General features: G+C 37.3%; 2 protein-coding genes across 3 annotated transcripts in view; both read left to right on the top strand.

Moving 5' to 3' along the window:
* UTP25 (UTP25 small subunit processome component) overlaps positions 1 to 7,769 on the top strand; it is a 15,383-nt gene extending 7,614 nt beyond the window's left edge. Inside the window, exons 6-12 of one of the 2 annotated variants that reach the window (XM_053974481.1) lie at positions 1 to 132; positions 1,194 to 1,413; positions 3,486 to 3,634; positions 4,842 to 5,024; positions 5,663 to 5,775; positions 6,184 to 6,429; positions 7,223 to 7,769. The exon at positions 1 to 132 is cut by the window's left edge and continues 279 nt beyond it. In XM_053974481.1, coding sequence (XP_053830456.1) covers positions 1 to 132; positions 1,194 to 1,413; positions 3,486 to 3,634; positions 4,842 to 5,024; positions 5,663 to 5,775; positions 6,184 to 6,429; positions 7,223 to 7,469 — 1,290 coding nt within the window. In that variant the 3' untranslated portion in view covers positions 7,470 to 7,769. Of the gene's footprint in view, positions 133 to 1,193; positions 1,414 to 3,431; positions 3,635 to 4,841; positions 5,025 to 5,662; positions 5,776 to 6,183; positions 6,430 to 7,222 lie in introns of both variants that reach the window. The other variant, XM_053974480.1, reaches the window with a different exon arrangement.
* Positions 7,770 to 41,403: 33,634 nt separating this feature from the next.
* On the top strand, positions 41,404 to 120,856 carry SYT14 (synaptotagmin 14). The gene is made up of 9 exons (XM_053973557.1): positions 41,404 to 41,487; positions 53,421 to 53,468; positions 67,492 to 67,656; positions 74,028 to 74,246; positions 99,117 to 99,385; positions 101,217 to 101,666; positions 115,736 to 115,925; positions 118,998 to 119,054; positions 120,206 to 120,856. The coding sequence occupies exons 1-9, from the start codon at positions 41,475 to 41,477 to the stop codon at positions 120,517 to 120,519; spliced, it is 1,725 nt and encodes a 574-aa protein (XP_053829532.1). The 5' UTR covers positions 41,404 to 41,474; the 3' UTR covers positions 120,520 to 120,856.
* Positions 120,857 to 121,146: the final 290 nt, after the last annotated feature.

Below are 121,146 nucleotides of genomic sequence, written 5' to 3'. Positions count from 1 at the left end.
TACTGCCTGCATGCCTTGAACCATGTCCTCAAGGCCAACGCCCAGGTGCTCAGCAACAATGCCAAACGGAGGGATCGAAAGCCAGGCACTGACAGTGATGACTACAGGGATCAGGGGCTCACCAGGCCTAAGGTAAGAGAGCTCTGATTCCCTCATCCCCACCCTGGCTGCCTGCTCAGGCTGTACAAACATCCTGGTAGTTTATCCACAAGTATTTTTGTCACTGCTCTCTCAGGTGATGTGTTCCTGGGCATCTACTTTTCTACATCCCTTTATCATGCCTGGAAGTTGCCCTCCATGGCCAGGGAAAATGCCGTGTGAGAAGCAGTGAGCTCAGGGTTATTAGCCAGCCTGGTTCTGTGCCAAGCCATGAGTTTGACTTAATCTCTTTTTTTGTCCCCCTGTCACCACAGACTGACAAATTTTTCTGCTTTCATATTTAAATCTACCAGTGCAGACAGGTGCCTCCGTATCAATCTTCAGTATCAGTGCAGGTAGTGTAGACTGTCACTCAATGTGGGATGTGCCAGAAGTTCTTTGGTCCTTAGGCACTTGTAAGGACTTGCCTGCATGAAAGGATCTTTCTTTACCTCAGGGAATTGCAGCCCCACTGTCAAGGCCACCTGTCATAGCTGGGGGAGTGGGCCCCAAACCAATCCTCCTTGGATTCACAGCATCCTGTAGTTGATAACCAGGTGGATTCAGCTATGGCAGCCTGTCACCAGTGTACCAGCTGCTTGTTGAACAATTCCAGAGTTGGGTTTCAGTGTTTGCTGCATGCCTGGCAAATCTCTGGTTTCTGTGTTGACTCTCCCATTAGCCATTTATATTTTGGAGTTCTGTGCAGAGACTGTTGCCACCCATCCAAGAGCCAGCCCTTGACCCTGTCTCTGTGTCACAGGATCTCTTGCTTGCCAGGGGGTTAGGGAGGACAGGAGAACATGCTTAGTTTTCAGTTCCCCTGTACTGGTACCCTGAGTGAGCTGGGGAACCAGGCTGAGCTGCTGGCCACAACCACTTAAAGAGCACTGCATCCCAGTGCATTCCCTCCCTGCTGCTTGTCAGAATGGTTTTGTTTTGATTGCTGGGATGCCCCACGGGGGCAGATCCAAGCCAAAAGTTTAATTAGCGTACGCGTAATGGCGAGTGTTTGTATTTTATGGGTTATTCTCTGTAACTGTTGATTTGCACAGGTACTGATGATAGTGCCCTTCAGGGAATGTGCTCTGAGGATTGTGCATATTTTCATCAGTCTCCTCGAAGTGAATGACAAGAAAAAAATAGATGTAAGTAATAAAAAGCGCTTTAAAGGGGAGTTTGGCTCTGACCCAGAAGAGAAGCCCCCCAACCTGAAAAGACCTGAAGATTATGAAGCCGTCTTTGCTGGCAACATTGATGACCACTTCAGAATTGGTAATAACCTACTGAGCAGATGATTTTTAGCTTGTACAGAACTGCTAAGTAACAAATTTTTCCCAAATGCCTTAGATCTATCAGGGCTGGAAGTTCTGGTGAGACTCTAGGCTGTGTGGTATTCCTGCTGGTTTTGCTCTGGCAACCTGGATTTTTCTGAAAATCTTTCTTGCCTTGCCAGAGCTTAAAAAGGAAGAGAAAATAGAGAAGTAATTATTTTCACATCAAGTTCAGAATCATAAAAAATGCAATGACAGCTTTATTCTAGCAGGACTGCCCACACCTCATTTTGCAGCAAAATCTTTTCACGTTATAAAAATGCAGCAAAATCTTTTCATGTTATAAAAAAAATCTTTTGGGTTTAATTAGCCTGTTCACAATGTCTCGTGTAATGGTTGGAACGAAATTAAAGCTCAACACTGAGTAAAGCAGTTTTCTGCTGTGCTTCTCATGGAAGCAAATGGGTAGCCAGCAAGTAGGAGTGTTGGACAAGCAGAAAATGTGAGACTGTTTCATATAATATTGCAAATCTATGCTGTTTAGTAACTCAGTATACATAGAACTAGCTAGTGGCTTGGTTCCTGGAGTTGCTAAGATGAGAAGGCAGTTTTTCTAACTTAATTTGACAGATCAGAGGCTTTTGAAACACTGCACCTTGAAAGATAAATTGGCACCCCAAGAAATGTAATGATACAGTGGAGGATGTGAGCAGGTCGCAGTCAGTCTTTCTTCATTCCCCAGTGAATATCTCTCAGGCTGAGAGTATCTTACTTTCAGTAGCATAATAATTTTCCTCTTAGTCCTCTCCCATACCACACTCTGCTTGTTCCACTAACTAAGTGTTAAGACATGATTGAAGAAACTTCCAGTGCTGTTAAGTTGCAGAAGGAAATTACAGAAGCAGAATAATTTCTCTTTCTTACTGTGCTGCACATCCTGTTACTTCTGCACAAAGATCTAATTTAAAGCACATTTGTTATGCCTTACTGAAACCACCATTCTTTCATATTTTTAAACAGAAAAAAGACTTGATGTTTCTAAACTGTGTGTATGCTGTGACAAATGATATCTTCTTCCTGGAAATTCAACCAATTGAACCTTTCTTTTTTTCTTTTTCTATTTTTATTTGTATTTTATATTGCCTTGGGTTGAAATAGACAGCAGGAGGGGTCCCTCCTGCTTTCTCTGAAATTCTTGGAAGGGCCTTCAGCTGAAGTCATGCTATCTGCCTTCACATGGACAGGGAGAGAAGTTGGAGAGACTTTGTTGGGCAGATTGAAGGGGGTGGTTAGAATATGGTCTGCACTAGCTGCATTTTTAAGACCAAGAAACTGTGCATTCTGGAAATACTGTCACGTAGTTATGACAGAAACTCCTTTGATTCTTTCCCTTTCATGTCTATAACAGGAGACGTGATGCATAAGCTGGTTCAGAATGCACCCTGCAACACGTGGTGTGAGAAGCAGTGTAGGTGCAAGACTTCAGTCACTGTAGCATGAAGAACCTTGTCCTCTGTGGTTTAGTAGCAAATCTTTCAGCCCTGTGAATAAAGGCAGCTGATAGTCAAGAGATCCCCCCCCAAATTTTTCATGACAGATTAAAGTAACAGTTACTGTAATACCCAAAGTTCAGGATTCAGGGAGAAAAGAGTAGTTAATCATTTCTGCATTTTTTTTTTTCTTAAGTTGTTCAGTCTCCTCATTCCCCTGTTCAGCAGAAAATTAGAAACAATATGCTTCAGTTAAAAAATTTCATTCAGATTATGAAAAATCTTTAAAAAAATAATACAGAAATGCTTTGTCAAACTACCTGAAAATTTTCCTAGTGCTTGTCAAATGGTGTTAGGGTTGGTAAGCACTTCTTGGGGAAAGGAGAGTTTCAGATAGATTAGTTGTGTCCAGCTATATTCATCAGTGTGGGGAGAGGAAATTGGGGAAATTACCATTCCAGAGCTTCCTGGAAGAATGTGGTTGATAATTGATGTTAACTGAGAAGTTGCACTTCGTGTTGTTGAACAGGGGTTGCAATCCTGCAGAAGAGCATGAGATTGTATGCACCCTTCTACTCCTCAGACATCATCATTGCCTCTCCCCTGGGCATCAGGACTGTCATTGGTGCAGAGGGGGAGAAGAAGAGAGACTTTGATTTTCTGTCATCAGTAGAAATCCTTATAATTGATCAAGCAGACATTTACCTGATGCAGAACTGGGAACACGTTCTGGTGAGTTTTCCATATATGCATTCATTTTTGTGCTGTGCTGTGTCTTGGTGGTCTGATGTTACTCAGTTTTGGCAGTGAGCAGTATTGCTGGTTTTTACTGACTTGATTCTAGACATGGATGTTCATTTATTTTCCTCTCTCCACTCTGGTAATTTCCTTATACTAAGAATGTTTTTTCTACAGATCTTGGGTAGTATTCAGAACTCTAAAAATCTCTAAAACTTAGTTCGGTGCTCTAGTAGTGTATTTCATCAAAGGTGTATTTTGGACAGTTTTAATTATCTTGCAGCATTGAGAATGATGATTCCTTTAATCACATCTGGGAGAAATTATGCCAACTGTCTGCCCAGTGTCTCAGTCAGATTGCAGCCATGTGAGGAATCTGTGCAGGCTAATTCAGGTTCCTCCAGAAAGCAAGAGGAGCTGGTGCATGTCTCCACTGCAGATACACTAAGCATTAGTCATGTCCAGAATTAAACAGTATGAAGGGTTTCCTGTACATGCAAGTAGCAATTGTGTCTAGTCTGCAGCAGTACCCCTGCTTTTTGGCTTTTGGTTAATAGAAGTTTTCAGTATTTATATGGTAGGGTTTTCTTTTCCACGTAAAAACACCTCTGAGGTACCTGGACCAGAAATTTTGACTACATGATGTCACTATGCATTTTGGATGAGGCCAGAAGGTCTTCTTTCCTCAGGAGTCGCAGAAAGGGCACATGAGCCTACACAATATCCAAATAATGAGTCTTGGAGCCTGTTTTCTGGTTTTCCCTTTAGGTGTAACTGCCTGCCAAATGGTGGCAGGGATGCCAGTCCTAGGCATTGTTCCCTGAGGGCAAAACGCAGTGAATTTCTTCAAACTCTACATGAATGTGATGAGAGCTGAGCTGTGCTTGGTCTTCTTTAAGCTCAGAAACCTTGGGCCCATTGGCTTTAATACAAACAAATCCATTACACTTGACCCAGGAGAAGATTAGAAAATTACTGTTCCTGGTGGCTAAAGAGATGGTAGCTTTCAGTTCTATGGCAGGAAATCAAGTAAATTGCTCTTGCTGTGGTCAGTAAATTCCAGACAGTGGTGTCTTGGGAGATGCTGCTTGTTTGTATTCTGTGCTGCCTTGCTGGTCCCTGCCCTCTTCCCCTCTGCAGTTTAGGCTTTTGCAGGCAATCAGGGATGTCAGCAGTGATGTGTCTTCATCTATCTGTGCAGCACCTGATGAAGCACATTAACCTGCTGCCTCTGGATTCCCACGGGGTGGACTTTTCCCGAGTGCGGATGCTGAATCTCAACAACTGGTCCAAGTACTACCGGCAGACGCTGCTGTTCAGTGCCCTCCAGGACCCCCAGATTAACTCTGTCTTCAACAAACACTGCTTCAATTACGTTGGACAGGTGAGTTCACAGAGGAGCTGGAATGCTGGTGGAGAAGGGAGGGGGAGAGGAAGAGAAAACCCAATCTGCAGAAAAATTCTGTAACTCAGTTGCTGAAAGACTGTGTGCCTATCATTTCCCCCACCCAAATGTTTCAGTCTGAATCTCCATGATATTGTGCCAAAGGCATAAAGAACTGCTCCTCATACAGTGATGCTTATTTGGTACTTTCTTTGATAATAGCTGCTGTTTCATGTCAGAAATCAGATTTTGGTATTTTTTTAATTTGACAGACTCGAGTTATTTTGTTTTACTTCTTTTGTTGTTAAATGGAGAATTCATCTGCTTCCTTTTTTTTATCTCTTACTGTGTAAGATGCATGAACTGTTAGTATTTTCAAAGAAACAGGAAAAGTAAAAATTTCAGGAGGCCATCTCAAATATAGGGGATTCAGGGCATAAACAGTCATTGTGCATTTAACAGACCTGGTTTGTCTATCATGACTGTAGCTTTATATTGGAGCTTTCTTAAAAACAGCCTTGTGCACTGTTTTTCTTAAAAATAGCCTTGTGCTGTCAGATGTGAGCTGCAGAAAGCTGGCTGCAGTGTGCCTGCCTTTGGAATGCTGCTTCCCTAAACATCCAACTTCCTTCCCACAGGTGGCCATCCGCAACGTGCCACTCACTGGCTCCATCAGCCACGTTGTGGTCCAGCTTCCTCATGTTTTTCGGAGATTAGAAGCTGACAGTGTAACTTCTGTGATAGATGGAAGGTACTGTGTGTGTCAGACTGTTTTGCTGTGCTCTAATGACTGCAATTTCAGATTTAGTGGAGCGTACTGCAGATCACACTGTGGGTTCACCACAGAAGTACATCTTCATTAGTCCTCAGGTGTTGACTGAGCTCCGCACAGGTGGAGGGGAATACTGACCTTCTCCTTGCCAAAGGCACTGGAGAATACAGTCTGGGGAAGAAATACCAATCTCTACCACAATTGTGTAAAAGGTAAAGCCTTTTATCTTCTACACATGCAGAAATCCTGTGAAGTTAAAAGAAGGAAAAATGTAGTGAAAATCTTTGGCAGTCTGTTGTTTGATGATACTCCTGTCTCAGCTCATAGCGGTATTAGAAAGCTGAAGTTTCACTCTGGTTAAAACGCATTTGTTTTTTTTTAATTGAGGTTTCAGTTTTTCATCGACAAAGTTCTGCCCGAGTACCGCGACGCCATCATGTCCCACACGCTCATTTACGTCCCGTCCTACTTCGACTACGTGCGCCTTCGAAACTACTTCAAGAAAGAGGACCTGAATTTCACTCACATCTGTGAATACACAAAAAAGGCTGCTGTCTGCAGAGCAAGGCGCTTCTTTCTCAAGGGAGAGAAGCAGTTCTTATTGTTCACTGAGCGTTTCCACTTCTACAAAAGGTAGGCTGTGGACCAAGTTTTCCCTCTGAGTTGTCTGTGTGCTGTTCTGAAGGTAGAGTCTGACCTTTATTATAGATGGGCTGTGCTGCTTTTTGAATCTGTTGGATCCCTCTGAGGATTTCTTTGACTGAAGTAAGAGTTGTTAAGTTTACTTTCAAGTTCTTGCCTGTTGTCAGCAGTCCCTTTGCAGAGAATTTAATATTGTGTTATGAACAAAGCTTTATTCAGGAGGGTAAGTGCTGCCAAGTTCCAGTGATGTCAGGACAGGATGATACAGCCTGCAAATGAGATTCATTGGACCTTTTATTTGTGCCACAGTAATTGTATAAAATTTTGGAAGGAGTATATAATTGGTTCAATAATGCAATACAGCAAGCTGAGGCCACTTGGAAAATTTGTTACATCCTGACTGGAGCTGTTTTCAAGTTCCTAATGGAACATGATTTTTTTCTATTAGCAGATGTTTTGGCAAATGCAGAAAGTTTCATGAGGCTTGGTCTGATCAGGCTTCACTGTATTAAAATCCAAGCTGCAGAAGCTGACCACTTCATAAATTGGTGGTGGTTTGTACTTCAGAGGAAGTCATTGTGCCTGCCAGTGTGAGATTTTTCCCCTAAATTCCACTTCTCTGTTTAGTCTTCAGTCCATGACACAGGGTTTGCAAAGTTGAGCTACAGCTGATGTGCATTGAGGTTGATGGAAATTGGAAGACTTGATAGAGGACTGATGTTTTAACATGCATATTCTGTAAAATTTCCCTCAAATTTTTTGGTTTTTATTTTTTCTGCTATAGGTATACGATAAAAGGCATTAGGAACCTTATTTTCTATGAGTTGCCAACATACTCCCACTTCTACAGTGAGATTTGTAACATGCTGAAGGCCACAGACAGTGGGGCGGATGCTACTTGGACTTGTACTGTGCTCTACTCCAAATATGATGCTCAGAAATTGGCAGCAGTGGTTGGCATAGACCGCACAGCTCAAATGCTACAGTCCAAGAAGAATGTGCACCTCTTTGTTACAGGAGAAAATGATTAAGTGATTCTACAGACTGGACAATTGGATGGACCTGCATTTTACTCCTAATGCAGATTTTTATACTGCTTTTTAAAAAAGTATTAAACTTTTTACTCCCTTTTGTTAAATATTCTGTTGAAATTGTTTGTATAGTATTAAATTTTGTATTTCAGTACTCTGCCCAACAAGGAACGAAGGATGCCATTCAAAAAAGCAGGGCTTGGGAGGTGTTTCCTGTGTAGAAACAAAATCAATCCGGAACTATTTTTCATGTATATTAAAAAACTCATGGGTCAGTAAAGATTCATGCAGTGATAAATAGCTTTTGGTTGGACTGTTTAATTTCATTTTCAGGTGTAGCAAACTCACCTTCTTTTCTCAAAGGGAAGTTTTTCTTCTTGTCTTAAGAAAAATGCCCAAGTATTTAATGAGTCACTATTCTGTAAGCTTATACAAGGGAGGTGCAGGCAAGGCCTCTGTAGCACAAACATGTTGCTGAATGAGAGTTGAACTTGCTTCAAGTTGACACTTCTGAGAATCCTTAAATGTGCTTGGGTAGGAGCTATGGGTTTGTGTTTTTCCTGGAGTGACCTAAATATCTCTGCCTCCTATTTCCGACAGGCCCTCTGGCTGGTCAGTTTTACCAGGGATAAGTACAAAACTAGGGGATTGCAAATGCCCCTGGGATGGTATCTGGCACCACTGGTGGAGGAGGTGAGGTGGTTGGTTTGTCTGGTTTTTCTCTTGGTGGTTGCAGATGGACATGGAAGCATCATGGTGCTGCCTTTTTCTCCTTCCAGGAAGCTAAGTCTAATTTAAAGGGAGTTAAAATTAGAAGGATTAGTTTTGGGGAGCACGTGCTAGGACTGCAGGAAGATTGTTCTCCGGAGGGGCAGGTGAGCCCTGTGTCAGCCCAAATGCAAGGAAATATCCTGTAATAAGCTTTGAGGGAGTTCTTGTCTAGAAGGCTTAAGTAAATACACCAAAGTGAAATATACTCCTTGAGTAAATTAGGCACATTCTTTCTGCCAATTTTTGTCATATTCCTGATTCCTGTATTCCTCAAAAGCTGTGAACTCCAGTAGTTATCATTTAGTAGACATGAAAATCCAGGCAGTTTCTTGCTTTGCATTTTAAGTAATGTCTGTTAATTTTACATACCTCTGCTGTAGCACACAAGAATTAAGAGCCAGCCCCAGCAAACTTCTGGTGGACATCTGTCTCCTGAACAGCACAGAGCAGTAGTAGCAATCAAGGATTCTTATTTTATGGCCCTGGCTGGATGTGGGAGAGTTATGGCTGTGCATCTGAAAACAAGCACACAAAATAGGATTAAGGAATTTCCTTTCTACACCGGATGTACTTAGCAGAGATAATAGCTGACCTCTGAGGAAGCTAAAGTGGGATAGCTGCTTAGGGAGATAACATGATGCAGTGCAGCTCCTGTTTAAAGAAGCAGCAAGAGTTTTGTGCCAGAGCCTTAACTCTGCAAATATTTTTCTTCCCACACTGAAATTAAAAGCAAAGTGCCTTGATGGAAGTAAGGCCAGACTGTAGACTGAGGCCCTCATGATTTTTTTATCAGCTACCTGGGTTTGTTCCTAAGACAAGCATACTTGGAAATTTGAAATGTATATACCAGTGTCACATTTCTGATGTTGATTACTAATTATATCTCACTGATTGCCAAAGCAGTGTGTTAATGCCTCTTCACTGCCTTCAATAGGTGCTCAGAGCTGCCAGCACAGAGCCTTGGAGAGCTCGTGCATGAGGGTTTTGTGCCCTGACAAATCCTTACTTGCCTTAGCAGGGAGCCCCATCAGCTAGTACTGATCCTAGGCAGGAATTCTACATAGCAGCCTGTGGTAGTGGGTCAGACAGGTTTGCTGATATGAGGGGCTCTTCTCTGTGCTGGTGTGAAGGTCCCTTTTTTATCATCTTAAATAATTCCCTGGTGCAGGGGTTTGTCCAAGACTGGTTCCAGAGACAATGAGTTTACTGGGGGATGGTGAGCACCAAGGTCAGAGTTTGGCCCATCCTGGATGTGTGTTCATGGATACAAATGCTTTGTTTGCTAGGACAGCTGCTGGCTCCAAATGAGTTACTTTGGAGCCCATCCTCCTGGTGATAATGTGGCTTTCAGAGGGGTCGCTGAACCTAATGCATTTGTGTGGGGACACTAAGTTTTAGAAATGGAATTTAAAGGGTTGGGGTTTTTTAAACAGTTCAACCCTTGTTCAAATTCTGACAAAAATGGAATAAGAAAGGCATTAGCAAATACGATTTTGTACTTGACAGCATGCAGTCTCTGCAGGGTGAGTATTTTGCTGGTTTTTCACAAGAATGCACCAGTGATGAGTAATTACTCATCTCGACAAAACAAATGTAAAACAATTTCCTGTTCATTTTGATCTCAGTACCATACCTTTATGAGGGTGATGGTATTCTTAAGAATCCATTTTTTGGTCATTGTTTTAGAAGGATCTCAGAATACTGCCAACTAATACTGTATTCTTTGGGAAATGTGCTGTACCATAGCATGAGAACCTGTTCCAGGCTCTGGCTGCTAACACAGTGGTGCCAAAGCATTAGCACCTAGCTTTGGGAAATTCAAACCCAAGGGTAAAAATAACTGGTGTTAAGATGTTAGACAAGAATTTCTCCTTCATATCTCCTGCCTCAAAAATGTCTAAGGAAATCCTACTAATGGATGACCAAGAGAAAGACATACCTGTCTCTGTAGGACAATTGTTCTTGCAGCTAAAGAGTTCATGTTCTAATGGATAATTTTTCACTAGCAAAACCTAATCAGGATAAGAGGTCTGTTACATTTAATTGCTGCTTTCAAAGACTATAAAAAGGCTTTTTTTTTTTCTCTGAAAATGTGCTTGCAGGATAGGAGCCAGCCTTCTGCTGCTGCCTGTATTAATGTGAAGGAGGGAGGGAAAGGTGACTTCAGGACAGTCTGTTTCCACACTGGAGAGCTGCCTCCCGTGAAGAGGCAGGTTGTTGGTTTTGCAGCAGTTATTGGGAAACATGGGACGAATCACATGAGAGAGAAATTGGAGCATTCCTGTTAACAACAGCAGAATTAACAATTACTTTACAGCTGTGCTGTCACAGGCTGCCAGGGTTTCTCAGTTCTGCATTAGTCATGCTCCATGGCCTCAGCCCCAGGAGTTACTCTCCAGGGTTTGGGGATTTTTTGGGCTTGGTAATCAAGCGTGTCTGATGAAACAGTTTGTGGAGGGGGCAGTTGAGAAACCATCATGGGGGGATATAGGAGCAGCCTGTGCAGAGAGGGAGAGGGGTGTGAGCAAGGACAGGATGCAGTCAGCCCCTGCTCTCCCCCAGCTGGCTGGGCTGCTCCAGCACTGGTCAGCCTGGAGACAGCAGAGAGGGCTCCTCCCTTCACCACAGGAGTCTGCTCAGAGAGCTGCCACAGTTCTGCACTGGGAAGGGAGCAGGTGCCCTGGGGGAGTCACTGGGGTGAGCCTTCATCTTCCCCCCTGCAGATGCCAGGTGACCCTTAATCCTAGAGGGAAGGTGAAGGTGCTGCTGGTGTGCTGGCTGAGCTGGGCTAGGCTGCAGCCCAGGAGGGAGGCACAAAGCCAGAAGCCTGACTGGAAAACACCACACAGAATTTAAATACACGTGTATTGGTGGAGCCAGAGCTCCTCCTGGCTAGCAAGGTGCTTTTGCCCACACTAGATCCAAGACGTAGTTCAGTCCCTGTGGTTTAAAATCTCATCTTCTCTGCTGAGCTTGACAGTAAAGGGTAATTAAATAGCCCAGGGTTGGTTGTATTTTAATTAACCATTAGCTTCAGTGGTGCTTGAGGGTTGCTTGTTTTATCAGGTGGACTGGGAGTTGGGCTGAGACCACCAGCTCTGGGATGATAAACAACTTACAGGTGTGAGCTAGTAATGGGAATTGGTTACCTGAATGGAGATGAGGGACTGGCCATAACACTGAGTGGTACTTAAGGAATAAATATTTGATTATGTGAGAGAGGTGCAGGAATTTCAGTAAAAGACATGAGAGAGATGAAGGTAAGGTACAGAAAAATAACACACAGGACAAAACCAGGATTGTAAAAATGGAACAGCTGACAATATAATTATGTAGCTGCAACTAAAAACAGGAATTTGGCTTTGTTCTTTCAGACAAAACAGGAAAATCACACTGAAGTCCTGCATGCTGTACATGACATTACATTTCCAGGGTCAAACCCTTACCACTGACAGTGGCATAAATCTAAAGAGATGTTGCCAGAATTGCTAAAAAAGAGGTTTATCAGGATGCTGTAAGGTCTCTTATTAGCCCCTCCTTTGTGCTCTTACAAAAGGGGGACTTGGTAGCTGGGACAATAACTGAAAAACCATTACCAGTACCTTGTTATTACTAATAAAGATGCAGAAATTTCCTTTTTATTTACTTGCCCTGGGTGTCATGTGTCAAAAGCCCTCACTGACATTTAATTAATATGTTAGTAAACAATATTTAGTTATAAAATGTATGTTTTTAAAATTAAAGTAGCAAAAGCAGAATCAGTTTTGTATGAAGTCACAAGCCTAGATATGACATGGATAAATGGGAACCAGTTAATATAATTTATTTGTACTTTTACAAGGTTTTTGAGAAGTTCCTTGATAATGGGGGGGCTTCTAAATTATTTGGTGAGGCTAGAAGGATCACAGCAGCTCATTGCAACAAAAACCTCTAAGTTACTCCATGCCATGTTCTCTGCTGACTATCTCTGTAGCATGAATGATCACATTTCCCTCTCCAGCATTATTCTTTGTCTTGGTCCGGCCCCACTCATTAGCTTAATCACAGAATTAATGCTCCTTTAGCCTGGGGAAGAATTTGAAGGGAGGGAAGCATACCTGGCCTTGCAGCAGTTTGGAGCTGGGCTCAACAGGGAAGACCTGTTCAGAAAAGCCCATTGGAGCATCAAGAAGTGCATCAGTCAGGAGGTGTCTCTGTGAAAAGAAGCCTTGGGGGTTCCTCTGGTGCAGCCAGTGCTGAGAAACTGGAGAATAAGCCAGGTTTTCTGACTGCTCATGTTTCTTAGACATCACTGAACACAGCACTATGACTTAAATATTGAAATTAACTGCCCCTAAGCATGGTCTCACCCCTTCCCTGTTAAGTTAAAGGACATGTTTAAATTAACTGAAAAAATTACATTTGAGGTTGCAGGTGTGAAGCTTGGGTTATTTCTGCTCTGTTGCCCTCTCCCAGAGCAGGGGAAGAGCCAGTGGTAATTTGCATCACCTCTTCTGCCATTCTAGATCCTTCAGGCTGCTTTGTGCTTCATTTCTCCCTCCCATTCTCTCACATGGGTATTGTCAGCCATTGTCAGAGTTGGGTGGAATGCAGTTAAATGCAGCTAACCCAGGAAAAGAGCCCCAAAGGAATAAATTAGTGTCTGAATTAATTCCTGCTACAAGCTGGAAGCTCTCCAGTAACTTCAGAAGCTGCTTGCTTGTGTCCAAAGGAAGGAGGGATCATTCAGAGATGGAGGAGCAGAAGCTCCTGATGTGCTTAGAAGCTTTGTGAAACAGCTCACCTGAACTGCAGGCATGGGAATGTTTGGTGGAATTAGCCCATGGGCACAAAGAAGGCCACCTTGTCCACAGGGATGAGAAGAACTGAAGCAGAAGTCAGAATCCTGGTAAGGTCCTATTTCCAAACAAGGAAGACCAAATGATAGTGCTCCAAATTTGAGCACCTAAATGTGCCACATGAGGTGCTTCTGGAAGGGAAAACAGCAGGACGAGTCTCTGTTACTGGGAGGAGTCACAGTGTGGAGAGGCCCCAGGGCAAGCACAAGGGTCAGGGTGTTCCTGCTGGTGCACAAGGAGCTGTCAGCGCCACCAAGAGAGCATGACTGAAGCAGCTGGTAGAGAGCACCAAGTACAAAGCTTCCTCCTGGGAGAAAACTGGACTCTAGGAATTTTAGAGCTACAGAACAACGTGAAAGAAACTCAGATCCAGGGGGTTTTCCCCCAAAGCTTTGCAAGAGGGAAGAAAACTAGTGGTACAAAATATATCTTTTTTTTTTTCCATTAGTCAGATGCAATCAGGTATCCTTTCCCTTCTGCTGACTTCTGAGGAAAAACAATGAAAAGCCTCTCTCCTGTAGAAACCTGTGAGGTCTCAGGCCGGCTCAAAACAAGCAGTGAAAACAAGCAGTGAAAGAAGGTGTGGAGTCTCCACCAAGCAGGAGAGGTAGAGCAAGAGTCACCCTTCAGGTGTCACCCATTTACAATAAACAGACCTGCTGCCAATTTAGGGAAGGTTACACCACAACAGGTCACTGTAGGTCTTGGTTTGCATATGTGTTGCTTTTTATTTTTAGTTTCCCCCTTGTCTTTTCATGGTTATTTTCATGGAGGAGGGGCTCAAGCAGCAATGCAATGCATATAGGTATGGTACAGATGTTTAGCCTGTGGTGGTGAAATGACAGTGGTTTTGCCCTTCTAAGGCAGAGAAAAGGAAAGAGCAGCAGGACTTGCCTGGATGTTTTGTAGCAGGAAGCTCAACAACCTCTTGGGAGAGTAAGGTTAGTCTTTTCCTGGTATTGTATTTTACTAAAGTTGTGGAAAGAAAGAAGATATATTCAGTGGGCAACAGAGAAGCATCAGTGATTGTATTCTGGAAACCTGTATCCTTAGACTTCTGGTCTCATGTAGCAATTTTTCAATATTTTTCCCTTGGTCAAAAAAAAGGTGCCTTCGGCAGCCAAAATGCTAACACATTTCACTTGCAAGTGGTGAGCAAGGGGCCAGGACTTTTCAGCAGGTTATAGAGCATCTAATAAACCACTTATTGGCAAGGTTTAGAGCAATCAAACTTAAAGGAGAGCTTTTTGCCTGGACTCACTTTCAGTATGAACTTTTCAGGTGCTTGTGCACATGTGTAATAGTAAATGAAACAGATACAAGACTCCCAGCTTATAAAAACAAACAAAAGATATATTTGGGATAACTTGTTTCAAGCTGTCTTGTTACATGTGTTTTTTCAGTTCTCGGATGCAGGGGCCATTCTCATGTTGCGAAGTGACACTTGAGCAAGTTGCACTGTGCTGAGGAATCCGTTCCAAAGCCATGTCAAAGGCTTTGTCAGCCTTTGGGCATCTCCTGTTACCTGCAGAGTAACTCAGGCATTTTCTTGTGCTGTGCTCCCTCTAGTCCCACCTTTCCCAGTATGCAGATAAGTTCCTGGCTGACCTGTCAAATGGGAATGGTGATGAGGAGTCCCAGTCATTCACAGCGAGGACATGCGGAGCGCTCCATTCCCTGCTCGTACTGTGAGGCAATTAATGCCATTTGTGCTGTTTGGCTGAATGAACAGTTTGAAATGAACCATTGAGCCATCTGTTCCTCCAGCTGACATCAGGCGTGGCAGGAGTAGCAGTCAGCTTTTGCTGGGAAAGAAACATCTCGCTGTCATTAAGGAAAGTTCAAGAAAGGGGGGGCGTGGGTTTGCTTTTTTCTTCCCCTTTCTACTATCTTTAAAGCAAACTCTTTCTTTCATGTTTTCTTGTGGCTCAGACTACATACCCCAGAGATTTTCCTGACCTCTGGTCAGTGTGTTGGCAGTAGGGGAATGGCTACACTGAGCTCCTTCTTTCCTGACTTCTGGCATGCATTTGATGAGAGGGAGGTGCTCAGCAGCATCTGAGTTTTACAGGATTGTTGTGCTCTTCCCATGTTTTGTTCATCTCCATATGTTGCTTTCTTGAGCTGAGGTGTTCTAGAAACAGCATCCCTTCAAACCAGCTCTCATTAAGTTTTTTAAAAGGTCTTCTGAAGGTCATATTTCATCCCCTGAAATTATTAAAGGCTACCTGATACAAGAAAAAAAATCAGTTGTAGGAAGGCCAGGAAAAAATGGACCTGTTCCTCATGGAAAAGAAGTGCTGTGTACAGATGTCCCTCAGGAACTGGGTGTTTGATGCTGGTTCAGTGTTCGTGCTCACTGAAAGAGAGCCACAGGGAACAGATGCTTGTGGAGTTAATGCTGGTGGCAAAGGGATAAGATGAGCTTAGGGCAGGGAAAGTGTAAGCAGAGACTTAAGCAGAATATTTTAAGATTAAGTAAGCCTGGTGGACTGCATATCTGACTGATACACAGAGATGTGATGTAGGATTTCTCTTAACAGTTGTGGACAGGCAAGATACCAGCAGATTGGGAAAAAGCCAGGACAGTGTCTGTTTTAAGAAGAGCATTTGTGGGGAGTAGAGCAAAGTTAGGGAATTTTAAAGCCTTTGCACCAGCTTAAAACTTTTGGGATACATTCCCAAAACAGCCTGAAAACACTCACCAGAGAACTGACTGATCTAAAAATAACAACAAAGAAGAAAAAACAAAACAAAACAAAACAAAACAAAACAAAAACCAAAAAAAACCCCGTACATCACACCAAGCTCATTTAATTCTAGAAAAGAGTGGCCAGAGAAAAAGCCATAGGTGTGCTTTATCTTGATTTTCAAGACTCTGGCAGTGTGGTACAGCATTCTGGTTAAGAAAGCTAGGAAAACTGGGGCCTGGGGATGGGCCTGAGCTGATGCTCAGCTGGATGAGAAGCATCTCTGGAAGGCAGCAGTGGCAGCAGACATTACATCACAAGCTTTCCATCATTGTCTGCTCTGGAGCAGGTCTTTAATGGGTTTGTTAATAGCCACTGCTGGGCAAAGGCCTGTGCTTATTACATCTGCAAATGGTAAGAAGCTTCAGGATCTGTAAAGGGCAGGGTTTGAATGCCAGATGTTATCAACAAATAGGAAAAATTGTCCTGGGAAAGAAAAGCAAAACCAATGAAATTCAACTAGGACAAGATCAAGATCATGGTCTTGGGCTGGAATAAATGAATGCACAACACAAGGTAATAAAATATGATGCTTAACAAAAAGATCTGCAAAAACATGAGGAGGTATTGTCACATGCTAAACAGGAGTCTGCACTATAAGGATACCAATAAAAAATATTTTGGAGTTCTTTAACTTTATAGGAGTATATTCAAAAACATATATTCACAAACACCAGCTAGTGGAGTATCCATCTAATCTGGGACGCTGCATTCAGAGCAGGTATGGGCCAATTAGTCCAGGGAAGACTGAAAAAAAAAAGAGACTGAGAAGTGAAACACTTCTGTCCTCAAATGCACAAAAGCTTGTTCAGAGAGCAGGAACATCTGCTCTTTATGGTGAACAGGGTAAAACCCAGGGAAAATTAGGATTCAAAATTAGGAGAAACATTTTAATGGAGATGGTACGAAGGCATAGGAACTCATTGCTCAAGGTGAGTTTTGTGTGACCTTTGCTGCCTTCTTGGCATAAATAGAAGCAAAAGTGCTGCTACCATTGCTGCAGGAAAAAAAACCTGCACATCAGTGCCAGGGAGTGGGACAAATAGCATGGGGCGAGGGGGTTGTGTCTTGAAATGGGAGTGTAGTCAGGGCCCTGGGGGTACCAGCAGGCTCTGCCTCCTCTGCCCCAGCCCGGCTCAGCTCCCCATCCTGCTGCTCTCCCCCGTGGGGAGGGAGGGACCCAGGACAGCCTGGCAGAGCTGGGTTTGCTCTGTGCATGGGTAAAGGGCACCTGCAAGGCTTGGGCTCTGGACTGAGTCAGGCAGGGGAAGGCATGCCATGCTTTAAGGTAACCCTGCCACAATTCCCTCAGCTGTGCTTTCTCAGTGGATGCCATTTCATGTTGCTGGACTTCTCTGTTTCTAGGAAAGAAAAGACATTTTTAGCACAAAAGTGTTTTCTTGGAAAAATGAACCAGGATTCTTCCTTTACTGCAGAAAGTGTTTGTGCTAAATGGACAATAATTTTATGGTCCATTATCCCTTATAGCAGAAGAAAACAAAGAACTATCTTAAGCAAATAGATAACAAAATAATTTATTTTTAAATGCAGACTGAATGTTCACCAAGCCCTGTGTAGTGATTTTTTTCATATGGCAGGAATTGCAGCCAAACCAAGTTATGTGGCTCATCTCTGTTTTGTGATCATTTCATTTGTACATAATTAATGTCCTACATCCTGCAAAGCCAAGCAACAGCATCTGAGAGCTTCTTTTCTCTCTCAGTAGTCAGTAAACAGGCATCTGGCTGAGACATGCTTGGCATTGTTTAACCAATAGACAGTTGTGTTTTATGGGAGTGTGGCACACTGGGCCAAATTCCAGTCCCACTGGAAATCCTTGGGCCTGCTCCAAGGAATTCAGAGTAAGGACAACAGAGATGTCGAGGCCCAATTTTTTTATTCTGTGGCCCATTTTTTTATTCTGGTAGGTGGATCCATCCATGCTTTATCAATGGCTCTTCACTGGTATAGGGAACATTGCTCTAAAGCTGTCTGCTGCTCTGGCAGGTGAGGTGTGGACTTAGGTGCTCCATGCTAGGCTGTGAGACAGAAGGGTGTGAGGGAGTGACTCAACATCACCCTGTTAAGTCATCTATTAACTAAAGATGGTGGGACTGTTTCCAAAAACTGCATCTAAACAGCACCCAAAGACATTTTGGCTGCCTATGTGCTTGGTACATGAAATGTACCTATGTGCTATAGCCCATGAAATCCTTGTATCTATTTGGGATTCCTTAATAGGCAGCGCTTGATTGGAAAAGAATGAAGAGGCCAATTGTGTTGCACTTCCAACTGGAACAATCTAGGATAACATGTCACTAATGTGTATCTATTTTGGTAGTTAGAAATTAAAATGTAAGTAATACTGTCCTCCTTTGGCATAGATTTTATGATATTCAATAAACTTTGCAATATTTCACGCTTAATTTTATCTGTTCAAGGTAAACATCCCCTTAGAATCCCCACTTACTAAAAATGACCTTTCCAAAATCCTTTTCCTCTAGTATTTTATCAGGCTCTCATGGACAAAGCCCATTGTTTCCCTGTTTGAGACCTTATAAAATGCATACCCTGATAGGATTTGCTATCCAGTAAAGGGTGAGAATTAATGAAGTGAGAGGGTCCTTTTCCCAGAGTTAAGAAGCAGGTCCCCAGAGGGTTTCTGACAGGATCTGGGGAGGAGAGCACTGGGTTCCAGCCTGAGTCCATCCATGGCCAGCCCCCTGACCAGGCAGGAGACCCCAGAGGGAAATGCTGCTGGAGTGGAGAGGATGAGAGGAGCTGGAGCCACATCCCCTCCTCCTCCTTCTCTCTCCCTTTCCTTGCTGTTGCTTCCCACGCTTCTCCAAGTGACAGAAATTTTTCATTAAAAGGAATGCTGGATTCCAACGTTTGGATTCCTATCCATTAAGGAAACTCTTTTATTATTTGAAATTAAAATGGAAATCATCAATTTCTCCAGAAGAAGGCTAAGAGAGATCAGGAGATTTTTTGAATACCCAAAGTTCCACAAGCTTTCTCAGGTTCAAGACTTTCTAGTGTGAACATGGTGATAGTTTCTTGCCAGCTAAATATTCTTTATGTTGCAGGAACATTTTTCTGTGAGGGCAGATGGTGTTCGATTGGTAGTCAGAATAATACATGAACAGCAGAGAAGATGTGGGTTGATTAAATAATTAGCATACTGTGACATTCTATTGCTTCACTGTAACTTAAAGCTAGGTCAAAATGTTGGTCTGTATTGCACCTCCCTCCCTTCTTTCTTTCTTTTAGTTGTTTTATACTTGCTCCAAAGCAAAGTTTAACAGAAATCAAATTGTTTCCTGGTAGCACAGTGTTTGAATTTGTTACTCAGCCCTGTATGTTACAGAGTAGCAGTAATATAAAGGAAATTAAATTCTACTAAATGAATTTCAGTTGCCCAGCAACGTATCATAGGCAGTGTGGGATCCAGTCAAGCATCATTGTGGCTTAATATGGAGCACAGATCAGTGTCCAGGCCAGCACATGTGGTCTTGGAAGCAGGACTAGTGGGAGGGCTGAAGCCTGGTTTTCAGTCACCACGCCTGCCTGAACAGCTCTTTGCCTTCAGAGTTTGTTTGCATGTCCACTAGAAGTCTAATTAGTTAATCTTATCAACCCTACTGCTTCCTGTCCCCCTGCTCTCCAATGGTACAATAACAGTAATTACAGGCAGTTTGCCATCAGATGAGGAACAAACATAGGAAACATGCTTCTCTAAGCAAGGATATCATTATTCACTTACTAAACACAACCCACTGAATTACTCATCCTCCTCTATAAGTCCTGCTAGCTATTCTGGGGTTTTGGAGACTTTCTGTGAATAAAAATGCAAGAAGTTGTCCCACTAAGAAATCACTGTTCTCCAAAATGTTAGTGCTGACTAGAAAGACAGCTTTGGCCCTCTTTGTATATCTTTGGCTGCTGTGTAGCCACTAGCCAGGGTGTAGGGGGGAAGCTGCTGTAGTACCTCACAGATCTGGGGGTCTGAGGCTTTGGATGGTGGGGTACCTCCACTAGGAATAACAAGACAAGAAGTGAAAGAAGTTATCTGCTACCTTCTAGGTGTTATTGCTATCTCTAGAGTTCTTCTGGATGTCCCTAGTGCTGCAAGCTCTAGTGTCTTAAAACATCCAGGAAGAATCCCACAAAATGGGTAAATCTCCTTTTCTTGTTTTGCCATGAAATCAATTAGGTAAGGATTAAAATTTAATGTTTGAGAGCTAGCATGGTAAAATTGACCAGTTCATAATCTCTGCTTGAGTGGGCTGACACAGTGAAGAAAGAGTAGTAATGCTCCTGGGGCAGCTGGAGAGGATGTACACTCTCACTCCATGTGAAGAAAAGAGTTTAGTATGTCTGTGTCAAAGTGCTGCAAACCCTAACTATACAAGAAATGCTACTCTTAATAGGTCCCCTCAGAGATTACACTTGGAAATCAAATTTCTTGATGTTCTTTTGCTTCTTTAGAGAACAAATGTTCAGAAGTGATAGCAAAACAATCCAGTCTATATGGATTAAGTTCTCTGGAAGATATTTTAATACAAATGCTACAGTTAACTACTGTTATTTCTAAACACAAAATATTTGTGTAGTGTGGAAGTAGAATGTCAACCAACAGTAGAAAAAAAAGAGAAATCGTGTGCTTACGAAGATGCACTGGGAAGGAGGAAACTTCTGCCCTTAATACAAAGGGATTGATGGCACCTTCTACTCTGCAACTCAGCTTGAGGCTCATTTGCCTCCTCCTAAAGTCTGCAGATCCCTTTGCTGCTCAGGACCATGGTGTAAAGACTGGGTGCTATTCCTGAAGACAACTTCTGCCTCACAGATTTCTGGGTGAACATTTATTTGGAAATTATGTTCCATGATTCCTGTCCTACATGACTAAATTCTACTGCTGTAAGAAATTACTACAGTATACTTCTGTTTATCTTACAAAATAGTACATAGCTTAATAAATGCATGATTTTAGGGTTTTTGAGTAATTAATGCTATTTTTATTTTTTAAGTAGCTTTTTAATACAACCAGGCCAGGAGGTTGGAATCATTGATAATTTATGCCCTCCTTGTGCTTGAACTTGAAGGAATGATGTGATGAAGACACTGCCTTACTCAAGTATTGAGACCCACAGCTACATTTCAAGATGCAAGATAAATTGGTTTTGATCACATACCTCACATTCATTTTCTTTTTTAATTTATAAAATGCACCCTGAAAACAATATTTGCTTAATGTAGAAGCTCGAAGTCAAATAAAGAAGTCAAGACTGGACAAGAACAAATGTTTCAAAGCTGGCATCCCTTTAGCTCAGTTACAAGCAGCAAACTCAGAGTGTTCCTAAAGTTCTTAATCTGCAGATGAATCATGGGGTTAATTTTCTCACTAGCCTAATGGAAGGGAGAAATCCAATTACATTCAGAACCCTCAACAAGAACAGGTATAGCTCGTCACCTAGTTAGTAATATTTGCAACTGTCATCAGAGGGATTGTTTAGAAACACAGAAAATTCTCTTTCCTTCTTGACCTGTAGAATGCTTGAAAATTTGCTGTCCATAAAATATGAACAGAAATGGTCAGGTTTAAACCAGGGTGCTTAGATGCAGACAGTGAAAAGGACAGGCTGTGAATATGAAGCAGATGATTTTTGAGTAAGAATACCTTTAGAAAAATATGTTTATGGTATTAAAGCTGTGATTCTGAAGGTCTGGGAGGGCAATGGATATGCAAATCTAGTTGAAAGTCAGAGGGAGTGGTGGCAGGATTAACACACTCAAAGTTGGCTGGTGGTGCTCACCTCAATTTTGTAACAAAACCCCAACCAAGCAGAGAGAATTACATAGCAAAACATTCTTATCAAGCTCTAAATGTAAATATCTCTGTGCTCTTTTAATTTTGCTCTATTAACCATGCTCTTATAATAAGAAAGAGAGATCATCATACTATGATGGGATGGGATGCAAGGGGGATTAAGGACTGAATGCCATCACTTGGTTTGGAGGGTCGCAAAGACAAACAGCAGCTGTTATTAAACATTATTGATATGTGTGGCTCATAGTCCACACAGGTAAAATGGCTGCAGCAGGCCTAAAACCCATACAAATTTGCTATTTGAGTGTACAGAAGTAAAGAAGCATGATAATGCACCATATGACATTTAGCAAGTTGTATCAGTTATGCTCCCTTAATCTGAAGAATTTATCTAAAGAAAAGTTCAAAGGATGAGGTCGCTAAAAAAGCTCACAAAGACCCCAGTTACTGTGTACATTCATAATGATTCCTGTCTGTTTTCCTTTAGCTAAGTAAATCTGTTTTATTGGAAGCTTGATGCTGAGATTATTTCTCAGTGGCAAAAATCCCCAACCAAACAAAAAATCTACCCAACCCCACACATTTTCCTTAAAACAAAGGCATAATTTTGAGGTTCTTGTGAGATTGGGACCCATGTGATGCTTTTATATCTTTCCCATACTTCTTCAAATTATAATGAAAAGGAGTTTTTTCTTCTTTATTGTATCTACATCTATTTTTTAAAAATTAGTTTGGAATATTACTGTTAACTGCTGCAAAAGTTCCTTGTGTGATAACCTCTTTCTTATTTCTAGTTGCTTGTTTTTCTGAATTATAAGGGAGAAGTTGCCATCTGCCATTACAAAATATGATCAGCCATCAGTATCAATAAAACCTGCTAAAAAAACAGGGGAATTTTTAAGGTTGCTTTGTGGATTTTAGCATCCATCTTCTGATTTACTGAGAAGGTAAATGATGTGCATGAAGCATATGGATGATTTACTGTTCTGAAAGATGCTGTGACTAGAAGTGCTGAAACACGAGATGCTGACTCAAAGGTGAATTTATATATACCATTATATTTCTTTGGGTTTGTTCCAAATAACATTGGAATGGATTTTAAAAGCTGCTCTTTCTATCTGGAGGAAAGAACAAAAACATTCAAAACCATCTTCAACTTGTTGCCTTTCTTTGGCATTGGCAAGTACTACTTTTTTTACAGTTAGAAATAGAAATCTTCATTGTAGTTTAATTTGCACTGTACAAAACTAGTTTGAAAACTATCTCTATGCAGGAAAGAAGCATCCGGCTTCCTCTCTGAATTTACCCATGGACTGCACAAGAAGAGAAGCAGGTCCTGGTGATCCAGCCCTGCCAGACACTCTACTGGAGAGCTATGGAAAGCCTCCAAAGGTAAACTTAATGCTCCCTAATTGTTTGTCAGCTGCATGAAGGCCTAGTATCTCTGAATAATTTAGAGATGTTTTAAGTTACTCTCAATACAAATGGCCTTGAAAAGGAAAAAAAGTAGTGATCTGGTGGGGCCCAAAAATATCCTGCCAGTGTCCTTTACATGTCTCCATTCATGCCCTCTCTGTTAGCAGGGTAACAGAAGGTTCCCTTTGCATATTCATGCTCAGCTTGTGTTCAGTAGCAAGCAGAGGTCTATTTTAGGACATCAGAGTGGACACACCGATGTCCAGAGAAGGAAAGACTCTTTTGAGGCCATGCTATATTCATTGTATTGACCCTGTTTCCTTCTGGAGAAATTGTTTGATGAAAGGTGGTAGGTCAGATCCCACATCATAGTTGTGCTTTGTGTTTGTTTTGCTCAGTACTGCCTTTAGCCCTCCCATTTTCCGTTGTGCTTTAATTATTCCTGTGGTGCTCATCCTTTTTTGGACACATACATTGAATCCAAATAATTAAAGACTAGATGTTAAGGTTTCTTGTGGCTGTGGGAAATGAAGTGAGGAGTGTTCCATAATGATAAATAATACCAAAATTAATAATATATAGTTACTTTTTCAAGGCGTAATTATGAATTTATTGTGACTATCCTCAGTGCAGTCTCAATCAATTGTATAAGTTGTGCCACAAATATAAAACCATTTTCTTATGTGAATTCAGAGGATTTTTTTAGGTCTGTATATGAGACCTGATATAAATCCTGTGCTGGTGCCAAATGGATGGCTGAATGTGTAGAGCGTGATTGAAGGAGACAGGCTGAGGTTTTGGGGATTGGCAGTATCTAAAATGAAATTTTAATTCAGTCATACATAGTACTTATTCCATGTCAGTAGCTTCAAAATTAAACATATAACAATAAAAGCTTTCCATTAATAAAACTCCATCAATCAAAAAAGTTGGTTTTGCTGTATTTCTCATCACCATAATCAGTTTTAAAAATGATTAAAGACCTAACCTGCTGATTTTTAAAAAGCCACCAGGATAGCAAACGTATTTATTGTGTGAATGAATTGCCTGCAGCTTTTTGTGTTCTGCATGTTTGAAACAAATCAAGGCAGACTTTCTGTGTCAGGGTAAATTGATTTCCAGAGCATGTCTTTCAGCCATTAGTACCTAAATATGACTTAAACATACTCCATGTATGTAGAGATTAGTGCAATACAAGTCTCTAAATAAAGGTATCTTGGGATATTGAAAACTAATACAGATTTTTAAGACATCCCCCAAAATCAATACTGGAATATTATTTTAAGACATGTTTATTTCCTTCTCTCTGTAAAGCATTTACTATAGATCTGGTAAGCCTGGGACAGTTCTTTCATTAATATTACCAGCCATGATATGCTGTCACAACGTACTGATGCCAACAGACCAAAAGACAAAACAGCAAAGAGCCTATGGTCTATGCTGGAAAACAGCCATCCATTAATGAATACACACACACAGACACAGATATATATTTACATATATATGCCTTCAATAACACTGGGAGAAGCAGCTGCGATGGGAGCTCAGGCACAAATGCATATGTAATACAGATAATGTAGATGTAAAGAAATAGAAAACTAAAAAATCTCTCTCAGAAATACTTTCATAGGGTAATCCATCAGTTTGCTGGAGCCAGCATCTCTGTAGGATCTCACATCCACTGATTCTTTAGTGGATTCATTGTTCCTGTGGTTTTAGCACATAATTTGGATTAGAAAATATAGGATAAGATCAAAAGGGAAAAAGTTGCAAGGAAAGAGAGGAATTCACCTGAAAATCTTTAATCTTGTGCATAAATGGTATGATGCAGCTCTGGAGGAACACATTCTCTATTTTTCTGGTTTGTGTTTTAGACTTCATGAACTGCATTGTGCTTGTAAGCAATGCGTAATGGATAGGGTATAATACCAACCTGATAAATTCCTGGCACTGCTTGTATACAGTTGGTAGGTGAGATAAATTGCTTAACCAAGAGCTGGGAGATGACAAGAGAATTGGTGCCTGTCCCAGTCACCCTGAGTGCCACAAATGCAGGGAATTATATTTCCAAGTATTATTTCTGCATGTATAGGAATGATTCAGTGACTCTGGCCAGCACACTAATGGAAGAGGTTTCTGAAGAGACCTGTGCATGAATACATAGAACAATACTATCAGGTCAAGTGGAAGATCAATTTCTAATTCAATACAAAGCTTTTATCTTAAATAAATACTTTAATTGTAACGTTAGGTGGCCAGTGGGGATCACATTGACAAGTATGTTCCCTGTGTTAAAAAGTGGCTTAAATCTGGGGCAGTGTTTGCAACAAGTTATGTATGTACAAAAAAGCTTTTTGTAGTAAAGTACATGAAAGGAGGGTCAGATTGAGTTATGAATAACTATATGATACCAGGGGAACTGAGATGATTCTTTTGGTTACTTGGTGTCCCTTAATTACAAAAAAGACTGAATGGGGTAACGTAGCTGGGTATAACTTCTGTTTTAATTAAAAAATATGGAGTTCAGATGTTTTCTGTGGACACTGTAATGCAAATCCTTTACAAGAGACTTCAGCTTAAGTTAGGAGGGCCATATGTCTCCTGGAGGACAGAAGATAATGCTGTTTCCTCAGAGATTGTCCTTTAATTGCAAGAAGAGTTGCCTCGTGATTTGGTGGTGGCATTCTTTCCCACCCAAGCTGCATCTCTTGCCTGTGTTTTCCAGGGTTTAGGAGCTCTTTTCTGAGTTATGAAAATGCTGTGCATAAAAATGTTACAGAAAATGTGAAGAGAGGAAAAAAGAGAAATTAGCAGGAGCAGGGCTGGAAGTGGATACCCAGGGGTTACAAGCAGAAAAAAGATCACATATTAAGGACAAGAATTTGAGAGAAGGATATTTCTCCTGTCCCCAAAACAGTTTTCTGTGGCCATAGGAATAGGGACAGGGCACCACTTCTGTCTGGGAGCTAGAGAAAGACATTATTGAAGATTATTTCTGCTATATCTGGTGAACTGATTCTTAAAAGCATCATTTTAAGTGTTGCATAGCTTACTCATGATGTATGGGTATGTTTCTAACATCATATAACAAACACTATTACCTTGTGTAGCAGAGTTAACAATCAGAATCTCATTATGGATGGCATTTTACAAACGCTTCATGTTTCTTGGGCTTGTAGCCTTTGAGCACATTAGTGTTTTACTGGAAGTTTTCCATTAGGAAAATATTTACCCTCCTAATTCTAATATAATTAAGTGTTTTGCTTGGGAATTTTTATGGTCACTAATTAGGTTAATACTGATCATTATAACAAAAACATAATTAATTTCCCATAGTAGTAAAATTAATTACACATTTAAAGCTACATTGAATCAGTCAACAGTGAGAATGAACAATGGCTGTGCTTCTGATTTCACTGTCTCAAGGTTTCTGAAATAAAACCTTTGTTTACATAATAAAGATAGGCTATGTATGTGTCCCCATAGCCATCCAATAGCAATAAATTAATTAGAGGGTAAAGAAGAACAAAGGCTGACATTCCAGAAAATGTGAGGTAAACACTTAATATTTTGGGGGGATGAAAGGAGAATCTGGGGTTACTTACATGCTTTTGTTTCCTCTTTGCTGAACAAAAATAAGCAAGGGAGTCTGAAGAGCAAATCCCCCCTGACCTGCACGCAGCAGGAGAGATTCTCTGGGTTTGTTGGTTTCCTCATGCCATTTAGAAGATAATGTTCCTTGAGGTGTCTTCTGCACATGTGGATGTGGTGTTGCCCTCTGCTTTTTTCCCAGAGAAAAGAGATAGTGGTGTGCCCTCTCCTGCAGCCTTGCCAATTGCCTGCATCCAGTTTCTATGGCAGAGTTTGGACCCTGGGTTGTTTTTATTGGATGTGTCTGGTGGATACATCCAGTGGGTTCTCATGCCAAAGAGGGTCATCAAAGCAGAATATTATTCCTTCAGGACAGTTCCTATTCTGATGCTTTCTAATCATTCAGCTTTCTTTCTTTCAAGGGAAATAGTCAAGAATTCAAGAGCCAGAGCTTCCTTCCCCAGGTCTTCCCCACCAGGAACTGGCATGAGAAAACTTGAAAGACCCTTCTTTGCATGTAAGCCTCAACATGTAGTTCTTTCCACTGGAGGTGGAGAAATCACTGCCTGGATTTAATAGGAAATGTAATTAGGGTTAACCTTCATTTAAATAATTGTTAAGCTATTAAAATAGCTATTAGCATGCCCTATTATTTGCTATCAGAGAAATGCAAATATGTGTCATCGCATCAATTCACGAGAACACAGACTGGAAGGTGGTAATTGTTACTGTAGTTCCCACCCCAGAGATCCAGGAGGTTTTTGTTATTTTATTAAAAACCTCAGCATTTGCAATAGCCTCTCTATCAGCAGCAGTAAGCTGAGGTGGGTGTAGGTAGAAATATAAAGGCATTTTCATCCTCCTGCATTTGCAAAACAGATTTACCTTCAGTGATGCAAAATGGAATATGTCCAGAATCAAACCTCTGTACATTTTGACATAGTTTTATAGCAATGATCCCATCCTGTTTCTATTAAAGATTCAACATTTTAATGAGTAATGGATGAACAAGATCTTTTGGCCTGGGCCCTAGAAGTCCACTACAGTCTATAAAATACCTGTTGTTAAGAGCCACTGCAGTCAAATGGAGCATTATGTAATTCTTTGGCAAATGGGCTCTCTGTGAAAGGGCTTGGAAGTTATAAGTTTGTTAACTTTCTCTTCCCAAGCTATAAAATGGTCCCATAATAGCAATTTCTCTTGGCTTGCCTGGCACAGAAATTAACTCTAGAAAACTATGTAACAGAAGATTAAAAAGAAAGCAGTATCTAAAGAGGCACTATCCTGTTATGTGCATTATTTACCTCCAAAAGAACTGAGTATCAGGTAAATAAAAAACCAGAATTTTTTTTTCCTTTTTAGATGAAAATAATGTAAGTTGTAATAGTTCTAAAGAATACTGATCTTTAGATAAAATTCAGGAGGTAGGTAGGTCTAATCCATGACTATTTTTATACAAAGCAGTCCTTGCTTTTGAGAACACTGTCACCATGTATTGAGAATATGGTTTGATCTGTCTTTTTAAAAATAATTTCTTTGAATGTAGATTAAATTTCTTTTCTTGGCATTTATTCTTGTGCCACCAGTGAGAAAACAGAAATGGCAAGCATTGTGATAAAAGAAAAATTATTTCATTTCCCTGCAGCTTCTGTAATTGCCTTTGTGTCCTTTTTTGAACCACTGTTCTGCAACTCCTCAGTCCCTTCCTTGAGCAGCAGCTCATTGTTCACAACTTCTATGCCTACTATGGCAACAGGACCTTAAAACACAGTGGAAAAACTCAGATACCTCCAAATCATGAGGTAGAAAAGAAACTGATTATTTCTCCACTCATATTAATAGATTCAGTTCTCAGAGTTTAATTCTGATCACTGCCCTGAGCACAAATGAGAGTGTTCAGCAGAGTTCTGTGCCCGTGATGAAGCCACCCCCGATCTTATCCCAGGCTGGGCAAAATTAGCATAAGTACTCCATGCACACAGCTGCAGCCTCCAGCATGCAGGAGCTCCTGCAACAGCTTCCCTTCCTCAGGAGGGGATTTTGCCAGTGGAATGGCACTGGCATGGATTCACAAACCGTACGCCTCCTCTTGCTTCCCACGCACTCTTTTGTACTGTCGCCATGGATCAGTGTAGAAGCACAGCTTCACAGGTCACAGCCTGCTTAGACTCTGCTGAACATGCTTCCTGAGTGCTGTTCTCTCCCTGTCCCCAGAGAGCAGAATCTTTTCTATGGGCAAAATGTAAGCCAGATGGGATAATGCATCTGAAAGCTTGAAAGTCAGATCATTTGAATTATTTTGCTTTATGATCTTAATTTATGCACATATGAAAGTGAAGCATGGCTTTTTTTCTCTCTCTCCTTGTCTCTTTAATACCCAAAACATTAAAAAAAAATCCTTTCCAATAACATTTAAAAATTTGGTTTTAGAATCAAAAAAAAATTGGAAAGATAACTCATGAAAAACTGTTGCAGCAAACAATTGTAAAACAAACAATGAGCTTTATTTTTAATTTACCCTTATCAGCTGCATAAGGAACACCTAAAAAAAGTGTTTTGCTGTGACTTCCAGGGAACCACAAAAGTGGGCTGGATTTAGACTTTGACTTATTATGAATCCCAGTACTGACTCAAGAAAGTAATATAGCCAACAGCCAATAGACATCAGAAATGTAAGCATCAATAAGTGAATTTAATTGAAATTATCTTTTACCCTAAGCACGCTCTCACAAACAGCAAAAGTTTTGTCTAAACTTTCCAAGCTGAGGCTAAAAATGGAAAATGTTGGGCAAAGGTTTTAAATTTGACAACAGTATAGTCAATTGATAAAATGTATCAACTGAAAAAATGCCATGCTGAAAGGCTCACCCCATTAGAGTTATTAGTAAAATGGCTGTATGGTCATTCCCAGGCAGCAATGGCAAATGCTTATTTCCTTCCCAGAAGCACAGAGCTTTAGAGGGTTAGCAGTTAGCTTTGATGTTGCAGCTCTGTGTATTTTTTGATACAAAGAGGCATTTATCACTGGAGTCACTCAGGACTATTCTCTGCCTACTGAACATCAGCACATAATTGCATACTCTCTGTTCAGCAATCACACATTGCTGCTCATTTGGGACACAGAGCAGTATATTATCTTTAAATATAAATGTCTAATCATTAACTTGGAAGATAAATTATATCCATTTTTTCTGATCTGGCTCAACTGATACAAGTGTAATATGCTGGCTTGGAACAAATGCAGAATTTTAGAAGACCAGTATAGTTTGTGGCAAAGCCTGTGAGTGGGACATGTACAGCATGGATCTTATTCTGCATAAAGCTGGTTTATCTCTACTCCTGTGACCTTAATCATATCATGTGGGCATGTAATTCTGCTGAAATTCCCCAGTATAAATACCTGCAGACAGGGTATAATGCAGTTAAGGACTTTAAACTGTTGAAAGCAGAAATCTATCATCAAAATTCTGGACCCTTTTTCTGTCTAAATAGGATGCTTTATTCATGATCATTGTTGAAGCCTTGATCTCTAAGGTGTGCCCACATATAGCTAATTACCAGCTTAAGGAAACTGAGATGGAGACATCCAATATCTTGCTCATGGTCAGACAGCAGATTAGTGGCAGCAGTGGGAACACCAAGTCTCATGACTCCAGCCTTGTGCTCATTGCACAAGTTGGTGTAGATCACAGTTGTCTTGTTTCTATCACCATGTTTTTTGAAAGGTTGTTTTTTGGTGGGTTTTTTTTTTTTTTTTCCTTCTAATCAGATGCTTGTAAATTAAGTTGCTGACTGTAATCAGAAATGTATTTATCACTGACTCTGGCTCACAACCAAGCACACTGTTATTTTTGAAACAGGACAGCATGTTCCTCTCATTCCAAGGAAAAGTTAATTGTGAGTTGCAGCAGGCTATGTTGTGATTTTGTTGTGGCCATTTGTCCTCCATTGTGTCACTATTACAAAAGAGAATTAGTTTCTTAATTCTCATTTGGTGCAACAGCATTGCCTCCAGTGAGCTGAAGTTTTAGTATGGTGACAAAACAAGCAGGGCAAGTTTATAAAGCTGGTGACAATGGGAGGAAATAATCCTAATGGGTATGTTTTATAAGTGAGGGAGGATGAGAAGACAAAAATCCTTCACTGCTTTTGTAGTTCAATAATCATCAGGTACTCTAGCTACATACTATTCTTTTCATCAACGAAGAATATTTTGTGGTTTGTAGCTCACCATGTTGTCAGAATGTAAACTCCAAACTCTGTTGGCTGTGCTGTCATGGCAGAAAAAACTTCCACGTGAATACTGGCTGTCTAACCTTGAGCACATTTGCCTCACCTGAGAGAACTGCGCTCTGTGCCAAGGAAAAGGTCCAGTAGGAGCAGCCATTTGGATGGATTAAATTATGGCACTGCTCTGCTAGATGGAATATGCTGGATTTCTGTTTGTCAGCGCCTGATAGCAGTGTTAAGTTAGAGTTTAGTGGCACAGGGCTTCCATGCAAAGTCAAACTCTAACTTAACACTGCTACTAAGTGTTTAAGCCACTAAACTCTTAAGCCATCGCCTCTTTACAGCCTGCATAGTAACTCATTTAATGTAAGTCTATGAATCTATGCAAGTTCATTAATTCCATTTGTTTATTAATTCACAGTTTATGAATTGTGAATCTTATCGACTTTAACACCTAAATGAGTAAGTACTTGCTTCAAACCATACTTTAGGCTAGAGACATGTAACAGAAATACCAGCACACTTTTTATTAAAAGAACCACTAACCCAAGGGAACTCAGCCACCAGAAAAAACATTGCTGAATGTGACATCCGTTTGAAAATAAATTCCCTAATGGCTTATGGAAGCAACTTTTCCACAAAGAGAATGAACAAAGGGAAATTGTTTTACAAGGGTGCCATCTTCCATGTTCTGAACTGCTTGGTATCAGTATCATTGTGCCTCCTATACCCTGAAATACAATTTGTAATGTGTAACTTCGCATCATTTAATTAGTATAAGAAAAATCGACTCCATTGGATATTAATGGCTGGGCAAAGTGACCATAGTACACCTAGCCCACCCAATAATCACAGGGCCCTTCTTCAGGGAATACTGATCCTTAGCCTCAAAAAATCCTTGTAAGACATTTGTTACACCAAAATTGCCACCAGGTGGTACAGAAAAATCCGTACCATGTCCCTGTAACCTGTATAGCTCTCCAAGACATTCCCAGCAGACTTGTCATCCTTAACTACCTCTTGTACCATCATAACCTGCCCAATGGCATGCAACACCTACCCACACATCAATAAATGCCATGAATACACACTCTGGTGGACTGTATGTAGCTCTTACATTATTTGAGACATCTGTGTAGGAAAAAAAATTGTGGATACAGTGATGATGTCATAGGACTACAAAAGCAGTGCATGAGACAATAAAAGGAGCCCAGGACTATGCACAGTCTGGAGACATCCAGGCTGTGCCAGCTGGCCCCAGAGACATGGGATGGCCTCTGGTCCTGTTTTATTGAGCAGTGTGGTTACAGCTTCTATATCACTGTTATTTATCTTTAAAATAAGGGAAACATTTTTCCTTACCTTGCAGTAGTATTCTGTGTATTGAAACAATGAAGGTGTAACCAAAGGAAATTGACTTCTCTTTGACTAAAATGTTCTATTATGCAACGAGTGATTAATTTCATTAAATAACTTCAAGGAGGGCCAGATCCTGTCCTAAACTATAGTGATATAATTCCAGTGGAGTACTTTTCTCTTTTGGAGAGTCACATAGGCTGCAGTTGAAACAATACTGGGAGCAGTTTCAAATGAATCACAGAGCCAAAGAATGACCTACCAAGGGCAAAAATGTGTGTAGAGGAGAGGGAAAGGAGCACACAGATGATAGCCAGCAACAAGGACCAATGACTTTGGGAGAATTGGCAAAGAAAATGGTGGTAGATAATACAGCTTTCACTTGGACTGAAAACATTTTTGGAAGCCAACAAGAACTGCCAAGGCAAAGCAATTGTGTAGATGGAGATCAGCAGGGGAGGGGTTCCAGACACGGGTAACATGTAGCTGGAAATAATGAAAAATAAGTTTAATATTGGAAAGGGACAAAGAAGGCAGAAAGTTAGAAAGCACCATTCTAGACAGCTGTTGCTTCACAGTTTAAAAAATATAATGATAAATCCAGCTCAGTAACTTGGAATTTAAGATAAATATTTTTGACGTTTTATGGTGAGTTTGTGAATATTTTTCACATATCCTTTGAGTTTTCTATTACATTTTTTTCCCAAAGGTACTTGTGTATTTACCTCTCTTAGAAAATACATCATTTAACATATCTGAAATGGAACAGTTTTATTTTAATTGAGCTTTTTGAAAAGCAGAAAAGTTAAGATACATCTTTCTGGGAAAAAAACATTTAGATAGCTGAAGTAAGTTTATGACTAAGTCAAACTCACACCAAACAGAAATAGAGGTTTTAAAGCCATATGACTAATACTTTACTGCCCCTTCATATGGTTCCCTACTCTACAAGCACAACTCATCCTTCCCCTACCAAACCAATCCTGCTCTAGTGCCATCATGCCCTGGAGGAATCATGCTTACTTATCTACTCTTCTTGAATAGAAGATATTTCTCCATGGATAACCTCCTCATTTAAATGTAAGTTTTAAGTTTTCAAATCCTTTTTTACCATGGGGTATCAGTAGGATAATTAAAGGAATTAAGGAGGTCAGTTAAGGAATATGTATCACTTTATTTCTTCTAATGGAAGAAGCTGGGTCTTGGAGAAGGAGAAAGCAAGTTGATCAGCTTTAAAACAGTTTGTTTTACATACCTGAGTGGCAAACTAACTTCAGTTTAGTTTATTACCAAGTTTTCTTCTTTTTTTTCTTAAATAATTTCTGCCTCTGTGAAGTTCCCCATTTATAAGTATTTGTATTTCAGAAATCTTTGTGAAAGTTTCTGCTAAATTACAGCTGAATTCCAGACTGGAGGTTGGGCAATTTTTGAAAGCACATGCTTAAGCTAGCAAACATAAAATAGTTTTAATGAACTAATTCAGTAGCTTTTTATTAATTACCTTAAAAATGTAGATTAAGCCTGAGTACTTCATATACATAATACTTTAACTTTGGGATTCTACAACTCTTCTGCAGAATTCTTAATTTTGATGTAGTTGTATATAAGAACAACCTTTAAAAAATCGGCATTATATTTCCAGTTTATGTATAATTTGATTTTTTTCATGGAAGGAAGCTTTTTAATAGGGCAATAGAAATGTAAATTTAAAAATGCATTTAAATAGGTTCCTGCATTTAATAGTGACTTTAACAAATCTGCAGGTCTCACGCACTTTTAGTAAAAATTTTTCTTTCAAATCAGAAATGTCATTAATGCATCAATAGAATATTTGTGGTGCCATCAGAATGAAAGATATATTCTGGTAGTTATTTTAAATGTAAGAACAGAATGTATGCTCAGAAACAGCATTAAGAACAGCTCTGCTAAGTCCAAAAATCAGAGTAGATCATATGTTGCTGTATGACTTGGAAATATTTTAAATAATTAAAAGGCAGACTAAAGCTTTTATTAGTAAAAAGAAACATGAAATTAGATGGATGCTGCCTTTTGAACCCTTATTTCTTTTAAAAATATTTTTACAATACTGCTCCTGGGGACTAAGTTCAGTGGGAAAGGATGTAACGAGTACTCCACAGGCTTGAGCTCTCAGCTGTGTAGGAACATATACAAAACAAGTTGCTGCAGTTAGAGGGAAATGAAATGCAGATTATATACTTAGCACAAGCCTCCCAGCAGGAATGGTTAAGGGTACCATTTGTTCCAGAGAGACCCTAAGAGGTCTGGCTGCAGCTACAGCCTTATCGTTGCTAAGGGGACAGTGTTTGTCAAGCACTTTCTTTTGTTGCTCGACACTGTCGCCCTCCTCTACAGAGATCAGTTTCGCCTCCTTTATATGCAGAGCAGCTACGCAAAAGTACTCAGTGTAATCCAGGGGTGGCAGCTTGAGTGAACCAGGTTACAGGTGGGGGGGGTAGAGCAGCCCAGCATGGAAGCAGAGAGTGCACTAAAGGCAATAAGAGGGAGATGAAGAGTGAGAGCGAAGGAAGCTGTTTCATGGCAACAAGAATGACTTTGTCAAGGTTAGCCAAGAACAGCAGCTGTGGGTAGGTTTGGCCAGGGCTAATCAATAAACCAGGACTGGCATACATGCTGTGGGTAACTAACTCTGTAAACCATCTTGAGAATCTCTTATCACTTCCCCTTCCTTGGGAGCATGATTAACTCCCTGTGCTGACACCACCACCTATGCATGCACCACTTTTCCGAGCTGCCTGGGCCACAGGGAAGAGAATCTCTCCCACTCTTGGATTCACAGTTGCTGGTGAGCAACCAGCTTTAAGAACACTCTGACAGGAAAACTCCTGTACCGTTCAAGCAATCTGAGATTTAAATGTTTTAATAACCAACACTGTGACAGCTTTAACTCTGCCTCTATCTATGCTGTGTTTTTACAGCTTGTGGCAGCTTAGTCTCTGTTCACACCATTTGCAGCCTCTCCTCTCTATCAGATGAGGTTGTGACAGCAAGGTCATTCATTTTATGCTGGCATGAACCAGGCCAATAGGCTGTTAGCATCCAGGACCTTGTTCTTTCTAAAAATAGCCCTTCAGGAGAACTGGATCATATCTTTCAATCCCCTTTTAATATTTTAAGTATGAATAATGAAGATTGAATTTTATTTTGTTCCACGGTATTACCTTTGATGGCTTTTTGATGAAGACGATTTTTTTCCATCAAAAAATTAGGTGTGGCTTTCTGAATGGCCTGCTGTTCATACTACGTGCCTGTGCATGTGCCTGCTTTCATATCACTATTTTATACTATGGCTTCTCTAATTAGATATTCACATAGCTCTTCTGTAAGAAAGCACAGTAATCCCCAACCATTTGTGTGTTGAGATATTCATATGTGATACCTGCCTTTGCAAGAATGCAGGTTTTTTTTTTTTGTTGTTGGAAATTTGCATTAAAATGTATGTTTTGCTTTTTAAGTGTAGCTGAATGGTTCATTTTTCATATATTGCTGGAGTTGTGAAGGCCATTTGCTGGGCTTTGAGATTCCTAATGCTGTTTCCCAAGCAGATTAGGTTTATGTGAACATGTTCTCTTTCTCAAATGCATCTACCTGGGAAAGCTGAGAGAAGCCTCAGCTTAGGAACAGTTGGTCAAGTTCATCAAGACCCCAGAAATATTTAGGTTCCTTCCAGTTTCAGGGAAACTAACTTCTGTGTAGAGGAAAGAGAAAAAAAACTAGTACCCTCATTGAAGAAAAGGTCAGGAGAATCGAGCAATTGTGACAGTTCATCATTTGTACCTTTCATTTGACAGCTTCTCAGCCATTCAAACAGCCTGTGCAAAGCTCTGGAATAATTGCAACATATCCTGTTAACACTGGGAATGTAGCAGAGAATAACATGGGAATAACCTAGAGATGTCTCACTGGGGAGGGATGGAGATAAGTGGTACAGAGCTACGTCTGCAGGACACTCACTTCATTAGTTCAGCTTCTCATGGAAAAGCTAGCATGTCTAAATGGATTGTGCATGAATTTAGCATATGACTTTTTTTTTTGCACACTTTTGGTTTACCATTTCTGTAGTTTTTGTGAGCACATGGGCTCAATGATTGGCACATTTCTTTGGAATTGCATTTAATAGTTCTACCTGTATCTTCATGAGGTTTTTGTTTTGGGGCACTGCAAGGTAACACAGTGGAATAATATTAACTGTGGTTGCTTGAGCCAGTGAAGATTTTTACGAGTGCACCAGTAAGAGTCATTATGTTATTGATCCAGCTCTGAAGTTTACATGTGGCTTATGGCTAACTGAACATCCACTAGAATGAATAGGCATCAAAAATCACATTTTTGTTTATGCTTTCAATTTTTATTTCTGTAGCAGATGCATTACCCATGGATTAACAATGTGACTTTGAACAAAAATCTTTCCATTTTGATTTAGCTCATAGGACCTTTTCCAACTGTATCCCAGTTGGAAATCTGACCTTGTGGAGTCCCAAATTTGGCAGAAGGAAGGTGCTGCTGGAAACACTATTTTCCAGTTTCTCAATCATTTATTCTTGAATATGAAGTTACACATTGAGTATTATATGGCCAAATAATTTGCTTCAAGAGTCAGGTTTATGTTTCTTTTCCAAGGAGTGGAGACTTGAGTGTATCTGATGTATCACTCTTACCACATGTAGCTCTGCAATTCCAGAGGGCTCAGGTTGTCTTTCATAGCTTTCAAAAACTATGAGAAGCTAAATAAGCATCACAGGTCATTTACTTAGTGCCAAAAAACTTGATAATGCAAACCTTAATATTGAAAGGTCAGGTATTTAATGTCCTAATAAAGAACACTGTGCATGTGAAACTAATCTGACTGCAAATCTGATTGGCAGTGTTCACAAAATTGCTGCCAAAAATCCTTACGGGAAGTTGTAAACTGATATTCCAAATCAATTAGGACATAGCACTGTATTATAATTCTTAGCCATCATTTCATCTGCTGGAGTAATAATATCTTTGGAGATCTTTCTTGAAGATGTTTCAGAGATTGTGTTTTCACTTCAACATTACAGGTTAGAGATTTTGTCTATTCGTCTCTTCACTTCAACATTGCTGCACCAGGCTTTTTGCATTCCTATAAATATCTGCAAGGAAAGAACACCCTGGAGCAGCATATCATTGTGCTTCTTGCTGGGACTTTTTTAAGGCTCCTGGTCAAAACATGAGAATTTCAGTTTTGTGGGAGTTTTGATCCCTTCTTTAAAAATCTGTTTCCTTTTCAGATTGAAATACAACCAGAGAGAAATACATAGGGAGGTGTAGCTGTATGCACAGTTTTGGAAAGCCCCATTAAGTGAAATTTCAACAAAAGACTGAGTTTTCTAACTGAAAGACTTTATATAGATAAGATGTTTCATTTTAATGTCATCATTATGTTAAAATATAATATGAAGGAAAAAGTCTTGAGATTAAAAGTTTTTGTCTGAAATGCAAGACCTTGGATATTTCACCCCCTTCCCTAATGGCATTTCAGTGAAATCACTGTGTTTCTGCAGAGTACCTACAGCTGAATGAAATGGCAACATTCCACTGGAAAATTTACATGTAAATTTTCTTCCACGGTTTGTTCAATTGTGAACTCACTTTGTTTGCATCATGACAATTATAGCTACCTTATCTATCTGACATCTTAATTAGCAGATATACTAATCTAGGGCTTCAACCTTTGTGGTTACTGATAGTCTGTGTTTTCTAACACTTCAGTTAGTCTTTTCATTGACACATGCCATGGTTTACATATATTCTAAGTTTTCATGAAGCACAGACTCTTAAATTATATTTGGTTTAGTACTAAGATTATTAAGGCTAAGATGAAAGAGAAAATCCAAAAAGGTCTGGCAAGGATCAGGCCTTAAATGGATCTTTAATATATTTCTCCTCCTAGGGCACTCATGCCGAAGTTTCCAGCAGCTTTTGGTTTTAATTGCCAAAGTGGCTTCTCATCAGTGCAGTGGGAGAAGTTTCTCCTGTGTAGATAGTTTGTATCTACACATACTATGTATGTATGTATACTATGTTTGTATAGTTTTAGGGCTTATGGGATTAAATTTATCCTGTATCTGTCAGATAGCTGCATTGCTATCAGCAAATCTGTTGTCACAATAGGTTCTTCCATTTGACAGGGAACTCCTGACAACCTGTAAATTGTTCATACATTAACAATTTATTAACTTTACTTAAGGTCTGAAGTTGAGCCGTAGTCATGTTTGTGTGCAGCTGTGCTCTTCTGCAAAGGGCATACTTGTGGGATCACATGTAAATGCTTCTAGCAGAATGAATGGCCCACTGGATTCAGTAGACAATTTCCGACATGTCCAAACTGACCAGCTGTGCTCCTTTTGTGCAGGGAACAGATGAAGCTACAGCTTACACAGTCTCAATTACACCATAGGAACAAAATTAAAATAGTTGAATTTTGGACGTTTGTTCAAGGTTTGTCCCTCCTGGTAAAATTGAAAAAAATGAGACTGTTATAGTGGTGGGCAGGAGTATCTGCTGTTTCAATAAAGCAAGAAATTTTAAACATGTACTTGTGAAACTTAAGCACAAATAGAACAGATTTGATTCAGCATAGCTCTGAAAAGTCGTCTTTTGGTTCCTTACACATATATTTCACACCATCTCTTTGCTGATGTGGAATCATGTTTGTCCTGAAACTGTTTTGCCAAACTGAGCTTTCATTACTTTTGTGGAAATTATGTGTTTCTTTAATGTTTTGAAAACCAAACCCCTGGACCAAGAGTTACAATCATAGTGTCACTAATTCACAAACGTAGGTTCATATCTCACCCTCAAAAAGAGTTTGTCCAATGACATGAACTTCTGCATCCCATTATGGTAATTGCATACATGAATCATGGAATCGTCATGACATTTGAGGCTCTCCAAAAATTTTGGATGACTTTTTAAACATCTCAAAAATGCTATGCTGGATTCTTTATGGGTGGATGTCTCTGCCCTAGAAAGATTTGATGACATCTGACTGGTAGTTCCTTCATACTGGGGATGCTGCCAAAAGCAGGGGGAGAAATGAAAAACAGAGCAGAGAAGAATAATAACTCTATGTACTTGATCCCACAGGAATCATCATCCCTGTATTCAATACACTAATATCATCAGAAAGATGGCCATCTACACAAACTATAAGGAAAATTTGGGGCTAGAACACTTTCTAGGAGCAGGAGAGCTGAGGAAAAGGCATGGAAGGAAGAGGAAGAACAGCAAATCATTAGGGTATTTGAGGTAAATGTCAGTGCTGGTACAGAGAAATATATTTGCCATTAAGCTTTGCTGACATTTTCTCTTTGAAGATCTTTTTACAGTTGGTTCTGGTCTGGACATATGTCTGTCATTTGGGACTTGTGTTTTTCAAGACAGCCATTTTGCTCAGGCTGACTGTGCTTTTAAATGCCTCACTTTAAAGGTTTGGTTTTTTTTTTGGTTTTTTTTTTTTTTTTTTCTCCTGAGGTGGAGAACAAATTTGAGAAAACACATTGATTTTTCTATATGACAAAAGATTTCTGAAGGCTGTAAGGCTGAAGGGGATTAATGCTTCCAGGATTTGAACGGTGACTAAACATTTGGCAGAAAGATGATACTGGTACAAAAGGTATTCCTCCTTACCATCTTGTGAAAATTTTCCTCTGTTTGGCCAGTCTACCTATGTATGAAAAACCTGTTTGCATGTAGTAATGTATTTCTTTATAGCTCCAAATGCTACCAGGACTTTCTGTTACAGTAACAGAATTTTATGTACATCCTACATCCTGTACAAGATTACAATATAAAATCCATAATATAAACTATCTGCTTGGCTGTCTTCTCTCTTAGTTGCAGGAGGCATGCATGGTTTGCCCCAGATGTCCTTCTGGATCCTTGTAGTAAATGCTGCAGGGCCTTGCAAAACCCTGTGCTCTTTGCTCACTGTGATGATCTTTTTGCCGCTTCCGGGAGGCGAGGAAGAGAGTGTAGAAGAAGAATTTCCTGGCTGGGACAACAGCTGCAGAACTCCAGGGAAAGAGAGGCTGGTACAACTGCAAGAGAGCTGAGGAAAGGACATGGAAAGGAGAGGAAGAACCTGTGGCAGGCGGGACAGAGGAAGGAGTAGCAACAGAGGCTCCAACACCTCTTGACCTGCTCCAACAGGTCCAGAGCCGTCTTATGTTGGTGGCCGCAGAGCTGGATGTGGTATTCTAGGTGTGTTCTCATGAGAGTGGAATAGAGGGGGAGAATCCCTTTAAACTTACCTCCAAAAGACAGTTTCAGCATTGTATTTTAAAAGAAAGGAGAAAGAATTCTGGAAAAGATGATCTACAGAGGCAGTACTAGAGCTGCCACACACAGTTTTGTGCAGTTATGGATGTGATTAGTTAATGTAATGAACCAAGCTGGTTTTATCATAAACTGTGAGTTAGAAGTGGCTGAGGTCACTTGGTCTGTTCAGCCTGGAGGAGACTGAGGGGAGATCTCATTGCAGCTATAACTTCCTCTTGAGGGGAAGAGGAGGGGCAGGCACTGATCTCTGCTCTGTGGTGCCCAGTGACAGGACGCAAGGGAATGGCCTGGAGCTGTATCGGGGAAGTTTAGGACAAGGCCCTTCACCCAGAGGATGATTGGACACTGGCTCAGGTTCCCCAGGTCAGTGGTGACAGTATCAAGCCTGGCAGAACTCAGAAAGCTTTTGGACAATGCTGTCAGGCATGCGGTGTGACACTTGGTGTGTCTTGTGCGGAGCCAGGACTTGGACTCAATGACCCTTTTGGGTCGCTTCGAAGTCAGGGTATTCTGTGATTCTGCGAAGCAGAAGCGTGAAGCGCGGCTTTGCTGACACTCAGTGCCCTCCGAGCTTTGGGTTTTATTTCAGCTACTCGCTTTGAGAAGGAAACCCAGGGAACAGCACCGTGGACAGCGGCGGAGCTTCCCTTGGCGGGCCGCCTTTGCCCCGGGCGCCGTGAGGGGCTGAGGGCTGCCGGCGGCGGGCGGGGCCGGGCGGGGCCGGGCGGTGGCGGGGGGAGTGACGCGCCCCGGCCCCGCCCCGCTCACCTCCGCCCCGCCCCTCCCGCCGCTCCCGCCTGGCAGCCGCGGCGCCCGGCAGCGCCTCTCCTGCGTGCGCTCCCTCCGCTTGGTACGGCCCACCCCGCCGGGGATCATGGCGATTGATGGTAAGTAGGCCAATAACGGGCTCCTCTCTCTCGCCCCGAACCGCTCCCCTCCCCCAGCCCCCTCCTCTCCCTCTCCTCCCCCGGGCACGGGGAGAGGGGCGGCTCCGGGGGGAAGGGAGGGCTCCCACCGAGGCGGGAGGTGGGGGCGCACCGAACCCGAGCGGGACCCCAGCCGAGGAGGGCGGCGGGGGGCCGCCTCCTCTGCTCCCCGTCCCCCTCGGCCCGGCTGCGGGGGCTACGGGTCAAGGGCTCTTTGATGATGGGGGAGAGGTGAGTGTGGTAGCCTCTTCCCGTGTCCATGCCCAGGAGCCGGGCGGGATAAATAAATCCCTGGCACGGTGGCCGGCATCCTTCCTTCTCCTCCTCCTCCGCCGCCGCCTGCCCTGGGGATGCCGGGCGTGCGCCCGTGGGCGTCGCGGAGGGGACCCGAGGAGGACGGAGCCATCCATCCCTGCGTGCCGTCCTTGCTCCGGCGGGGAGGCGGAGGCGGGGGCGGGCGGCGCAGCCCCCCGGGCCGGGCTCTGTCGCCCCTGCCCGCCGCCGGGTCCCGGGCTGCCGGCGCCCCCCGCACCCGAGCCGGGAAGGTCGGTGCCGGAGGTGCGCAGCCCTGTCCACCCTCCCCGCAGGGACTTTGCCAACTGCTCTAAAACTCGTTGTCACTCTCCTGGCCCCGGAGTCTCTGAAAACTGAGTCCCCAGGCGAGGGATGCTCCCTGCTCTCCGCCGGTTGCTGGGCGCTAACAGGCTGCACAGGAGCTGCTGTCCGCAGATCTTTCTAGTCATCACTCAGAAACAGCAACAAAGGAGCGAGATGTACTAGACACTTGTTGGGTTTGTTTGGAGATGCTCATCTTCAAAGGCAGGGCTTCTGAGCATTGCTTTGAAACCTCTGCTCTCGACTCTGAGAGTAATTTTACACCTCGTTAAAAATCCTTAAAAAACCAAAAAAAACCCAAACAGAACTTTATTTCTAGCCAGACAACGACCTAAAGTATACAGCTTTCTCGGCCAAGGTGTTTCTTTCTGAAAGCATCTGTTGTTATAGCTTAAAGGATTTGGGAAAACAGTGGGTATGTGGGGGAAACAAACTGTTCTGGTTTGTTTCGCATGTGGGATGCTTCTCTGCTGTCAGTTTCCCTGGATTCAGGCCTCTGTAAGGAGAAGTTGCACTGATCAAGAAAAGCTGCGTGTTCACCCTGTCTTGGAAGCTGTGCACACCAGGAGTCTAAGCTGGCCAGCTCTGTGTTGGCTGGGTTCTTTTCTGCTGAAAAGTCCTCTTAATATTATCAAGAAGATAGCAAAAAAATTCTGCTGGGTCTGGATGTTTTACATAACTTGAGCTCAGAAAAAAAAAAATCCTTTAAAATCTGTCTCTGTTTTCATTTTAGGCAGTATTATCCCAGAAATCTGTGAGGCTCTGTTAGATCTGAAAATATTCACAATATGTGAAATTCATGTGTAATATTTTCAGAGGATTTAGGGTATTATTTCTTTAAAGTTAAAGCAAATAGCTATGGATGAATAAAGCAATCCAGCCTTTGAAAAGAATGCAACACTTCTTATTATGGCCAGACTTCAGAAATAGCTCAACTGTCCTGTAGATGCTTATTTGAAATATCCAAAATGGGACTTAAGCTCTTGAGAAAATTGGGTGCATAGTTTACATTTAAATGTGAGGTGGGATTAAAAAGCATTCTAGTCATGAAAGTGGTCTGCTAGGTTTTGATTTAGTACTCTTCCTTGAAGATAGCAAATACAATGTATTTTTCTGCTGTAGCCTGTAGCAGGCATGCCTCCTCCTCTTTGTTTTCAGCTGACTGGCTGATTGCTGTAGGGTTGTTGGTAGGTGTTACAATTTTTATTTTTATTCCTTACCTTGATGATTTTTATTTTTATTCCTTACCTTGATGATCTCTCCCTCCTGTAGTGCAACAGTACCTTACCTTGACTGTAATTTTTAGCAGTACTGTGTTCTGGCCAGCAGTTTAAAAATATGAGTTTGGGTTGAATATTAGCTCTTGAAGGCAGCATCAAACCATGGGATTTCTAGTCTAAACTGTCAAAATACAGAATTTGCATTTTGTCAAAGAAAATTTCTAAATGTATTTAAGTAAACAGAGAAAATACTTTGCTCAGTTTTAAGGACACTGCATTTGGCCAGATTTAATTTTTTTCTTTGTTTTTGATAGAGGCAAAGAAAATAAGCAAGATTGAAAACTTCTCTTTGAAGAATAAATATAAAATAGTTCAAAACTCCTTCAAAGCAGGACATAGATATGAAGAGTGCACAAAGTTAAAAGAACTCAAATTAATATAGAATTTGTTAGCTGCTTTTGTCTGCTCTTAAAAATCTTTTAAAGTGTCATTTCCAATGTCACTTTTTCAGCATACCAGCTTCCAGTGGTTCTAACACTAAACCCCAGAGTTTTTGTAAAAGTGAGGCATTTTGTATGAAGTGTTAGAGAGAGCCAGGGTGCCATGGCCAGGAACCCTTTTGGTCAATGTCAGTGGTTTGTTGTGCCCACTGACAGACTTTTAAAATACAAGTATTCTTCGTGTGACTAAGTTCTAAGCCCTAATCTAGTGATTGTAGGAGCTATTACATCTTTTTCTTTAGAAACTTCATGTCATGTTAAAACACGTTCCATTTGTATATCTTTATTAAGACATCTAGTTAGGGTTTGCACAGGTCAGGCAATCTCAGATTTGTGAGTAAACAACAGACAACAATTCTATCGGAAAAATTCTGGCTCAAATGAGTTTAAAGAATTGTATTTGCAGTTCTTATTGTCTGTATAGTTATCCCCCAAAACACAATTAGTATTTACTAGGAGCTCTGTTATATGATGCAGGGTTATTTATTGCTTAATACTTTCACTTTTTCATAAGGCAGGATTAAGATGAAGAGTATCAGAAAGGGGAGCTGTTAAACATGGTAGAGAGTAAGGCCAGACTGAAAGCAGTAGTAAAACCAGACTGGTGGGCAATCTGAGATTAAAATCTTCCCATCTACTGCTGCCCAAACCTGGGGTCTTGTGGCAGTTTGCTTGGAGTGGGGAAGAAAGTTGAGGAGTGACTTCTGAGAATCCTTCAGCACCACTGTGGTAATGTTCCTCATGGTAGCATTAACTTGGTTGCTCTATGCTGCTTCTCCTCTTTTGAGCAATAGCAAAGCTTTGGTGCCTGCCTTAAGAGAAGTCTGTTGAATTGAGGTCTAGGTGAGCAATCAGCAATGGAAACCACATTGCATTGCATGGAGTGGGGGAGGCAAAGAACTGTTAGAGGTCACAAGTGGAATGTTTTATAACCTAAGGCAGAATTGTGTGTCTTGTATATCCTCATGAATCTACTTTTACCAGAATTTTGGGCCGCACTTGAACATGCTGTAATCTAGCGCAGGCTATATAAGTTTATGTTTCTCAAGGAGGGGAAAACATCTGTAGATGAATCTTCTCAGACTGAGCTAAATCCTTTTGATTTTAAGCTATTTCATATGGTTTCCATTGTGAGGAGTTTAGTGCTAACAGATGAGAAGTAGCATTAAAGACAATAATGAGCTGTACAGATAAAAGGAATCTAGTACAGGAGAAAGAATTACAATTGGTGTTGGTGTTGTCATCTAGTAAGTTACTGATAGAGTAATGAGACTAATGAACATGGCTTCCCCCTATTTTCCCTCTGTGCTCCTATCAGTTTAACGCTTCTCCTTCCTGATGTAGAGGTCAAGGTCTTTACCAAGTATGTACCTTTTTGATCATTTTGTTCCTCAATGTCTGTGCAGTGTCCTGATCTCTCTGAGGTTTCTGAGAAGATTGTCTCCTTCTTTTTCCCTAACCCTCCAGCTGCTTGGTTTGGAGCAAGCAGCTGCACCTGTTTGTGCTGTGTAGGGGTTTAATAGCTGGTGGGCTGTCCTTGTGTTCCATGGGGCTTGTGTTTGTGTTGTATTTGACTGCTGATTTTTATGAAACATTACATTAGATTCTTAAAAGTTTCTGACTATTTTGTCTTAAATTAGCCAGAGAATTTGTAAACAATACAAGGATGAGGCAGGAAGTGAACTATTTAATTATATAACTTTCATTTCCTTGGGAAACAAGTTATGGAATGAACCTACTTTTTGTTTATGGATACAAAAAGAGAGTATTTAGAACACTGCTTCATATAGGTCACATGAAAACTATGCCTAGTTGCAATTTCCAGAATCTAGAAAAGGAAACCACAGAGCAATGAGCTGCTTACAGAGCTTAAGTAGGAGTATCATGTGTAGCTTGTAGGTTGAATCTGGCCTGGGGAACAGTTTTATCTTGACTTCCCGGTTACCTGGGCTGTGCAGGTGTCACTGCAGGGTGCACTGGAAGGGTGTAAGGTGACATGGAGATCCTCAAGTTAGTGCTGACCTGAAATGACAGTAGTGCTTCTGAATCCAAGCTAGTGTGGCCAGGCCAGGGGTTGAGCAGCATCATCAGTATCTAATGAAGCCTAAATATAAGAATACATATTTTATACTTAGGCCCAGTTTTTGTCAACTGTGTGGTGGATCACATGTCAAGCTATCATATTGGATCAGCCAGACAGAATTGGTTTAATGCTGCCTTATGCTTATCCAGTGACTGTGATGGAAACTATGCAGTGAGTGTTGACTGGTATTGTCATTATAAGGATGATTGCCTGCATTATTTGCTGATGACAGTGAAACCTTGTGCCACAGGCAAAATCGCCAGTTTCCTGGTTGGATTGTCTTACACTATCATCTCTGTATATTGAATCTATTGAAATAAAGAAAGCTGGCAGGTCTCTTATCATTTAGATAACAAAAGGGGCAACTGTTTTTAAAAAACCCCACCTAATCTCTAATGTTTTACAGACTTCTTTTTGACAAGTTCCTCGTGGGCTGAGATGAAGCTATCATACTTAATATAAGAACAGTTGATGTGTTCAGAGTGAAATTTTTCTGGAATTATCTTAATTTTTAATGCCTAGCACTTCTGCAAATTGGAATTCTTGGCTTTCAAGATGGGCATGCAGGAAAGTAAATGCGGAGTCACTACCTGATTAAAAATGTTTGCCTATGTTGCCATCCAAATACAGGGAACCTCTTAGAAAGGAAAGAGTTTTGCTGTCTTCCAGAGAACTTCCAACTGTTTCAACCACTAGGTCTTATTTTCTCTTCAGCCTAATTCAGTTATATCTCTTCCAGCTTTCGTAGTGACTGATGGAAGGGATTCACAGCTGATACTCTCAAACTTTTTCCTGCATATTGTCAGGTTTTGAACTGCATAAGGCCAAGGGTCCGTGTTGCATGTAAAGGTTGGAGTGGATTTCAAGTCAGCAATTAATCACTGAACCTCCTAATTTTTGTGCACTTCACTCTTAGAGATAGGGGATGTTTCCTATTTCTGTGTAAATCTGCTTATAGAATAAGATGGGGAAATTTTGGGAGGATTTTGAAAGTTAATTCTAAGACAGCAAGTGAGTGTTGAGTTTGTGTATGTGAGTTTGAGTGTAGGTCCATTCTGCAGAGAAGAATAATCTTTGATGTGAAAAGGGGTAAATTCAGTATGACTGACACATCTTATGGGTACTTTTGTTCTGTAGGCTAAAATAAGCAGTTTTCCTACCAAGTGGAATCTTTTGCAATACAAACTCTTCTTAGTATTTCCTTTTGTATCACAAACTTAATGCATTATCTGAAATATTTGAAACTATTTATATGATTATATTTTTCTTAATAGATCATAGAGTCATTCTAAAAGAAGAAATGTTTCTCAGTTTACTTTTTCCTGTGAAACTTTGCTCTAGAGTAGTGATTAGTGGTGTTAATTAAAAACGGTAGGAATTTGCTAAAAGTCATACTAATTTTTCATCTTTTTTTTTTGTTTTGTTTTCAGCTTTTGTTTCTGACATCTTTTTTATTTCCTGAACATTTAATAGCATTGTACATTGCTTGTCAATGTATGTTTAATCTTTTCATCATTTTCAGTGAAGTTGTTTTCTGGTTTTCTTTCTATTTTTAGTAAAAAATAAATATAGGTTTTAGGTCAGATTTGAACCATTTATACTGGATATTTCTATTGCTAGTTTTATTTACTGTATGTCTTCATTTCCACCAATAAGACTTAGCTGAAGAAATACTTGACTGAGAACAAAGTGAAATAAAGAACTTACTAATATTTTTTTAGTGCTAATTATATTTCAGTTGTCAGAAGAGTAGGGAAAGAGAAATTTGTGGTCATTTTGGATAGAAAGGAAGCAGAGATAATAATACCATTTTCATGATGAGAGGAGACTGTCCCAAATAACCTCTCTACTTTATGACTTAGCTTAGGAAAATCTCTTTTTAGCTGCTTTCAGTCCATATAGATGCTTCTATTTATTTCAGTGTGGGTAGGATTGGATGCAAAATTTGTTTTTGAGAAACAGAAATGGCTGTGCTATTCTTGATCAGTTGTCACTGATTGTTAATTCATTGGTCAGTGTCATTGGTTCTGTTGATTACAAATATAATTTAAAAAGAAAGTATTTCCCATGAAAAAAACGTTTTGATGTTTGCCATTACTTTTATAGTTGGATAACAAAACCCAAAATATTCTTAGGACATGTAGATAACCTATCCTTAGGCTAAGGAATTACTAGATAGGGATCTTTTTAAATAGTGCCAGCAAAAAAAGATAGTCTTTACAGCAGGAGTTTGTATAATAAAATCACAATATAGATTTCTGAGTTTTACTCTTCTGGCCTTGAACATGTCTGCTGCTAATACAGTCTGATAGTTATTTCTCTTATTAGTGGGTTAGACAGTGAATAATTGTTCTATATTCACCTGTTTATGTCCACCATCTGTTGTGGGATTTTTTCAGGTCCAAGAGTCTTAGTCTATTAAGCTGTTCCTCATATGGAAACCATTTGTTTTTTAGCTAATTTTATTGCCTCTTTTTTTGGTCTTTCTCTGTGTCTACTGTGGTTATATTTTATTCTTTGAGGTTGTGGGAGCAAGAGGAGACCAAAACTGCGCAAAATGTAAAAGATGTAAACATATAAATAAGTATATATAATAGCAATTTTTTTTTTTTACTTTGCTGTCTCTCTCCTTATAAATTCAGATGTGGTTTGCTTTTTAGTTTGCTTTTTGACTAGTTCTTAGTATTGAACTTCAAACATTTATATTTTTATGTATGCAGTATTATTTGTAGACTAAACTTGTGAAAAAGGATGCTAAGGATGCAGAGGTGATTTTACACCATGAGTGAGGGTGGGCTAATGATTGTATGTAACCTTTTCAGGAAAAACACTGATGGGAGCTGTAGGGTTGCTCTTGTGCAAAAGTCTTCAGCTTTGTTTATTTTCCATTACAGTTGGCTGTCCGTTCATCCAAGTCCAGCATTCAGTTCATGGCATGAGGTAGTTTTTCAAGTAGATTTGTTGGTATATGGAACCCAGAAGTCTTTCATTATAGTTGTCTTTTTAATAAATTTGTAGCATGTTGTATGAAACTCTTAACATAAGAATGGTTTTCCTGGGTCCATTGCATTCCTAGCAGAAGCATTGGCGTTTCCACATGCTTAGATTTGGTAACATTAACATTGTGTTGGGCTTTTCACTTGTATACTGTTTTATATTTCTACACTGTAGCACCCTGTTCCTGCTACTCAACCTGCTCAGTGTTGTCATTCTGTGCTGGAATGTCGTGGGTTTGCCAAGGGAAAAAATAGTTGTCTATTGTTGAATAAAATGTTAAGTAAACATTTGTTGAATGTGATCCAAACTTATGAAAATGCTAATTAAAAAACAATTCTCAGCAGGAAAGTAATTTATCATGTAAAAAGTACATCTGAAAAATTACACCTGCAGACAAAAGGCTTTTGTGATACAGTGTAATGTTCTGCTGCAGCTACCAACCTGGATTTTTTTCTGAAGAATAATGAATTTTATATGCAGCAGCCTAAGTTGCATCACAGTTTTGGTGCTGGAACTGGGATTGTGCACCATGTTTTTGGTGGGATGGAATATACCCTGGCTGAGTTTATGGATGCCAGGGAAGGAGTAGTTAATAAGCTGGAGGGCAGGGCTGGCAAGCACTCAGCAAGCTCAGAGTGGGCTGAAGGATCCACAGAAACTTCCACAAGGACAGGTGAAGTCCGAATCCTGCACTACCAGCTGCAGGCAGGCTGGCTGGGAGCACCTCTGAACAGAAGACCCTGAGCATCCCAGTGAGCAGTGAGCTGAGCATGGACCAGCCACGTGTTTGTGGCCTGTATCCAGCTGTGTTAATCCAGCATTGAGAGGCTGACAAACTGGAGAGACCTCAGCAGAGTGCCACTAAGCTGGGAGGAAACTTAGAGTACCTGGCATGTGAGGAGTGGCTTACGAAATACATTTGTGTAGTCTGGGGAAATGTGACAGGCACTCTTGCAACCTTCCATTGTGCAAGGGGGTCTGAGAGATGGACATGGGTTCTTAAGCTGCCCAGTGAAAGCATGTGGGCAGCGGGTGTGAGCTACATCAAGGGGAGTCCTGGCTGGCTGTAAGGGAGAAGTGCTTGCAGTGACAGGGGTGACACCTTCCCCCTGAGAACCACTGGTACCCCAGAGGTCTGTGGAATTGTGGTCATTGCAGAACATGGCTGGTTGAGGCTCAGAGGAACTTTCTCTAATGCTGGTCCTGATCTGAAGTCTTTGAGAAAACGAGATGTCATTCATTCCCAACCTACATCACTCTATGGTAATGCCTGTCCTAAATTTTCTTGACAATTATTATCAGCATCTAGTGGTGAAGTTCCAGCTAAACTCTGAGCATAGTAGAATTTCGAATTTTGAATTGTGCTAGTTTAGAAAGACATAAAATTTCCAGCTAATGCAAAATTCAGTATCTTTTATCTACATATTTTCATCTTCTTGCTGCCATAATCATCTTAGCAAATAGAGACTTGGTTTACAAAACCTTTGTCTTTAATTGAGAAAATTAAACTTCATTAGGTGTTTCAGCTGCCTCTGGAAAATATCTGGCTATTCTTTTTGTCTTAAGTTTGAATAATTAAGTATTTTAGAACCACTAGGTGGTTCTTCTTGCTCAAGAAAATGAAAATATTTTGTTGAATGTGCAGTTCTAAAATTATTTGATCTTTCATTATTTTTCATTTTACTTCCATCATCTAACATTATGAAAAGCTCTGGGTACCCAAGTGGGTTTGTTTCTCTTCTCAGATTACATTTTGGACAGAGTATTATGTAGTTTTATATGCAAACTCACTCAAAACCTTAAAATCTTAGATAGGAGATTCTGTTCCTAGTCAAGATGGAATTGAACTAATAATAATTTGTGTCTAAATCAAGCGTAAATTTTAATTAATGATAACATTATGGTGAACTAACACTATACTATGATAAATTACCTAAAAATAATATTTAAAGAATAAAATTTAAGTGTGTCATGCCACTGAACCTTTGGGATTTGTGGGCTAACCAACACAAATCCACTATTTTCAGACTGAAATGCAAAATTAATGGTTGGCATCTTGCTGTCATGCAAAATGTTTCCATATTTTCAGTTTGGTTTCTTTTAGTAACTAGTTTATTAGAAGCTGAGAGAATTCTTGTAAAGATGGAAATACTTGGGTTTATTTGTTAATCCATGAATAAAAGCAAGGTGTGAATTATGCATTAGTTCCACAGTTTTGAGGACCACAGGGGAAAAGAAGAATTGAGGATAAAATTTCACGTCTTTAATACGTTAATTTAAAATATAAAAGATACTTCCTTTAACTTTTATATCATTTGATGTATTTTTATTTAACGGTTGATTTCCATCCAAAAGCAGTTTGAAAAAAAAAAGTAATAAATGAATCACCTATTAAAAAAAGAAATAACATTCTAGCATTTTCTAGGAAAATGAAAAGGAATAAAATCCTGACTGTATGCCCATTAAATGATATGAATTTATTTTGTAACCTTGTGGTCAATAAAAAGCAACATGTTGATTAATGTAAAGGCTTTATTTGGTGGAACACCATTTGATATTAGAAGTTGAATGTTTGAGTAAAGATCTCTTGCTTTATAAAACAATAGGTAGCAATGCAGAATCCATATCCGAATCCTAGAATTAGTATTTTGTGATACAATTTCAAACTGGTTGATTTCACTGAGAGCAGTGAATATAATTAAAATCTCTTGCTGCTCTCTTCCCTCAGTGAGTTTTAGGTGAATCCTTATTTTTAACTGTCTGGCATCTGTGTAATGAAAAATCCTTTTATTTTTTGCCATAATTTTTATTTTTTTCTTCACTGCTGAATTTAAAACTGACTGTGGAAAAATTCTAGGGAGAAGACTTTCAGTCACTCTTCTGGTTTGATGATTGCAATGACTTTAAAGAAGATTGTAATCTCCTCCCTCTGTCTAGTTTTGTGTTTTGTTTGTTTATTCTTTAATGCCTTGTTATTATAAAAGCGGATTATATTTTTAATTTATTTTTTCTTATGTTTTTCCTTCAAAATCCTTTCTGAATGAAAATTATGTTGCCTAGCTTCTAGAATGCACTGAAAAGAGGGAATTATATTGCTATCACAAATGGATTTTGTAAGGGTGATGACTCTACAAAACTCCTGGGATCCTCAGACTCACTAATACTTAATTTCCCATTCAAGAGTATATTTGAAGCTTGTATTTCATATTTCTGAGTATGTTGACATAAAGTGAGCATTCTTTTTACTTTCACAGACATTAGTTTTATTTTAGCAGAGTTAAATTTTATTCCATTTATTTGATCCCTTTTACCCTTTCTCACTCCAATATATGGATTTCCTACAGTTATTTCTTTAAAGTGTAAATTTAAGTAGAAATACAGGTATTTTCTTAAAGCTTTACAATACCATCTGCTAGTGTTACCAAGTAAGAGTTTGAAGTATTGATTGATATCATTCCATGCTGTATTGTATGTCATAATTAATTTATTATGGAATGGAGGAGAGTAATAAGTGCTTTATAATGTATTTCCATATTTTTGAGATGGGGAGAATTTTGTTACCTAAAGCTTGTTTTAGTGCATTTTGAAGTGTCTGGAGCCAAGGAGTGATTAATGGATATGAAATAGATGTTTTGTGAGGTTTTATATTTTCATGAGATTGCAGAGAACTGGGTGTTGAAACCTAAGCAGTTCCCCTCAGTTCTGTATTTGTGTCCGTGCATTCTTTTGTTGTCAGTGGAAAAAGGCTGAGTGGGTTAGGGTGTACTTAAGAGAAGCCATAGCTTCATGTAGTTTGGAATTTTAAGGTTTGATAATGGGGCATATCACTCCAAAATATTTTTAGTTTAGATATTGTGTTGGTGTTTTGTATACAAGTTGTAATTCCAATTAAAATGGTCTTTATTAAAAGGTAAAGCATAGTATTTCTAACAACGATTTTATTATTCTCAAATAAATATCTCAAGGTCTGTGCAGCTGTTTTTTTTTTATTTAAAAAATATCTAAAGGAGAAATTCTGGGCAAATCAAGTATTTGTTAATAGTGTTGGGTTTTTTTTTGGTTTTGTTTTTACTGTGGAAGGCAATCATAATGTTATTTTGGCATTCTATTATATTGGAACTTTTTCTGATATTTTCACAATTCTTCTGTAGGGTAGTTCTCACCAAACAGGAAATTATGTTTATACTTTTCAAACATTAGTGTGGCTTCAGTTAAGGTGCTTGCTTTCTGTAATTTTATCTGTATAAATTCAGTGTAAAGCTTTTCAAACTGTTCCACCTTTAGCAATATTAAGCCAAAGGTACATTTATTATTTTTTCCAAATGATTTAATGTATAATTTGAAAATCTGTTAAGTCAATCTTCTGCATTTTTATTAATTGACAGAGTTTTGGAACTTTCTTTTCACTGTTTATAAGCCTTATTAAGAAATGAAATACATTTTATTTATTATGTTTTCTAATGGTGTATTTCTACACAGGTGGAGAACGAACTTGTGGTGTACATGAACTGATCTGCATCAGAAAAGGTAAGCAATGATTTGTGAAAGTGAACTCCTTAGCTTGTGAACATTCCTGGTGAGAAATCTGCTGCCCAGTGTTATGGTCTGACATTTTGTGGATTTTAGTGCTGCATCTTTGTGTTGCAGAATCTTTTGATGCTGACAGTGTCAATAGGAAAAAATAATGGAATTATAAAATGAAATTTGATTTTTCAAAAGGGGGAAAAATGTGCTCTTGCAAAATTCACTGTGTTACATGGAATTTGTTAATGTTGTCTAGCTGTGATGGGTAACCATGAAAACTTTGATCTTTGCTTTATCCAGATATTTGTAGGATTATATAATTTGCAGGATTATATGATTTTCATTTATAGGATTATATGATTATATAATTTGTAGGATTATATGAATTTCAGTAATAGAAAGTTGTGAGGATGTTTTGAAAAACTGATGTAATGAACTGGCAATCTCTGCCTCTGATTTCAGGTGAGATCCTAATGACTCAAACGTCTTTGCAAACTGCTGCAGCAATAGTGAGACCAGCAACTGACAGAGCACAGAGCAGAGCTGTGCTCCAGGGAGGGCTGTTACAGCTTAAAGCTGAGCTACAGTGACTGAAGTTGGAGCTCAACAGAACAGCTCAGCTGATGTAAAGGCTAGATACAGCTCTGTTTTCTGTCCCTTTTGGCAGCCCTGTGCTCCTTCCTGCAGCATTGCTGTTGAATTTCTGTCTTCTCATCTGAAAGCTAATCCAAAACAAAACAAAAAAAAGGTTTCTTCAAGGATGAGATCCTTGAATTGAGTCTCAGGTCAGAAGAGTCTGACTGTTTTCAAAAGGAAAGAGTAAGAAAACATGGTGGGAGAGGAGTAAGGCTGCAAGACTCTTTTGACAACAACTTAGTTTTAGACTGCCTCTATAGTATTGTCAAACCACATCATACTCTGTGGGAAGAAATTTTGTTTGTCCTCTTAGTTTCCATTGCATTCACTGAGACATTTTGGTAAAATTGTTTGAGTTTATTGAAACATTTATTTAACAATGCCTAACCACAGAATTAAGTCTACCAGTTAAGGTCAAAATAGCTTTATGGTCGCAACTAATCTTTTCCAAATATCTGTTGAAAGAATTTGTGAGTGTGTATGTGTTACAGTACTGTAATTAAGTACATTTCTCTGCTTCTCTAAACTGTGAATCATTTAGATCTTGCTTTTATAAAATTCTTTCTCATTTTGGAGGGGAGGTGAATTTTTTCTTTTTATTGCTGTCTCTCTTTTTCCACTGACAGATAAGGTGGTACACACAGTGCTCTGTATTCCTTTGGTAATCTTGCTAATCCTTATTTATTTTAGGATGCTGTACTGATTTTAAGAAAAACAAATTTTCTGTGTTCTTGGAGACAGTGCTGTATGGTTTTAATGTTAATTGCTGGGAAATTAAATTGAAAAGATGTGTTTGTTTTTTTAAGATTCTGTGTTATATTTGGGCATTGAATTCTAAGCTCTGTTAGCCATTGATAAAAATTAAATAAAAATAGCATGGAACTTGTGTTTACCAGTGGTGGTTATAAATTAGCCTAGGGGTAAGTGTGATTAAAAGAGAAATATCCTCTTATGCCATTTATACTTGCACTATGTTGGGTTCCTTTTCTGTTCATATGAGTTTCCACGTATATTCTAACCTTGTGTGTCCCTATGTTACTGACAAATTTCTCCTTGTGGTGCACGGATTTGGTGCATTCTTGTCTGTCTTCACTCTCTACTCGACATGTACCTTTAAAGCTGAAGGTGCTTGCCATTGTACTGCAGATCTTCCAGTCATGTGGAGTTTTGGTTACTTTGTCTAAGACTTTACATCTTCTGATGCACATTCAAGATGCTTTTATTGTCTGACCAAGGCCAGGCTCCTAAGGATTACTTTATTTGCCAGTTGTCCAGCTCTGCTTGCTTGCCAGGATGAGATTGCAGACTCAGGATCTCTACTGACATCCTCAGAATAGGAAGGCATTTCCAAGCTGAGGGTTCCTGGCTGCCAGCAGTCTCGAGCTGGTCAAATCAGACCTTCCAGCTTGGTCCTTAATGTCACTGAGTGCTCATGTCAAGCTTATACAGGATGGAGTTTCCCACCTCTTGGCTGTGCCCTGAAAGCTAAGCCGTTTTTTGGTCCATGAGCTCACAGTAGAAGTTGAATGGACAGATTAAGTGTTCACATCGACACATGGGTAATTTTCTGGAGTCTTGTCTGCTGCTGGGTAGGGTTGCAGTGTGCCCTTCTCCTTTTTCTCTGGTGTCTGTGTGACTGTGGCACCAGGAGAGTACATTCCAGCACTCCTGGCATTCATCCACTCCCTCATTTTCATCGACTACTGTCTGTGAGGCTTTGCAAGCTGGTGGTGTTTGACAAAATGGTTCTCCATTTGTTATTTGCCTGAAAGCCTCTTGTGCTTTCTGCCAGGGGATGGTGGGTAACTGACTGCTCTGTGACTGGAGTTGGAATGCCTGTGTGGAACCTCTGAAAGAAACCTTGGTAGTAAATAGCCTGCAATGAGTAACTGGAGTTCTTCCAGTGTACACTTGTGCTTTGCTTGCCTGTCTATCTTTCTTACAGTGCTTCCAAGTACATGGCTGTTGAGAAGCAACTAATAGCATAAATAGTGATGTTCCATCTTTTTTTTCCTGCACTGAATAGGGAAAAGGGAAAAGTAAGCAATGCAAGCAAGCATGTGTCTTCTATGAATAATACATGGGAAAACTTTCCGGTTTCAAGTGATGGAATGTAATTACAATTTATATGTGGATTATGTGACTTGAAGAACACCTATTGTTGGTGGTTAATTTTTCTTTCTAGTCAGCAAAGTAACACATTCCTAAACTGTATTTTTCTTGCCTGCCCTTTCATTTTTTGTTAGGAAAATAGGAACCTTGGAGTATCAGATGATGAAATGTGGACAGGGACCAGAAGGGTCTTCAAAGCTGTGACTACAGCATTTAGCTCAAATAACATAATGAAAACTTCTTAGCTGTAGTTGAAGGCATAGCTGTAAATGCAAAACCTAAGCCTTAAAAAGGAAATGTCTACTCTAAGGTTATTCAGCTGTAAAAATGAAAATAACTTGAAACCTCAATTTTCATGTTTTTTATGTTTTGTATTTCTCAGATTAACTCAGTTTAAATTATAGACTCAGAGGTTTGCAAGTACCAGTTATAATGTTCATTGAATATCTGAGATTATATCAGTTCTAGTGTAAATATGATCCCAGTGTGATATTGGTACAGGACTCAGCTTTGTTACCCAAAGATGTAGCAATTGTCTGGCACAGGCCTCCTCCTGTGTCACATTAAGGTTATTATAGTTTTGTAGTTGCCCAAGAGAGACTGTGGTGGGTCCCCCTGCAGGCTGCACAAGAAGGATTGCAGTACTTTTATTGGTTTTTTTACTTGGTTTCCTTTTAGCAGATTCATATATTTTTGAGAAGAATCTGCAAAGAGCTGATCAGGAGTAAGGAGACTAATAGGCTATTCTGGAAAGCCTTAAAAACGAATTCTTATGTATTTTTAAAGAGGCTTCCTCTAAATGCATAAATATAGGCAGTATGTGTCCTGAAAATGGGAGAATTTTGTGGCTGTTATATAACATCTACTAGCTACAAAATACTGAACAAGTCACTTCCCAGCTTGTAAAAAAAACTTTCAAGATGTATGATCAGCTATTAGGAAATCACTGAAATATGTGTCTTCTATGTTTAACATAGTTAAGTAGTTGAACTGTTTGTGTGGTTTTATATTTACACATTATTGAAATCTGAAAATTAAATGGAAAAGTATATTCTCGCTTTTATTATAAATTAACATCTTGTTTACTTCTATTACTTAATGCAAGTTTGTGTTCACACATTTTAGTGTCTGACAATACAAATTGAAGACTTGGCTGTGGAGAGTCCTGCTTAGTTTTTGACATCAGAAGGTGACAGAGTTTCTCTGAAACTACTCAGTTAACAGTTTGTGGTTTTGCTGGATATCTTCCTAATATCCAGCTGTTTTTGAGAGAGGATATTTGTGTAAGTTGTTCCTTTGGTTATTTGCTATGGACATAAAAGAATTCAGGGAACTTGAGATTAGGCTTGAGAACAATATATCTTTCTTAGCTGTATAGTGCAACTGCAAGTCAAACTTGGAATCAGCTGTTGTTATATTTAGTAATATTTTAATTAAGGCTGTTTCAGGTTCTCTTTGTACAAACAAGACAGATTTGTGATGTGTGTTTACAATATTGAGCTATAACTGAAGAAACTCCCCTTTAATATGTTCTGCTATGTATTCACTGTGTGATATGGAAGTGACATTAGAGGAGAAAATATAAATATAAATATATATATAAATATATATATAAAAATATATATATATTATTTTTAGGTTTCTTTCACCCAACATATTTCACTTGTTTATTTTTGAAGTAGTGCAAAGTGATAACTTCTAACTCAGCAATTTTTTTTGTATTTAATTCCTGGAAATGTAGATTGAGTATCCAAGTAAGGGCTGAGTTGCACAGAAGTTTAAAAATTATTTTTAAGCCCTTTTTTTCTTTTGCAAGATGTTCTTTCCTTTTTATTGTTGCGGCAGTCTTGCAAACAAAGGAAATTATTCAGCAAACTGGCTTTGTGACTAAGAATGGAACAGAAGTGCTCCCTTTAATATGCAAAAGAGAAGTTGCAAAAAGACAATGTCTTTGTCTAACAATGAAAAATGTCACTTGTAATAATAATTTTGAAAAGATAAGAAGGTGTGAATTTTTGCTTTGTCAGAAGTATGTTTTAAGTAGAACTATTCCTCTTTAATGTTCTGGTCAACTATCCTTATCCATTTGCATGTGTCTGAATGTTAAGCTGATAACTACACTTATTCCAAATGGCAAAAAGTAACATTTATTCATTAGTTTCATTTTACAGTAGAAACATTATTAAGTTGAAAGTCAACTGGATCTGATACTCAAGTTATCTTACACTATTTGTGCTAGTCTACACTTAGTAACTGCCTCCGAAAAAGAAATAAAATAATTTACCCCTTTCTTGCTGCTGTCATCCAGTTGGTAGAACTACTTGTTCTTCATCAAGAGAAGGTGTTGTCACAGATGGTAGCAAATTTCTTTATATTAGATAACCTCATATTAATGTAAAATGTAAATATATGTTGTTTCTATACTCATTTAGAGGTTCAGATTTAGACAGTCCAAAATAAAAGTGCATTTTCTCATTTTACAAAGAGGAATAGAAACTCTTCATTTAGAAACTATAAACAATTAAAGCTACTTTTATAATATATGAAGAAATTAGTAATTAATTATGAAGAAATTAGTAATTAATACTTTTTTTTCAAGACTTGAAAAAATTTTTATCCCATGGGTACTAAACCTCATATAATTTAGACACATTATTACATGTTAAAAAAAAAAGTAACAATGTTAAAATTCACACCACCAGAATATATTCTGAATTTGCACTGTTGGAAAAGTAATCTGTATGTACATATTTTGGATTAGAGAAAATTCAATACAGAGTAAATTCTTTTCTTTGAGCTTACTGATGCTCACAGAGGAAGCAGAATATAATTTTGTGTATTTTCCTGTGTTTGGAGTCTTCTGGAAAGCAGCAGCTCCTGGGGTCACCTAATTTCAGCTATGGCAGTATCTTTGCTTCCATGTCAAGTTTTGTGAGTAAGAAGTTTGCTGTATCTAAACCCTGGCATTTCTTCACTCAGGTTCTCATGTTCATATAATAATTTTTACCATGCAGTACTTCGCTGTATATCCTGGTTAATTACTTTTGGATTGTCTCATGCTTTGTTGTTAATTGTAGAGTCTGATAGGGAAAAATGAGGTCTTAAAATATTTTTATTACATAGATTATTTTTCTTTCCCTGTAGTGGAGAGCTACTTTGTAATGAGTATGAACTTTTAAACTACAAGTCTCTAGACCCCTGTGGGTCTTTAATACTTTTGCTTTGGGAGGATTATTTGAGAATACCATTAAAAATTATAATCACTGCTGTTCTCTTACCCACTGCGTGGATAATAGTCATGTAATATGCGATGTAATTGCAACAGATTATTGGGATTTGGAGGTAATCAAGATGATTCCATGATCAGTGTCTATTCCAAGTGGCAAATGTGATGCTTCCTTCTCTGTTTCTTTTCAGTGATTTCTGTTGTGAGATACTATTTAATCAGAGATGAATTCCATGTAAGAGAGAAAAGGCATTGAGGGACTAGTAAATCAGCAGGCATGGCAGGCTGACAACTTTTTCAGCACATAAGGATTTAGGAATTAAAATATTTCTGTCAAAAGTTTAAATCTCCATCTCAGAGTATGGCTTCAGTTACTTCTAAATTCTTTCTTGGATTAGTGGTATTTTGGAGCCAAGGGCCCTTTTCTTCATGTAATTAAATTAATCAGCAAAAGACAGTTTCAGCATGATATTTTAAAAGAAGGGGGAAAGAATCCGGAAAAAGGCAATCTATAGAGGCAGTACTAGAGCTGCCACAAGCAGTTTTGTGCAGTTATGGATGTGATTAGTTAATGTAGTGAACCAAGCTGGTTTTATCATAAACTGTGAGTTAGAAGTGGCTGAGGTCACCTGGCTTGTTCAGGAGACTGAGGGGAGATCTCATTGCAGTTACAACTTGTGAGGGGAAGAGGAGGGGCAGGCACTGATCTCTGCTCTGTGGTGCCCAGTAACAGGATGCAAGGGAATGGCCTGGAGCTGTGTCAGGGGAGGTTTAGGTTGGATATCAGGAAAAGGTTCTTCACCCAGAGGATGGCTAGACACTGGCTTAGGTTCCCCAGGGCAGTGCTCACAGCACCAGCCTGACAGAGCTCAAGGAGCATTTGGACAATGCACTTCTTTGGGATGGTGCTGTGCAGGGCTGAGAATTGGACTTTTATCCTGGTGGGTCCCTTCAAACTCAGGCTATTCTATGGTTCTAGAATTGTATTTTATGAAGTAAATGAACTCTATTTGATGTAATTTTTTAGTCAAGTAACTTAATTGATTGTAATAAAATCAAATAAACTGAGTTTGTTAATTAAAATACATTCTAGAATTTCTTCCTGTGTGTAAGAATTCCTGGAATCTAGATGTTAAAACTAACTCTTGTTAGTCCTTGTAATTAGATGTTAAGGAAACAAAGAGAAAAAGAAGTTCTGCTTTGTCTCTGTAGCAGTGCATAATATCCCACAGCTCGGGTGAAGTGACAGAAATAAAATGTTAAAAACATTGTTATTATTTCTGATAAATTTCCACTGGAAGAGGAGAGACAGTGGAGTTAGACCAGTCATGATACCTTTCATGATACACTAATTCTAGTAGACTTTTCGTGTAAACAAACACATTTATTTTTTGCTTAACGTGACCTTTTTTTGAAATTAACCCAAAGTGGCATCATGTTTCACTTCAGACAATATAAATTTTGTGTGTTCCTCAGTATTTCTTTGGAAGGTCCATTTAAAGGGCACTGTTATTCCAAATAGAACCACTTTCATCCTTGTTTCATTCTGTCTTAAAAAACTCCTGAGAGGTTTGTGTTGCTAGAATTGTTTATAATTTTCTTATTTAGGAAATGCGGCACTCCTTTCAGTTTTGCCTTGAAATTGAATTGAGTTGTCATTTCAAGTTCATGCTCATTTGAAGTTGCTGTTGCTCAGAGTTGTGTCCTGGATGTTGATACTTAAAGTGTTGAAGTACAGGCAGCTCATGTTGCAGGGGCTTGTAATTTGTACTGGAGAGTGTGTAAACTTGCTGTCCAACAATGTGCAAGATGCAGGAGCAACAAACTCGGAGGAAGGAACGTCAGAAGACTGTCAGAATAAAATGTATTTAACATAGTATGCTGAGAGATGTAGCCATTAGTAGTGGGCCAAGGTAAGAAGTCTGTGCTGCATCAGGAAAGGCAAAATGCAGGTTTGAATTGGAGGGGACAGCATCTTTATACAGAAAAGCTTCAGTTTTAATGTTACCTATGTGTAGCTAAACAATTAAAAGCATTGCTATGAGATGTAATTGTGTGTTTTAAGTTGAGCTGAAAGACTTCCTGATATTTGTTTTGGCAAAACATATTAAAATTCGGTACATTTTTAGAAAGGAATTACATAGTCCATTGTTTTACATGGGAGATAGAAGAAAGAACAAAACAGGAATCATAGGATATATGTTTGGAATTTTGTCTTTTGAAGTATTTAATAAAATGTTTAGAGTTCATTGTCTATCACTGATTTTTAGCAGCAACATAAGCTAGTCAATTTTTGTGGTACAGTTGCTTTTGTTTTTTACTTGGGAAAGCATTCTAATAGTGATGCTGCCATATATAGTTAATGTTTTTGAAACAGTGCAGGTACTCAAGAATTTAATGTTTAAAGTCAGAATTCTAAGGCAACAGTGGATAAACTATTACCCCTTGTAGGTGTAGCATTTTGTTTAGGTTTTATTCACTTGTTGCTTCTTCAACTACTCCAGCAAACAGAAAGACAGTAATTATGTACGAATTTGCTGTGAAACATTGAGTTTCCATTGTTAAAGAAAAGCTGTTTAGAAAGACCATGAAATCTTAGGTAGCCTTCAAGTTCAGTTACTTGCTTTTAAAGAAGAGACAACCCTATGTAATTAGTAAAAGAAAATTGACATGTATGAAAGAACAGTCCCTACTCCTGTTGAGTAATCAGATCAAAGTATTTCCCTTGTGAGCAGTCTCAGGTGTAGAGGGATTTGTTTGGTTTTTTCTGTTATGACATGTCTGTGAGAAATAAATACACCCTGTTTGGAGATAAATAATTCAAGCATGGAGAAAAGGCAGTCAAGGCACAAATCTTGTTGTTTTGTTCAGTAACCTGCTCAGCTTTCTAAAAATATGTTAATTTCTTGTGCAAGTAGCAAAGTTGGAAAGAAGTGAAAAGCAGCAGTGAATGGCATTTGGATGAAAATATTTTGAGCTGGACAGCACAGTTTATTTTCATGGAGTGTCAAGATGTAATGGTGTAAAAAATGAATAACAGTAAATCATTCTTCTTCAGGACTAAATACAAAACAACAGTCCTGTATATTTAAAAAAAAATTAAAGGGCTAAAATTTCTTAGATCGAGTTGTAAAAAAACTCCAAGTTATAAATAAAAACAAGCTTACATATTACATTTCAAATGTTTTTTGTGCTAGAATCCTAAAGGTAATTGGCATTTTTCAGGTCATCCCCCCTAGTTACTTAATTTGTGTACAGAAAAGATAGTATTGCATTTGTAAATGAATAATTGAAACATCACTAAGATAACTGTGTGGCTTTGTACATTACTAGCTAAGTAAGTGGTATGATGTAGAGTGTGAAAGCTCCAAAAATAATTGACTTCATATCAAATAAAGTTTGGGGCTAGATACATACTAAAATGTTAAATGCTTTTAAATTTCATATAAAAAAAAATTCATATTTTTAAAATGCCTGAGGATTTTTGTTGTTTTGGTGGTATATATTTGAAGATGTCACTATTTTCTGAAGAGTTTGAAACATCTTTTTGAAATGAAAAATTACGTCATAACAAAGAAGTTATTATTTGAGAAAGAGGTGCTAATTTGATATTTAAGATGAAGAGATGGTAAATTTCTGTGTTCTAATATTTCTGATTCTAGTGATGATTACAACAAAATGGAATTAAAGTGATGTTAAGGTAATACTTCTGTAGTGACTGGGACTTTCTATGCCACTTCCATAGTCAGCAATTCAATTAGTCCTGGTAACTTTGTAGAAAGATATTTGTTCTTTTAGTATTTCTAAAACTGCCTTATATTATAACGAATTTCAAACATAAATTCAGAATTTCATTGGTGTTTTTCTTAAGAATAATAAAATAATGAAATAATTATGAAGTTTATAGAAGTAGGACCTTTGAATTTAAAGTATGACTTTGAGAAAATACTGCTTTTCTACTGGTGTCTGATAGTAGAAGAAACCACTGAACCTCTGAGAGTTTTTAAAATGCTTTTCATGGTACAATTAATTTCCAGACAACTCAGAATTTGTTACAATTTATTTTGAATCAAAATAATTCTGGTGGTGAATGTGGCATAGATGTATTTTTTATGTAAAAAAGAACTTTTAAATTTTTTCTGTCTGTGAAGTATATCTGCTTGACACTTAACCTGTGAGAAACTAACTGAAGGATTAATGTGAGGTATAAAACCTGTATCCATAGATGGGAATCTGTGCACATTTCATGTGGAAAATTGAAGTACATTTTTTATTCCCTAGCTTTATAATGGTAATACTTTACAGGATTTCAGCTTGATAATTTACCTAATCTGTGAACAAGTATTCTAAGACTCTTTACATGAGTGCAAATTGATACAGAAATATAATTTTCAAGTCCTGTGTTCACACTGAATTACATAAATAATTAATTAGTTTTGCTGCAGCTAAAGTTTCATTCTTTTTGTAAGGTATCAGCCAATGTTTCTTTTTTCATCCAGAAAAATGTCATCAGATACTGTGTTTCCATAGAGAACTATAAGGCTTTCAGACAGTGCCTTTTTTAACTACTTAGTATCCAAGAAGTACTGGAAAAAAAAAACCCAACGTATTCAGCTTTCAGTTCCTTATGCACATATTTTGATGGATCAAAGCAGCTGATTGCTGAACAACATAAGCATAAGTAAAAATTTAAAAGTTGCAATTTAAACCTACAGTTTGAAGAGATCAAACGTGACATATGTGAGAGTGTTTTTCCCTGAAGTTGCTGTACAGTTCTATCCTATTAAAAGGAGACTGTCACTTCCCTTTGTTGAGGATCATTCCATGACTGGAATTCAGTTAAATCTCCTCCTCAAAGCAGTGTGGACACTGAATTCAGGTAAAGTTGCTTAGGACAGCCTGCTCCAATAATAAAGCAATCATTCTCATAGTTCATTCAGAGGTCCCATGATCTTTATCTGCCTTCTGATCTGTCTTCTTTTTTGCCTTCTCTTCGCTTTCTGACTTGTTCCGTGTACCCTAAATTGGTGTCACACCTTCTTCATATCTCACACTGATTTCCTCCCTGAACATCATTAACTTGTGCCACCTTCTACTGCTCTTTCACTTCTGCTGGTCCCTGTGTTCTGGTGAATTGCAGTCCCCTCTTGCTGCCTTTTCTGCCACTGCCTCTGTGTTTGCTAGATTTTATCGCTGGAACTTATTGAAAATGAAGATTTTCTGTTCTGGGCCTTCTAGAGAAGGCCTTAGAGACTAGAGACTTCTAGTCTCATTTGGGTCAGGATCAGTAATTCAGAGAAAGCTGGGTGTTGTTTCAATAGCCTCAGATATTCTCAGTTATGCATATGCAGTCTTGGAAGGGGTGGGAGCATGCCTACTGCCAGCAGAATTTGGGGAGATTTCATCTGTTAAGCTTTGAGGTAAAAAATTAATATATATGAACTGAGGCTTTTGTCAAATCTCAGAGTGTTCCCATGGGTGGGAAGATTCCACGAAAAATGGTAAATAGACACTTGACAAACAATAAATGAACGCCTGCCACATGCCAAAGTTCATGATAATTAAAATATTATTTTAAAAAAATTAGCTTACTTTCCTCTGTGTTCCAGCATAGAAATCCACTTTTCTCACCTTGTTACCCCTCTTGATTCAGCAGGATGTCTCATTTGAAGTTGTTGACATGTTCCTTTTAATGGGAAAATTTTCAGGGGCAGTTTAGGCAAAATGTTACATGAACTCTTCTGGTCAGAGGTAAGAAGTGAAGCAGAAATAATTGCCAGTTTTAGATAGATGTGGATCTGGATGTCCAGCTCAAAACAGAAGTGCAGATCTGTCCAATTTGTTTTTCATGGTGGAAGGCACATTTCTTTGGATCGTTCTTTCTTTGTCAGATTTAAAAGACACCTGTATAATAATTTAAGAACAGCACCACAGACACAAATGTTCCCTGTCATCCTGCAAAATGAACTGAGGAGGTTGTGGAACTGCATGTGTTTCTCAGTCAGTACTTTTACATAGATGTATGAGCCCAGATTTACAAAGGGCATATGTCGAATCAGAGAATGATTTCATTTGGAAGGCTCCTGGGAAAGTAATTTGCAGTTCAGTCCCCTCCTCAAAGCAGGGATAACACTGAAGTTGGATTCTATAACTGATCTAAGCAATCTGTTCCAGTGATAAACTCCTCTCATTCTGGATTTTTCCCGCCTCATCTCCAATTGGAACTCTTCTTGTAGTTATTTTGGACTCTTGCGTCTTGTCCTCTTGTATTGCATCTCTGAATGCTGAGTCTGTTGCCAACTGTTCTTTAATTCCACTCCTTTTTAAATAGTGAAAGATGTTACCATGCAGCATTATAGTCCTAAAGTGAAGCACCAAGATCTTGGCAAACAGAATTTGTAAATCTGATAAAGCTTCATAAATCTTTATTAAATTGAAAAAAAAAATCAACCCCCAAGAATGGGATGTATGGAGTTGAGTGTGGAGTGTTGCAAAGTCAGGAGGAAGAAAAGGGATATGTGAAATCCCAGTTTTCATCCAGATTAATGCAGTTGTGTTCAGCTCTGAAGAATTTGTTGTCTGTGTGTTGTGGCCACAAAATCCACTCTTAGGTGTTACTCTTCCTGTTTAGAATGCAGGTTTGAGACATAACTGAACCTATAATGTTTCTTCAGTACACTACTAATAAACCAGTTAACAGATTAATTAATCTGTTATATATCACTAGAAATCACAATTTTGTAATACTTTCCATGGTTGTGAATTGCATGTAGTTACTGAGTTCTATCACAATTTTGCCTATAATTTGCACCCAAATATTATTTATTGAATTGCAGTTTTATAACCCTTCACTTTAACCTCCCACTCTACTTCACAATAAATTTGCAATCCTGTCACTATTTTAACTTCTTGCTTCAAGTTTTTTGGAAATAGAACTTGTGGAGAGTCTGCTGGGTTTCCTAAGGGCCTTCCCTCTGAGATCCTGGCAGCCTTTATTAATGAAGCAGCTCAGCTTCATTATAGTCTGTGGGCATCTGCACCCCTTTCAAAAGATCTGCCCTCTCTTGGTCTTGAACTGCCTTTGTAAGTTGTTACTTATTTCTCACATTTCTAGACTCTTTTTTTCGCTGATCTTCTATATCCCTTTCCCTGCCCACTCTCATTTCAAATAAACAAGCTGCCATTTAAATACTCTTTCCCATTACTTCAGTTTGCCAATCCATTTGCAGATTTCATATTTCTAAAACCTGCTCCGTGATCATCTTAGTGTTAAGTGGTGTAATTGATATTGTTAGATGCTGGTGCATGTTAAAGATTCTAGACCTTTCAAAGATCCCCAATACTGCCTTGCAGTTATCTGCTTAATAGCAATTAGATATTCTTTATTTTACATACTCTCTAAGACATGTCAGTCTACTTTGGCCTTTTTCCCCCCACCTGGTTTTAAAGTGTGCTTTATCTCTATTTCACTCTCTATTAGCTCTTTCTTGAGTCATATGCAAGTGACCATGCATGGTTTTTCTCGCTCTGTTTTTTGCTCATTAAGTGTCCTGCTTGCCAGAGGGTAGGGTGGGCCAGCTGGTCCCTGAGGGAAGAGGAGCCAGGGGCTGAACATAACAAGGTGGACAGGGCAAAGGCTCAGTCCCTCCTTGGCAGTGCTGTCTCAGATCTGGCCCTGAGCAGAGCTAGCCAAACCTCCAGGAGATGGGGAGCTCTTAGCTCCTTTCCAGTGCTATCTCAGGTGTTCCATCAGAAATCACTGGTTTCCAGAACTACTGATAATCTCCCCGTTCTTCTGCAGACACTGTCCAGTCCTCCATCAGAACCTCTTGCTCACAGTGTCAGTCCCTCTCAGATTAGGACCAGATGCTTTTCTGTTCTTTGAAAAGATGATTAAACATTAACTCAGGTTTAAATGGTGGGGTTTTAATTATATCTGGCATATATATTTGCATCTTTTGAAGTATTTATTAATGATCAATTATTATACTATTACAACTTTGAAAACCTTTACAAAGTTTTTAAAAATGTGTTTCTTTGTGTTTCTTTTAGTATCTCCAGAAGCAATTGGATTCCTGTCTGCAGTTGGGGTGTTCATTATTCTCATGCTGCTACTTTTCCTGTATATTAATAAGAAGATGTGTATTGAAAATGTTAGTGGTTTCCCAGATCTCGATTCAGGATACACTACCAGAAAGAATTCACAAGATAAACTTTGTAAGTATCTGACATACAGTGTACTAAACTTAATTATAAGAATGCACAGTTTTACAAGGATGTAGCAGCACAACAATATTGGTTTTTCCTGTGACTGCAGTACTTGAAAGGAGCAAACCTTTGTACCCACAAGCCACGGAAATTCAACAGCTATATAACCAAAGAGTTTGCATTTACTTATGGGGAGATGTTTTTCTTGCACTCCAAGAATACTCTTGAATTTATTTTAAACAATCTGTAATTTTGTATGATTAAATCTTTTCAGGTAAATTTCTGAATGGGATTATTGGAATTTCACTCAGCCTGTTAAAATCCTTCGCCATACTTTTGGAGGTCTTGCTTTTATTCACCCAGAAAATAATTTTAAAGAATAATTTTAGCGTTATCTTATATCTTATAACACATTATTGAATATTTTTTAATACAATAAGGTCTTTAAGGACCATGTGTAATGAAAGAAATTAGACCTTGGAAAAGATATTGAGGGTTTGTAAGACTACCTCTTTCTACTTTTGTACTGTGAAAATTGAACAGGCTTTGTTAGCTGACTTGAGAGAAAGAGTCAGGCACCAGAAAGCAGTGTGAAATTGAAGAGGCCTTCTTCCCCTCTACCTCTATAAAAGATGGAGCTAAATTTTTATTTTCAATTTTCCAAGAAGCAAAAAAAAAATTTTCCCTAGAAATTGTCTGTGATATTAACTTTCTTCTTTTGCTACAAAACAAGTCTTGATACTCCAAAATATCTTACCTTATGTAAAAGACAACAAATATTTTGGGGTGAAGAAGTCTCCACGATGTGTGTTGTGTTATGTTAAAAGCTTGTTTTAGTGTGACACTGATGAAAATTTAAATGTCTCACGACTTGTTTTTTGCAGGTTAGAATTAAAAAAAATCAACCTCACACAGTTGTCTTGGTTTTGAAAATAATGAATTGTATTATGGCTAGTTGATGCTGCAGCTGATGAAAGACTATAGTTTTGCTGGTTGATTGTGGCTTCAAGATATTTATTTAGCTGTTTTCTTATTATTTGCAATGATTATTGAATGAAAAGAGAAAAGCTGCAACTTCCCCTGGTAAATGTATTGATTTTTGAGATAGAAAAGGCAAATAGCTCTGAAACTGAAACTGGAGAAACAGAGACGATCAGTTTGTGAAACAGAGGGCCTCTCAGTATTATGAGCTGTTGCTGAATAGGCTGGACAAATGGCGTTCTTTAGAAACCTTCAGCAAAATCTGAGCCTTCCCTCCATGTCTTCCCTGGTGGACACGCTCAGCAGTGCTGTGGATGACCTGGCCAGTGTTGTTGGTGAGGTTGGCTACTCTGTAGCTGACTCAGTGACAGAGCAAGTAACCAGCATGATCAATGGCCTGCGGGCAGATGATGAGAGCTCCAAAACGCAGAGTGATAAACCTGTGGAAGTCAGAGAGGAACACACACCCTCATTAACTCATTCTCAGGAAATTAATATGAAAACAAAGAGAGGTGCTGCAGATCATAAAGAGACTTATAATTCTAATTCATTTGATTTCGTAAAAAGAGGTACAAGTCAAGTTGGAGTATCTGACCATGTCTTGAACAAAAACCAGTGCCAGTTAAGAGGCATGGGTCATAATAATCCTCTCAGTGATACAGAAGTACCTCAGGATTTGAAGACTGTCGGAGGACCTTTTAAAAGGGCAGTAGTAGGGGGAAATGAGTGCTTTGTAAATGATAAATTCTTGAAGGATAGTAACCTGAAAAGTAAAAAACTTACAGTGGAGCAGTCTACTGAGGAGCAAGATAATTGTTTATATGCAGTATCAGATAATTCTATGAATCATGAGCATAAAAAAATCAAACCACAGTCACCTGGAGCTGGTTTTAAAGATTCTGATAAAGTGCACAGTATGAATGTTCCCCAGGATTTAGAAACAAAGCTTGTTGAAGTACAGAAGGAGAAATTATCAGACTCCAGCTTGAAGAAGATGCACAATGACCATCCCAGTTGCCTTAATGAAATCAAAGAAAAGAAATCTGAAGCCTTCTTTGACAGAAAAAGAAAACCCATCTCAAAGGATGAAGGCAGTGTGTCAACTACAATTGCAAATGAGGGTAAAAGGAAAAACTCAAAGAAATTAGAAAGAGAGCTAAATAATAAGAAGACAGCAGGAAAAGGTGAGGAGTCTGTCAGCAAACTGCATTCTTCAGCATTTCCTGAAACTTATGATATTTCCTACTTTTTTCACCTAATTTACCATTTAATAATAGTGCTTCCTGTGAGTGCAAGTAGGTTTGTTTCAGTGCTTCATTTTCTAATTATGTTGATATTTCTTGGAAGTTAATTACTTTGCAAAGTATTACTTAAAGGAACTGATTAATAAATGCCTTTTCTATGTTCTAACTTTACTCTTTCTCTATACAGTTTTTCTTGCCTTCTCTACCTTGTGTGGTTTCTGCTGGAAACTATGAATTAATACTGGAAGTTAATACTTGTGTGAAAGTGATTTTTATTTTGTTTCTTTTAAAAGCATTGCATAAGATGTGCTATGACAATAAAAGCAATTACTTCCTTTGCATTTGCATTACAGCAGATCTTCAGAATATTTCTGGGATACATAAGATAATGATTTCAAGACAATGAGAAATGAGAAACTCAATAAGAAATGGCAATTAAGTGATTTTAAGAATAGAAAGAAGTGAATGAAGCTTGTCTTAAAGTTGTAGTCTTGAAAGAAAACCTGTGTGTCGTTGTTATGGATACTTTGTGTGCCGTCTTCAACGTCCAGTCTTAGTGTGATATGGGAATTGCAATAGCAGTTTGTAAGGAAGAAGTAAAACCTTGCAATTTTACATACTTTTGCAGGCTGCATAGTAAAATTTTAGAAAGCAACACATGCTTTTCCAGAGGTACTGATTCTGTAAAGAAATGAATGATTTCCTAATAGAAACCCATTTTTTTCCTTCAGTTGTTTGTGTTTTCCTTATCTGAAAATTTCAGTTATCTGCTTTGTTGAGTTTTGGTTTGGTTTTGTTTGTTTGGTGTTTTTTTCTTTTAGTTTGAATTAGGAGTGTTTTCCATGTTTGTATGATAAACTATGATCTTATCTATTTCTTTACATAATAATATATTTGCAAGGTATATTCTCTCAAAACTGGCATTTAGGTCCCATAATAAGCAAATTAATAACTTTCAATAGGTTAAAAAATCCTCATGACCTGTGTCAGCCAAATAAAATAAAGATTTTACTAAGAACATAAATTCTCATAGCCAAGTTTCCAAATAAGGTATAAAAATGAAATGAGAAGTGGCAAGCAAAGGCATTAAACTGTGGTTTGTTTTTTTTTTTTTTTATGTACAGGAAGCTATTTTTTTCCCAAGAAACTGAAACCAATCTGCTTGTAATTAAAAAAAAAAATTTTTTTTGCATGGGATAGCTTATGTTTAAGCTTTGAGGAGGATTTTAAGTCCTCTGAAGAGGTCTTGCTTCATGACTTATAATAATGGTATACATTCTCATTCTTTTATGAGAGAAACTGGAGAAAAAATAAACTGCTTTTACTGAGAACTTCTGGATACTTATAAAAGTCAGTGTATTATTAGAGACATAACTTTCAACTCTTCTTTCAAACATGTTGCTGCCATGTTTTATGCTATTCCATTATTTATGCGGGCTGATTAATGAACCTGATTTCATATTTGTGATATTAAAGAATGCACCTAATACTGATGTCTGGCACTGTATTTTAGGCCTGGTATGCTCTGCTTTAATTATAATTGTGGGAATCTGTAGAAGTTTCAATGTGGCAGGTTTCAACCCCTGGAGGGCTGTATGAGGTACAGAATTTTACTCTCTGTTGCAGCAACGAAGATTCCTTTTTCTTGCAGTGAATGTGTTAGCCAGGATATATCCTGCTTGTGTGGTATTTTCAGTAAATGATCAGTGAAATTGAACTTGCTTTATAGCCACCCATAAATGGGAAGAACCATATCTTCTAGGCTTGAATTAACAGTCAAGAGTTGAAAGATCTAGTTTCTCCTTAGAAGTCTTTTAAGGCACTATTTTTCTTATAAATAGTAAATTAAGTTGATGTACACATTGTATGTAGAGCTGGTAGCCCCACATCCAGATAAGGTTTCCTGACAATTTCCCTTTCAAGACCTTATTGTGAATTTCCTAAATTGTGTGCCAAATTTGAAATAATTTTTAGGAAATTAGGCATTCTTTCTGTCTGAGATCTTATTGTTCTGGTTTTTCCCTAAGTTATAGTTTAAAATCTTTAACTATTTCCAAAAAACAGGTTATGGGAAAAAACATTCAGAGTATTTGTGCAAAAAAAAAAAAAAAAGTAGATTTCCCCTCAGCTTTACAAAGATGCTGTAGCAGCTTTGTGTGTTGGAATATATGTTTGAAATATGGGAGAGCACTTCTCCCATGTCAGAGATGCCCATGTTCTTCTATGAAAAAACACCTAAGTTTGATAAAGTTGTAAATTTTTTGAAAGTTTGCTTTTTGAAAAGACATGGTAAACACTTCTTATACTTTGCTTAAATTCACTGACCATCCCATTTGCACTCACATGCTTCATTGTAGGGATTGAAGAACAGAGCAGGTTTTACCCTGCCTTTGATATTTATGGTTACTGATGGACACTGGGAGTTTGAACAGAAGAATTGAGAATAAACATATTGCATGTGTGGACAGAAACTTCCTGAACAAATAGGACCCGAAGCACGTGGTAGATTGGGATTTAAACTAGGGAGGGTGGCAGCTATGGAGAGAACTGATAACTTCATATGGAGGTAGTGAGACTGAAGGTGAAAGACCAAGGTTACATGAGTAGTTGGTTAGAGATTGGGAGATTGAATAGCCAAAGAGAATAGAGGAAATCATCATAAGAAACCAAAAGTGGGTGCTTGGAGCAAGAACATGGAGTATGGGGCTGAGAGACAGGAACTCGGCATAGGATTCTACTTGTATAAATGTAACTTTCCAAAAGATTTCTTACCTAAACTTGCAGCAGAGGTCTTTTTCTGTATGAGTACCAGGGAGAAAAAGACCTCTATGGGAAATGATTCCTAAAAGTAGAAAGAACAGACCTTTGTAGTACTAAGAGGAATACACTGGACTGTGAAAGAGGTCTAGATGGATGGCATACATTGAGTTAATTTAATTTTAACTGACTGAATAAGCTGAATCTCTCTTTTAGCAGAAATACCCAGCCAGAGGAGTGAGACTGGCTGGGCATGAAGACGGGCACTAATGGGCATGGAAATGCAGACCTGGAGCTGAGGGCATAAAAGCAGGGAGGGGAGAAGCAGTTGAGCGTGGCTGGATAGCATGTTAGACAACATTCCCTCGGATTCAGGAGCTGAGAAACAGCATTATGGGCACCTCAAAGCTCTGCTGGTAATGGAAATGCACTGGCAAATCATATACCATAGGTTTGCCCTCAGAGTAGAGGTAATGCTGACTTCTGAGCTTACATGAACTCTTAATGCCTGTTAGAATCTGAGATCTACAGAACCTCTGCAAGGCATGTTAAATTTGAGCATAATCCATTTGAACTTTGGAAAAAGGGAGGAGAAAATCTTCCCTTTTCAGAAATAAAAATACAGGTAATCTTTGATTTGTGGAAGGAAGTCACACTTGAGATGTAGTTGGAAAATGTTGGCCACAGGAGCAGGCACTACAGAACTGCTACAAAAGAATTAACTAGATAGATTTTTTTTCCCATGTAATTTTTGCTATTGCCAGATGTCTGCAGTAAAAATCTGCATTAATTTCAGTAATTGAACAAGGAGCTGTTTATTGTAAGTTAAATAAAATTGTGCATGCAAACATCTTTCACTAGCATTTTCCCATTTGTTATTGTGAGTTTAAGCACTACTGGCATAACTATCCTAAAGATTATTTTGTTGTAGGTTTCTTTTTGTAAATCAGTTTCATTTCTATGCTATGCTACATGCTCACAGCAAAAATCAGCTGGGAATGTAGGATCAGGAGCTGCTTGTTTGATACGTAAGGTATCCAAATGTAATATTGCAGCAGTGTTGGATTTACTTTACATAAATTATTTTAAGCATTTTCCTACTTAATGAAGGGTTTCAGGAATGTCTATGTGCCACCTTACATGAATTGATGTATTTTCTGTTGAATAAGTGTCAGTATGGTTTTTTGGGGCTTAATGATATTTCAGGACTTCTAGACAATGAGAACAGCTCTCAGCAATTACAAAATCACAATGCTTGTAATTACAACAAGATATTTTTAAAATATTACAGAAATTTTAATTGAAATGGCTTAAATATCTTCAATGATAACCTCTTATGGTTATTTTCTTGTATTCTATTTTGAGCTGTAGTCGATTTGCTTTATTTTATTCAAACAGACAATTCTTATATGAGTAAAGACCAGCATGGTTCATCATCTGAGAGTGAAGATGAAGCACTGGGTAAATATCATGAGGCCTTGTCTAGAACCCAGAGTTCCAGGCTGCCAGTGGTGGATGGCAGACAGCAAAAAAACTATATATGGGAAACCAGACAAAAATATAGTCCCCTGTCTGCAGAATATGATGGATACAGTAGTGAAGCCTCAATAGATGAAGGTAAGAGTGATTTAAAAGCCTTCCTTTTATTCCAAATTTCAGAATTGTGTTCTGGATAAGTAAGTTGTAGACAAGAGCAGCTTGGCTAACAAATAGTCAATGTCTGCAATATCCAGACACCTCTTGTATTAGTGCATGCTCAAAAAAAAAAAAAAAAAAAAAAAAAAGAAAAGCACACACTTGTATACATTCTTCCAGAAATACTACAAATGATAAAATATTTTGTTATATTAAGTTTCATTTAATTTTATCATTATTCATTTCATTTTTGGGGCGATTTAAGCTATTTTGATTTAGGAAGGAAGCATGGCAACTCTTGTTGAATTTGTGGTATTATAAATACAAAGAAGACATGTTATTCCTGTATTGATAAGCTGTTCTAACAGCAAAGTAAATGGAATTGGGTATTGGCTACAGTGCATATGGTCATTGCAGTGTGTGTTGCTGGAATGTTCTGTATCTTTTCTTCTCTTGAAATGACAGAAAGAAATTGCTACAAAGATTAGATTAATGTATTTTTCCGTGGTGCTAAAAGTTGGATTTAAACAGTGGATGATTTCTTACATGCTATATATTTCTTGATTTTTGAGTTGGGGTGACAGCTTGATGTAGAGGCTGAGAATTCTGCTGTCAATATTTTGTCAATATGCTTTTTGTATTTGAAAATAGTTGTGTGAGAACTGTGTCCATAGCCAGTTTCAAGCATGAAAAGTGAAATTTTATGGGAGTTAGGTAAAAGTCAGATTCTGATACAGATGCCATATTATAGTAAGGTATTTTTGGTCTTCCTTTAGTATGCTAAAATGCAAAAGTTTTTTAGTGTTTGATTTTTTCTAATAAAAAGTGGATACATGTAATGAAAAGATATTTCACCTTAAATGTTTTATACAGTCCAGAAGGGCTTGAAAATTTTACAATTTCTACCATTTGATATTATTAAATTATATAAAAGTCTGTTTGCTTTTGAAATTTGAAATTAGTATGTGGTCATTCATGATTCCAAGCTATGACTTGAAGGACATGAAAGCCATAATTCAAGTAAATTGCAGAGTAAAAGGATTTTCTTTTGATCATCAGAAAATTCATTTCTTTCCTTTGTTGTTAAATTGTAGGAAGGCAGGTAGTCTGAGTTCCAGCACACAGTGAAGGAGATGCAGAGGTGAGGTCAGGTGGTAAAAACTGATCCTTGAACACTGTGATGGAGAAGAAATAGGGACAGTAAAAATATGTTTGGTTTTGATATCTACTGAGGTCACCCAACAGTGTTGGTGGGGGGAATATGAAAGATAAGATACTTAGGTTTTCTTATGGCTTCTGTCACTGTTGGGAAAGAATGATGAGGTTTATTAACAGGTGATGGAAAAATGATTAGCAAATAATACCAGGTATGAATTATACAAGAATTACACAGGAAGACTCCTTTCAGTAATCTAGAATAAGATATTTCTTTCTCTGCAGACTACTGAATCTAGTTGTTGAAATAGCCATAGTTATACGACGTTCCTCTTTTTATTTTGTAACTGCTCAGATTTTTTGTCCAAACTAGTTCACCTTCTCAGTGAAAAGTCCTGAGTTCATCTGAGCTTTTTACTTTGGCCCTATAGGATTTAAGCTTCAAGGGCATCGTGCTAGCCTGTATCAAATTTTTTTTTTTTTTAATGATTGTGTTCCTTATCATCCTTTTAATTCATCAGAATTTATATTTACTGATTTTTATCTTGGGGAATGATAGTTTCCATTCTGAAAGTCTGTATGAGGATTACAGTCTAAGAAAAAAGAACCTTTTTGGCAGGTCCCAATATTGCATCCAGAAAGTTACAGTTGTTACCCCTTCCTTGTTTTTTTTATTATTCTTCTATTGCTAAATATATCTGTCAAAAAGTGCTATTCCTTTTCAATGCTTTCTCCATTTGGAAGCAGGCTGGATATAAATGCCATTTTAAAATGTATTGTAATGAAAGAACATTCAGGGTTTGGAAGCAAAAAAACTTCTAAAACAAAAGCTATCAAAATATTCTAAATTAAAAACTTAGATTGTTTTAACCACATAATTCTACTTGCACAAAAACTTTAATAATTTCAGTATTTTGCTTTGCTGCTGCTTATGAGAGCATTCTCTTCCCACATTTTACAAGGAATGGAGAATAAACAGTTATTTTTTTGACAGCATGCAATCATTCTACACCGTATGTTCAGCAAAATGCTTGCAAATTAGGGTGAGGAGTTTTTCTCATTTTATTAATCCATTATTCTTAACAAAATTATGTTCAATACTATTAAAAAAAAAGTTTTGGACATGGTAGCAGATGAACAACCTAACATTTTTTGCTTCTCAGTGACCTGAAGTTGGCATGCTGGAATAATTAGTGTTAGTACTTTTTATGCACTTACATTACTTCAAAGAATCTTTGCACAATGATAAAAATATTTTAGAATAGAGGAAGAGACAGTGTATGCCTTATGTGATGATCATTACAGAGGGAAAGCTGCCCAACATAGAACTTTGATGGAAGGAGGTGAAAACCTCATGAAGAAGATGCCTGCAATCAGAAATAAAAGAGAGATTATTACTACCGAGCTGTTCATATGTGTTCAGAGAAGCAGTTCACTTAACAGAAGACATTAAAAATCTGATTCCAAGGGGGAAGCATCAGCATTCCAGATGTCTCAGTGTGATTTTTAAAAATGCAAAGCTTTACTGTTCCTTAAACTTGGAAAAAAAAATCTGTAGAAGATTTGATAGGAATGCTGATTTTTTTTGTTAAATACTTGGCTTTTATGGGTATTAAATTATTTTTATAAAAAGTGTAAAGACAGATGATAGAACCATTTCTTGACTCTTCTGTAGAACAAGTAGTGTGTTCCTATGTATTTTGTTTAATATGAGAAAAATTTGTCAGTGCATTTGACTTCGTGTGCTTCTGTTTTCTTATATGTGCTTTATAATTTCTACTTCTAACTCTTGAACATTTCAGCTGTGCTTCCATTGTAAGGCACTGATCAGTCCATATGTTGAGCATATAACACTTGATAGTGTTAGGGTGAAGTGATGAGAGGACAGAATTAATTTTTGTCTCACCTCTGTTTTCCTCCTGCTCGTTGCCAGTAAAGCGGCCTCTGATCATTAACAATAAGGACAAGGGAGAGTGGTTTTAAGGAGATCTAGAAGATTTGCTGAAAGAGAGTAGATTTAGATTAGATATTAGGAAAAAAATTCTTTTCTTTGAGGGTAGCAAGGCACTGGAACAGATTACCCAGAGAAGCTGTGGATGCTGCATCTCTAGCAGTGTTCCAGGCCAGGTTGGATGGATTTCTGAGCAACCAGGTCCAGTGGAAGGTGTCCCTGTCCAGGGCAGAGAAGTTGGAATGAGGCAGTCTGTAAGGCCCCTTCCAACACAAACCATTCCATGATTCTATGATTCTATGAATTCCATCAAAGACAGAGTAGTATGAGTAATGAAAATGGTATTTAGTTTTCAGAAAATTTTTGATTTCTCTGCTGAATTTTCTCTTCAGCAACTGATCTCTCATGTTCTATTTTGCAATAGTGAGTTGTGTGTTTTTAAAGGAGTCAATAAACAGTTTTACCAATAACTGTTTACTCTGAACTTCTGTCTTTTTAAATTAGTTTTAGATATGTGTGTATTTAACTCTGCATACACAAAATTTAACAAAGAGACAAAAACATAATCTTGTCTTTATTAATACACCCTGTATGTTTTGCTTGTCTTGCCAAAAACGTGGTTAATATTAATGTGTTTGCATCAGTCAGATCACTGAAATGGCTGAACGTATTATTTTAAGGTTTGCGTATGATCAATTCTGTAATTAGTTTATTGCATCCATTTTCTGGCTGCATGCCTCTAAAAGCATCATATTCTGAAGCCTGAAAAATTGTGTTGTATGTTTTCATAGCATTCTTTTCTCCTCTAGATGGCCATATTAATCTTTCTTTTCAGCATATTTGTATCGAATTCACATGGCATTTTGTATAATGTTTTTAATACTAAAATGAAGAAAGCTATATGCTCTGCAGGCTTTATTGGTGTATTTTCATGATGGAATGTTCTAGTAGCACTTTTGGTAATTCTGTTTGGCAATTCGAGGGTTTAAATTTTCATTCACAAATACTGCTTATGGCCATTGTCTGACCTACTTGATATATTTGTATTGCACATTTGATGCATTTAGATTTTTACATGTTTTACATATAGATACATAAAATGAAAAATAAATTACTACTGTGCTTGGATGCAAGTATTTCTAAGACTGTAAGCCATTGTAAATATAAAACATTTGCAGTGAACTCCTCATTGACAGGTTTAATTCCAGAATATCACTAAAGGAAAACCTAATTCAACAGAAAATCAAGTTGATGACAAATGTCAACATTAAAAGTAAAATGGTACAGAGGTTTACACTTGAAGTTTTCAGCTCTTGCACAAAAGACCAAAAGTTTTTAATCTAAGAAAAGAGAAAGCTGTGTAACTACAGGATGTGTGGCTCAATGTCTGTGCTTAGGTCCAGAATTCCAGGGTCCACTTGAAATTTGATATCTTAGTTTTGCCAATAATATTGGTTTTGTACTTTCTAATATTATCCAGTAAAGTATGGATACTTGCCGAAGTAACCTCTCTTTCCTGTTTTCCTGACTAAACTTCCTTTTACGTTTTTAAAATGTGTATCCTACTTCTTATATTATTTCCTACCATTTCAGTGTTGAATATGTAGTATTATCTTTATGTGCTCCAACTATTTGTAATATTTTGGAAGAGGGGATTAATATGGACTGTAATATTACATGTTTATTTCAGAAAACAAAGAATAAAAAATAAGGGGGGGAAAAGCAAGAAAAACAGCACTAAAAGATATTTCTGCTAACAAAGAGTTTATGAATTGAAATAGGGATCTAAGGGATAAGGAAGTGTAAAAATTTTATATTTAAAATTGGCATTAAAATTAAAACTGGCAATCTTTGTATTTCATAATAGAAATATTTTTTTGTATCTATATTGGGATCTTAAATGGACCATACTTTCTTAATAACTTGAATTTTGAAAAATACAGTATCATATTGAATTGGACTCTTTGTCTCCAGTAGTGGCTGCTTCCTGAACTTTGAAATGTCAAGCATTATACTGACAAGTTGTTGTGTTTTTAGTATCTCCATAAGCTTCATAGGCAATGTATTTTCTCTAAGGAAATGGTCACCTAAATTCCTAAAAATTGGAGTTCTTAAGCTTAGAAATGGAATATATATTGAAATTACATTTCAATATATCCTATTAATTGTATTTTGAAATATATTGAAATTACAGTTTTGCAGGAAGATGTTAAAGACTATTGATAGTTCTTTGTTTCTGAAATCAAGATTCTCTCAATCTCCTGAGATGAGAAAAGTAGAAAAGGAGAAGAAAACAGTTGGGTTTTTTTCATAGTTAATTTGTGATATGCTTAAAGCATTACCTCTTTAATGGCTGTGCAAAATTCCTGATTAGGAGCAAGCAAGGAGAATTGATCCCATTTTGAGGCAAAATAAGTCACATCGTGAAGGAAAAAGGAGTAAGCTCACTTGCTTATTTAGCATACTTAGATATACTTTGTTCAGCTATAGTTTACCAGTTCAGTACAACCACAGGTTCCATCTCCAGCCTCTTTTAAAATCTTTTTCTAACTTCTCAATTGGTAAAGCCCCCTGGCTGAAGACATGTTATTTCTGAGATTGGCCCAAGTGCCTTACATTTCACAAGGTTTTTTTTGAAACATATGGAAGCACTAAAAGACGGCAGCGAGAAAACATAAGTTCTCTTAAATGAGAATCTGCTGCTCTAGCAGGCATATGCTACTGGATTTTATCCATCTTTTCCATATTGTGAAGGTAGAATATGGTTATTTTTGTAGTTTATCTTCTCCCCTTCTATTCTTCCCTAGGCTTTCGGCACTTTATGTTGATGTGTCTGTGGACATATGTTTGCCTCGTTCCTCAGTGTCAATCTTTGCACGTGAAGGCGACTGTTCTTCTGGAATCTCTTGGATCTAATTCTTTATGCGGCTTTTTGCCTTTTTTTTCCTCTCTTGTTAGTTTTCATGTCTCAGGAAAAGTCTCCTCACTGAATTACTTAAAGTATATATAGAGATTTCCTCTTCGTATCTTTCCAATGTAAACACTAAAATCTCCTTCACGAGCATCTCAGAAGTGGTATAGAGGTGAATCTCCCCAGTCTGTTTAAGCAACCTGGCAGGTTTTCATTAATAAATACATTCTGTGAAGCAGGATCCTACTTCTTCAGACTTAGCAAGCTGAGGTGAAAGCCTTTGGACAGGCTGACAGAGGAACAATGGATCACTCAGTGAATTCCATGATAACCATATGTTTTGCAGTTTAGTTTCTGTCATTGCATGTAAGTAGATCTCTTTTCAAGCAAAGTGTGAATGAAAACTTACTGTTTTGAAATTATGGAGTGAGGGCCTCTGTATGGCTGTATTGTGTTCAGCAAAATAAGGCCACAAAGTTCTCTCAAAATTGGTCTCTGTGTAAGCTTCAGATACTAAGAATTACAGGCAAAAAATATATCTGCCATGGAAAAGAATTGTCTACTGGTATTCACACTGGAGGACTGAAGGCTCAGTTGAATACTCAATCATAAATAGTTATTTATTTTCTTTTTCCTCTAATGGGCCTTAAAGAAATAAATAAATTCAGTAAAAAGAGTATTTAGGAAAAAGGTGGCCACTCACTTTCTTCTTAGGTGTCTTTGTCAGATTACCTGTGAGATTTCTCTGGTGTAACACCTATTGGAAGTAAATACTCTTTTTGTCCTACAACTTTGGATGGGCCTAGGCTTCAAATAGTACATTCAAGGTACTTTGAAAGAGTCTTTAATGAAGAGATTTAAGACACCTTTAGAGCAGTATTTCTAAATGCTTCAGAGTGTATTTTGAAGGCTGAATCATGTTGCAGCTGTGAGTACTCCTGATATTCATACTTGTGTATCTTATCTAATAGTACTTGTGTACCATCCATTCATGTTATTGATGTACTTTTTGGAGATTTTTGAGGGATTTTTTAGTTACAATATTTCTTTAATTGGTCCAGCTTCCTTATTCTTGTTTTTCTATTATATGGCATCTACTCCTGACATTTTTTATTCTAGGAGTAATTAAAAATCTTCCTGTAGTGTACAGGAGAGTGCAGTGATAAAATACTAATGATACAAAGTTCTGATTCCTGATGATGTGTGTCTGCCTCTGGTTAATTGAAACAAATCTTCATTGGCTCCCAGCCCTTAAAAATCAGAGAATGATGTCTTGTGATTTTGAAGCTTTTGGGGAGTGTGGCTGTTGAATCCCTTGCTATATCAAGGGAATATTTAAGGATAGTTTTGTAAAAAAGATACTTTTGTAATTCAAGGACATGCAGAATAGTGTCTAACCTGATTTGCAATGCTTTCTACTTAGTGTCTGTGATGTTGCGTGTTTGGGTTTTCTTGTGTTTCTTCTTTAATCAGGTTTTTGCTTGGGGTTTAGTGGGATTTTTTTGAGTTCCAAAGTAGCTTCCTAGTGCATTATGACAGACCTCTATTGTTGTTCTGTAATAGTGGAAGACAGTTCTCTTAAGTGCTTGAAATTATGGTGCGTGTTTCCACAAAATATACTCAACTGAGTGTTGCAGAGACTAAGGTGATTTAAAGATTAACTCTTGCTCTGTCTTTTATTCAGTTTTGCAGAATTAATATATTTTTTTTCTTCCCAAGAAAGTATTACCCCTTGTCTTGTGAGAAGTTCCTGATAGAAAGGAAATTTTCTTGTGAGCAATTTGGCTATGATCATGTTGAGGTTAGCTTCTTTACATGTATGAATAGCAGACATACATAATGCTTACAAATTCTTGAGTCCTGTAATAGGCTGAATTCACAGATGGGGGTAGAAAGTACATGTGCAATTCAGTATTACTCATGGAATTTTCTTGAGGAATCTTATGGAGGATGCAAGACATAAACCGGGATTGAAATGCAAAGGAGATCCATGTCTGAGTTGAAAGACAGTCTGGAAGAGAATGGATTTACATTGAGGACTTGTGAGTTTAAAAGCCAGATAGGTAGTATCAAAGTTGTGCACAGTCTTTTCAACCAAAGGAAGCACATGAAAGTGCTGGATAGAATGAATTTGGGTAATTCTGAAATCATGGGTTTACCCTGTGATGGACAGCAGAGATGCTGGGGAGAAAAAGATGCTGTTTAAGTATGCATATCATCTACTGCTGAGAGAAGAAACCTAGTAACAAAACTCAGAGTTAGGGATGATGACAAGATTTTCCACAGGAAAAAATCCTTTTCCAGCTAGACCTGCTCCAAAGAGGAGGAAAAACTGTCTTCCAGTGGGAAAGGGCTTTTTCTCATGATGTGTAGAAGTGAGCAAAGCAATCTCTCAAATTAGGTTCCTCCTGCCAGCATCTTGAATTCTTTGAAGAAATATCACTGCATTGATGTGAAGGCTTTGAAGAAAGTCACCCTTAGCAATGTGATATCTCTGAAGAGATGTAAATCATACATTCATGATAACAGGAAAGTTTCCATTTTATTGTAAACTTACTATTTTAATACCTCTCTTATCTATTTGGATCTGGAATTTATAAGATCTTTAACTTGGAAAAGTTCAAAGACTGAAATAGTGACTGAAATTGTTTGCATTTAAAATAGATGCTCTATATTCGTAAAATGTAGAACTGTTTTGTGATATAAACACAACAGATAGAACTATATCAGCAGTAAAGATAATTTCCTTGATGAACCAAGTGCTTTTGCTGATTCTGAGAGTTCATGGCTCTATCCTGGAAGGAGTGACTACGAAACAAGATTGAACAGTAGACTGGAAATCTCTGTGTAGTCGTTACTGGGTACATTGGGAAAAGGAATTTTACCCAGTACTCTACTTACCTCCTGAGAATAGTCATGCTGCTTGATTAGCACAATGGAGCAGTTTAGGTAAATATGAGAACCAAAAACTAGAACAGCTTTCCTAGAATGGAATAATAGAATGTTTTTGGTTGGAAGGGACCTTAAAGATCATCTATTTCCAAACCCCTGCCATGGGCAGGGATTCCACCCACTTGATCAGGTTGTCCAAGGCCCCATCCAGCCTGATCTTGAACTTTACATAAGAATATTACAAAAGAATGGCTTACCAATTCTTCCTCTATAGCAGCTGTGGATAAATGGAGCATTTTTCTTACCTTTAAAGGTTAAAACCATAAGATTTTTAACTCTAGTCCGAAACTAAAGTTTGCCTCCCAGTTGTGCATTTTCCCTGTAGGTTAAGGAGAGGTTACCATTAGGACTGTTTGATTATATCCTGAGCACATTACATTTTAACCTTCTCTTTTGTAAAAATACATTAGGGGTTTTTCTGTAACTGAAGTATTTTTCTGTTTTGTTACCTAATGTAGATTATTTTCCTTATGTATATTTATAAGTTTCATAGACATGCTATAACTATCTTGTAAGTATTCTCTTGAAATGGTTTAATGAATATTTTGTCCTTACACAAATTGAACAGTCTTACCATTTTAATCTGATAACGTTTATTTTATTGTTAGGATAACTATTTTCATAGCTACTTTGAGTATATTATTGAAGACTATATTGTATCTGAGTAAACAATATAAAATTGTGTCTGTAGCTTCTGTGGAGGCAAAGATCTGTAATTTGTTGTCTTGCAAAATGAGTTCTTACTTGCTATTTGGAACACTTGTCTTATGAAGTTATCCTAAATTTTAGGATTTGTTAGAATATTTTCCTTGGGGAAGGGGTAAGCATGATATGTTATACAACTTGAAGTAATTTTTTTTGTTTGTGTCCGTTTAGTTTGGGGCGAGCTTTTGGTTTTTTGCGGGGTGGGATTGATTTTTTTGCAATTACCTTTCCTCCACTGTATTTACAAACTGGAAATGGATGCTTAGCTAATGTCATTGCGATGCTTCTGGTCATTTCAGTGCAGCTGAAGATTATCTGCTATGAAGGAATCATGGTCTCATGAAAGCACATAGGACAACTTAAAGGGAAAATTATTTTATTATGTAAATTCTGATTCTGGTCCTTTGAGAGAAGCCAGCAGACATGGTTAACTGGGTATAAGATTTTCTGCATGGTCACCTATGCCCAATTCAATTAAAGCTTGATCTTTAAATCTGTAAATAGGAAATCTTGCTGCATTCACCTTCTCACCACTTAGTAGTTCAGCAGCATGTGTTTTTGTGTATATATCTGTACAATTTGCTTGAAAAAAAATACTAATGACCCAGCTCTCCATTTTGACCTTTGGTTTCAGTCTTGTTGAACCATTCTTAATTTTGTCCTTAAAAGTATTTCGTTAAAGATTTTCAATTATCGTGACTTCCTAATTGTTTTAATTTTTAAAGAAGTTTTATCACGTTCCTTTGCAAATATATCAATTTGCCAGATAAAGGTTAAAAATTAGATACATTTTATTCATGTTAAAGTCACACCCAGCTTATTTAAAGGCAGCTTTGACTTAGAGTTGCAAGCCTGAGGATATTGATTTGAATTATGCATGACTGTCTGGTATGCCGTTCCATTAGCCTGCTGGATGGATAATGTAAACATGTTCAGAATTTTAAGTATCCTATATGAGCAGCAGGTTAAAAATAGAGCTGATAAGAGCATGTGTATCTGAAAAATCCAAATCTTGGAGAATGAAACTACAAAAGGATCATGTCTTCAAGAGGCTGACTTCAGGTGTGAATTTCTTTCCTTGGAAACTGCTCAGCCCAAACAAATACAGCTGATGTGTGTGATTTGAGCAGGTGACGCTGCAAAGCATTGACATCTGTACCGGAAAACACACTCACAACCAAAAGGCCTGGACCAACCCTGTGGATTTTGGCCAAAAAAAGAAGGGTTGTGTCTGTTCTGGTTTAAATTGGTCAAGATTTACTCCAGGGATCAGGCTAATTTCTTCACATCTTCTAGGAAGAGATGGTTTGTAATGGTATTTGATTTTGCTCAAACTTTCTGTGGTTATATCTGATCAGTTGTTCGGTTATCCCTGCGTTCTGCTCTGGCAGTAGTTTGGTAGCAGAAATAATGACTTCTGAACTTTGCTTTTAAATCCTTAGCACGGTGCTAGTAAGATTTAAAACCAGTATCTCTTTAGAATTTTGCCCAAGTTCTTCCTGTGAATTTTAATAGAAGAAACCCACTACTCTGGAGTGAAAAGTATGGTGTCATCTATGTTACATTTTATAAAGATTTATTATATTTCCAAGTGTTTCTGTTGCATCTGTAGCATTTGTGGCAATTTGATGAGTTAAATAAAAAAAAAAAAATACTACTGCACTTATTTTCAACATCTGATTGATACAAACCAGAAAACTGGTCTAATTTTGCATTAATTTTTACCTACCTTCTCAAAACTATTTTTCTTGGAATCTTTTATATTTGGCTTTGTTAAATGCGGTACATAATGCCAGAATGGAACTATTTTTAGATTAGAAGAATGAGAGAGAATAATGATGTCTTTTCCTTGGACTTTATAATTTTCATTTACTTACATCTTAATTTAGCAATAATCCCATGAAAATTTGCAAGTATATGTATGAATTAAAAGTTGTTCTTGATAATGAAGTTGATTATACTACTCTGATACATTGTTTTCTTTTCTTCTCAACTCTTGGTTCATGAATTGTATATCCACACCAAAAATGTGGGCAGCAGCTAATTCTTGGGTAGCACTGGTAAAGTTTGAAAACGTACTTTGTGCTGATGGTCATTTTCTCTCTTAACTGAGGAATAGTTAATCTGTTAAGAGATGGGCATGTAATGCTCTCCTTCCGAGAAACTCATCATCCTGCTATTTGATAATAGCTGCTCTCTTGACTGTTTTCAGAGCAAAATTCCTTTCACTGGCAATAAGAAGCACTGCTCTCAATCATCAGCTTGTCCTGGTGCCGTTTCTTTCCTGTAAAGAGAAGGCACTTCAGAAGAAGAAAATCTTTTGAAATAGCAACAGTAGTTGCCATAAGTGTTAAAGGCAATCTGTTGGCCACAGAAGTCTAGGGAACTACTGTGGCAATTTCCAGAGAACTTCAATATTTTGAAAAGGAAGAACTTTAGAGGGATGGTAACAATGGTAGTTATTTCTCAAAAAAAAAGACTACTTTGTGCTTTAACTCTTCTCAGAGAGGACTGGAGGAATCTCTTGTGTGTTTTTATGCCCAGTGAAGATAATCCAGGAGAAAATTATACAGAGGAGAAACAATAGCATGTGTAACAGTGAGTGTAATGGCCTGGGTACTGAGCTATTCTGTAAATATCTCCACAATTCCAGATGCTTTTTTTTTTTTTTTTCTTTATAAGTGGTACTGACATAAAACTGCAGAACTGTAATATTTTGGTAGCACAGATGACTTAGCATAAATGCCACAATGTAGCAGTCAATTTTGAGTTCCTTTTCCTTGTTCTCTAGCTTTCAGTTACTTTTAAAAGAAATTTTCAGGGGACAAAAAAAAGAAGTGAGATTTAATTCTAGTTAAAAGTTCACAGAAAAAACATTATATGGATGTTTTGTCCCCAAAAGAAAATTTGAGACAGTTAGAAGTTAAATTTAAAGGTTAAAAGAAATCCTGGGAAATGTAAGTCTAGCCTACATTGACACTGTTAGAAAAATGAAAATATTCAAGGTTTCTTTGCTTCATAAAGTAAAGAACTTTTTAGAAAACTTGTGGAAAACTTGCAGAATGATGCAGTTATTTCATAATATGAGCAAGGGTAAGAGTCTGGGGTTTATGCCACAGTGTCTCTGGCTCAGATATTATACTTCTCTGTATTTTAAAGCAGGGTTGAGCCTGTGGATGTGAAGAAGCCAAGTATGTATTTTTGTTGTAATACTTAGAGAAGTTTAGATAACTGAGGAAAAGAGGCAAGAGCAGCATTTGTCTACTCAATCTTCTCTGTCTTTCTTGCTCTTTATTTGCCACCATGACGCTTTTATACAGTTGATGTCTTTCCAATGATTTAATGCACTGAAAGCTGGGAAACAGTCCTGAGTCAAGTTTGTATTACAATAATTTGTTTTTCCTTCTGGTTATTCCCCTTTATTTTTCACACATAAATTCAGATTATGCTATCAGCACTTGGTTTTTGAGTACTGTGTAAATTTTGCTGTCTCAGTGAGAGTCTTTTGTTTTTAAGAAGAGGTCAGAATACAAAAAGCATAATGAGAAAAATCTGTTTAACTGCCCTCTTCTACACTGAATAAGTACAAATTATTCCCAGCTTGTTGGAAAGCAATCTGCATTTGAAAATGTCCATAAGAAATTGGTATAAAGAGGGAGTTTAGGGGAGTTCTATTTACTCTAGTTTATGCATAATCTCAGAGCATGCAATGTTTCTGCAACTCCTTTCAGAAATGCTCATCGAGATTTGCTGTGTCTTATATCTTCTCTGGATATATTGATGTAGAAACACTTAAACTCTGTCAACTCAAAATAAGCAGCAAACTCAGAATGATTGTGTATTTCTATTTTCATTTCAACACCGAAACAGTGTTGGTCAGATTAAAAGAATTAATGTCTGTACCTTTTTTCCTTTTGTTTTCCTTGAGCAAAACGTCTGAATTTCAGACAGAAAAGAACCTGCTTGTTTATTTCATTATAAATGGTGGTATATGGCATATTTTTTTTTTTTGGGGGGGGGGGGGGGATGGGGGGCAGGAAGAGGAAGACAAACACTTGAAGGGGTTAGATATTCATCCTGTATAGATGGCTTAGATTCCTACTGTGCCAGTTTTCTGGTGTTCGATAAGGCACACAAAGCAGTTGTGGGAGAAAGCATATCACTTGTATCCATGGTAACTCGAAAGATACTTTGGAACTCAAAAGGATGGAATAAGCCAGAGTAATAGGTCTCATTATAAGGGCAAAATACATAAAAGGTTCAGGCATATGCTTTTAATTAGTTGCCAAAAATAGCTGGAATCGGGGATGATGCAATGAAACAATAACTCTTGATGTTAGAAATGAGCAACACTTGAAATCTAAAAGGTGTGCTCAGATGAAAGGCTTTATCTTGCCATCTTATGGGTATTCAGTCCATGAATACTAATAGGTTTGCAATGGTTTCTTAATCATGCTTAGGACATGAGAGCGCACACTGATAAAAGCTCCTGCAAGTCTCGCATGACTGTAAGTTTCTGAAGTTCCATAGTGATGTTAATTCTCATGGCTGTGATGCATCTTCTTATGAATAGTATGTGCAAAGCATTCTCTGCTGTCTCACAAGGGCTCTGCTTGAAAAATAAATGTAATGTGTGCTTCTCTGTAGGGATAACAAACAAGTCATTGAAAATCAAGATTAATTTGAGGTTAAAGATCCAGTATCAGAATAAGTCACTTTAATTAATTTTAACATAAGAAGATAAGCAATGGGAAAAAGTGTGAAAACTTGAATGGATAGACTAGACTGGAATACCAAAGAACAAAAGTAGTGCAATATATGAAGTACAAGATATAGGCTGTTTGAAAAACCATTTTAATAAAAATATTTTAACACAGTGAATAATTTTTAAGTTTTCTATTTGAGCATCAGTGTTTGTAAGGAATCCATCTTGTATTGCAGTGCAATTCTCCACATTATTTCCTCTGTTGCTATAGAAACTAATTCTAGTGCAGCTGTGATCGCTTATCAAAATTCTAATGTTTCAATAACCATTTCTTATTTTGAGTTACTTAAATAGCCTTGTCTTTGAATCAAGCTGCACATTTCATCACTGCTGAATTGTTGACTGGTCAAAATGTTAATGCAAAGTAATGGCAAATGCTGTGGGGTTGTGGTTTGGGTTTGTTTTTTTCTTTTTGCTAAGTAAGCTATCATACTTATTGTTAAAGTTGGAATAACAAGCAAATTAAGGCTCTTTTCACTTGTTAAATTTCAAAGGTCAATATTTGCTGTCTAACATCAGCATTTTGAAATGCACATTACTTTCTCACTGTAATCTTAATTATATTTAATATTTCATAAACTTTAAATGGTTCCTGTTACTGGTACATGGCCATATGGGGTATGTGTGTATGTATGTGTGTTTACATATATGTGTGTGTAAACTATTTTTAAGATACTTATAATGTAAAAGTATGTGTCTTGATGTTTTCATTTTGTTGAAATAAAATTTTCAATGATACTATAGTAGAATGCCACCAGTTAGCAAAGTATTCTGGATCTCTTTTGCTCCTTGTATTTGTTTCTTTGGGATTGGGTTTGAGGTTGTTTTTTTAGTGTTGGTAATGGTAGGTTTTGGGGTTTTTTGTGGTTTTCTTTTTTTTTTTTTTTTTTGGGGGGGGGGGTTTTTGGCTGGTTGGTGGTTTTGTTTGTCTGCTTGTTTCTAACAATGGAAGTGCTACACTGAAGGTCATGTGTATTTAATGCAGGATGCAGCAATGTTCTAATCGTGAACCATGTTAAACATCATTCTGCTGAATATGTTTTCAACTGTAAGGCTAAGATCTAAAAACTTCACTGACACCAAATTAGGAGGAAGGGTGTGATGATAATTGGCCCGGAGACATGTGTTGTGTATTTCTGCTGCTGTAGCACAGCTACCAAAATGTTCCTGTAGTACTTTTCAAGATAATCACTGACTTTCTAATGAGCGTACACTAATTTCATGTAGAGTGAAATAAATAATTTTCAATTTTGAAATTATCATACAAACATTTTGCAGCTGTAGCTGTCAGACTTTGATTACTAATTAACTGCTCTGCACCACCTTTAAGTCTCTTATTTGGCAAGTAGCATCATACAGTAATTTCAAATTAGATATATACATTTTTTCTGGTATTAGAAAGCTCTATGAGAAAAACATTTTGATGGATAGGCATATTTTCACTCTGTGCCAATGGCTGGTAGGTTTATTATTGTGAGTTAAGACCATGACAACACAATTTTCCAGAAAGTGTTTTGGGAAGTTCAGTGTGTTGAGAATGACTGTTCCTCGATTGTTCAGTGCTGTTTGCTTGGGTGGATGACATGGAAGAGCAGTTCTTCTCCTGCTGTTTGCTGTGGGCTGAAGCAGCGTGCTCCTAAGTCTTAGGAGCCCTTATGCAGCTTGGCCACTGTTTTCTCATCCTCATAAGCTCTTGCCTAACTGTTATGGCTGGTGCTGTGGCTGAATGAAAATATCTTTACCAGCCAGACTCATATTCATTTAGTCTTGTCAAAATGCAGAAAATTACCTATTTTGTGAATTGTATGACAACTATGGAAACATAGCAACACCTACATCATACGTTACATGTAAGCCTAGTAAAGCAGCTCGTCTATGACAGTGGGAGGTCTCAGAAGCGCCGCAAAGAAGAGCAAGAAATTTAGTTTTGAATAATTGTGTTTCTTTATGCCTGGAGAAACTTGTTTGAGGCCTTGCTGGAGTGAGCAGAACAGACTGACATGCTCCCTGCTGGTTAATCTGTGCCTTTTCTGTGAATTCTTAGCCCTCTTACTGGGTGTGTGAAGGAAAGATACCTTGGTCTCGAAGCATATCCATTTCCTGTGATTTCACAGTGTCTATTTTGCCTTTCATTTTCTGGAGAGTTGGCTCTGGTAAATGATACCAGAACCATTCCTAAGCAAACTTTCTACAGACAATAATAACTGAAAGGTTTTAGAGGAGTTCTTGACCCTACACAGACAATTTTCTTCTACTGCTGACCTGTTAGGTGCACCTGCAAACTGATATCATAGTAGATTTTTTTTTCTGGGTTCTAGCTGCTTTTTTATTTGCTAAAGTTATGAGAGCTGTTTCAAAACAAAACAAAACAAAAAAAAATCGGATTTTTCTAGAATGATTTTACCAGAAATACTTTAATATACTGCAGAGAAGGCAGTCCATTTTACTAAAGCAAACCGCTGAGCCAGTGTGTGAAGGAAAGTGCCTGAATAGATAAGAGAAATCAAGGTCCTTTGGAATTCCAGGATCTGAATAAATAATTACCATTGTCTTCCTGACTAAAGGAAAAATAACAATAAATATAAAATATAAATTCAAAAATAGATGCTAATTGTGAGAAGTGTCTTGCCTCGCTGGAATGTAAGTTGCTGTGTTCTCTAGGTTGTGCAGATTTTCACCTACAAATATGGATATTTCCACCTATCAGACATCACTGATTTCTCTTTTATCTCTTTGCTCTGTTGACATTGCTTTTTTCTCAGATCTGAACTACTTTTTTGTATGTCATATGTTGTTTTATTTTCCCATTCCTCCATCTTTCTTCCTCTGTCATTTTTGCTTTATTTTACCTGTTTGTAATTTTTCATTCCTGCTTGCATCTTGTCTGTTCTTTATTTCTCTCTTTGCACTTTTTCATTTTCTATGCAGATCTACTAAACTTCTCTCCCTTTATTTCTTTTCTTTGTTTAGTTGACAACAAACCACTTTTTTTTTTCTGAATCATTGCATTACTTTCTCCTTTTGCCTTTTTTTTTTCCTTATTCCCTGTACCTTTTTACCCACCCACATGATTTATTTTTTATTTTCAATTCCTTCTCTTTCACTGCAAAACTTATTATATTGGAAAATTCTGTGGGGATATATATGGGAGTTTTTCTTGTTGATGGTGTTATATTTATAGGAGCATTTTGCTGGTGGTATTAATTTCAAGTTAATTTTAGATTAATAATAATTTACAAGCCCAAAGTATAAATAAATAGAAACTAAAAAAAAAACAAACAAACAAAACCAAACCCTCAAAAACCAACAGAAGAAGTGGCTAGAGTACTATTGTAAAATATTTGGTTTCTGTTTTTCTGTTCCACTGTTCTCTGAAAGCTTTCTGTGATGAGGAGCACTTCTGAGCTTCTCATCTTCTTTATTATCCTGTTTTCACCCTGTACTTAAGTTCTCCTTAAAATGCCAAATGTGTTAACTTCTACCATTATAATACTACCAGTATCCTCCATAATATATATTTCACTTATATCTCTATTAACAGCTGTGAGATAGCCAAATTGTGATCATATAGCTGAAGTAGATGGGCAGAAAATTTAACTCATGCCCTACTGAAATGGTTCATGCATAATCCTTATAGTGCTGCTTTGTTAGTGACTCACTCCAACAGAGAATCCTTTGCAGTCAAAAATGCTGTGAAAACAAGGCAGAGGAATCAAGCTTTGTGTTCCTATTCTGTAAGCAATTCTTGATGGGAAATATCTTTTATGGTTAATTTTCACCTGTTAGGGTTAAGTAAGAAATAGAAAGCTTAAATGGTAGAGAACTTTACGCCTTTTTTTTTTTTTTAAATTGCAAAATGCAGCTACCAGGGTAAAGGTATTTTTAAGAAACCATGAAGTTACTGCATTTTAAGTTGCAGAAGGAGTTCCTAATAAGAGAGTAGTTTTATTTTACTTAAAAGTATGGAAAAAAGAATGAGGGAATTCTGATAGTTAAGTACTGTAAGTATTGTATACACTGCTGAACATATCTTGTGTATATCAGTAAATGAATTAAGATCTTGAAAGGGGAATTTTGTGTCACTTTAAAAGCTATGTATTTTTTGTTTTTGTCAAATATAAAACCAAATGTGCCTGAAATTAGATGCAAAAACATTAAAATGCTCAATAAAATTATCCACACAACACATTAATCTTGCTTTCTAATCACACTTTGTTTCCTCATTTGAGACTGAACAGAGTGAGAGCAGGAACATTACAGGAATATTAGCTGTGTGTTACAATACTTCACTGGGAATTGATTTTAGACCTCTGTGGAATCTTTTTCACCTTCTCAGCACTTCATTGCTGCTCAACTCCTGTGCTTAATACCACAACTGTAGTAGAATTCAACTGGACTGGAATTTGAGCTTTAATTTAAGGTGATAACTGTACTCAAAAGAAGGATAGTAATGAAAGGAAAATATTTCCTAAGCCCACATCCTGCTGCTGCTGTTTAGAGGTATGAGGGAGGTGCTGCTGTGCACACTCTGGTGAGAAATTGGGGTTCTCAGGGGCCTGGGATGCTTTATAGTGGGGAGAGTTTTCAAAGCTTTTAGCTATTAAGCTCTGAATTTTCCTAAAGCATCCATAAATGATGGTAAGAGAGCCGAATTTGGAAATTTTCACAGACATGATAAAAGGCATTTCCTTGTCACCAAGATACTCCTAAGATTTCAAAGCAGGTTGTCAATCACCCTCAGCAAGCAGGACTTCTAGCATATTTTAAAAGAGGGAAGAATAAATAAAAGGAGGATTCTATGAATTCATTTAACTTATTACCTTTTTGGAAGTGATATTTTTCTAACAATTTTGTTAACTTGGAAAAAACAGTGAGCAGAGGTGCATAGGAATGCCTGTTCATTTATTAAGTTAGCCAACATAGTGATCTGAAAAGTAGTGTAAAGGAAAGTTGGCTGCTTATAAAAATAGTAAAAGTGTAACCAGCATCTAAATAGAACAGAAAATACATTTTTCTACCTGAATGGGCATACTTTGTACATATGCTTTACCTAAGGAAATATAATTATGAAAGAGAAAGCAAACAATTTCACTTCTTAAAGATCACAGATTTCAAAAAGCTTTAGAGCTGAATGGGGTCTCAGAAAACAAGAGGTTTTAAAAGTAAAAAAAAAAGTGTTCTCGAGCTTGATATATTGATATTCACGTCAATAAAAGATTAAAAATATTGAACCATTAGATTTAAGCATTATTTAGATGTATTCTATTTAAGCATTATTTAGATGTATTCTGGACAACTGAAAAGTAGAAATACAGAACCAGGTAGCAGAACTCCTTCCTATTCCAATTAATATCAATGCTGTATAAGGAACCAGAGAATGATACTTAAATTGAAAACAAATTAATTCAATAGATGGCAATGTATAATTTTAATTGAAAGACGACCAAAATATTTGGGAAGGAAACAAAAGAATGTCTTTGACAGCTAATTCACAATAATGCTTTTAATAATGTATTTGTAGTTAAAATGTTATAAATGGGGCTAACTTTGAGAAGCTTTTTTTTTCACTAGTGCTGGGCTCTTCTGTATTACTCTGTTAAACAGCACATAAATTCTTACAAATAAGAAGTGCTCTAGTAAGTACAGAGAGCAAACAGCAAATTTCTTTTTTTATGGAAACAAAACCCAGCTGTAATTCTACAGGCTCAAGATATAAACAGACACAGTAAAAAAAACAAAACAAAAAACCTAAATGTGTTTCAGTTGGTCTTAGACCTTTCCTGTGGAAGAAAATTGAAGTTTTAAGGACTGGACCTAAAGATAATTCTATAATTTTTAATACGTTTATTTAAAAAGCAAAAGAAAACCTTTTTATTACATGAATGACCAGTAACATTAGCTTGAGAGAGAGAGGAAAATGCAGTGCTAAAAGCTTCATGTGCCATCAGGTGTAAATGACAGCAATACTGTTTTGATTTCCATAGGTCTGAGAGTAAGCTCATAGTGTATGGAATCTTATAAATATTAGGAAATACAGTTATCTGTTATTGGGAAAAAAAAAAAAAAACACCTTTCAAACAGATACGATACTTTTTCTTGTTTAGGGTGAATTGTCTAATGTAGAAGATAGTTCAACTGTGAATAGAAGTCTAAAATGTGGTAAATGCAATAGGAAAGCAAATGCGAAAAAAAGAATTTTTTTTCTGTTGTCCACAATGACCGCATACCACTCCTATATTCCCCTTTTTCATTAAGCATGACTCATTCCAGAACTCTTTTGGAAAAGAAATAGAATAATGCCAAGGTAATTTGTTGTTCTGTGAAATAATTTGGGTTTGTCCTCACAAAAATGCATGTAAGCTTTTCATTTTAAAGGAAGGAGAGGCCTGAAGTTTCATTCAATATTTAATGTTTATATTTATTCTCCTGGTAATGTGGGGTAATTCAGTCAACATAATATTTTTGGATGGTAGAAAAGTTCAAACATGAAAATTCCATTTGGACTGTCTGTGCTGCCTATCAGAAATCTCTAAGGGTATTTAATCATTCAGAATAAGAAAGGTTTCTTTAATTTTTAAACATGTATTTCATTTTATGTTTTATTTAAATTGTTTTAACATTTACATAGAACCCCTTGAAGGCTTGAAAACTTGAAATTTACATTTGATTTAAAAAATAAATAATTATGTAGCAGACTGTGAGCAGAGATATATTAGAGAAAGGAAAGGTACCATTTGAGTATGAAGATACTCTGACAATTACAAAATATGACTTGCAGAAATTAGTGATTTATGAAGTGATTATTTATTTTAAAGGAACTGGCAGCCAGATTCCAGTAGGGGTGTTGTGATATTGTTGCCTCCCACAACAATGTGAATTTTTACAGGAGTACTGTACATGAGAAACTTGAAGCTGCAGAAGTGTAGTTAATGATGGCTTATGAGACAGGGGAATTAAAGGCACAAGGGCAGGTTTTTTTGCATGTTAAGAGATGGGTGTTCTTGGAATTACCCAGGAAATATGGGCTAAGGGAGACTGGGTTGCTGCTGCTGCTGTGAACCTCTGGGAAAAATAATTACAACAGGAAAGTCTAAATGCTGTAAACATGGGAAAAGGACATCACCAGCTGCATGGCGAGATGTGCAGCCTAGCATGGTCCATGAGAGACCAGAACTGAGAAGAGAAATGAGCAGCTTTGGAAGAAGCAATTTCAAGTATAACTGAAAACTTAAAGCATTTCTTATGGTAAACTACATCTTTAAACTTTTATTCCCTCCCAGAAAAATGACTGAAAATTTTTTGGATTTTCTCATAGTTACCAATTGTATGTTCCAGGAATGCTCAGTTTGGCCTAGGTTGCTGTGTCAGATTTAACTTGTGAGTCTCTTGAGGTTGATGGTGAGGTATGTATCATCCCCCTTTGAATTGTAATCTGTGCTATGGAGGTGTGTTTATTCAAATCTTCCTACTGACACCAATACACTGTACTATCAATTTAGAATTTACCAAATACTCATTACTAAACAAATTTAGTTTCACTCATATCATGAGAATGCCAAGTATTTTCATGTACTTTGGATGGACAACTGAATGTAAGGTTCTGTCTTTCTATTCTTTCTTTCTATTTGTCTTTCCTCTGTTATGCCATTTTCTGGCTGGTAGGAACTTCAGACTAAACCTGATTTGATTTCTTTGTGATTGTATCTTACTTCCACTTTTGGGACATATGTTGGCTTGTTTTTTACCCTATGTAGTCCAAGGTGATATGGTTATTTAAATGATTTATTTCAATTACAAATGAATTTACAAAGGGTATTTTCTATGTGATTTGAAACTTGCATAGAAGCAATGCAATGACTAATTTTAGATTTTCAGTGTACCCACTTGCTTGTAACTCTTTTAGCAGATGTTGTTAGCTACTTTCAGTGGTCTTTGGGAGGTATTCTTTGGCTTTGTTACAGAACAGAAGTATACATAGCTGTGTTTGAAATTACGCCTTAAATAAAAGGTACAGAGTATGTAACACACAGGCTTTCATGTGTAAATATGCACACACTTCATGTGTACTTTCATGTGTAAATATGCACTTGCCCTTTGGCTCCAAATGTTTTTCTCAAATACAGTTAGTGATAAGCCAGCAAGCACTAGCAGTGGTTTTGTATTTTAAACTTTGATACGTATGCAGAATTTTGTTAGACAAATTGTCAAAGTTAGTCACTACTTCTAAGTAATTTTTAAGGAAAATACCCAGGATCAGATATTTAGTATTTCTGTATTCACTACTGTCTGTGATATCATTTGGCTTTGATGTCATTAAAATGTCTCAAAGGAATTCAAATCTTCATGGTTTTCAAAGAACAGTAACAAAAAAATTTCATTTTATTGCATCATTTAATGTGGGGAGGGAGAAATTAAAATGAGACTATTTCTCCTTGAGAATTAATTTGAAAACTTTGATATCTTTTTATGTAGAGAAAGCTGTTGTTCAAAACCAGCTTGTAACTCTCTAGACAGGGGTGTCTCTAGATTTTTAATCCCAGATACTTGTTTTAAGAATTTACATGCTATTTCAGTTTGTTAAACTGAAATTTGAAAAATATGTAGTTAAAACCTGCCCCAGTGTTTTAGCTTTTTCTGAGATTTTTGCATCACAGCTGGTTAATAAGAATTTTGTCTTCACTTCTTCCATGCCTACATTAAAAGCACCTTTTCTGTCACACAGCCTGTACAGTTTTTCCCATAGGGACATATAATGGAGTTCATCAAAGTGAGAAAAGTGAGTCACACAGTCATTTATTTACTCATGTAAGACAATAATGGTGTTGATAACTACCTGGACACACTTTGATTTCATTAGACTATGGAAAAGCTGGGTGTTAAAAATTCTTATCAGACTTGATGACAAGTGAACAGAAAGAAACTCAGGGCTGCCAGGTGGTTACTGTCTCATTTAATGCTGTTTGTTGCTTTTTGGCAACCATGAGAAGAAATGCTATATTTCTGAATTTTCTAGAATATTTAATTATATAGATTATGACAAGGAAGTCCAGTTTTCATGGTATAGACAGTCAAATGATACACATCTTTATTCTATTATGATTAAAATATCAGTTTAGATTCTAAAATCATGTCTATCTAGTTTCACGGGCACGAGTTGTCTAATATTCACAGGTTAGGTTTTATGTTTATCTGCTAGACAGATGACTACAATTCAAGTAGTGGTTTCATCTTGTAGGAGTCTTTTAATTACTTGTTTGCCATGGTTCTTTTAGGAGCTGTTGAAATAGAGAAGAGCCCTACATTCCTCAGTTAATACTTTCTTTAACTTGCTTGTTTGGTAGGTTTTTCTGTGAGTGAAATGGTATGTTTGACACTAGAAAACATTTTTGCTTTGAAATTTTATGTATAAGGTAATTCTTTATGTCAGGGGCATTGAAATCTTCATTGAAACCTCTACAGAAAATGTAAACGAAATATGAGACAGTTCTTTACCTGTCCTTGATATTCCTTTCATTTCAGTTGCTACACACCTTGCTGTCTTTTCCCAATTCTATTCAACTGTGTAATGCTGCATAGTAAAATATGAGATAAAAAAATTAAATGTAATTATTTTTAATTGACTTTCTGTTAGCCATGCATCAGGTTTAATTTCTGAGATGTATAACCACATTTGTATCTATCTATCTATCTAGTGTGAAAAGCAAAGATGGTCAGCAGCAAGTGTTCATCCCAAGCACAAGATTGCTCATGATCCTTTTTCCACTGTCTTTAGTGACTAGAGGTAGCGTGTAACTTCCAGACACTGGATACGTACCCTTTAGCTGTCCTTAACAAGCAATAAGGAATCTGAGACGCTGCTTCACTTTTTAAATTCACTGGTGAGCAGAGTTCACTTGTGTGAAAGGTTGTCTTTTTTAGTACCTTACTTGTCTTCAGAGTTTAATTTAGTGTCTCCCTGGTGGGCAACTGCACAGGAGGTAATCAGCTTGATATCATGGCTTTAGGGAGTGCATTTTGTTTCCATAATTGGCCTACATTCCATCTGCACAGAATCTGAATTAAGATATCCAAAGGTTTTTGCAAGGTAAGCATCCCTGAAATTCAAGCCTTGAATTTTTGTCATGTCATATCCGTGCTATATTTATTTACATGTGGTTTGCACAATCTATTCTGACTATACACTTAAAACTTTGCTTTTATCTAAATTTTTTTCATCCGAGAGATCACTCATTTCTGTTTTTAACAATTTTTTTTCAGTAGTATTTTTCATCTGATTTGAAATGTAAAGTTAAAAAAAAAGACATACATAGATTTTTAAATACTCTGTCCAGGCATTTAGATTTACATTTTCCACAGAACTGTTTGAACAGTGAATAATCAGAAAGTAAGCAAAGCATTTTCACTTATTCTCAGCGAACTGCATTCAGAGGATGAGAAGAACACCTCCGTTGGATGAACTGCAGCCGCCTCCATACCAGGATGACAGTGGCTCTCCTCATCTTTCCTGTACGCCTTCCGAAGTTGGAGACAGCAAATGTGAATATTCCCAGTGTAGCAACAGCCCAAGATGTTCATATAAGTGCCCAAGTGAGGGAAGCACGGGTCATGAGATAGAAAGCTTTCATAACAAAGGATACGAAGAGGATGTTCCAAGTGATAGCACAGCGGTTCTCAGTCCAGAGGTAAATGAAAATAGTTGAGGGTGCTGAAGCACTTTTTTAATCTAAAGATTAAAACACACACACAGTTATACGGGCACTAATACTACAGCTCATTTAATTAAAAAAAAAAAAAGGTAGTTTGTCAGAAAATATGACAGTAGGATTTCTGATTGTTCAGATTGCTGTAGTTATCTTTATGGCGCTTTAGCTTTCAAGAGCGAATTATTTTTTAAACCATTTTAAACCAGTCAGAAAATTTCATCACACTGTAAGGACTGTAGTCAAAATTCTTCCACATGACTTTTCAGACAACCCAAATAAAAGTTAATGCTGAACACCCCATAATGTAAAGTAAGTTTTATGAAAAAAAAAAAGAAAATTACAAAAGGTTTTTTTTCAATTGTTGATGCTGTATAGTGATTTGGGGCACTTAATGTTACTATTTTGTGCTATAAATTGTAATGATATATATGTATTTTTTACTGTGAAGAAACTAACTTTTTTGACACATATTTTATTGAAATGCCTTTAACAACCAGTTACTGCACTGACATCTATGGGTAGGTCTAATTAGTGATGCCATGTGCAGAAGAAGCTCTTTTGGTACAAATTTGTCTTTTGTTGCTACCGGAAGTTTTGAAGTGTGTGTTAGAGCTCAGCCCTGATGTTTCTGTCGAAGCAGCCCTGTTGGTAAGTTGATGATGTGTACCTGGGGTGCTGGTGTGAGGTCTGCAAGGCCCAGCTGCAAGGCCTTCCCATTTTGTGTCAATCCAGTCGTTAATGTAAGCATATTCAGTAAGAACTGAGAATGCTGCCAACTTTTTTTATAGCCACTCAAAGCTTCAGGAGTGAAGCCTTTAGAGGAATGCATTCCCACAGCTATGTGGCAGCCAGGTTAAAATAAGAACATTTCTTAGCCTAGAAGGCTTTGTCTTGGCATCTGTTTGTTCATGTAAACAAGCTTATCTTTGATAATGTGAAAACACACTTGAAATACCTTTGTTTTACATATTTGGAATGATTTATTGTATGAGCAGTGGGTTGACTTGTACTTGTAAATATTTTCTGTTTCAGTATCCCTATCAAATTGGCTGTTGTAACTTTATAGGGGATTAGTATTTTATTCAAAATTTGAGGTGATAATAAACCATCTGAATTTTAAGTTTAAAATACAATTTTAGGACTGATATGGTTTACAGTGAGTTCAGAAGATGAGTTCAAAACAGATGCATCTTCTACAGTTCCAGTACAATTACAAGAATAAAGTCATGATAGTGACATCCTTGGCCATAGCAGAGGGTTGGAGCTAAAAGATCCTTAGGACCCCTTCCAACCCAAAATTTGCTGTGAGTCTTTGTTTCTACGATAATTTTTGGCATATTCATATAACTATTGCAGGCTGCAACAAGAGCTATGTGTGCAAGTAGTTTTGTAATTCCTGTATTTTTTCTGGCATCTCACTGTGCTCTCAATCATTAGCTGTCTCTTCAAGCAATGCAAAAGGTGAACTTTAAAATACATGTGTAAAATATGTGAAATAGGTGGTTTTATCTTGTAACAAATGTATATACATTTTAACATGTGAGGCACAGAAGAAGAGATCATTACAGCTTAATTCAATCTGAGTTCAGACTGATTGGCTCCTGGCTTTTGGTGGTATTGGCCAGGTAAAGTCTTGATTTCATCTTGACTGCCAGCCAGCTTTCAGTACTTAATAACCTTGTTTAAGAAATGAACAAAAAGATCATAGTGCCTTCATATTGTCTGGAGTAAACCATAATTTCCATGCTCGATTTAATAATAGAATGCAATAAATAAATAAATAAATGGCTTTTTTTCTCTTCTTCTTCAGGATATGTCAGCTCGAGGATCATCTTCACAGCTTCCTAAACCTTTTGATCCTGAGCCAGTAGCTAAATATGGCACACTGGATGTGACTTTTGACTATGACTCACAGGAACAGAAGCTTTTGGTGACAGTGACAGCTGTCACAGACATTCCAACATACAGCAGGGCAGGTGGAAGCTCGTGGCAAGTACACCTAGTTCTTCTCCCTATAAAGAAGCAGAGAGCAAAAACCAGCATCCAGCGGGGACCGTGCCCTGTCTTCACAGAGACATTCAAATTTAATCACGTCGAGTCTGAAATGATTGGGAATTATGCAGTTCGCTTTCGACTGTACAGCGTACGGCGCATGAAAAAGGAGAGGATTGTGGGAGAAAAGATTTTTTACTTGACAAAATTGAATCTTCAAGGGAAGATGTCAGTGCCAGTGATACTGGAACCTTCTTACAGTCTGCCTGTAAGTATTAAATGAGGCAGAATAAGAATGCAGTGAGATACAGTGTCCTGAATTCTTAATAAGAATAGTGTGTGTATTTATAGAGTCATCACATCCACTCAGTTTTTTGAACAATCATAGCACTGCATTAGCACAATGAAAATTTCCTTAGAGCTTCTGTAAGTACATTCACTTTCCACCTGCAAAAGCTAGCTGTATTTTTCCTTTTAATTACTTAGAAATTTCCGGTCCAATAATAATGATATAGTGGTGAATGTATGTTTCCTTGCATATAGATATGTATATGTGTGTAATAGTATTATCTTTACCACCTGCAGCACTTCAATTTAAAAAGAAGAACACACCAGAGTGGAAAAAAAAAAAGAAGCTATACTAGCAAATGTCCTCCATCTGTTGCAATTAAGTCTTAGTTGAAAATAGGTATTTTCCTTGAAAGAAAGATACGAAAGAGGAATTTTGAGAGTATAAAGCAATTTTTAATAACTTCACATAAGAACCTTGGAAATAATTGATTTCTAGTTCAGTCTGAAGTGAAAAGTAGTTGAAACTGAAAATGATTTTTCCTGAAAAAAACTCCTACCTATCTGATGAACTAAATAATTTTTGTTCCCCAAATAATATTTCTAATAAAGCAAAGCAACAGTAATTAAGGATAAACATAGGTATCATTATTGATAAACACAGAAGATCACTAAACTGGCAGTGATCACCATCTTCTTTTTTGTTGTTTAAGAATTTAAGTATGCTTTTGTCCAGAAAGACAAAAGTCTCATAAAGAGAATGTTTGTCATGTTGTGGTCTGGGCATCCTAGACTAGGAGTGCTTGAGTATTCCTTGCTTAAGAGTTGCATGTGTGCTATATTACAGATACATTTTTTGGGGAGAAAAAAATGACGATTATCAAGGACATCCATATTTGGTCAATGTATGTATTTTTTGTTTGTTTTTTCTTTTAACAATCAATAAAAGAAAAAGAGGGGGAGAAGTGAAAGAAAGGAAAATATTTTTTTAGGTGAAGCAAAGCAATTAATTTGTTCTGCATTTTGAAAAAAAAGTTTGGATCGTTCCAAATGGCATTTCTGGTGAACATGAGTATTGCCAAAGACTCAAAATAAAAGGCTGTTTTATTTAATGACTGAAAATAGACTTGTTAGTAAAAGCCGAGGTTAAATCATGGATCTGGTGGAGGATCAACTGACAGTAGAGCAGATTTCTCATAGTTTCTTAAGAAGCACAAATCAATCTAATCTAAGGATGAAATAGTTCACCTCTCTAGAGCAAACTTTCTTAGTGAAAAGTATGCTAGTTTTACAGCTTGGAAAAAAGCACCCCATGACCCAAAACATTGAATATTCTAAAGATACTTGCTTAATTCGCATGTTTTCCATAGGTTTGTGTATAAAATTTACTAAAGTCAGTGAAAAAGGGCAGTAAATGGGCCAGGTTTGTGATTGATTGATGTATCCTATATGTGCACTGGTTATTCTTCAGTATTATTTTCTTGAGGTTTTGTGATAGGAAGAATAAGAATAAGTTCCATGAGGCATAAAAGATGATAAAGTTATTCCTTATTTTCTATTATGATAAGGTGTGGTGTGTCAGCATTTTTCACTCCTCAGTTTTTGGGGGTTGGAACAAGAATAAGAGATATTGGTAGAAAGTGAAGGGATCTTTCAGAGTTTATTGTTGTGACAGGATTTAAGCAGCTCTACCTGTTGCTGGAAAGGATTCTTCAGAGTCATGATAGCTTGAATGAGGATCCTTAGTCTTCTGGAACTACTCAAATCAGGTTTTAAACCTTTGGGAATTTATTAATTTCTGAATTTATAGGTATTTTTATCTTATTTATAGCCAATATAGTATATTTTTCAGTGAGCAGATTTATTGCAGGATTTAACATCTATTTTTTTTTGCAAGAGTGTTAAAATTCATTGTGATTTTAGGATGTCTGACTGGAAGTGAGTGGCATCCTTGGACTCTTGAGCTCAAGCCCTGCTTACTTAAAACAGCCAGGTCATCTTGATCACAAAATTGTGATTTTTCATCTGAAAACATCAGGCTGTTTTGTTTGCAACCTGAATTTCTTCATGGCCAAGTTATTACCATTTGTTCTTCTGCCAGTATTGGCCTTGAGCTTAATTAGTTCCTACCCTTTTCAGTTGTTTGCCGCTGGGTATATTTATACACACTGATTGTATTCCTTTTTAACTGTCCTTTTGCTAGAATAAACCAGCAGTCTTTATGTACAGCTAATCATAAATGTCAGGAAGGAGTTATTAAACAGGAAAAGGTAAGTGCTGTTTGAATTTGGAGATATCCAGTTGCTCAAGGATATTAGTAATTATAAAATCCATGTTGAGGCACATTCTACATTCAGAATTAAATTTGCCTTGTTCAGAGGGAAATTACAGAGGGTTTTGCAGAGGGTTTTGTTGCTGAGGGTTTGCAGAGGGTTTTGTTGCTGAGAAGTGTTTATATGTGACAGCTTTTTTATGAAGATATTTCTTGGACACATGACAGGTGTCCTATTTTTTCAACTGCTTCTCATTATATGGATTTTATATATTAAATATACCTTCTGTCACTGAAACTTCCTAATCCATTGAAATATCTATGCTAAGCTCTTCTGCAGAAATGTATTTTATTTCCTTCTGTCTGTGCCTGATATTATATTAATGTATTTTATTAGCTAATCATATGCTTTATGATTGTAGAAGAACAGTTTGTATCCTGTGAAGTTCAGTATTTTTTCAGTGATACCTTAAAGCTGTACACAAGGGAAGCTGGCTAAAGGTAGATCAGCAAGTTCAGAGCCTTTCAAACATGTTGATGTGAGTGGGGCCTGCAATCTCTGATTATTGTTAAAATGTGAACAAGTGCGTGTCGTGGTGAGGACATGATACTAGTATGTTCCTTAAGTAGGTTTCAAAGCTACACATGGCTTCAAATTTACAAATACATTCACAAAATATCATTTTCACCCAAGATTTCACCCCGTTTCTCTCCTTCCCACATTGTGTATAATGTCTTGCTTTAGGAGCTGTTATCCCCAGTCCTGTTGCCATTTGTCTGTAACAGCCCTGTGTTGCTGCACTTCTCCCACGTAACAGGGAATTCCTCCTCAGCCTCCTTATTTATCACACATTTTCTCCCAAGTTCAGGGAGAATGAGGAGGAAGCAGTGAAACCAATATGAATTGGGCAGAATGCAGTTGTCACTGTTTTCTGAGACTGTGTCCCTTTAAGATTGAATAGAAATTGTCCATTGCATCAAATGTTTAATAGCAGGGGTGTACATTGTGGTTTTGTCAGAGTATAGTTTGTGTAGGAAGATATTTGTCAATGCTTTCAGAGAAATTTTCCCTTTAGTACAGCATAAGACAATTTTTTCTTCACCCATCTTGGAGTCTAGAAAAGCTGTTTATTCCTCTTCAGGAAATCCCTGTGGACCTGTTTTTAGTTACTCTTCATTCTCACCCAGAGAAATTTTCCTGACAGTGAAAAACAGCCTCTAGTATGATGCGATTGTAAAAACATATAAGCAGTTTATTGAGTGAAATCTGTTTGGAAAAGATCAAAGAAACATGGGTAATCCCTTTCACCATCCCATAGGTTGCTTTTTGGTGTAGAATAACACCAACCAATCATGGTTTTAATTTTGTGATTGATTTGGGAAGTACTGTTTGGGTGACTGAAACATACCTCTTGCTGCTAAGCAAATCTAGTAATCATTCATTATGTATCTTCAAATTACAAGGTGTTTACTGGGAAGAATTAAATTTTTTTTTTCTTTCTGTAGCATTCTCCATTTCTAACATCTTGAGCTCCCATTGTGATCCCCATAAGAAAGAACCAACAGTGAAGGCAGTCATAGGTGTTTAAAATATTATTTTGTACATCTTTACTATAAAGATCCAGAGTGTCTGGATAATTATTTTAATTAGTTTTTTTGAGTGATGGCAATTATGCATGCCGTGTATAAAAATGCTCATTCTTGCACACACACACATGCACTCTCCACTATGAGGATAGTGGTTAATCATTTAGTGTGCACTGGTTTATGCACTGTGCTTAAGGCCTTTATTTCATGTTGGCTTTTATGTGTGGCATATCTTCAGTATTCTTTGTAATGTTTATCAGCTCATAAACTTTGCAGGGATAAAGGCTTTCAGAGTGGCATTTCTTTTTTGGGTCCATTATAGAGTCAAGCTGTCAGGTTTTGTGCAAACTAGAAGAGTCACTACTAGTGACCGTACTACTGTGTTCTTATGGCATGATCTATCCAGGATTGTATTTGGAAGGCTAAATACTAAAATTCATATGTATAAACAGAGCTTTATTAGATACCAGTGTGATACTTTAAGCTGCTAATAAGGAAAAAGACTAAGACTTGTCATGGGAAGAAACAAAAAGACAAAATATTTTGTTCTTAGTATTCTACCTAAAATGAAGACTTCCTATGTGATAATATAAAAATGCTCTTGGTTAGCTTGTATAAATTATGTCCATCAAAGTGAGGGACAATTATGTTTAAACCCTGAGCACATTTTATCTCAGGAATAACTTACTCAATTCATCTGAGTTAGTGGTAGTAATACACAGAAAATCAGAATCGATCCTTTGATACAATAAGAAAGATGACTCCTGTCATAAGTTTTAAGAAAGTTATTAGGTGATTGGAAGATAGTGACAATGTTAGTGAGGCTGCAGGAGAACTTGGCAGTACTTGGCAAACAAAGCCTTCTCCGTGTCTTTGGCTCCTCGTGTAACATTGCCTGGCAGCACCAGCAAGCAGCAGTCTTTGTCTTCTTGGTGGTGTGGCTGGGGGTAAAAAAAAATTGACTTTCAACTCCCTTGCTGATACACAGATGGGAAGCAAGTTCCTGCATGGGTAGCCAGATCTATTGCCATAACCCTGAATGCAGGATATTGGGAGAATTTTTTGAAGTCAGCAATGTAAGAATTTCATTTGGACATCAAATTCATCACTTGGTCACACAGAGTAAAATAACAATTTAAAAACAGGCATGCTTTGCCTTCAATTAATGAGTTGCTTCAAAGAAGTTACTTACTCAATTTGGTCCCTATAATCTTTGATATTTGCAAATAATGGGAGTTATGTTTCAGACGTAGTATTTACTATTTTTGAGTGTACGATGACGCTTTTCAGCCTCTACAGTGCCTCCAGTCAAATGACAGGCTGTGAATGACTGCTCTACATTAACTCAAAATAATCCTCTTGAGGAATACTCTTAGTCAGAAAAGGCAGTCCATCAGTGGTAAACATATTGTCTAGGATTCTATGTCTCGTTTTGATCATCTTAAAAAAAAAAAATAGAGAAAACTTATCAATACATAAAGCTAAAAAGTGACGTCACTAAATAGTGAAATTCTATCATTCTCTGTCGCAAAAATATGGTCTCCCAAGCTGGATTGTGATTTCTAAGAGCAGTAAGGAAAAAAATTATACTGTACATTTCCCAGAAGTGTAAGTTTAGAAGCTAAAAGTAAAGATTATCAAGGTTGTCCCTTGTATGAAATTTCTACTCTTGAAGACTATGAGCTGCTGCTTAAACCTTTCTCAAGCAACTCTTTCAGTGGAGGTATATTCTTTAACTTATCAACCCTAGTGAAATTTCTGGTTCCCTTAGAAATGCTGAATTTCCCAAATATTTTGTTTTCTTATGATTTTGAGTCTTCATGTTTGCATATATATGTTCACACAAATATCTTCTCACATTTGTTACTATCTTTCAAGAAAGCTAGGAAAGGTCAAAACACAGAATTGGTTCTATTTGCAGTTTTGAGCACCCTTCAGGAAAATCATGTGCACCACTTTCTTTAGATTTATTTCCATTGAGGGAAGTCCTAATCAGAAGATTTTGCACAGACAGATGAAGTCACCTAGTCTGCAAATTCATAATGCATGTGGTTGTGGAACTTTTGAATTAGTTTTTGATTTATTTACTGGCTGATTCTTCATATTACTCTGGTGGGCTTTACAGTATAACATAAATCGTCTTCATTTCAGACTTGAGGATCTCCAGGTAATCACTTCTTTTGTATATTCAAGCAGCCTGTATTTAGTATCAGATAAGTATTTCTGTTCATAGGGTGCCTTTAGCAAGGGATCCTTTTAGTTGTAGTGTGTCAGCCTCTTGTCAGGTTTGCCTTTTATATCATTTGACCTTGAGATGAATCTTTCACAGCTCCTGTCTTTCTGTTGGGCTTAATCAGCTGTCAGGTGGCCCCAGAAGAATACAGTTTATCTTTTCCCATTTTTTTTTTTTTTTTGTGTAGGTTAGCTCTAAGAACTGAAGCAGATCCCTTCTGACTGGGAACACTTGGTGGTCCTCTGATCATGAGATTAAACGTGACCTGAGCAAATCAAAAGGGCACCACTAGCAATTTACTCTTTGTTAATCACAAAGAGTTTACCTGATAATACATTCTAAATGTACAGTTAATTATATGGGTTTGTTCATTGTGAAAAATAATTGCATATATGTTTATGCAATCAAATACTAATCCATAGATTGACTACTCATAATTTGTGCTTACTGTTTGACCGCTGAATCATTCTCTTTTCCCAGACTGAAAGGGTGTAATCAAGAGAAAAATAAAATTATTTGCCATTCATCTCCCCAAAACGCATAGACTCAATCCAGCTGGACAGAGCATTGGCATTTAAAGTCTGTGGTGTTGGAAGCTGTCCTACACTAATGTCTCCATGCCCTTACATATTTGACAGGGAGTAAAGAGAGGGGGATGTGTGAGTAGATCTGGGTGGGAGCTGTTAGCATAGCTTCATCAGGAATGCAGGTAAAATGTCTGCATTTTGTGTCAGATGTTCTTACCTAAATTGCTAACACAAATATCTAACTGCTTTTAGTGCTTGAATGTTTCTTTATGTACCTGTCTTATCACAGAAAACAGAATTCAGTAATAAAAGGCTTCTTGCCTCTTTTCCTCCCCTGGTCCATGGCTGTATAAAAAGCTGCTAGACTTCTGCAGTGTAAAAACAGTACTTTTGCAAATGCTGTAAATTGCATTGTAGGTTCATTTCCAGTTGCCTCCTCCAACTGCTGCTTGGGTTTGCTCTGCAAATTTCAAGCCCATTATGTCTGTGGAACAACCAGGTGACCTTTTGTCATCTGCCAAGGGTGTTATTTCAGTATAGACTAATAGATGTTACCAAAAACTTAAAATGTTTCCCTTTCAGTAGAAAATTAATGTTTTGTTCTGCAGAGCTGATAATTGTAAAAAATTTTAGGAACAAAGTACTAACAGCAAATTGTCATGAGAGAGGAAAAACAACACAGAAATCTCTCGAACTTGTTCAAAATCTTTCAGAAAAGTTGAGTGTTGATTTGCCTTTATTAAGGATATGTAAATTTCATTTTGTTATTTTAATATGATTGCTAAATTATAATATCTTAAATTTGAAACCAAGGCTTTCTTTATCAATACAGTATTCTTACTAGAAATCCCACAAAGACTTTAATTTTTTTTAAACTAATAATTTTAAATTATTTTGAAATGAAAATTTCTGTATTATCATAATGTATCTTAGGAAGTCTTTTGTAGTGTCTATGGTAAATTAAAGCTGTGTATAGAATTTTTAAGGTTTTAGTCCTTTGAATGTAGTGAATCAAAGAATTTTAATTTGATCTCAGTTTTTCAGTGTTCCATCTGTGTGAAAATGATGTAGTTTTTAGAATTCTGCATCCAGAAGTTTTTCTCTCTTGAGAGTAAAAAATGGGGTAGAGCAGAAGCTTTTGATGAGAAATGGGAATTTCAGATAATCTGATTTTCAACTGCATTAATAGTATTTAATAATCAAAACAATCAGTATTTGATGTGAATGCCATTGATGTTGAGTGGATTTATTTTCTAAAATTGCAATTTTTGAGTAGGAAGTCCTGGTAATATTTAAAGCATGCCATTTTATCCAAAATAAATCTTTTTTTTCCCTAAGATCAAGTTGTATAATGGAAAGATTATTAGACTATTTAGTTTCATGTTTGTGATTTAAGTTGACTTAGTAATGCTGTAAAGTGTTAAGTACATGAATAAAAATGCACATTATACTTAATTGGAGCATGCTTCAAGGAAGCTATTAAGCAAAAACGCAAATAATTACCTGTCATAGGTAATGATACTTTCCTAAACTTTAATCTTTGTGAGATGCTTAAAAGCTCTATGTTTCAATGTTTGCAAGTTCAGGTTATAAATTCAAAGCAAAATACTGATAACTGTGTGTTCTCTGAATTTTACAGTACAGGACAGCTGGCTTTAAACTTTGAGATTCCTAATTATTTTACATTCCTCCATTTTCAGGGCTGAGTTCATCAGGTGGTTTAAGTTCTCTTTCCCCAGAATGATCCCGATATTTTTTCAACAGCATTTTAGCTTTGAAATGTGTAAACTATGTGGTGCTGAAGCTGCTAAAGAAGGATATGGAGCCCCTAAGCTTGGTTTTCTCGAGAGCTGGTCTGGAGCCCTTGTGGGGCTTGGGTGCTCTCCTCACCTCAGCAAGCTCAGAAGGGAATGGGAGCTTCAGGGTTCAATCCTAGGGTGGTAATTGAGAGATGGATGCTTTCATCTAAAAACTGTTGGAGACCTGGATTGGGGGCCCCCCTTTGCCTGTTAGGATTAATATTTTCTTCCCTAACCTCTCAGTTGTATTGCTCTAGAAGTAGAAAAAGTAACATGCAAAAAAGTTCTTTAAGAGATTAGTGGTATAACATTAACATTTAAAATTGGAGAGAGACATTTTGACAAGTAACATGCTGTGAATCAGATTTTTGTTGCTGAAGGATTGTCAGCAAGGTTTCATCTCTTCTGTGTATTTTTTTGAAAAGCCAAAAGAATCAGATGCTCTTGTTTTGTAAGCCTACAGAGATATAATTGTAACCTGTGCATTGAGGAAAATGAACTTTTAACAGTCTTGAGAGCATGGCCACATTATTCCCTGTCATTAATTCCAGTTGGCTTAAGAGCAGAATTTATAAGCAGAACTTCAGGGTATAGAAAAATAACAGTAGGAAATGAATATGTAAGTAACAAATACTGTGTTTCCATGGAATTGTGGGGAAAGAAGACAAATAAATACATTTTACATATATTACCATGGATGCAAATAGATGATTCTCTAGGTTGTAAGAGGGGAGAAAAAAACACTATTGAAAATGCTTCTCAGGGGCTGAAGTCTGACACCATGCTTTCTATGTGTTCATGTCCATTGGTATGAGGGGGAAAAAAGAGTGTTCTTTTTTTGATTGCCAACTTTTGTAGAATGGGAACATATGAAATACAAAGCCTGCTTAATGGGAATGTTTTTTATTATATGTTTATTAAGAAGTAATGTCTCTTCCCCAGATAATATATGCAAGAAATCATCAAGGACAATAGTTTGGAGAATTAGTAATTTTTGTAGAATATGACACATACTACTTTTACAATCCAGTGGAAAGCAGCGATTCTTGTAAGTGTTGATCAAATAAAATCAGACTAACTTTATTACAAAGTGCTATCTTCTGGTATATAAGGGAGAGGTTTAGGTCCTTTGCACAAAAAACAGCTTTGTGTTAGACAATTCAAAAGCTGAACATTTTTTATATACTGCAGTAAGACAGATATATGAACCAAATATTTGTAATAGACTTCACTTTTTTTTTTTTTTTTTGCAGTGCTCACTCTTAATAAAGTATTTATGGCTAAATTGACAAAAAGGATTCAGGATTTAGTATTAATATCCTGGAGACAACCTCAAGAGACAGTTTCTTGCACTGTGGGCAGATCAGTAACACTTTGACTGTTCATCTAAGTTCTTAAAAATTCACATACAAGGTTTTGTGACAGTTCTCATTAGGCTCTTCTGGTTCTTCACTGACCTTGAAAAGCCTTTGCTCTTACGGAACCTTAGTCCTTCTTTTACTTGCTTGTCAAATTACACAGTGTTTATAGAGGACGAGAGGGAAGCTTTATGAAAATAAACTTACATAGACATAATTTCAAACAAATTGTAACTTTTGGTCTGAATCTTAAGTTTCCCACAGGGAAGCAGCAGTACCAATGTGGGTTACAGATAGCTTTAAGACAGATTGAATGCAGACCTGCATGGAGGTGAAAAGCAACTGGTTGCACTGTAATGTTGTCATTGGAGCTCCATCTATATTCATGTTGTACCAATGAGCAATTTCAGTGTTAATATTTTACAATTTGGCACTTGATTTTGAAGTTTGTATTTTGAGCAGGTAAAAGCGTAACTTCTTGTCTGGCTTTTTTCTGGATGAATTTGTTAGTGCTCTTCTAGAATTCTGACTTGTGTAAACAGAAAAAAAACCCTCTAAACCCCTCTAAACATAAACTTTAATAAAGCTGTTATTTCCACTTCTAGTGCAGCACATGACTTAGCACAAAGTCAGGTTACTTACCCACAGATGTCACTATCATGGAATAGCTTACTAAAACAATGACTGGATTTTCACAATGTGAGCAATAAACTCTGTGCTGGAGAAAATACTTTTGAGAAGACATCTAGTAATACTCAGTATCTCTGCTTTTTACTTTGTTCTGCAATGGAAAGTCTTTCTTTAGTTGTTGATCTGAGCTCAGTTGATCTCAGCTGTCTCTTGCGATTCCTGATTCTGGTTTCTTCTCTTCCTTATAAAATTTTTGTTTTGTTTTAAAAGAAAACTGACAAAATGCAATCTTGCTCTCCCCTTTGCCTCAGGTCTTTTACATACTTGTCCCTAAATCCTCTGTTTTCTTCCTTGTTATAGCCAGAGAAAGTATACTTTGGTTAATGTTGTTTAAGTTTTTTTTTTACCCAGTAACATCATTCTGTTTTCTAATCTGCTTCATTTTCTTTCTTAACATTTCACTTTCTCTTGTATTAGGATTTTCCAGTTCATAACTAAAAAGCAGAGTATTTTTTTAATCCATTTGGGTCAGCATGAAACAAAATGAATTGAAGTTTTGGTTATTTTAGAGTGAAAAGGAAAACAAAATGCTGTTTAGATTTTTCCTTTAGTGGATTTGATTGCTTTATTTTAATGTCTTGTCTATGTCCCCACAGTTTTGTAGAAAGGAGATCCATAAGTTTATTATAAAATAAGGATTAAACAACATTCGTTTTTCTCAAACCTGCAAAAATATTTTGGTTTAGAAAATATTGTAGCAGAATATTTAAGTTAGATGCTCTCTCCAGATTTTCATCTAACTTACATCTACCAGTTCTTTCTGTGCAACACTTCCAAGGTACAGTCATTTAGTTGCATTTCCATCCACTTAGAGTTCTGAAGCATCACTGTGGTCTTCTCAACCCACCATTCAGCTGGTGAGATCCTTTTGCGTGGCCTTGAAAAAGGCAGTCTTGTCCTTCTGTCTACTCAGGATTCTGCTGTAAAGGAATGGTATTTCTAGCCCATGCTTGTGTAACTTTGGAATACCACACATTGGATTTTTCAGTTATTTTCCTCCTTCTCTATTATACCACACAGAAGCTACTTGTCTTCTCTTTCCTGGTACTTCAGGACTCATTTCCACTCAGTAGTCACTCATTTACTATTCACTGTTTTTAACAGGCTAAACCTTACGCTGATACCCATTGTAGTGAGTTTGATTCTGTCATAAACTGGTTTCTAAGTCCCTCTTAGGACATCAGTAAACTGTAGAAATAAATCCCAGTTAGGAGAAGGCGCTATCATCATCTTCTCTCAGCATGTCAAAGCCCCTGGAGGACTTGGGGACAATGTTACTCAGCTCCCTTCTTTGTGCTACATCTTTTTTTTTTTTTTTCTTTTTTCTTTTTTTTTCTTTTTTTTTCTTTTTTTTTTTTCTTTTTTTTTTTTCTTTTTTTTTCTTTTTTTTTCTTTTTTTTTTTTTTTTTTCTTTTTTTTCTTTTCTTTTTTTTTTTTTTTTTTTTTTTTTTTTTCTTTTTTTTCTTTTTTTTTCTTTTTTTTTTCTTTTTTTCTTTTTTTTTTCTTTTTTTTTTTCTTTTTTTTTTCTTTTTTTTTCTTTTTTTTTTTTTTTTTTCTTTTTTTTCTTTTCTTTTTTTTTCTTTTTTTTTTTTTTCTTTTCTTTTTTTTTTCTTTTTTTTTTTTTTTTTTTTCTTTTTTTTCTTTTTTTTTCTTTTTTTTTCTTTTTTTCTTTTTTTTTTTCTTTTTTTTTTTTCTTTTTTTTTCTTTTTTTTTTTTTTTTTTTTTTTTTTTTTTTTTTTTTTTTTTTTGTGGGCTTGCAGCATGATCTCGATCAAATTCGAGGCCTGAGCTTTGAACAGTGTCAGGTGGACTGTGCTAAAATTCCTGGCTCAAAAAAAATAAGGTGAATAAGCACCATAGGGATAATGTGTTAGAATTTTAAAAGGCCAGAAAGCTTAAGTAATAGCTGCTGTTGTGACAGGCTGAGGCTTTCAGGTGTGCAGTGTATACTGTGACTGCTGAATGAAGTCATCTTTCTTTTAAACTTTCCATTTTATTCCTTCTGTTGAAGTTAGGAATCAAAATTTCCTGTTCTATGAATGACAAGAATCAGAGAATGAATGTATACGTGTAATTCATTTTCAGCAATTAACAATTTGCAAGCAGTTTGAAATTTATTCTTGCCACTGAATAAAGAGCTGTTGGAGAAATAACCAAAGATTTAAAATTTTGAATTTGCAGCTTGGGAGAGGGAAGTCAGATAAATTTGTTGAGGTCCTTCTTCAGTAGTAAGAATACATTTGCTAACAACAGTGAATGTTTATTACTGAGGAACTGGATTGCTACTTGAAACTTCTGCTAGACTTTTGGGAAATGTTCTGTTGAAAAGAACTAATTAAAATGTCAATAACAAGGATATTCTTGTAGGTATCATGTCTTCTATAATTTGAGTTTCTATAATGCATGTGGGCTTTGTATGTCAGCTGAAGTTACTTGCTTATAAAGTTAACATTTATCTTGATGAAGATTTGTGCTATTTAGGTTTTAGGTCTAATCTTACGCCCATGTCATCTGTTGCTGGAAATGATAGGGACATTTGGAATCTGAAAGAATCAGCTTCACAATATCATCACGACTCTTTGGAAGAGTGATGCCAGTTCCCAAATAAGTCAAACCATGTTTGAAAAAATCTGTGGACCCAATTTACATTTTTTTTCTGAGAGAATCATGAAGGGATATGCCGATAATTCAAAAGTCTCTCCTCAGTTACCAAATACATTGTTATTCCATTGGCTACTTGCCATCCAGTTTTTTGTTTTCTGTGGTACCACTCTTATGTACCAGTGCAAAAAACATTGGAACAGCCATGGTGTGATTAGCATGGCAGCGTAAAGTGTATTTTTTTCCTTTTTTTAAGGCCAATAATGAGGAGTTTAAATAATAATAATTAGTAATAGAAACTCGCATTAAAGATGTGATGTAGTGAGAATGCATGAAAGATCTAAATTTTTTGGAAGTTTTCAGGGTGGAAATTAAAGCATTGCTTCCTGAACTTTGGATGGCATTCTTCCTTTCCCACCCAAGACAATGGGAATATTGCAGTTCTGTGTCCCTGGATCTAGTTAAATTCCTTGTAAGCTAATTTAGGCTAGACAGAGTGCATTTATCTAATTGCATGTGTTCTGTTATTTTGCTACTCATAAATTCTCAGGCTATAGAATAACCTTTACAATGGATGAATAAGAATTTTCTGCATTTTATTATCTTCAAGGTTCCACTGGTGTTCTCCATTTTTTGGAAAGTAAAAGATGCAAGGTTTAATGTTTTCCAGGATGCTGACAAATTATGTTACAGGTCTTGCCTTAGAAATTGAAGTAAATAGGGATCATAAAGGCTGTTCTTCATCTTCTGCTGTTATTTCTGCTTAATCATGAAGCTTCTTTAATTTCAGACCACTTTATTATTACCTCTAACATGTGCAAATTAAGTATATACTAAGAATGTACATTTCTTATTGGGTGATTGAATGAAACTTGTTATTGTGACTAAGTTGCTTTCAGAATTTTCTATGCATTATTATAAAAATTGACTTCCCAGTAACATCATTCTATAAGTCACACAGAACTTTTAATCTGTTTTATAGGGTTGTGACTCTCAAATGAGCATGTCAGAAGTGTCCTGCAGTGAAAGTACCTCCTCTTGTCAGTCACTGGTACATGGCTCAGCTCCAGAAATCCTCATTGGCCTCCTTTATAATGCTACAACTGGAAGATTATCAGCAGAAGTGATAAAAGGCAGCCACTTCAAAAACTTGGCAGCGAACAGACCACCCAGTGAGTCAAAATCTTTTTTCATCCTAATGCTTCTGTACTGGTGGGGCTCTCAGTAGCAAGGACTTCAATCTCATCACTTAGTCTTACCCAATCAAAATGAAATAGAGCAATCATCAACTAATCTGTTTCATGTTTTATATTTCTAGTCAGTTGGGAAATAGCAAAAATCTAAAATTCAAAATATTAATTGTAAGTTGACAAGCCTGTTTTAATTTTTCATGATGACTGACTAATAAATTACCTTTATCATAATGATTAATTGCTAAATTACTAATGCCTCACATCACAGGCCAAGAATAAAAAAAGTCAGTGTTTAAAGAAAAAGTACATGCCAGTTAATATTAATATAAACATTCTGAACACTTATTGCTGTCCCTGGAGGGGTTGATACTGCAGTCTTTAATTGCCTATGTGCCTGTATATATGTGGTAATATATGTAATTTGGGAATGTCGGTAAAGACAAGGAGCAACCACTTGAGGCCTTTGGCATATTTACTGTACAGGAGGAATGTTCACCATCAGAAAGGACTTGAATTGTGTCTTCAAGCATTTGTTCAAAAATACACGTGTGAAATATCTGTGAACTTTATATACTTTTTAAGTGGAGCCAGATGGAATGTCACAGAGAGAGAATGTTATTACTGGCTCCAGCTCTTTGATATAGCTTGAGAAAGTTCAATAATAAACTTCTTTTTCTTTTTTCTTTTTTTTTTTAATGATTTTTGTTTGTAAGATGGTGTATCTGATTTACGTAAGTGTTAGTAAGAAGTACCTACCTCTTCCTTTTGATTTTGTCAGGAGGCTCAGGTTTTAGCTACTCTTTCTGGTTTTAAGCCCCAGATTAGTATGGCACTAGCAGATTATCTGCTACTGGATTATGTATTAAGCTGCCAACATTTTGTAAGTGGTTTGCACATCTCACTTTGTCTTCAGAGTTTAGGAAGTAAGCCAGAGTTGATACTGATGCTCTCTCCTCTTTCTCATTTTCTTGACCCATGTTTATTCTATTCATAGTTGGCTCACCTTACTCTGCTTTGCTTTCTTTATACTTTTCGCACTGACGGAGCCAGACTTTGTTAACATAGCCAGAGAAGGAAGGCAATAGATGAATCTCTGATACTTTTATATAGTTGGGTAGCTGTCCCAGAGTCACCTGTTTGGAGACAAAGTATAGAAATAGATGGGGAAAGCCAAAGAGGTCCAAGGACACTGGAGTATGGGAAGAAATTAAAGGGGGAGAAGAGATCATGTGTTCCCTTAAAGCAAAACCAGATGCTTATCTTTCTGGAATCTCAGAGATGGACAGTTTTTATTTAATATTTAGAATATGCAAGGTAGGAGGGGTTCAGTACTCGTTTTGAAAACAGAGATGCTCATTCCCCAGTATGTTAATTCCCAAAATGTGCTCAGTGAGCCCATGTGTGTAGCTAGCAGTTGTGAATGTCACTGGGGTCAAAAATCTGTTTCAGATTGCAAGAAAGGAGTATAGAACATGGCATGTGGCCCCGTAAAACCATATTCTGTCTAACCTTTTTGGAGGGAAGAGCTTCCATGCTACCTTTTGTCCCTGTGAAGGATAGGGGGAAGATTTGATATTTGTAATAAGGATAGTCCAGTTCTGTTAAGGCAAATGTGGGTTTGGAATTCTGCTGTTTCTAGCAAGCTGGAAACTAATGAACTTTCTGGGTCTGGGTCATGCACAGAATATTGTGGAATCCAGAGTTCCCCTTTGGGGTGTTCTGTGCTATAGGGGGATAGGGGAGGGGGCCCCTGCCCCCAGCAGTGGTGGCACCTTTTAAACTCCTGGACCCAGGTCCATGCCACTGCCATATCCTAACTCCTTGTTGAATACATCATGGACATCTGCCAGCCTCAAGCTGTGCCATCATTTCCACAAAATGAAAACTAAGGCCTGTAGGGATGATGATGAAGAAATGTCCTGGTCACATTTGTTGTTTGGACTATCAGTGGTCCAGAATCCTGATAAGTGCTGCAAAGTATATGAACAGTTCAGCTTTCATTCATATATTGAGGAACTGAGATAGAAATGGAAGCAATTACTCTTTCCCACATTTCTGTAGTCTAGGGCTTGGGAACTTAGGAATTTTTGTGAAGTGCTTCTGCAGCAAATATGAACTAAATACTAAATTTCTACTTCTTGCTAGTACATGCTCCTCTACTGCATATTTATATTACATGGTAACTCATTTAGCAATTGCATACAGGCAAATGGGCCAAATCCTGCAGACAGTAACAATGGATGTGTCTTCTTTGTTTCTCTGTGTGACAGTTAATATTTTGCTTGAGAAAAAGATGCTTCTCAGTTTTCCTTAAGGTTTAGTTGAAACAGGGTATGAGCTTTTGCATATTAAATGCATGTGTGTGTATGCATGCACACACACATTAAATCCATAAATATGTGGATTTTAATAAGCAAGATCTTTACATCCTAAATAGAGACCCATTGCTGAATTTCAGATATAAGTGACCCTCAGCTCTTTTTAGAGATTACATCATTCTTGTGCCCAAGTTCATCACTACTCAAGAACTGAAGTATGACAATCAAATATCAGTAACTAGAAAAGCTAAGGGCAAAACCAGCTTGGTTTTCAGTTCAATAATGTTTCATTTTATTGCTTTTAATATATGAAGTTTAATTACTTTAATGTGAAGTTTTTCTAAATATGCTGGAGTTTGCATGAAAAAGCATAAGATTTGATAAGGATATAGTGATTTTACCCAATCTGCTATAACTTAATAATTTGCAGGATTCTTGCTATGGTAAGTGTGGCTTAGAATCCAGTGTCTATTAGTCCTAAGATCACCCATTATTTAAGCAATGTTATTTTTGTTAAAGATTACACGAAAACTATACAAAATTTCCATTTCATTAAATTTTACCTAACAATCCTTTTGTTTGGTCCTTTTTCTGATCTATGCTGCTAAGGTTTCATGTTCTTCCACTCCAGTGAATAGTGTTTCCTCTTAAACTTTAACCTTTGATCTTCTCTCACCCAACTATTGACATCTGGTCATTATTTCTTTTACTGCTTTCCACCCCCTGTTGTCAGACGGACTGTTCTGTTGTCTAAAACACTTGATAGGTGGACAGGTTTATATAATCCGAGGTGAGTTCCTGTAGAAACTAATTGGATGTTGTCTTTTTCATGCAAAAGAAACCTGCCAGCAGTAAAATATCCACAGCTCCTACCATACCAGTTTATAAAAGTATATGTTTATTTTTTGTGGCACTCTCTAATGCAAAAGTTGCATTTATCTCTGATTATGGATGTTGGTGTTTCAGTGTACCTGCAAAGTGAAAATACTCAGTGTGGTTTTTTTTTAACATAAACTCCAACTTTTAATTGATATGAACCATTAATATGAAAAGATATGAATAAAAATAAAATACAAGATGGTTTTATATAATTTTATATTTATATTAAGTCAATTAGTTGACTTCATGAAATGTGCATCCTAGTGCAGGAGCATGGTTTGGTGCTTTTGGTCCAATGAAAATAGATGTTTAAAAACAAGGGTTTTTATATACCCAAATGTTAACACATAATGTGTGATAACTACGTTACTTGCATCAGCTTCTTAAATGTGTGCTTAAAAGCACCATACAAGCTACTTTTTGAACAATCATCTTGAATTATGCAAAAACTTGCTTTTCTTTAAACATGCAGTAAATGTATTCCTTCATGAATCTAGGAAATAATAGGATTTTTTGTACTGTGTAAACTGCCATCTTTGAATGCACTTTGCTACATTTTGATTTTCAAAATAAATAAAACTGAAAAGCCCAAAATGAGAACCACATCCATGCAGAGATTATTCTTAAGCATTTTATCCTGGCTGTTTAGATATCATCGCTGCATTTTGACATCATTTTTTCCCCTTCTTCATTAATTGTCTTTATTCCACTTTGTTTATCCATATTCTTTGAAATTTCAGTGGTATGCTTACAGTGTTGCGGCTAGTTGGAGCTTGCTAAGTGTTAATGCAATTTAAGTTTTTCTAGACTAAACAAGGGGGATCGATGGGAAGGGGATTATGAGGTATACCTTTAACTTAACCCATGTACATAGTGCTGGAGCTAGTTCGTTTGTTAGTGTGTTTGTAATATTTTGTTTACTTGTCACCTCTCCATGCATCTAAACTAAGCTGTGTTCAGCCATCCTGGTATACACCATATCCTTGCTTTCTGTAAATACCTCATTCCCCAAATCTTTGGTTCCAAGGTATCTGACGTTCCACAATGTGACTTCTTTTGTAGATACGTATGTTAAGTTAACACTGCTGAACTCCATGGGGCAGGAGATGTCCAAATGCAAAACTTCAATCCGCCGAGGGCAGCCGAACCCCGTGTACAAGGAAACCTTCGTTTTCCAGGTGGCGCTGTTCCAGCTCTCGGACGTGACGCTCATACTGTCCGTGTACAATAAGCGCAGCATGAAGCGGAAAGAGATGATAGGCTGGATTTCCTTAGGTCTCAACAGCTCAGGAGAAGACGAACTTAACCACTGGACTGAAATGAAGGAATCTAAAGGACAGCAAGTGTGTAGATGGCATACTTTACTGGAATCGTAATGGATGGTAGAAAGTGCAGCCATGGTTCTACGGGAGCTTGTTCTCCTGGGAAGATGATCATCCCTGGTCGCATCAGCAGATTCGTTGTGGGAGTAAAAAACGGAAATTGCGGTCAACATTCCATTGTAAAGGATGCACAAAATGGTGGGATTTAATATAGAATCTTCACTTGGTGTCATGAACTTACTTGGTGTCAGAGGATCCTTGCTATACACAGATACGATAGCGGTCCCTTCCCCATCCACCTGATGGTGTATTTGTTTTGGTTTGTTTTGTGGTTTTCAATTCAGAAATATTTTGTGCGAGGTTCTCCAAATTAATGTAAGCTCCTCCTTGTGTACCTTTTGTATTGCTTTAATACTGTAGCTTCTGACCTGCCTGCATTCAGATTAAAGGTCAATAGTTTGCACTTTGAGAAAAAGTTAATCGTCTGTAATGCAAAAGCAAAAAAAAAAAAAAAGAAAAAACACTGGTAAAAGAACACTTAATAATATAGCAAATAGAAATATACTGTTGTTTTGCACTGAGTTTCTTTCCAGAAGCTTGGTAAAGTAAGTTTTCATTTTTTGATATGCAGTTGGTTTGAAAAATACTGGCATTTGGGCATCCGGTGAACTTTGACATCAA

The sequence above is a fragment of the Vidua macroura genome, chromosome 3 (assembly GCF_024509145.1).
Source record: "Vidua macroura isolate BioBank_ID:100142 chromosome 3, ASM2450914v1, whole genome shotgun sequence".
Lineage (NCBI taxonomy): Eukaryota > Metazoa > Chordata > Aves > Passeriformes > Viduidae > Vidua > Vidua macroura.
The sequence above is the reverse complement of the archived record's forward strand: the minus strand, read 5'-3'. Positions and strand labels throughout refer to the sequence as shown.

Bases quoted from the DNA above. Each gene is read 5' to 3' on its own strand.
- SYT14 (XM_053973557.1), top strand. The intron at 53,469-67,491 runs GTAAGCAATGAT...TGTTTCTTTTAG, and splicing joins ACTGATCTGCATCAGAAAAG to TATCTCCAGAAGCAATTGGA. The intron at 101,667-115,735 runs GTAAGTATTAAA...TCTGTTTTATAG, and splicing joins AACCTTCTTACAGTCTGCCT to GGTTGTGACTCTCAAATGAG.